At 39.0% G+C, this 121,896-nt stretch overlaps 2 protein-coding genes across 2 annotated transcripts; both read right to left on the bottom strand.

Annotated features, from left to right (window-relative positions):
• Positions 1 to 5,812: 5,812 nt before the first annotated feature.
• LOC136880907 (neither inactivation nor afterpotential protein G) lies at positions 5,813 to 69,097 on the bottom strand. The gene is made up of 8 exons (XM_067153436.2): positions 69,015 to 69,097; positions 67,492 to 67,731; positions 59,022 to 59,192; positions 45,492 to 45,642; positions 42,626 to 42,750; positions 42,352 to 42,535; positions 32,130 to 32,358; positions 5,813 to 7,385 (listed from the first exon to the last, which is right to left on the bottom strand). The coding sequence occupies exons 1-8, from the start codon at positions 69,015 to 69,017 to the stop codon at positions 7,259 to 7,261; spliced, it is 1,230 nt and encodes a 409-aa protein (XP_067009537.2). The 5' UTR covers positions 69,018 to 69,097; the 3' UTR covers positions 5,813 to 7,258.
• LOC137502165 (uncharacterized) lies at positions 69,046 to 96,234 on the bottom strand. The gene is made up of 5 exons (XM_068229171.1): positions 96,225 to 96,234; positions 92,613 to 92,735; positions 82,482 to 82,684; positions 69,103 to 69,266; positions 69,046 to 69,058 (listed from the first exon to the last, which is right to left on the bottom strand). Exons 1-5 carry the CDS (start codon positions 96,232 to 96,234, stop codon positions 69,046 to 69,048), a joined length of 513 nt encoding a protein of 170 aa, XP_068085272.1.
• Positions 96,235 to 121,896: the final 25,662 nt, after the last annotated feature.

Here is a 121,896-nt window from a genome sequence, read left to right as displayed (position 1 = left end):
TCGTGATCTCTTCTATCAAAAGTTGTTAAATCTCGCAAACCTCTTTCTCTGGAAAGAAAGGAAAAACTGATAGCAGGACTCAAGAACAATTGGGAACGAAAGCGAGCATCCAAAAAGAACTAGTCATAAGTGCTCCCTAGTGGGCTTAAATCACTAATGATGTCTTTGTAAATGCAGTATTTTTTCCACATGCACTGTTAGCAGTACACAGTATTTTAAAAGTTTTTTTCAATTAATTAAACACCTTCATTTAAATAACTACTTTTTTTTTTCATTGAACATCCAGTAATCCGACAGATCTCTAAAATCCAACAAGGCCCAGTCCCATATGTATCGTGCTAGAGAGACTCTACTGTACCAGTAATATGTTAATACAACAGTTTTCCTCAATGCAGCTGTACAATACCATCTGCAACTACAGTATACTGGAGAAAATTAGTATATTGGCAAGAGTACTTGATTAGATCTCACCCTTGCATGAGTTGGGCCTTCAAGCTGTTTTAAAAAAGCACAACTTTCATGTTTTCAGTTAAGGTCATCAATTCTGTTGAATTTTCTTGCCTGGTGAGGGACAAAGTTAATAAAGCACCCTTAAAATGAGTCCTTATGAAAAGTGAATCTTGAAACATCTGATCGATTGGCTGATTTCAGCTGTAAAAGATCAGTTAATATCTATTTGATGATTGTGAATGGTGCAGTATTTATCCCTGAAGACCAACAGTGTAAGTTTTTGTATGTTTGGAGACTTAAAAAGTTAGTTACTAACATTTATATAGTACGAACATGCTTATGTCAGGTGTTTGTGTTGAACTACACTGACTGACAGAGCAAATGCAACACCAAGAAGGAGTGGTCAGAACTTTATGCCAATTGCAGAGTAGACTGACGTCACTGAGGTATGCTCATGATGTGAAATGCGCCGCTGTGCTGCGCACGTAGCGAACGATAAATGGGACACGGCGTTGGTGAATGGCCCACTTCGTACCGTGATTTCTCAGCCGACAGTCATTGTAGAACGTGTTGTCGTGTGCCACAGGACACGTGTATAGCTAAGAATGCCAGGCCACCGTCAACGGAGGTATTTCCAGCAGACAGACGACTTTACGAGGGGTATGGTGATCGGGCTGAGAAGGGTAGGTTGGTCGCTTTGTCAAATCGCAGCCGATACCCATAGGGATGTGTCCACGGCGCAGCGCCTGTGGCGAAGATGGTTGGCGCAGGGACATGTGGCACGTGCGAGGGGTCCAGGCGCAGCCCGAGTGACGTCAGCACGCGAGGATCGGCGCATCCACCGCCAAGCGGTGACAGCCCCACACGCCACGTCAACCGCCATTCTTCAGCATGTGCAAGACACCCTGGCTGTTCCAATATCGACCAGAACAATTTCCCGTCGATTGGTTGAAGGAGGCCTGCACTCCCGGCGTCCGCTTAGAAGACTACCATTGACTCCACAGCATAGACGTGCACGCCTGGCATGGTGCCGGGCTAGAGCGACTTGGATGAGGGAATGGCGGAACGTCGTGTTCTCCGATGAGTCACGCTTCTGTTCTGTCAGTGATAGTCACCGCAGAGAAGTGTGGCGTCGGCGTGGAGAAAGGTCAAATCCGGCAGTAACTGTGGAGCGCCCTACCGCTAGACAACGCGGCATCATGGTTTGGGGCGCTATTGCGTATGATTCCACGTCACCTCTAGTGCGTATTCAAGGCACGTTAAATGCCCACCGCTACGTGCAGCATGTGCTGCGGCCGGTGGCACTCCCGTACCTTCAGGGGCTGCCCAATGCTCTGTTTCAGCAGGATAATGCCCGCCCACACACTGCTCGCATCTCCCAACAGGCTCTACGAGGTGTACAGATGCTTCCGTGGCCAGCGTACTCTCCGGATCTCTCACCAATCGAACACGTGTGGGATCTCATTGGACGCCGTTTGCAAACTCTGCCCCAGCCTCGTACGGACGACCAACTGTGGCAAATGGTTGACAGAGAATGGAGAACCATCCCTCAGGACACCATCCGCACTCTTATTGACTCTGTACCTCGACGTGTTTCTGCGTGCATCGCCGCTCGCGGTGGTCCTACATCCTACTGAGTCGATGCCGTGCGCATTGTGTAACCTGCATATCGGTTTGAAATAAACACCAATTATTCTTCCGTGCCGTCTCTGTTTTTTCCCCAAATTTCATCCCTTTCGAACCACTCCTTCTTGGTGTTGCATTTGCTCTGTCAGTCAGTGTATTTGAAGTTAAGATTTTATAATGATGCGTGTCATTACTCAAAAAATACTCACAGTTCATAAATACTACTGAATATTTATAAACTCATGGCTTTACATTAATGTAGAAGACCTACTGTCAATGTTAAATATGTAATGTTCACATAATATTTTATTTATTTAGTCTGATCCAGGACACCCTAGATTTGCCATAAGACACAGAATAATACACAATAACAATTTTGAGGGAAGATAAAAAGATTACTGTTTAAAAAAATGATAGGTTACAATTAACCATGTTAAATGGCATGAACTCCATATAAAAGGTGACGAAGAATCGAAACGGAGTACTTGATGAGTGAGACAACTATCTCATCTTGTAGGCTTCTCGCTAGTTTATATTTTTGTCGCCATGTGACGAAAGATTTGGGAATTGTTCCCCTCGCGCCAAAGAAAAGTCCAGTCACCGTAATTTTTTTAAGGTTATACGACTCAAGAAAGAAAGGGATGGTTGGATTATAGATATCCTTTTTCTCATTGTCTACATCAGTCGGCTGAGAGGCTGAAGATTCAAAGCGTACCGTAGGATCAATAATTTCTGCTTCGTTCCTCCGTCTGTCAATCGCTATAATATCAATCCTGCGAGTGCTGCCTCCTTCGGCGAGGCAGTGGACTTCTTCGTACACTTCTAGATTTTTGAGACGGAGAGCATTAGCAATCAGGTTTCTGATGATGTTATGGCGTTTGATCCTAAGCAGTTCTCCTTGAGGGCAACTCCCCAGCACATGTGGTAAGGTTTCATACTCACTGCAGTGTCTGCAGTGGCCTGTGCTGGTAGAACGTCCCGGCAGAGTACGTACTGGTGCAACCATCGCTGTCATCTTCAACATCTCCCTCCATTCCGAACAAGTTAAACCATCTCTTCTGGTAACCCAAGAATTAGCAGCAGGAACTTGAGCAAATAACTCAACACCTCTTCCTTTTTGTGGATATGCACACCAAGCTTCAAATTCGCGTGTTCTAAGTATATCGCGCAGTTGTCTAACAGATTTCGTTGATGTCTCTTCATCGAGTTGAAGTTCAGATAGGCAGCGAGTTTTTATTGCTGTGAAATTTCGAACAGCCTTTATGTGCAAATCATTCACAGCTTCTAGCTTAAGATTGATGTTCAGCTGTTGAAGGTACGCGTCCCAAGTAGCGCGCATTAGTGCTAACCCTTTACATTTGTGGCTCGAATATATCATACTTGTCGGTGTGTCACTCGGAAGTTGTAGAATTTCTTTAAGTGCGCTTCTGATCATGTTGTCGGCTTTTAACAGACTTGATTTGGGAATTTTCTCAACCGAAACAGTCTGGAAGGGGTATATCAGTGTAGGGCCAATAAACTGATTTATTACAGTCAATTTTTGATGCGGTTGGAGTAAGTGAGTCCTGGTAATCTGATCTAAGTTAGCTTTCAATTTTTCAAGTACCTGATGTTCATTGAAGACTAAAGTCTGTCTGAAAGTTGCCCCTAAATATTTTATTTCTTCACTATCATTTATACTTCTAATGTTTCCAGAGACCGTCACGATATCGTCAGAATGAAGTTTACCATTTTCTATAATAATGGCATTTGATTTGTCTGCATTTATATGCAAACCTATTTCTTGAAGTAGATTTATGACAGAAGTGACTAGGATTGAAGCTGCTGCTTGATCTTTAGCTATGATCACCAGATCGTCGGCAAAGCATAGGGATGTTAAAGGTACAGTGTTAGGACTCAATTGAAAACCATACATTTCTGATACTTTGATGTCTGTGAGTTCATCAAGGATGTGGTTTATACCCCAGTTAAATAAGAAAGGTGAAATGGGATCTCCTTGCATCACTCCACATTTGATGTTTATCTTATCTGTATGACCACGAGCAGTTTGAACTTGTGTTGTGTTTTCTGTGAGAAGGTTGACTAGTAACTTCTTAATGGATCTGGGTAGTATAGAGTTCTCTATTGTCGCCTTTAAGTGATTGTGTCCAATACTATCGAACGCTTTGCTGATGTCGAGGAATACTACGCAGCCTGAAATCTTTTTCATTACAGCTGTTCGTAAAATGCCATCAACAATATTCACGTTAATGAAAGAGCCAGGGGTCATGACAAAACCTCTTTGGAACTGGTTCAAAGGGATGTATTCCCTTACAATTTTATCAAGGATCTTACTTAATATGCGCCGAATAATGGAGCAAATACTAATCGGTCTCCATTTGGACAGATCATTCTCTTCACCGCCTTTATGTATAAGAACAGTTCTCGCTGCCTTAAGAACCTCAGGAATGAACCCACTTTCAAATATTCTTCTGATGATATGGGCTAAAATATTAGCAGCAAGTGGATCATAAACAGATTTCAATAAAACCTTATCCGGACCTGGGCTAGTGTCAATTGCTATGCTCTTGATAATAGAGAAAACTAACTCTTGAGATATTGAAATTGTATCATCTAAGGTTTCATTCGTATAATCGATATAGGAGTCTCTCATGCAATCATTAGGAGTTTCAAATCTGTTCCTAAAATATCCTTCAACAACATCTTTCTCTAGTTTCAAATTATTAGTTCTTTTGCCACTTAAAATTTTTCTAATTGCTTTCCTCCTTTGGGATTCATAAGTCCAAAGAGAAGTGTGATCAAAAAAAGCTTGGGAACCTCTGGTATAAAAGATCCAACAAAGTTGTAGTGCATAAATCCAGTCCAGCACACAAAATTAAGATAACCCTCTGTTGTCTAATGCAAATCGTCATTGAACCTGCAAAAAATGCTGTGTAAAATATTTCCGCTGGTAAGGTCTGAGGTTCAAAATTGTACGAGTAATATCAAAGAAATCTTGTTCTTAATGATATTCATTGCAGTTCAGCATTTCTCTCACAACATAGTCATGTATAGCGGTTTTCTCAGGTACAACTACGATAATGGTCAGACCAAATGAACGGGGTCATTTTTAGATCAAGCAATTTGGGTCACTAGTTCCGAAATTCCTTTTCTGGTCTATTAACTATTGATCACATTTTTAAAATGACTCTCCTTTTGAGATTTATATACTATTTTCCTCATGAGCATACAATATTTGTTCAGTGCTGATGTCCATTACATTGTAATCATTGTCATTTTGGTTTCGTTTGTTGTGAATACGTACCTTACTTTCTTGTAGTGAAGTCGTCATTATTACTGTCAGTAGTTGTTTCATGTAGCTCAGTATTGTCAACCTTTCAATTGATTTTGAAATTCAGATACTAGATCATTGACAGAAATGTTTTCCTTTGCATTCGTACCTGGAGCTTTGTAATCTCTGAAAATATGAGCTGAACAACTGAGCCATGAACATTCTTATATCCTGAGCTAGAGTTTATATGAGAGAAGATATCCAGTTCAGTGCCTGGTAATTGATTTTGTGAGCAGATTACTGTCCACAATTACTATTGGGGATTGAGACTGATCCTGTAGCACTAGAAATAAGTCGGTAAACATCTTACCCACCAGATGGCTAACTTCATATATGTATAAAGAAGAAGGCTCTTAAAAAAAATAGTACCACAGATACTTTTGCTATATAAACTTTATTCTGACTGAAAAACTCAGAGTTTTCATTAGTATTTACATACAAGTCGTTTCATGAGTCATAGCAACAGTATTATATCTTCTCAACATCTGGGAGCATAGCAGATCCAATATACATGGTGAAACGAAAAAAGTGGGCAATACTTCAGATATGGATTCCTCATGAAGAGAAGATAAAAATGTTACATTATTACAGGTCTAGAATTGCTTGGTTACCACATTATTAAGGCTTGCAAGTAGGATCAGCATGTACGCCAGAACCTTTGCTGGAAAAAAATTCGAGACCTGTCTTACAGTACATGTTTTTGTAATGTACTGTACAGTGTGTAAGCAAATGTGCATCATTATTGAACTATGGCCCGCAAACAAACATACTCTTGAGTACTTGTAACCCATAATATGGCAGCCAAGCATTTTTGGACCTATGTTGAGATAACTTTTTTCCTTCACTGCATATGCGGAATCTACACATGAAGTTTTGTCCACATTTTTTTGTTACATGCTGTATATCTTTGAAAGCCTTTCATTTATGTGCACTGGTGGCTTGTTAACACTACACGAGAAAATTAACGTGCTACCAGCTGAGTTCCAAGATGGATATAAATGAAGATGATAACTGAAGCTCTTCATGGCAGAAATTCATGTCAATAACATGGGGCTAAGAGAAGCATAAAGCTTTTGAGTCCTTCATACGTAGATGCGTAGCAAATTTTAAACTGTCACAGAGTGGATATCCTGTGTCCACTTACCCAGAAATGTTGGTGACTGTTATTGAAAAATATTAACAGAAGACAGGCATATGTTTATACAGGAATTATTCTCACATTCAGCTGTTTTTGTGTCAGTAGTATTTCAAATTTTATAATAGATCTTGCTGATATGTAAAATTTGTGCTAATTTTATCCATATTAACTAATAAATATTTTCATTTACTTATCTGCCAATTGGTCCTTTCCATTAACTCCTGTACCTGGACCCAGTCTTGTGCTGGTATTGACTTTCAAACATATATAGTGGATGTACATTGCTACTGCTTTATTGGAAGATATAGGTAACTCAGTGGCCATGACTTATGAAATGACCCTCGTATTTTACTTATTCCATTGAAAATTTGTTTCTTAATGTTTTCAAGCATGTAACAATAAAATTATTCATCATCACAATCATATACTTTGATATCATGAGTATGTTATACAAATGTACATACACGTTCAGCCTCAAAAATTGGTTGGCAGAAAATGTTGAAATTCCCCTCATCAGATCTGACAAAGTAATATTTCACTAAGAGAGAGAGAGAGAAGCCTGAAACTGACAGTTTAATTAATGTGGAGCTTGTTAAATATATCTCTCACATTTTCCAGTATAACATAAACAGAAGTTTATATTTAAAGCCTGCAATTTTTGTGTGAAAGGCGTACTAAATAGCATTGAACTTCAGTTCTGAGAATCAACCAGGTCATGAATTTGAGATGAGTGAAGCCGCCCTGTCTGCCATGGCCATGAGAACAGAATTTGGATGTCCAGATATTGGTGTGGGCATTACACTAGCATCAACAACACGCAGGCCTGCAATACCACGTACCCTGAAACAGATGATAGATTATTGGCTGTAAATTAATGAAAATATACAGAATGTCTGGTAAATGATAGAGCAAGCTGAAGGACATACAACTTTTCTGAAAAGAAAATGTAACATACTTTCGTTTCAAAATCCTATGAAGTGTAGTTTTGAAGATATAGCCTATTGAAACTGTGGTAAAAGTGATGAGTTGGCAACGCTTGTGACCAACATGTGGCTCACAGCTTGGCACATGCTTGGCCAAAACGGCTCAGCTTGCCTCACTTGTCCATTGCATATAGGAGAGGAAGCCAGCAGATGACTTAGACACTACATGTGTGCATTTGCATTCCCAGCACTGTTTACAACATGAACATGCATGTGTACTGTGCAATGTTGCCTTAAAATGAAATATAATGGTCCTGCTAGCCTAATTTGTATTTTGAGTTTTCAGACACATGCTTACAAGGTAAAAAATATGTAATACCCCCTGTGAGTGGGGGACGCAGATGAAGAATACACCCACGGAATCCTCTGTTTGCCGTAAGAGGTGACTAAAACGGGTGAACAGGGGATTATTGAATTAGAACCATGAAACTACTTGTTAATAGTACCATCAAGCAGGGAAAACCATGGGTCGCCTTTACTTGCGAGTAGTACCACTATGTTAGGTACATGGTAGGTTTGTGATTAGTAGCAATTGTGGGTGGGTCACTATGGGTTTACAATGCCCGTGATTAATACCACTGTATGCAGAACACCACAGGCTTACGTTGCCTGTGATTAGTACCATTGTGAGAAACACCATGGGTCTGGGCATTGCCTGTGATTAGTAGCACTATAGGCACCATGCGTGTCGCTCTAGTGGCTGGGCGGAGAACAACATGTGAGGCAGACTCCAGACTCGCAGTAGCTGTTCTATTATGACTGAGCATGTAGTTACTCTGATGATAATGGCAGAGAAAAGGAGATCAAGTAAACACGATTGTTGTGTTGTCAGATGTTCCAATACTTACGCAAATAACGGGAAGTGAAGTACAATTTTATTGTTTTCCAAAATGAGCGATAGAAGTGGACCGAAGGAGGCGATGGATACAAGCAGTTAACCAAACGAAGTAAGTAGGCCTACACATGCGTACTGTAACCGTACAACAGGGTTACAGATTCCATTCAGTATTTATTATTATTATTATTATTATTATTATTATTATTATTATTATTATTATTATTATTATTATTATTATTATTATTATTATTATTATTATTAACCCGATTCATTAGATTTTATATTCTGTTTCTCATCATTTAGACTGTAATAATTAGGTATCACGCATATTATTGTATTTAATCATAGGTTAAGTGAATATGTTTGTAATTATGCTGTATATTAGTAAGTGAGATTTGTTGGTTTGATATAGTCATTCTGTGGCTTGTAACTCTAGGCAGATGTGTTGGCAGAGTATTTTGCAATCGAGGCTATGTTTAACTGAGAATGTTATGTGCAAGTAGGTTTTCCGGTGACTCATGCCGCATAGTCACTGTAATCCGCTTGGGTACGCTTATACGACACATGACTGATGACATCAGTGCGTGGGCACGTGATTGCGACCACGTGTCAGTATTCGCCAGCTACTGTATGTTGAAGTGGAAAGGATGAACAGAGAGTAGGGAGATGAGTCGTCATCGCGAGGTTATAAAAGTCGAGGCAACGGTGGTGAGAGGTATCATATCTATCAGATCATATGTATCAGTCAGATGTATCTAATGGAAGAAGTGGTCTTAGGGTGATGGTCAGAGCTAAGAGTTGTGTTTGAAGAAGTAATAATCGAGGAGGTCTACAAATGGTGGTTGTATCCGAGCAGAGACATGTACTATGCTGATAAAGAAACATCATCTTCTTGTGAGGATGGACTTCACAAGATGTTTCAATAATATTTTCCAATTTCTTATAATATATTGAGTGGACGTAATTACATTGGAGCTCCCTACACTCGTACATGGTATGTAGGCCAACTCCTTGTTATATAAGAAGATAACAGCAGATGGCTCCCGACTTCAGCTCATAGGTTTTCCCAAGAATTTCAAGTTCAACAGCGGTGTATGCAGACATCAGGTAATTAAAGCATCAAACATGTTATGCATTCATAACATGAAGAAGAATGTAATCAGCGGCGATATCACATCTCACTTCAAGTTCATGCCAATAGCTTTTTTTGTTTAGATTAAATTTTCTTTTTCATATTACCGCAAGTCTCACTAGATATATTCTTTTTGTTAAATTAAAAGACGCCAATGCTTGTTCATTGTGACGTAAATTATAGTCATAAACTCAGTTTTATTTTAATTATAATAAGTGATTCCAGTTCCATGTACAATCCTCAATTGTGGAAATGCAACAGTAATTTAATATTGTCCTGATCCATATCCCTGTATATTGCCAGATATGTGAGTTTATCACCTCACGCCTTGAGATAATTGATCTAAGAGGTATGCTCTACCAAATTTTGTTGTTTTTATTTAAAAAGCAACTGGCGCTCGAACAAATGCTAGGTATATTATGTGAAGGAGATGAAGGTATAAGAGTAGTGGTTAGAGTAGCCACAGTACTGCCCATGTTTGCAATAAGTTCAATTGATCTGATTTAATTTAATTTTGGTTTTAATTTTTAGCACTGATGGATCATTTTTGCAACCTACGACTTACTCAAGAATATGCGGTGCACATTTCATCGGAAACAGAAGGTCTGGACATCCACTAAATCCAGCCTATATTCCCCAAATATTTCCGGATGAATAGAAGAAGAGGAATGTGTCGCCGGGACCCAGCTTACAGTGCATTTACAGACAACTGAAGCGATTAAAAAAGGAAGAATCAGACAGAAAATTTTCAAGTACAGTTTGCCCAAGTAACATAACCAAGGATACATCCGTGAGAACAGATGCATCTGATTTTCATTGTTCAGACTTCATGTTTTCTTGTTCAATAAATGAAAACGACGTAAATACACAAGCATGTATTCCACTTAATTTCGGTCTGGGAGGGGACATTACGAAACATGATAAAATGTGTGGAATGGAAGACAATCATGCAGACAACAAGGGTCCAGGTTTCCAAGGCTACAGTTCCATAAGGAACATTACACAAATGTGTAATTTAACAGGTGTGCACTTCAACGTCTTTGCCTTGCTGCTTGCATTATAACCAAACTGTAACATTTCAAAATTATGTAAAGAAACAAGATTATTGATTTTCCTAGTGAAAATGAAAATTGGACTGTCTTATTCTGCTTTGAGAGTGCTATTCGGTGTTCACAGGACAACAATTTGACGTATTTTTACGTCCGTGCTTATGCAACTGGCACTGTGAACGAAACATTTCATATTCTGGCCTAGTAAGAAAAGTGTTCAAGAAACAATGCCTCCAACATTTAAGAGAAATTCGGTAATTGTTGAGTCATTATCGACTGCATGAAATTTAGGTTTGAACAGCCTCCCCAAGTAGATCAGAGAGTGTATTTCTATTCTCAATACAAGGGTTGCTACACTGCAAAAGTTTTAATTGCAATCACGCCTAGTGGTATGATCGCCTTTAAATCTAAATGTTACGGTGGAAGAGCTAGCGACTCATTCATAACAACCGACAGTGGTTTATTAACTTTCCTTCAACCTGGCGATGAGGTCATGGCTGATAAAGGATTTTCTGGCATCAGAACTAACTTATCTGGTCGCGGTGTCGTAATCGTGACACCACCGTTCTTACACGACGGGAGATTAACAGCTGAGGAAGTTGAGAGTACTTACAATATTGTGAGTGTTAGAATTCATGTAGAAAGGTGTATTCAAAGTATCAAAATATACAATATATTACAGAAATTGCCAACAGAACTTTTTCCACATGTGGATGACATCGTGCATATGTGTTGCATGTTAATGAATTTGCAACCTTCAATAATTAAAGAATAGTTTGAGAATTGTTCTACCATCAGTTTGTTTTATATTTTCTTTGTTTACATTTTGATCTGTTCAACGTTCAGCAAGCTAGAATTGATGAATAAATACTTAATATTATTATTAGGAATACTGCTAATTTTTTGTAAGTAATTATTGAAACAGAACTTTGTCATTTTGGTGAGACATTCCTCGACATACTTATTGTCCTGATAAATAGGTATTGTCAACTGTTGTGCTTTGCTATATACATATAGATCACATTTTCCCAAACCAGTTACATACATCAGTATTTGTATTTGTGTGTAATACATATGACTTGTCTTTAATGTTATTTTGCTCGTCAAAGTAAAGATAACGTACTCGCACATTTCCTGCCTCGTGTACTATTGGTTTACGTTTACAGGAAAATACACACTTAACTTCTAACACTCTGTCAGCTACATTTCCTGTGAGAACTATGCCATCTGGAGATCCACAAATCCAAGGTTGTTTCTTGTGGATTATTAACCCACATCGAATAACACGAACACCAAATGAACTTCCGTAGCATTCTATTGCTTCACTTCCGTATGAAAGATTGTTCAAAACAGCTCCCCTAATTGGAGATTCAGTTACAAATGCGAGATCTAAAGTATCGCCTAGTTTTGATCCGATGTGCTTTCGTGCTAGCAGATATAATCTTTCTTTCTTGAAACCATCGAGGTCTTCCTGATTGAGATACAGTGTCCAGGGAGATTTTAATTACATGATCTGTATCAACCTGCACTTTGCTGGTAAAAAATATATCATCCCTCACAGTGCGAAAGGTGTATTTGTCTGGCAAGCGCATGTCGTTAGAGACTTGTAAATGTAATAGCTGTGCCACAATTTCCTCACATTCTTCTCTCTCCACATCAATCACTACCCTGTCTATCAATGAGATGACAACGGCCCTGTACGATTGTTCGAATTCGGTACTACTTGTTTCTGCTCGAAGCATTGTACGAAGACTGCAAGGGATGTGTTATTTTAAAATATCTTCAGTTAATTCGAAGGGGGGAAGAGATGTCTCCAAAATCTTTTTACCGAATAGATCTTTTATGCGTTTGCCTTTTCTATTTTTTTCTATTGACATTGTTTTCGGGCTCGGTTTACCCCATTGTTGCGGACGGTCTATTTTGGAGACAACACTTTCATTATTTATATAGCGCACTACCGCAGCTACGTGTTTGCAAGTTCCTCTGGCTCCAGCAGGACAGGAACATTTGCTGGTAGAGACATTACGATTCTGGTCAACCTGAACACAAAATAAAAATGCGTACAACTTAGCAAACATGCATTAAGTAATCCTTACTAAATAAACTTTATAAATTGTTACCTAACTACACCTTGCCTACTTCAAGTTTCACGATATAAGGCGGCAAAGTGACAGACATTTGATGGGTGACTTTTCAAGTGATGTATCTGAAACCATTCGAAATTAACTCTTCAACGCCGTTCACATGGCCACTGACAACAAGGTTTCTTCCTTTATTGCATGATGATTCACTTAGATCCCTGAATTGAATCGCTTTAAACCCGCAACTTGTTCGAATGTCAAACATGTTGTACTGAGACGCTCACACTACGCCTCACGTCTTGTTTCAGAACGTGCCACTATGTAGTGCTAGTTGTAGCATTTCGATCTACCTGCACGGTAATTAAATGAAATAAGTTTCATAATGATAGATCCGTATTGAACTGTGATTACAATAGAGTAAATTAATGTAAAAAAAAACTGAAGAGCCTTTCCAGCATCCATGTGTTTTTACGTCTATGAATATCTTAAAACGACGTAACTTCATCTCAGTTGTTCTTCGAATATACAGCAGCAAATTTAAGAAGCCAACATATGTTGAATTCCTTGACCAACAACTGAAAAATTTCCATCCCTATCAACTTTTTAATGCTATACGGCGCACTGGTCTTTAATCGTAAATAAACAACGTGACTTCGGCTCACTGGTTCTTCAGTTGGATGCCAGTATCGTAAAGGAGCGAGCATATTCTAATCTCCTTATCCAGCAACTCAAGGATTCTTTTCTATAACATCTTTTTAGTGCGCTCTGGACTTTTTAATGCTATACGGCGCACTGGACTTTATTCATAAATAAACGACGTAACTTCGGCTCAGTGGTTCTTCAATTGAATACCTGCATCTTAAGGGAGCCAGCATATTCCAGCAACTCAAGGATTCATTTTAATATGCATTGGACTTATTATGAACCTCTTTCAGTGAGTTATTTTTTAACATAGTGCTGCACAGTATCTCACATGGTATGTACTTTTACGAGACTTTACATGTCTTTACATTGTTTAATTTCTTCGGTATTTGCGTTTTAATTTTGCTTTAGGCTGACGATGACCTATTACTAGGTCGAAACTAGTCCCTAATCATTTATGTAATTTAAACTATTTACATTTTGTATTGAAAAGGTGGACCCTAATAATACATTAATTTACTCTACCTGCACGGTGCCTATATGAGCAACACTGTGGGTCTGTGTTGCCTGTGATTAGTACCCACTATGTGAGGAACACCATGAGATAGTGCGAGTCCCTATGATTAATACACCTACGCGAGAAACACCATAGGTTTGCGTTGCCTACGAGTGGCGCCATTATGTGAGGAACATCATAGGTCTGTGTTACCTGTGCGACATACAATACTTTTGAGTAGTACCATAATGTTTGGAACACCCTGAGTCTACGCTACTCTTGATTAGTACTGCAACTTGAGAAATACCATAGTTCTACTTTACTAGCAATAAGTACCATTATGAGGGGCCGTTGACCTGAATTTTGGACCCCTTTGGACAACAAGAACCATCGATTCAGAATTGTGCTTTGTAAGCAGTCCCTTGGTCAGTAATACTAATTTTTCAATATACTTTCTGGAAAGGTGAGGCATTGGAGGTCGAATCCACTGATTGTTTTAAGTTCATAATCATTGTTCATCATCATCTTTTTGAATTCTAGCCAGTGGATTGATTTTGGAATTATTTTTAACTTTCAGTGTTGTGAGTTGGCTCCGCTGATTATTTCAAATTCAAATTTATCCTTTCATTCTTCATCATCACGTTTTAAATTCTAGTCAGTGGATGAATTTTGGACTTTTAAATTGTCATTGCATTTCGTCTCATTTCATACCATTAGGGGCCGATGACCTAGATGTTAGGCCCCTTTAAACAACAAGTATCATCAGCATCAAAAATATGTAATTGCATAAAAATTTGGACTTTAATTATTTACTATTCTTCATATTCTATACATTGGATATTGTATTTGGATTTTTTTTCCCATAAGAATTTAATAGAACTCTAGAAGTAACTTCATCCTCTCCTGAACAATACCAGTTTTGAACCGTCAACACCCAGGAGGTTCCCAACCACACCACTGGTTAAGTATCTTGTATAATATTACCGAGAAGTTAAGTTGTTATCAGTGGTGAAGTGTGCTAGTATTCACTGTTATCACTGGTAACAGTTTGAAAATATAAAAATTGAATATTCTTCAATATTAATATTTAATAATTTTGTTTCTTCACCTGGACAAGTTGCGAGAACTCTATTGCAGCAGGTTGCCACCGTCAAAGCTGAGCGAGAGGCTGTTACCACTCCATGCAGAGGTTACGCTTTGAATCTCTTCTAACAGCTAGGCGAGTATTACTGCGCCTGCACTAAGCAAAGCCCCTCTCCCCTTGACACTGAAATGTATCTACAATGTTCTCCAGTCGTGTTACCAAGTGGAAACAAAAGCTTATAACGTCGGAGCTGAGCTGTTCTGTCACTTCTTTCCACCATGCTCAACAGTGCATTGTTATATTAATGTGTTATTTTTTCTATTATAATACGATGTGAATTTATATCAGGTAAGGATAGCCTATAGGACTGCACAACGTATTAAACATTAAAATGAGTGCTGTCGCTTCCACCTTGAATATGAGAAAGTTGACGGGCCCAGAATGTTCATGTATAATAGAAAGCTTAATGAACATGTCATTTTCGGTAAGAACTTATGAAGAAAAGAAAAACATAATTGAAAAAGGTAGACCCACGCCTTCTCTTGGAAATGTAGTCAAGGAATTGAAAAGAACAGTACAATATTTTCATGACTCATAGTACATAAATCTGGACTGGTTATGTGGTTGTGCAAAAATGAATAAACTGTACAGTTGGCCATCTATTCTATTTTCCTCAGAAAAAAATGCTTGGAATAAAAACGGTGTTAACAATTAAGATAGTTTCAGAGTTTAAACGCTGTGGCCGATATGATTCCATTCCGAAGGTCCAGAATAGATTTCTGTTTAAGTACAGCTTACGGAAGAAAATTGACAAGCATACATCATCATCATCTTCATTTCCCGTTTCCAGCTTCCTGGGTCGGGTTGTGAATCAAGGACCTTCATCACTGCCTGTCTCTCCACCACTCTTCTCCTTTTTAAGTACATCTTCTGGTTTTCCTCGCCCCTTCTGTATGCACCCCCACACTGAATCTGTCCACCTATTTTGGGGTTTTCCTTGTGGTCTCTTTCCAGTCCTCTTCTCTGAAAAAGCTTTTATTGGCACTCTCTCTTCTCCCATTCTCATCATATGCCCGTACCACTTTAGCTTTGTTGTTTCTATCCTGTCTTGAAGTTTCAGTATTCCTGTCCTTTTCCTTATCTCTTCATTTCTAATTTTATCCTTTCTGGTCTTGCCCTTGATACCTCTTAGGAAGTTCATCTCCGCTACCTGTATTCTACTCTCCTCTCATTTTGTTGTAGTCCACGATCCAGCTGCATAGGTTAGTATGGGTTCATAATAGGTTGAATATAATTCTTATATTTCTTGGGGACATCTTGGTTCCACAAAATACCACTTACACTCTGGTAGAAGCTGTTTGCTTGTTGTATTCTTTTTCCAATTTCCTGGGTAATCTTTCCATCTTCTGTGATCGCACTTCCCAAGTGCTTGAAACTTTTAACCACTTTCAGAATTTTACCATTCAGTTTTATCTTTCCTCTTCTTTCCTTCCTTCCTTCCTTTTCCTTATCATCACTATTGTTTTACTTTTCTCTGTGCTTACTTTTATCCCAAAGTTTTCTACCTCTTGATTCCATACGCCTACTTGTTTTTGCACTTCCGTTTCATCCTCACCCCATATCACTATATCATCTGCAAACAACATGGCTTTTGTTGCCTGCCTTCCCAATCTCTGTTTAATGTTCTTATGAATTTCATCCATGACTATGATGAATAGTATAGAGGATAGTACACTTCCCTGTCAGAGACCAGTTTCAACTTTAAACCATTTTGATTTTCCTATACTAGTCTTCATACTACTAATACAATTTTTGTGCATAGCTTTTATCATTTGCACTTCCACTCTGTTAACTTATTTTTTCCTTAATGTGTCCCGTACCAACTGTCTGGGCACACTGTCATAAGCCTTCTCAATGTCAATAAATGTCATCATTATGTCTTTTCCAAACTCCCATCTTTTCTCCATCATATATCCTAATGTAAAGATCAGGTCAAACGTTGATATGTCTTTCCTAAAACCATACTGTTCTTCTTCCATTTCTCCTTCTAGCTTCCTCCTCAATCTTCCTTCCAACACTCTCTCAAATATCTTAGCGACATGGGCAATAAGGGTGATCCCTCCATAGTTATTGCATTCCTTTTCATCACCTTTTTTAAATATCGGGATAATTAAACCCTTTCCCCACTCTTCTGGGATCTCTTTCTTCTTCCAGATTATTCTAAATAATCTATACAGCCACTATAGCCCTATTGGTCCTGCTGCTTTTATCATTTCTGTAGTTACCTCATCCACTCCTGCTGCTTTATCACTATTCATCTTTTGTATGGCTTGCTCTATTTCTAACATCGATATCTCCTTTTCTTGTTCATTTTCTTTCCCCACTGTTTCTTCTTTCTCCTTCTCATCTACCAGTTCACTATATTTAATATTTAACAATTCTGAGAAGTATTCTTCCCATCTTTCTAGTATGTCATCTCTTTGCTCTGTTTCAGTTTTTACAAATTTTGTATCTTTCCTATTTCATAAACTATTTTTCACCAGACCATGCAACACCTTTTTAATTCCCTTTATATGCTCCTGTAAAGTTTCTGTGAAACTTTCCGAGCTCTTCCGTTTCTCTTCTTGTACTATTTTCTTACATACCTTTTTGACTTCTTTATATTTCTGTCAATTCTCTGTACTATTGCTGCCTATCCACTTCCTCCAAGCCATTTGTTTCTCTTTAACTGCTTCCTTTACCCTGCTGTTCCACCAAGGAGTCTCCTTTTCCTTTTTCCTCCCTGATAGTCTTCCACAGGTGTTTACTGCACACTTTACAAATCCATTCCTGAAACATGTTCATTCCTCTTCCACACTGTTCAAGTCATCTTTGGGAATTTCTTTCTTTAGATCCTCTTCAAACTTTTCCCTTATTTCTTTTTTTTATTTTAACTTCCATCCCTTTATTTTTCTTTCCCTTTTTTCTATTAACTTTGTTATTTTACCAAGTCTTAATTTGGCTACCACCACTTTATGATCTCTTTTGAAATCTGCTCTTGGCATTGCTGTCACATCTTCCAGTTGTCTATGTTTCTCCTTCCTTACCAGAATAAAATCAATCATTGTCTTTGTCTCTCTATCTCCCCAACCATTCTATTTATTTTTTTTGAGTTCTTTTTTCTAAACCACATATTGCCAATGATGAATCTATTTCTTCTCCAAAAATCTATTACCAAATCTCCTTCTTCATCTTGGTTTCCATAACTATAGGGGCCACTTATCTCTTCTTTACACTATATCAAAAGCCCTTTGTAGGACCAAAAATCTAGAAAACTTGGACCATGTATTAAAATATGTCAACTAAATATTGAGGGCATTGGTAGAACCAAATGTCAAATCTTACAAAAGATGTTGGTGAAGCATAATATCGATGTGGTTGCCTTACAGGAAACTCATGCAGATAATGAAGATCAACTTTGTTCTAGAGGGAAAATACCAAGATATGACGTCACTGGCGCAACATATCATCATGCCTATGGAGTAGCCACATACGTCCGGAATGATATAGAAAATGCCCATCTGCTATCAACTTCCACGAATGATAATATTCACTCAGTGACAATCAAAATTGGGGAACTAATCATATGTAATATCTACAAACCACCAAGCTCCCCTTGCCCAATCCACGTTCTTCAGACGTACCAACATACTGCAGTCTTTGTAGGGGACTTTAACAGTCACCACACGCAATGGCGATATAGAGTATCTGATACGAATGGTGAGACTTTAGTAAACTGGGCAGATGAAAATAATATCCATCTTATTTTTTATTCTAAAGACCGTAGTTCCTTCTGGTCAGGACATTGGAAACAGGAATACGACCCAGACTTATGCTTTGTCACAGCTGATGATAAACAATACCTTGTCAGCACTACCTGCAACATTCTACCAGATTTCCCTCATAGCCAACATCATCCAGCTATAGTAGAAATTGGTACAAATATCCCATTGATAACCTCAATCCCATGACCCAGATGGAATCTATAAAAAGCTGATTGGAACGCCTTCTCCGAAAACCTTGATAAATGCCTAGGCTGGATCCCACCATATGCTGATAACTATAACAGGTTTGTTGGAGCCGTTATCTGTACAGCAAAAAAGCACATACCCAGAGGATATCGTAAAGAATATATTCCAGGCTGGGACGAGAAATGCGAAGAACTCTATAATGATTTTCAAAGTAGTGGTGACAGAGAAATAGCAGATGAACTGATACATAACCTGGATGCTGCACGCCGACAAAAGTGGATAGACACTACTCAGAAAATCAATTTCAAAGTATCTAGCCGAAAAGCATGGTCTCTGCTACGAAAATTAGGAGGAGCTAGTCGTATTGTACGAGAAGATAGTCTCGTAACACCCAACATTGTTTCACACATTGTTAAATCTTCTAAAGGAATAAATCATCGTGCGACTATGACCAATATTAAACAGGAACTAAAAAAACTAAAAGCTAGAGCTGGCTCTATGACAGAATACTCACACGACATCACCCCCGAAGAGGTTGCAGCTGCAATAAAGAATATAAAACCCGGTAAAGCTCCTGGCTTTGATGGTATACTCCCCGAGTTTCTCATCAAATCTGGAAAATATATGAGGACATGGCTAACAAAATTCTTCACCTCAATGCTAAAAACAGGAAATATACCTCAAGAGCTTAAATGTGCCAAGATAATTGCTCTCCTTAAACCAGGAAAACGTGCAGATCTTGTGCAAAGCTACCGTCCAATTGCATTACTTAGTGTTATACATAAATTCTTGGAACGAATACTGTTTAATAGGATTGGTCAAACAATACTTTCGGCGATCCCTGTAGAACAAGCTGGCTTTCGTCTCAACCGAAGTTGCGCTGATCAAGTTTTGGCACACACGTCACATATTGAAGCAGGTTTTCAGAAGAAGATGAAAACATCTGTGGCTTTCATTGATTTATCAGCAGCCTATGATACCGTCTGGCGGCAAGGCCTACTCTACAAGCTGATGAAGATCATTCCATGCCAACAAATTATGAAACTTATTGATAACATGATTGGAAACAGAGGATTTCAGGTTATTATGGGAAACAAAACCAGTAGCCAGAAATTCCTCCAAAATGGTCCCCCTCAAGGTTCTGTTCTAGCCCCACTGCTCTTTAGCCTTTACATTGCTGATATGCCAGAAACTGTCAGCAAAAATTTGGATAAGCTGATGATTGGGCCATTGCAACTAGGCACACTCACTTCAAACCCATGGAAGAAACTCTAACATCTGATTTGTCTGTGCTTGCAGAGTATTTTCGTAAATGGAGGCTTCGACCTAATGCATCAAAAACAGAGGTGACTTACTTCCATCTCAACAACAGACATCCAATAGGACTCTGGAAGTCTACTTTGATGGTACACAACTTACCCACAATAAGGAACCAACATATCTGGGAGTCACGCTAGACAGGACCCTGTCATTTAAATCACATCTCACAAAAACTGCTGCGAAACTGAGAACAAGAAACAACATCATACAAAAGCTTTGTGGAACCACGTGGGGATCATCCACCAACAACTCTGTGGACTTCTGCGTTGAGCTTGGTATATTCTGCGGCGGAGTACTGCGCACCAGTATGGTTGAACAGCACCCATACTAACAAAGTTGATGTCCAACTTAATAGTACTATGCGCATTATTACAGGAATAATCAGGTCTACTCCCACCATCTGGCTGCCTGTCCTAAGTAACATACCACCCCCAACCTGCGAAGGAAAGTAGCTTTGATCAGAGAATACAACAAGATCCTAGCAAACCCTGGACTACTGGTACACTCTGACATCTCAGACCTCAAAATCAAACGACTTCGTTCGAGACATCCACCTCTTGCAGCCGAGATCAATCACATCAGGTTCAACATCACCGATTCCTGGAGGGAAGAATGGATGCAAAATGCTCCAGCTACATGCCTGGAAATGCCATGCATCGATAAGAGAGTTCCAGGGTTTGATCAACCCCGCAAGGTATGGTCATTGCTCAACCGACTCAGGACGGGACACGGAAGATGTGGGGATTCACTTTTTAAATGGCGAATGCTCTCCTCACCGCTATGCGACTGTGGTGCACCGCGACAAACTATTAAACACATCAGGGAGGAATGCAGCATCAGAGCATATGGAGGGCCATATGAAGACTTCTTGATGGCAACCCCAAAATGTATTGAGTACATACAAGATCTAGATATTTGTTTCTTCTCCATACACGCTATCAGTTCTTCTACCTTGCCATTCAAAGTCATGACACTGATGACACCAGTTCTTGTGATGTCTGGTAGCCCACTTCTCACAGTTCTCCAGAGCACCGGGAACTGCGCATCACTTCAGTGTGACGCCCTAGCATTATTCGAGGCCTCAATTCACTCGCACCCATTTTATAGGCTGTTTGTACGATGGGATAGCCACTCCAAAAGGCATTTTATTACCTTCTGCCAGGTTGAAATTAGGCCACCGCTACCATGGAGTCAGACGCTTTTTGTAGCCGCTCCTCTGGAGTACAGACGCTATGGGTTTGCCCCTTCCACCTCTCCATCGTACTGAAGTCCATCTTCTCCGCCATAGATAATGTTGAAATCTTCACCCATAATCCAGGAGAGACCCCTGGAGAGAGTGTGTCCCTGTATTTCAAAGCCCCCAGGAATTGGGCTACCTGTTGGTCTGCGAGTTGTGTTGGGTATTTCAACCAGCCCTACGTACTGTAGGGGCCCCTATCCACCACCTGGGGATGCATTCTATAGGGGTCAGTTTCCACTGGTTAGTTATTGGAAGTTAACCCCAGCCACAAAGGCTGAGGTTATTTGCAGAGTGACGAGCATAATGAGCTAGTAAAAAATAACAGATACTTTAATAGATACTGTGTGCTTTCTTTAAAAGCAAGGATTAACTTTCAGGGGTCATCGAGAAACTGAAGAATCTGATAACAGGGGTAATTACAGGAAGTTACTAGCATTGATTGCTAAGAAAGGCGACGTATTTCGACACCACTTAGAAACATCTACAGTTTTCTCAGAACTTTCATCTGATATACAGAATGATATTATTGAAGCCATAGCTGCTTTTATGACCAGCGAAATTAAAGACGAGGTTAAAAAAGCAATCTTTATTTCCGTTATTTTGGACGAATATACAGACATTTCTAATAGAGCACAACTCTCGACTGTATTCAAATATGTTAGTCCCGAATGCGAAATTCAAGAGAGATTTTTTGAGATTCAGTGATGTAAGCGGTGACCATTCTGCTGTTTCTCTCTCTAAAGATCTCTTTGGAGTGTTACAAGAATTTCCGTGTGGTGAAAAGTTAGTGCCACAGCAGTGATAGCAAGACAGCACAGTGGGTTGCAGAAGTTAGTCAGGGATAAATATGACCAGACTATATTTGTTCACTGCTATGGTCAGAGGCTCAACTTGGTATTACAGCAATCTGTTAACCACACTAAGGAATGCAAAGTACTTTTTCAGATCTTGTCCAGGTTAGCAGATTTTTTTTTCATCATCCCCTAAAATGGCCACTGTTCTTGACAAAGTAATACAGAGATGATTACCAACAGTAGTGCCTACCCGATGGATATATGCTGGTAGGCTGGTTGAAGTTGTGTCCTCTATCTATACAGATCTCCTTGAATTCTTCAGAGAAATGAAAGATAACACAAATGAATGGGATGGTGGAATGAGAATTCAAGCTAAGGGTTACTATGTTACCCTGCAAGACTTTGATTTCTATTCCCTATTAAATTTATTTGCTGAAGTGCTCCCTCAATCTGATCTTCTGTATCATATTCTTCAAGCAAGTATGTGATATTGCGTTTTGCTTCAAAGAGATCCAACAGTTTAAAGCGTTTTTGCAGACAACCAGAAATAATTTTGAAACTATGTGGTCAAAGTTGCAAGACAATGAAGGGAGGCAAGATTACCCTCAAAAGTGCCAGAGAATTGATTTTATAGGAACTAAGAAAACATTGTACCTCCGATTGTATTTGGAAATAATTGACATCATATCTGTGCAACTATCAGATAGATTTTCTGATATTAACAAGCTGGAGTTCCTTCAGTTAACTGATATTGACCAGTTTAACAATTTCGCGAAGAAGTTCCTGAACAGTGTCTATCAGACGAAATTTCGACTGCATGAAACTTAAAAGTGAACTGTCTGTCTTCTACACAAAGCCGGAAAATAATGCATATGACTTCTACCAATATTTGCACGCCGGTGGTCTTAACAAAGCATATCCAGAAGCAACGAAATTAATTGATTGATCCCAGCAACAAACACTTCCACTGAAGGAAGCTTCTCAGTCTCAAAAAGGATACACACCTTCCAAAGAAATTCACAAGTACGGGACAGGCTCTCTGCATTTGATAGCGATTGAGAAGAAATTTCTGAGTGCTTTATGAAGAGGCTTAATTTCTACGATGCTGTGATAGACATTTTAGATCCCACAACATGCCGCCGTACTGACCTGAAGTACAAATAGGAAATACTGAAGTAAGCCTTAATGCTCTGTTAGAAATTAATTGTAAACTTTATTTTTATGCGTACCATATGTTTTGCATGATATGAACTACTTTCAATTAGTGCATAATCGAGACTGCTAGTTTCTATGATGTTGATGCTCACTATTGTTCAATATATTATGTGCCATTTCATCATTTTCATATGATGTTGTCTTATACAAAAGTAATATCAATTATCAAGTCTTTCACTTTTATGAAATTACATCTGTACTGCTCATAAAAATGCTGCAGTGTAAGCGACAGTATACTCTCAAATGGAGTGTGGTAACACTTTTCAAAACGTCACGCATCGCCATTGGTTGTTCTAGGAGTACAGTAATTGTGAAAGTGTTCACCAGTGACAACTTCATGACTAATAACTTATTTTTTGTGGAATGACTCTTATACCAGTGTAAAACAAAAGCTAAATGTTTCCACCTATTCAGTACTGTTTGTTGTAACCTTAAAAAAAGTTGCATACATTTGTTAAAACTAGTTTCGGTCTTACCAGAGACCATCATCAGTCAAAATGAAAGTTAAGGCAAGTCATGAATATAGATAAATATATGAAGCAAGCATGAAATTCAAGACAAGTAAAGATTTGGAAAACACTCATCACAATCACATGTCCTGTGCAAGCTCTCAGCTTTCTTCCAGTTTGAAGACTGCATCACATAGAAGACCAGGTGAAACACTAAAATACCAGCACTTGAGGAATCTTCTAGAACTCTGTTCAGCTGAAACAGGAAAGAGTTGAGATGTTAATTTGTTTCCAACATGGAGAAAAAAAATGTCTAAGGTGGGACTGAGGGATGTGGAATGGTGGGTGATTGCTGGAGGGAAAGAAGAGGGTTTAGAGTACTTAATTTCTTTTTACTGAAAATAGGAATTAATAGGTCAAATAAAGGGTTTGTTTTTTCTTCAGATATTTCATTAAGGTTGAAATTGGGATTAAAGAATTGATCCAGGTGGATGAAACAATTCTCAAAGATATTGAGCAGAGAACCCTTATTAACCATTTTTTAAGATTTTTAGATCCTGATTAATATTTGTGAATTTATGGTTTGAGTCAATCATATGTTTTCCCCTAGCTGAAAATCTATTATATTTACATGAATTAACATGTTCTAAGTACCTCATGTCAAAGTTTCTACCCGTCTGGCCGATATACGTGGACAGACAGCTACTAAATTTAAGCATATAAACACCTGATCTATAGAATGTTTTATTCTTATTGAGTTTGTGTTGAGTAGAATTGATGCATTATTATTGTCTGTTTTAAAAGATATTTTTATATCATGTTTTTTTTTTTTTTGAAAATGTTGGAAATCTGGTGTATCTATGGATTATTAAAAGTGAAAGTGGAAAATAAGCTTTTGTTATTTTTTTCTTCTTTAATGAGAATAGTGGAAAGTCGATGTCTGGCTTTATTTATTATTCCTTCAATTAAATGTTTTTTATATCCGTTGGCCTTGGCTATGTTTCTGATGGTGTTTAATAATTCTTCTCCTTCTTCTTTTTGAATTTGGCTGCCTATGGACCACATCGAACTTAAGGCTTTCTATTCTTCTTCTTCTTCTTCCAGAACCTCTTCATCCTTTCACTTCTGATCTTCCTTTCTTTCTCAGATATGACCAATTTGGGTCTACATTTTGGTTGTTTCTGCTGGAATGTTTTGATGCTGTCCACTCGGCTTCTAAATTATTTTCTGTTATAAATCACTTTCTATTGCATCTCTTTTTACCTCTTCTACCCACTTCATCGAAGCTTTCAGTCTAGGGCCCTGTTTCATAAAACATCTTTCACTAATATTATTAGTAAGAAACCAATATTATTAACTAATAATATTAGTATTATGTTTCATAAAATTATTAGTTAATAATATTAGTTATTAGTTTATGAGTCAGAATTATTAGTAGATGTTCCTAATAATATTAGTAAATTGTTTCATAGACAACATGACTAATAAAAGTCACTCATAATATTATAATTATTTCCACGAGTGTATTTTGACTCATAATTCATATTATTAGTGAAACCAAAGTGAGCGGTATTTTAATATTTTGGCATAAAATCATGAAGATCACTGAAATGGTCGACTCTGATTCAAATAGTGATAAGGAACGAGTGTAGGTATTCACTGTTCAATAAATGTTACGTCAAAAACAGCCTGTACTGACATGTAACAAACATATGAATACCGGTACAATGGGAGATTTAGGTTAGATTACATAACTTTTGAGTATTTGCTTGATAGGATTGGTAGGTAATAGAACGTTCCACTGCACGGAATGAAGCATAACCTTAAAATAGCAGCTTCGCATTGCACTCCACCGGTTGGTAGTGATACACAGTATCATTGTGTTTCTCTAGTGCAGTTCTGCTTGGACACTCCAAGTATCTTTTAAAATCTTCGCTTATATCACCAGTAAACCAAGATGATGCTGGTGATGATTATTGTTTTAAGAGGAAGTAGGCAGCAACTAGGCAACCATCAGCTATAATAACACTAATCAGATAGAAAAATGAAAAGGATCTGACATTTTGAAAATGAAGGTATCGGCTAAAGAAAGAGAAGGGCCACGAAGGGCGTGATAATGAAAGACTCTCTCGGCCTCGCAACCTAATACTGTCAGGGTCGGAAAAGAACAAGAGTTGAACAAGGGAGGTCAGAAGGGTAGATGAAAATGAAGCAATAGTAGGACTCATCTCAGTGCCCCATATTCACCAACACACGCTCCCAAGTTGAGAGCCCTGGGACCCCTTTTAGTCGCCTCTTACGACAGGCAGGGGATACCGTGGCTGTTATTCTACTGCCCCCTTACCAACAGGGGTAGTAAACAAAGATTTTGCTAGTCCATCTCAACAGAGATTTTTAAGAGCACATGAAATCAAAAGTAAAAGGAACAAGGAGAGTTATAGTGTGAAAAAGGCTGCGAATATTTGACGCTTTAACTCAGTCACTTTCCACAAAGAAATTTTCTTCTCTCACATTATTTTCACTTTTTTTATTCATTTTCATATGTATTGAAAACACAACAACGAAAACCGCAGGTAAGCCTTTGAACATGTGGATTAATAGTTGGTTGTAGTCAAGCATTAGCCTACTGCTAGGAACAAACCCAAACCAAGAACATATGCAACAGACCGATTCTAACGTCCATTTGTATCAGCTGACTAATGAACTAATATTATTAGTGAAGATATTTTATTAGTCATATGTAAATCTTTATGAAACAGAATTTGGTTAACTAATAATTATTTTTATGATTTCTAATATTATTAGTTAGTTTTATGAAACAGGGCCCAGTGATGTACTTTAATATTTTATTAGTTAGGCATTTCTCATCCATTCTTTCTAGATGCCCATAGAATTTTAGCCTTCATTTTCGTATGGTGACAGTGATTTTTTCAGTGTATTTGTAGAGATCATCATTTTTGCTATTCCTCCACTCCCCATCAGCATTTTTCTGTGGTCCTAAAATTTTCCTTAAGGTTCTCCTCTCCTTTTTTTTCTTTTTTCTTCAAGATCTTGAAGTTCGCCCTTTTTATTCATTGTCAGGCTCTCTGAAGTGTAGAGACCCTCTGGCTTTACCACTGTGTTGTAATGTCTAAGTGTTGCCTTGTAAGATATTGCTCTTTTGTTGTATCTGTTCTGGGTTAACCTGCAAATTAATTCTAGTTTTCTAATTCTTGCCCTATTCACCTCTTTATCCAGTCCGTTAGGTTCTATCCATTCCTCTAGATATTTAAATTTCTCAGTTATTTTTACAGTCCCATGCTTCACTTCTAAGTGTCTCACCCCTTGATGTCCATATTCCATGTATTCCGTCTTCTCATATGAGATTTTGAGATCCGTTTTCTCAGCGATTTCATGTAGAGTATTCAGCATAATTTGGCAATTTACATGGTTGTGAGCCAAGAGGGCAAGATCATCCGCGAAAGCCAAATACTTAATTTCTGAATTCTGTCCTTTCCTCCCTAAATGTATTCCCTTTATTCCTTTCACTTCCAAGGCGTTTTCCCAGATTCTAATGATTTTTTCTAGAACAATGTTAAAGAGAATTGGTGATAGGCAGTCCCCTTGTCTGACCCCCATTTTTTATTTCAAATGGTTCAGAAATTTCACCGAAGAATCTGACTTTTGAGAAAGTTTCTGTCAGGGTTTGTTTTATTAACATTCTTGTTTTCCTGTCAATTCCAAATTCCTCTAGGACATTAAATAGAGTCTGGCTGTCAATTAAATCATACGCTTTCTTAAAATCAACAAATATTACCATGGTGTTCTGGCTTCTCAAAGCTCTTATTCTAAGAATGCTCTTCAGGTTAAATATTTGTTTTGGGCATGATCTTCCTTTTCAAAAACCAGCTTGGTACTCACCAAGGAGATGGTCTACTTGTTCTTCAACTCTTCTCAATAGTACTTTAGAGAGTATCTTGTATGTTATTGGGAGTAAAGGGATGCCTCTATAGTTATTGATGTTCGTCCGGAGACCTTTCTTGTGAAGTGGGTGTATAAGAGCACGCTTCCAATCACTGGGGATCTTTTCATTTCTCCAGATTTCTCCTATGACGGCGTGGATTGCTTTTGCTGCAGTTTCTCCTCCGAACTACCACACTTCTGCAATAATTCCATCTTCACCTGGTGCACAAACTTGATGACTGGTATCCCTGTAGTTCCTCTCTGAAGGTTTTGTAAAATGCTCGAGTTTTGTTCTTTCGAAAATCATCTTCTATCTTATCCATCCTTCTTCTGTCATAATTTCTTTTCTCTGATCGTATGATCTTAGCTGTTTACTTCCTCTCTTCCCTGAAAGTTTCCCATCTCCCCTCAGTTTTGTTGGAATGCCACCTCTTCCATGCTTGTAGTCTTCTGTCCAAAGCTTCATCACACTTTTCATTCCACCACCCGTGTTTTCGTTTCCTCACTGGATTCCCCAAACCTTCAGCTGCTTTAAACATTGACTTTTTGATCTCTTCCCAACTGTTCATATTCAGCTTCGACAATTTTTCACAATATGTCTCTTTGCTTTGTCTCAGAGTATCTGCATCAGTTTTAAGCTTCCTCTTGATTCTTTGTTCAGGTTTGTTTGGTTGGAATCTTACTTTAATCTCCGAGAGGTAGTGGTCCAAATCTATGTTTAAGCTTTTTCTTACCTTGATGTTCAAAATGTCCCTTCGGTTTCTGGTCGTAATAGCAACATGGTCGATCTGAAACTCCCCCAGCAACGTGTTAGGAGATGCCCATGTTTTTTCCTTGTTCGGGAGTGCCTTGAAGTGTGTAGACATGAGTTTCAAGTTAAAATGTCTGCAGAAACTGATTAATCTTTCGCCATTTCTGTTTGTTCTGTTATGTGCTAGGTAGTCTCCCACAATTTTCCTGTACCTTCTTTCTTTACCTATCTGACCACTGAAATCACCAACCAGAATTTTTACATAGTGTTGTGGAATTTTGGATGTTGTGTCTTCAAGAATTTCCCAAAAATCATCTACCTTCTCTGGATTTTTCTTGTTATCGTCATTTATTGGCGCATGTGCACTGATAATCGTGTATGCTTTATTGCCAGATCTAAAGGGCAGAAACGAGATCCTCTCTGTTGGTGAGGTGAAATTGATGATGGACTCCAGAATGTTACTTTTAACCATAAAGGCTGTACCTAGGATCGTTACATTTGCGTAGTTTTTTATTGCCGGTTTTCCTTTGTAAATTCTATAACCACTAGATTCCATGTGATTTTCATCAAGGTATCTTGTCTCTTGAAGTGCAAGTATGTAAATATCTCTTTCTCTCAAAACATCAGTAAGTTGTTTTAATTTTCCAACTTTTAGGAGCGTGTTGATGTTCAGTGTTCCGAGCAGATTTTTTTTTTAACATTGGGATACTGAATGCATGATGAACCATGCTGTAAATGCAGTACGTTTGTGGACTTGTGGATGTAAAAAGTCTTGATGAATAGTGTTTATTGTTTGTAAAGGATTTCTATAAATTTTTTAGCTAAGGCCCCAGATTCAATTGCTGGCTAGGTTACAGATTTTTACCTGGATCTGAGGGTTGGTTCGAGGTCCGCTCAGTCTACATGATTACAACATTACAACTAAGGAACCATCTGACAGTGGGATAGTGGCCGTCGTCTAGAAAGCTAAGAATAACAGCCAAAAGGATATGTCATACTGACAACACGACACCTCGTAATCTTAAATTAAAGCCTTCAGGCTGAGCAGGGGTCGCTTGGTAGACCATGGCCCTCAGAGCTGCTGTGCCATGGGGTTTGGTTTTGTTTAGATATATATTTGAATGAGTTTTAATTTCCCGTATTTTTGTTCAGTGCACAGACGTAAAATGCTTCCGCCCACAGAGGATTAATAATGGATACAAGACATCAAGAGTTCCTGTCCCAAAAATTATCTCTTGAAAATGATTGTTTCCACATCATAGAAACCACTCCAATAGGACACTTTTGTTACCATTGAAAAAAAAAAAGTAATAGTGGGTTTGTTTTAATTCTGTGTAATTCTACAATATGGGGCAAAACAAACAACCAAAATTACAAGTATGCAAGGTGTTGATGTCAATATGAATTTAACTTCATAGATATAGCATGTATTCAATACACCCTCATATCTCACACATCACTCATAATGGTCCTGTAGATTGTCGAACATGAACACAGGTTGCCACAAGGATATAAAGAACATGACTGTATCTTCTCTCGTTATTAGGGAACATTCCTACGTCCTGTGGGTGGGGGCGGTAGAATAACACCCATGGTATCCCCTGCCTGTTGTAAGAAGCAACTAAAAGGGGTCTCAGGGGCTCTTAACATGGGAGCGTGGAGTGGCGACCATGGGGTGCTTAACCAAATCCTGGCATTGCTTCCACTTACTTGTGCCATGCTCCTCACTTTCATCTCTCCTGTCTGACCTCCCTTGGTCAACTCTAGTTCTTTTCCTGATGGTATTAGGTTTTCAAGGCCTAGGAAGTCTTTTATTTTCACACCATTCGTGGCCCCTTGTCTTTCTTTGGCCAATGCCTTCATTTTTCGAAGTGTTGGAGCCCTTCCATTTTTCTCTCTGATTAGTGTTACATAGAGGATGGTTGCCCAGTTGCACTTCCTCTCAAAACAATAATCACCACCACCACCAGGTGGATCATCTGACCACAGAATGGATTCTTTCAGCATGTATAAATGTTGTTCGCCCACAGCTCAGCTCATTTATTATCAAAGATGGAGGAACAAAGAACTGACTTTTCAGGCCCGTGTGAAGATAGGCGAAACCACTTTTGAAATATAGCAGTTACTTTAACAGGTGTGTGAAGACTAGACTGTAGTTAGTCTGTTAGGTCATCAGCCCAGCGGCTGGTTGGATCCTCAAAGAGCATCACCAAAGGCTATGCAGTTATAGGGAAACCACAAAAACCAATGGCAGTATCAAAATGAGGCATACTAGGCAAGATGAGGAGTGAGGTAGTTTGCCATTGCTTTCCTCACTGGACCAGACAGTGCTATTGTAGCACAACTAACCCTATAAGCAACACCTTTCATGCCACTCAGACACACTGGGTGTGCTCTGAATGTCATTAATCAGCACCAGCCATACCCCAGCAGCTTCCATATTGTCACAGCCAGGGATGAGACTGGAACTTCAGTGGAAGCTACACTTTGCTCTGGCCTGTGCCAAGAGATGGATGCAAAAGTACTGCATCCATCAAGAAATGACAGCAGGCAGTAGACTGTATAAAGAAGTATCATCTTTGAGTGAAAAAGTATTTCCACAAAAAAAATAATAGAGAGAGAGAGATAATGTTTGCATGTTATAAATCTCATTCCGTAATGACGGTTATCACTTTACAAATAAAAAGTATTTATATATCCTTTTTTAATACAAAATAACCATCTATATTAGATGGGACGATATCTTTTTATTTGTAAAGTGAGAGATATTATGACTGGGGTAAAGATTAACACAAGAGAAATGCATAGTTCTGGCAATCGTATCAACATAAAAGCATGCCAAAATATTAGAAAATTTAAAATTAAAAAAAATAACTCTCAGATAACTAGAAAATTTGATAATTGCCATCATCTTCTAGGAATGAAATGTGAAACTGAAAAAAAATTAATGGGGATCTAAAAATGATTTCAAAATTGAAGCTAGGATTAGTGACATGAATGGTAGAGCACTGCCTTTCTGAGTTCATGGTGGGGTCATTCCTGGCTCAGTCAGATGGTATTTGAAGGTGCTCAAATATGCCAGCCTTATGCCTGTAAATTTATAAGCACATAAAAGAACCCTTGCAAACAAAACGTCTGGCACCTTGCGGACTCAAAAATATGCAAAATAAGTTAGTTGGACATAAAAAGCAATAACATTCATCATTATCATCATCATCATCATCATCTTCAGTTTCCAGCTGTTGACCGGGTCTGCTTGGAATATAAGCCTCTCCATCTCCTCTTCTCGGTACACACTCTTCCACTCCTTTTATCCACCTGTCTCTTGGTCTTCCTCGTATTCAAAATTACATAAATACTGTTCATCAAAAAAAACTCTTCATAAATTGGGCATATTTCTTTTGCAACATTTATTATAATTAGCATATTCTATCCCTTTTCAAGAAAGGAGGTATATTTTGTTCATAAATAATTAAAACAGTTCAAACCTGAAATTCTATGCCATATTTCTGAGTCCTTACTTTTAATTTAAATACAAGAATGCTACTGATTTCATACCTCAAGAGCGGATCAACAACAGTCGCTGGATCTGATGGTGATCCCATCTTACAGGTGCCAGCAGGATGATGACCTGTGATAGCAGCAGTTCGTACTATGCACTCCACATAAACATCATTCCGTACATCAGGTACCAGGTGACGACACTCATCTAAATGAGGTAAATGTAATTTGGCCCCTAATATCTGAAATGGAGCCATATCCACAACTCGAACTGCCAGTCTCACAGCTGAAAACACATTTATCTTACAATAGTAACTTAACTCAAAAATAATTGGATATATTAGAATGAATATATAAATAATTATAACCAAATAAGCGTGTGCAGATAAGATGTTATACTCAACTGACTGCTGTAAAAATGCATATTAAGCCTCATACCATGAGTAAATGTGGAAGATGTGGGAATATGTGATGAAAGATCGGGTTCAAAGAGGGTGTATTCTTCAGAAGTGGACCACTATTTGTTTTACACCACACTAAGTTAGGAAGGTCTTATGGTAAAAGGAAGTGACCTTGGCCTCAATTAAGGTACAGCCCCAGCTTTTGCCTGGTGTGAAAATGGAAAAACACAGAAAACCATCTTCAGCGCTGCCAACAGTTGGGTTTGAACCTACTATGTCTCAAATGCAAGTTCATAGGTCCATGACCCAAACTGCAAAGCCAACTCCCTCATTTAGAATTGGACAAAGCTTGCAGCATTTTTGTTCTAGCTCCATGTAAATGATGATGATAATTTTCATGTTTTAAAATATTTTATTTTGAACAGCAAATGCTATTCAGCTTCCACTAATTAGAGGCTACCCAGTAGACAAAGTATTCCAAATAAACAGTGATAACGAAGGCTGAGAGTGCAAGGGACCAGCAAAAGGCCACAATGCTGGCTACTTGTCCCTGTGAATTGTTTAAGCTCATAATAACAAAGCTCCTTAGAAGATTCTAGAAGCTGGCTAACAATGGAGAAGGTACACAGAATGATCTGGAGGTGGAAACTGCGAGAATCTTCTGCTGGCATATATTAAAAGCAAAGCTGAGTGAACAAGATTCTTGAGACTGTTAGCTATGAGATATTTGAAGTGCAAGATGATCTGGACTATGTGGAATATATGAATTGAGTCTTTGAGCTTGGTTGTACTGTGGAGTGAGCTGTACCGGAAAGCAGGAGTTCAACACACTGGAGTGCTGTGTGTTCAGATAAATTTAGGAGTACAGTCTGTGTGAAGTGATAAACTTGAGCTTGAGTACACTTGTAAATAACTGTAAATAGTAGCTTTAATAGTGAGCCTCCATGGCTCAGGCAGCAGCGCTCTGGCCTCTCACCATGGGGTTCCGTGGTTTAAATCTCAGTCACTCAAAGTGAGATTTGTGCTGGACGAAGCGGAGACGGGACAGGTTTTTCTCTGGGTACTCCCGTTTTCCCTGTCTTATTTCATTCCAGCAACACTCTCCAATTTCATTTCATCTGTCATTCATTAATCATTGCCCCAGAGGAGTGTGACAGGCTTCGGCAGCCGGCACAATTCTTATCCTTGCCACTAGATGGGGGCTTCATTCATTCCATTCCTGACCTGGTCGAATGACTGTAAACAGGCTGTTGATTTTCATTCATTTTCAGTAGCTTTAATAAATTTAGTTGATAGGAAAACATGCTTACTCTGCATAGCTTTAAGGACCCTAACACTGGGCGAGTTGGCCATGCGATTAGGGGTGCGCAGCTGTGAGCTTGCATCCAGAAGGTAGAGGGTTCGAACCCCACTGTTCTTTCCTATCCTATTGTCACCATAAGACCTATCTGTGTCAGTGCGACATAAATCAAATTCAAAAAAAAAAAAAAAAGGACTGTAAACAATGTGCCACAATATGTCTTATAATCAAGATGGTAAGAGGCCGATGAGTTCTAGAAGAGAAAGTTCAGCTATTCTGCATGTCACTCATAATTATTATACAAATGGGTCTTTAGACTAGCAGTAGAACCATTATCAGCTGCCATGTTCATAAAATTGTTTCCACTCTGAACAGCTTACAGAACTTTGCAAATCTGGCTGTTACTGTACCTCTAGCTCCAACCATAAGTCCAACTACTTACTGTATATAGATGTTAACTTATATTTTTGTTCATTGTGAGATCATTGGTGTCGCACTTCTTAGCACTGTTTAGCAGTGCTACGCTTGAGACTTTTTAACCATTCCAAAGTGATCAAGTCTTTAAACATTTGTTAATATCTTCACTTTCATTTTATACTTTCACAAACAAGCACATAACTTGTTTGTATTCTTTTAAGCATTATATTTTTACTTCATCCTATTAATGTCACTTATTACTAAGGGTCTATTATATGTACTACATACTTGTATATCTTTGTTCATACGACCTGTTTCAGCTGATGATTGTGTCCATTGACACCGAAACCGGTACTGAATAAAAAATGTTGTGATTATATTAACATCATAATATTATGTATTGAAAACTGGTAGATCAATCAAATTTCCCTCTATTGTATGTTATCTCCTTTCAATACGGACCAGATATGAAGTTTTTAATGTTGAACCACACTGGAATTCGGGGTTTCTGGCTGTTAGAGGGTTCATCTTGCATCTTGAAAGACTATTTCTTGACATGTTTAGGGATCTTCAGATGATGTAAGGAATATCTCCTTCAAGTGTGAACTCTTCATTGATCTCTACATCTGGGTCATTCAGTTTTCTTTCTAGTTATTGACTTTTTTTTTGATCCTTGATGAGTTTAGGTCAAGTGAGAAAGATCTTCCTCTTGCAAGACCTCCTTTGATGTTTAAGAGGACAGCAGCTGTAAAGAGATGACACAAAAGTTGCACTTACTTTTTGCACTCATTACCTGCTATTACTTTCCTTCGTACATGAGGGTGTGGAATTCCAATGAGTGGGTATTGTTTGTGAACATTTGTAGGTTTAAGGCACCTTGTGATGATGGAAGGTATTTCATTGAAAGCAATGTCGACATGGCTTGTGTGAGCCAATGCTTCGCAGATCAGGGATGCGTATTCTGTCACTGATATGCATAAGCCCAGTGTAGATATTTTCAGTGTTGTTGGTTATGCTCCCCTAGTGTAGCTGGTGAGTTTGTGCAAGGTGCTGAAGTACACAAAAGGAGCCTCCATAAAGGTTGCCTTTGATTCCCAATCACACCATGGATTTTAATTCTAGGCTGAGGGCTGGAATGGGAATCTGCCAGCCTTGTGAGACAAACTAAGTAGCTGTTGATACTACAGGCAGTGGACCCAGTCAAAAAAGACAAGCAATATTGTCAGAACATTGTCTGTAGGGCAGTAGTCATGAGCAGGCCAAGGATCTAATGGGCTGATGTGCCACAGATTCTTTTCTTAATGAAACACTGTTACCAATCACTTTGAAGTTTTATTACAAAACTAGCAGTTACCCGCAGCTTTTCTCACGTGGATTTCATCATTTGATAAAAATAATCGTTCCTCGGCATTATACTAAGACATTATCTGAGAATCCCTAAACTATAAAAACTCACCAAAAAATTTTCATTTACCCCAGAAACTCTTTGTAAACCACGTTTGTAGTATTGATTTTTGGGGCTAATATGACCATGCGTCATAGAACTGTACACATGAGAACGTCTTCTCTCAAGTAAAAAAAAAATCTTTATTTTTAAAGGAGATTCCAAACACCTATTTCCACACCTATAATATCTTCAGGTTTTGAGATATAAGTATCCCCATAAAAATAATTCAACATTTTTATCAGCCCTTCCTCCACCCTTCTTTATTTTTAAAGGACTCTCCACGTACCAAGTTTCATGTCTGTAATGTTAAGTTTTTACATACACTGTAGATATTCTGGTATTTATTTTAAAAATTCATCCGCATTTTCAATTCTTTTCAGCCCCTTAAGTGGTTTTCCAAAAACAAAAAAATACATGTTTCTTTATTTTTAAAGGCGATTTAAAATACCAGTTTTCACATCTGTAACATCTTCAGTTTTTGAGATATAAGTACGCTCATGAAAAGTTCAAGTTCTTCATCACTTCTTTTCACCCCCCTTCCCCCTTAAGTGAATTTTCCAAAAAGAAAAACAAAATATGTGTTTATTTATAAAGGAGCTTCCAAGTACCAATTATCAGAACTGTAACATCTTCAGTTTTTGAGATATTTATATTCTCGTGAAAAGAATTCAACTCCTATTTCTCTCTCTCTCTCTCTCTCTCTCTCTCTCACACACATACACACACACACACACACACACACACACGCAAATTGATTTTCCCCCAAAAATGCATGTTTTTTTGATTTTTTAAGGAGATTCCAAATACCGGTTTTCACGACTGTAACATCTTAGTTTTTTAGATATAAGTATCCTCATACAAATAATTCAACTAATGTTTCAATCCCTTAATCCCCCTTTAAGTGGATTTTTCCAAAAACAAAAGAATAAGTATATCTTTCTGTTTAAAGGAAAAATACCAATTTTTACATCTGTAACATCTTCAGTTTTAGAGATATCAGTATCCTAATAAAAATAATTCAACCCCCTTTTCAGTCCCTTTTACCCCCATGTTAAGTGGATTTTCCAAGAACAAACAATATCTGTTTTTTTATTTGTAAAATATTAAAAATACCAATTTTCACTTCTGTAAAATATTAAGTTTTTGAGATATACTATAGATATGCTCATCTTACAAATTCACACCAACCCACTTTTCAATCCACCGAGCTCGATAGCTGCAGTCGCTTAAGTGCGGCCAGTATCCAGTATTCGGGAGATAGTAGGTTCGAACCCCACTGTCGACAGCCCTGAAAATGGTTTTCCGTGGTTTCCCATTTTCACACCAGGCAAATGCTGGGGTTGTACCTTAATTAAGGCCACGGCCGCTTCCTTCCCACTCCTAGCCCTTTCCTGTCCCATCGTCGCCGTAAGACCTATCTGTGTCGGTGCGACGTAAAACAACTAGCAAAAAAAAAACTTTTCAGTCCTTTTTACCCCCTTAAGTGCTTCTTCTAAAAACAAAATAATACATGTTTCTTTATTTTTAAAAGATATTATAAATACCACTTCACATCTGTAACATGTTAAGTTTTTGAGATATACTGTAGATATGCACAGGGATTATGTGTACCAATTTTTGTTGGCAGCTATGCGCAAACGTACATGCATAATCTCGCTGCTGTAGAATTCTGGAATAAGACCTATCCGTGTCGGTGTGACGTAAAGCAAATAGCCAGAATTCTGGAACTGACGTTGTCACGGTTACGGCAGTACATTTCTTTATCCGATTCCTAGAGCATGAGTAGTGTGGTGCCAATATCTCGATAACGATTGGTTTTAGGGCCTTAAAACATGGTTTTCAGGCCCATAGGGCTTACCAAGTTGTGTTCTTTGCATCGAGGGGCTTAATTCGATATTTCACCTATATTAGCCTATTGTTTTTATATCTCCCCTGGCACCCTCCCCCCGCTCAAATTGTTTTGAAAATAAAATGTAACCTATAGCACTCAGGGATAATGTATCTTTCTATTAGTGAAAGAATTTTTAGAATCAGATTACCCTCCAGATATAAATGAACTCACAAAATTCGCACTCTCTCTTTATTCTATTACTATAGATTACGATTTTTTTTCAGTTGCAGATTATGCCTACATCAGCTGCCTCTGTGGATCAGCGGTAGAGTGTCGGCCTCCGGATCCCAAGATAGCGGGTTCAAACCCGGCAGAGGTAGTTGGATTTTTGAAGGGCGGAAAAAAGTCCATTCGACACTCCATGTCATACGATGTCGGCATGTAAAAGATCTCTGGTGACACATTTGGTGTTTACCCGACAAAATTCATTAAATCTCAGCCATAGACGCCCAAGAGAGTTTCGGTTTACTCGGTCTGCCATCTAGTGGTGGCCTAGAGTAAAACGGAACGTTGAAATTGACGAGCAGACAGCCAGATGGCGTCAAATTGAAATGTCTGCACATGGTAGCTGAGGCCATACGATTATTATTATTATTATTATTATTATTATTATTATTATTATTATTATTATTATTATTATTATTATTATTATTATTATTATTATTATTATTATTCCTACATCGAAATATGTTTCTTTTCTTTTTAATTTTGCATTGATGAGGAACAATCAAGTATACCATGGACAATAGAGGAGGCCCCAGGTTCAATTCCTGGCCATGTCAGGGATTTTTACCTGAATCTGAGGGTTAGTTCAAGGTCCACTCAGCCTACAAAATAAAAGAAATAAAAGAACTGCAACTAGAACTTGAAACTATGAAATCGAAATCTTGTGACGAGATTGATCAACTTAATCAATACTCACGACGTAATAACGTGGAAATTCATGGAATACCAGAACTACAAAGTGAAGATGTATATAAATTAGTCACGAATATTGGGTCAGCAGTTGGCTGTGTAATCAATAAAACAGACATTGACATTGCTCATAGAATTCCAACATCCAATAAATCTCTGCCTAGACCTATTGTGGTTAAGTTCGTGAATAGATGGAAGAAGCATGAAATTATGGTTGCAAAGAAAAATGTTAGGCAACTTTCATCCACTGCACTTAATATTAATGCCACTAACCATACTATTTACATCAATGACCACCTAACAGCTAAATCTAAAGGTCTTCTTAAGAGAGCTAAAGACCTTAGAGCGAAAGGCTTCAAGTATGTGTGGTCAAGGGATGGGAGAATTTTTGTAAGGAGAAATGATACTTCCAGCATTATACATATCAAAAACATACATGATGTCTTAGCTCTCTCTTCCCCTTAGGACTTAGGTAGGCTATTTACTTGTAGACACATGAAAAATCAACATTATTTTTTATGGAAGGTTCTGAATTCCAACTAAGTGAACTACAGGAGCTTACTAACAAAGATGGAATTAGAATTCTGTACATCAACTCCCAAAGTATTCGTAATAAGTGGAGTAATTTACTTTATACAATACAGGAAGCACAATATCCGGAAATCATTGTAATTGTTGAAACATGGGTTTCCCCTGAGGAAGAAAAATATTTTAATCTAAATGGATATGATGGTCTCTTTTGCTCTAGATCACATAATAGGGGTGGTGGAATTGCCATTTATATAAAGGAACCATATAAGGCTAATGTATTATTATCTATTAACAGTAATGCCAGTTCATATAGTATATTATTAATCGAGATAAAGGGTTTTGTGAATGACATTCACTTAGTAGCAGTATATAACCCTCATACCAAATTTTCCAAAGATTTTCTAAAATGTTTAGAAGATATTTGGAATAAAAGTGGTAAAACATTTTGTATTACTGTTGGTGACTTGAATATAAATAAATTAGAAAATAGTCATATATCTACTGAGCTTCAGAATCTCTGTGGGTGTTATAATCAGAGTTCATGTAACACTGTCTTTCCTACTAGAATTTCATTGACAACTAGTACACTTATAGATCATTTTTACATAAACATAGTCTGCAAATATAAAATATATAACATAATAAATGATCTGAGTGATCACAATTTATTAATCTTGGATATTAATATTACACCCAAAATGAATACACAAAGAAATTATGTAATTCAACCTACAAAATACCATGTCCCATCTATGGAAAAATACATGTCTCAAACGCCATTAACTATAAATGAAGAGGATAGCTCGGATATCATAACAAATAAATTAATGACATATTTTAAAGAAAGTACTGCTTTAGTTAAAACTGAAAGTCCTAATCTAAATAAGAAAGTTAGACCCTTTTGCCCATGGTTTACTTCAGAGCTGTTAAATTTAATCAAACAAAAAAATAAATTATATTATAAAATTAAAAGACAACAGATGAGATTTAGTATGGGATGTGGCTATGTTTCACAGCAGTTAATACAAGACTATAAAGACATACGTAACAGGGTTACTAGAATGAAAAGAGATCTAGAAAATAATTATTATATCAATAAGTTAAACAGCACAAATAATCAGTGGAAAGTTATTAATAATATTCTAACAACTAATAACAGTAACAATGAAGAAATACAACTGAAAGTAAATGATAAGTTGGTGACTGATTCTAGTCAAATTTCTACTATATTTAATAACTATTTCACTGATATGGGTCTGTCTTTAGCTAAGAAAATTCCTCAGTGTAAATACCCTCACCTTGAGCCTGGCCCATCTAATTCCTTATTTTTAACCCCTACTAATGAAAATGAAATTGAACAAATAATTAATAATCTTAAAAACAGTTGTAGTGTTGACTGTTTTGGTATTAGTAATATTCTTGTAAAGAGACTCTCCAAATTTATTATACCTCACATCACAAAATTAGTTAACAAATCTCTATCAGAGGGTAAAGTACCAGCCAAACTTAAAATCGCCAGAGTTGTACCAATCTATAAAGGCATGGATAAATTTGATGTAAGTAATTACAGACCAAGCTCTGTACTACCTCCTTTATCTAAGATTTTAGAACAAGTGGTTAAAAAAAGATTATTAGATTTTTTGTTAAATAATAAATATTTTTATCAATTTCAGTATGGTTTCCTACCACACTCGAGTACCAGTAATGCTATTGAGGATATTATTATTAAACTACAACAAGCTTTAGACTCAGGTATGTTAGCAGCTGGTTTATTTATAGATCTTAAAAAGGCTTTTGACACAGTTGATCATAAAATTTTATTACATAAATTAGAAGCAGCAGGCATTAGAGGCATTGCATTGGATTGGTTTGTTGATTACCTCTCTAATAGGGAGCAGTTTGTTACATGTAATAATAATCAGAGTAATGTGAAGGTGATCTCAATTGGTGTGCCTCAGGGTTCTGTGCTTGGGCCTTTATTGTTTCTTATCTTCATTAATGATATTGGTCACCTTAAATTAAATGGAAGATTATCCATTTTTGCTGATGACACTAATATTTTTTATACAGGCTCTAGCAATCATGAACTTGAACAAAATATGCAGCAGGATATTCGATTACTTGAAACATGGCTTAATTCCAACCGATTAACTATCAATCTAACAAAAACAAACTACATAAATTTTCACAAACCTTTATATGTATTAAATTTGGATAAAAATCTGCTTTTCTTCAATCAAAGAGTAATGAAAGTGCACAGTACTAAATTCTTAGGACTGATTATAGATGAAAATCTGTCGTGGAGTAATCACGTGGAGACTATCTGTAATAAAATTATCCCTGTGATTGGTATCCTCAGTAGATTGCGATATAAGTTTTCTCGTGGGTTGTTGAAGGGTATTTACTATGCTCTTATTGAAAGCCACATCTCTTATATGATACATGTCTGGGCATGCTGTAATAAAGAATTATTTGGAAAGGTAGAGGTCCTTAGGAAGAGAGCACTAAAAATAATTTTCAAACTGCCCATTCTGACACCGACTAAAGATCTGTATAAATATTGTAATATATTATCACTTCCAAACCTCCGCATAAAGGCTTCTATAATTATGATCTATAAAATTCAAAACAAATTAGTCCGCTCAAACACATCAGTAATTACCAATTCACAGATTCATAATTATGAAACAAGAATTATTTATAATATTCACTACAATCAGATTCATTCCACTAGTTATGGTCAAAACTCTCTTTGGCATTTTTCTATAACTATGTATAACTCGCTTCCAAAAAATATAAAAATGTTACCAACTTTATCTATCTTCAAAAGTAATTTAACTAAATACCTGAAGTAGTATGGTAATTATGGTTAGGAAGCTTTGTCCTATCTTATCTCTTACACCATGTTAAATTATATACTTATTGTATTTTATTTTGTAATCAGATTGTGAATATAGCTGCCATTGTCATTTATTTGTATTGCACCAAGAAGAGCCTTGGCTCAGGTGCCTATATTGAAATGAAATAAATAATAAAAATACATGAAAACAGTTGAGGAGTTAACTAACAGTGAGATAGTAGCCCCGGTCTAGAAAGCTAAGAAAAACTGCCAAGAGGATTTGACATTCTGACCACACATCATCTCATAATCTGCAGCAGACCTTCAAACAGAGCAGCAGTTGCTGGGTAAGCTAAGGCCCATCTGTGTTGTTGAATATGTTGAAAAAATTTGATTCTGTTCTCTCGACACTTCCTTGGTGTTAACATTTTTGTAAACATGAATATACGGTCATGTGAATCAGTCTATTAAATCTTTGCCTCTTTCTTTCTCCCCATCACTTATCACTTATTGATCTAAGTTTGGTAGCGCCACTTACCTTTAGTCATGCATGTGACATCATAAGGATGAATCAAGTATTGTGGATCAATTACTGGAGCTTGTGTTGGATCTACACTCCGAATGGATACTGTGCCTCTGCTGAGAGGCTGTAGACAGGACGCTAACAGTACAAAACCCTCCTGACTTGTGTTCTGGCTGAATGGGAAAAGACCTCTGAAAGTCTGATAAACATATAATATTATTTATTAGTGGTTGTAGAAGTTTCTTATGTACTACAATTTAGAACAGTAAAGGAACTGTGGAAGACTTACACTTGACTTGAAATTGGCTATATCACGTAAAAGTCCCTCGTGGGTGGAACCCAAACCAAACAGAACAAGTCCTAAGTCAGGGTCTGCAGAGCCTACTCCAAGAATAGCTGATGATGCCAAGTACCCTGTAAAAAAACATCCTTCAGAGTAAACAGGAGGTACAGTTATTGATTTTTGTTCTTTATACAGAATCCTCAGTGAAATAAATTTAGGTAGATATCATAACTACTTCGATGGAGAATAGCTTCTATCTTGCCCTACAAAATCTGATTTACAGTATAGAGTCATTTCATTTGAAAAAGCAGACCTACTCACGGATTCCCTAGCTGCCATACAAGCGGTATCTTCAAATATCAAACCCATTCATCAAGACTTCATGACATTAAACATCTACCGATACTAACAAAATTAAAAACTTTCAACTGAAACACACTGGATCCCCACACATGTAGGAGTAGAAGGCAACAAACTGGCAGATAGACTAACAGAAAATGGCACTAGTTCCTACATGATAACCAAACCTCTGGCAGCTAACTCAATCAAGAAGCTAATCTCAAATAAAACCCTTGAAAAATGGAAGAACGAAACTACCCAACTTACTACAATGAAGAAATGGGAAAAATAAATGACCTAAAGGATAAAAGTAAAAACAAGCTGAGGAAAGAAGCAGTGGTGATCTTCAGATTGGAAACCAGGACATAACTGCTTAGTTGCACACCTAGCTAGAATAAAATTATACCAGACGGAAAAGTGTACCATCTGCAAAATTACTGGATCAGTGATGGACTTGAAACACCTACTTCAGTACACAGGATTCAACCCAATCCAACAAAAAAACAAGGCAATTTATCAGCCGTATACCAGACAGCAAGATGAAACAAGACTCTGTCCCCTAATACATCTGTACTTTATTAACATTTATCGGACGGGTGTGTGTGCATGCGCACGCGCGTCCCTTGGTGGACGGAGTATTAGTAAGGTCCGAACTCATGCTGGCTGGAGTTTTCTTTCCTAGCGACAGTACGAACTACACTGTCTTACTTACACTCTCGTAGAAATTAGAGACTTTGAAAGAGCAACTTCAAATAAGGATTGGATTATTCCATACAAATTGGGGAATGTAATCATAATAAATGATTTATAAAACAATAGTTACAATTTATTAATAAGTCCAATTAACCTCTTATTACACAACGTTACCTTTGAATTTGCACACACTGTACACAATATTGCATGTAAGAAAACCTTTGAAATTACATAGAAACCTCCCTGAGTCATTCGATAGTTATGGAGCAATAGTATTGCTTGACATGGCAATTTATGTTCTAAGGTCAGGTGAGGTCAGTAACAGGAAACTAATGCGCTGACACAATGATATGATTCGGGCCACACTGAGTGAAGACTCTACAAGGAAGTAGCAAGTTATTTTGTTCTTATAACATTACACTTCTCGAGGCACAAAAAAAACATTCAAATGAATGAATGATTTCATAAAGAAGAAGGTGAAAACTTGGACCTTAAAAGGTACTTTTGATGTGGTACATTCTGAAGCAAGGATACACGCAAAGTGCTACACCACATTCCTCACAATCGAAATTTGATCTTGATGCCTTCCCCTTCTTCTCGGAGCAAACTTTGCACCTGTGAAATAATCCCTTCTGAGGCCAATGTTTAGAACTTTTCACTTCAAGGTGAGAGAGACATGCAAACGCTGGTAAACGGTCTGCCAAGATTAGTGGATGGTAGTTCTGGGTTCATATCTTGGGCAGCTTGCGAGATAGCTTTCCTTCACACAATATGTGAATGATGAAGGCGTTCAAAATGACTGTTCATCAGATGGAAAAATAGTTTGTTTGTCCATTTCCATGTTCGACGGAAAATATCATAACTATTGGCAATACGATCCCCCTTGTCACAATAACTCACATGTGCATTGTAGCTCTTGATTATTGCAGCTTCGATGCAATCCTATTGTCATCCATAAAGTGACTGGATGGTGGAGTGTTATGCATGTTGGTTAGCAAATACACTTCCCTCTTATCTTTCCAGCTTACTGCGCACAGGTTTTGCTTCACTTTGCTAATGATATCTCCCTTCTCTCGCATGTCCAGCCACGGTCACTGCTTTTAAAGGAACTAATTGCTTTATTTGTAGCAGGAAAAGCAGCCACCAAATTCTTCTGCGCATTTTCATAAGTGACTCATATATTTGTAACAAAATGAGTAGATCATTTTCACAAGCAGAATTCACGGCAAAATGCAAGATAAATTACGTAGTTGATATATCGATCGCTCATCCTTTTGGAGGGGTTTGGCTGTGGTTGAAATTCTGACCGCTCGTCATTTTCGAGGGATAATTCTCTGGTTGATATTTCGACCACTCATCCGATAAAGGTTAATGTTATTTATATATTAATGTTGTCTAGAGATATCAGTTTTGTAATGGAGTTAGTTCCCAATAAAGCCATAGGTTACCACAACAACAACAACAACAACATAAATTTAGACCGTAAAGACATTAGAATTATCCAGAATTTATACTGGAACCTGAATTGACAAAACCACTATATCTGATACTACCAAAAATTCAGAGAGGAAATACGGACCCATGTCTGTCTTTTATGTGTACTCTGCCCGTGCATGCGTACACGGTAACCTGCTGCTCTCCATCTGTTTCCTAGACATAAACAGTTTTGATTAAGTTAGCTTTCTCACCTGAGCATTTAAAATTCAGAGAGGTTTACAATTAAAATGCATACCCTTTTCTCCTTTATTTAACTTGTATTTGAGAAGAATATTCAGAAAAGCTCTTGAAGATTCATAACTGGATATAAGATCTTTTTTTAAAATTTTTTTTTTAAGCTTGCCTTTTCCATGTGTCATATACTGCCACAATTCTGGAAGGCGCTGCATCTTACTGAGTGTAACACTGACAGGAGATGTGATGCTTACATACAGTGGAAGGTTGAGATGATCATGTAGTCCAAATCCAACTGGCAAATCAGCTATCACTTCAATCTGAAAGAATAGTCAGTCAGTCAGAATACTTCAGAAAGGTATCATTTAAACATTTGATTATTAGTAGAATCTTATCATGTACAGTTTTAACCAATAACATCACTAGCAACATTAAGTGGCTCACAGAAAATATTCATATTTTGAAACTTTAATGCTTCAAACTCTTTCTTTCTTTTTTATATTTCTTTTTCTTTCTTTTTTCTATTTATTTTTTGTCAATGATTTTACAGCAGTTATTACCTGTATTAGTTTCCATCAGGCAGAAGTAATATCTCATCATGACTGTGAAAGGCAGTGAGACCATAGCATTCTTCTATTTTCATAATTAATTTACTCTGAAATTTTTCTCTTAACTATTACAGAACCCCTTCCAATTTTTCTCTCTGATTAATGTTATATAGAGGAGGGTTGCCTAGTTGTACTTACTCTTAAAACAATAATCACCACCACCTCATTTATCCAGCTCTCCAGATAATCTGGACCAAATTTGTAGCCTTTTAAAATTTAATGTTCACATTAGATAATAATTTTTAACTATGAAACCAAGAATGTAACTACAAGTATGCCAAATATTCACTTTTTAATTTGATTAAATATAAAGTTCCTGCATAGATTGTGTAATAAATTATGGTAATACTGTAATGTAAAATGCTTTTTGTTGAGTTTAAGAAATATTTACTGGAGTGTCACAGGGCGCTGACGTGGTATGATGTTGGCTATGGCACTGTGACAGAAGAAGAAATTGTAGCGGCATGCACATCTGCAGCAGACAGTGAGAAAGGTGACATGGATGAGGAGGGAGTGATCACACCACAACAGAGGACAATATATACAGATGCTGCGCACCAACTGACAAACATCATGGCATATTTGGAGCGTAAGCCCGACACCACTACAGTTGACTATTAATGATAAAGCGTTTGCGTGACTGTGCTTCATTCAGATGCCACATGTGTTTAAAACAGAAGACAGTGTAACAATTCTTTGTTAAGAAATTATCTGATTTTATGTGATGAAGTTTTTAATTCTTTTAATGTCTGAAGAAAGAAATTCCCAAAGATGACTTGAACAGTGAGGAAGAGGAATGGACATGTTTCAGAAACTGATTTGTAAAGTGTGCAGTAAACACCTGTGGCAGACTATCAGGGAGGAAAAGGGAAAAGGAGACTCCTTGGTGGAACAGCAGAGTAAAGGAAGCAGTTAAAGAGAAACAAACGGCTTGGAGGAAGTGGATAGGCAGCAATAGTACAGAGAATTGGCAGAAATATAAGGAAGTCAAAAAGGTATGTAAGAAAATAGTACAAGAAGAGAAACAGAAGAGCTGGGAAAGTTTCACAGAAATTTATTATTAAGAAATGCACACAAGTTATGTATATATGTTACATAAGTTACATAAGTTTTGGTGATATTTTACCCCGCATTTTGATTGTACACATTTTAATTAAGCACAATAGTCTATCAGGGGTATTACTCTTTTTTACAAGCAGTAATGTGGTAATGATCACAAGGTTGATCGCACAACTCACATATACAGTTATTCCCGGGATCGTGAAAACGCTTGTTCTTGCATACTTTGTGATGGTACCCATGCACAGCTATTGAGGTCACCAGGTGTCACAGGTCTTGATTCATGTTGGCCCAGGATCTATTTACCATGGCTTCTGTAGTATAAAAGTCCAGCCAGATTTCTCTTCGTTTCTTTTGTCTTTTGAGGAGCAGTTTATTCAAGCTGTCGATAGATAGGAGTCTCATACGCAGCTCTTCTATAAAGAATGGTTCTCTCGCGAGCTCGTATACTAGCCTCGACTTTGTGTGTTTCGAAACACCTAGAGCGGTTTTCAAGAATCTTGATTTAACTGCTTCCAAAGTCATTAGATCTTTTAGACAACTTATCCCAAATAATATCTATTCGGTATGTTGCGATGGGAACTATTTTTGCGTTGAATAAGGCCATAGCGGTTGTTAATGATAATCTGGATAATTTTTTGATGTCAAAAATTGCTTTTGTGGCAGATGCTGCACGGGATTTCATGTGTATTCTGAAAGATCTGACGGTGGTTTGCAGAGTCACTCCCAGGTATTTGAAGCTGTTGACTGTCACAAGAGGTTTCGGTCCTAGATATATCCTGTCCTCCGCAGCTTCTCGGCCTCCGTTGCGGAATGTCATCTGTACAGTTTTCTCGGTGTTAATTTCCATTTTGTTTTCCTGTGCCCACTTCTCAAGTTGGTTTATGGCTCTTTGGAGGTTGTAGGTGGAATTCGATCGAATGACCATGTCGTCCGCATATATCTAGATTTTTATATCTTCCGTCTCTTGTCTAATCATCTGTACAACATCGTATGGTGTGACATTAAATAGTAGGAGGCTTAATGGGTCTCCCTATAGGACGCCGTTGGTCTGAGTTATTTCACAGAAATTTTGCAGGAGGATATAAAGGGAATTTAAAAGGTTTTGTATGGTTTGGTGAAGAATAGTTTACAAAATAGGGAAGATACAAACTTTGTAAAAACTGAAATGGCAGATATTGATGCAAAGAAATGACATACACTCTCCTTCAGGCAACATCTAGTAAATACAGCAGCAAAGATTAGGAGTCGTAACAACATTCTGCAGAAGTTGTGTGGTACAACCTGGGGTGCTTCTGCAACTACCTTGAGATGTTCTGCCCTTGGTTTAGTTTTCTCTGCAGCAGAATATTGTGCTCCTGTGTGGATCAACAGCTGCCATGTGAAACTTGTGAACACTCAACTCAACAACACAATGAGGATTATTTCAGGCGTAATAAGATCAACTCCTACCCACTGGCTACCTGTCTTGAGCAACGTCATGCCTCCTTCATTCTGTAGAGCACAAGCACTGTTGAGAGAATACTCCAAGACAAATGAGAACTCTGACTTGCCCATCCACTTCAATATTCCTGACCTTCAGAAGAACCGATTGAAATCTAGTCATCCGCCAGTTAAGTTTGCTCAGAAGCTCACAGAAGACAATTTCAACCCCTATGCCCAATTAAAAGAAGAATGGATCTCAAAAACAGGTGAACATCTCTGGCCTTTCTTCCCACCTAATTCGAGGTCTGATCTCCCAAGAAGAACTTGGACCATCCTTAATAGGATTCGATGTGGTCATGGTGTCTGTGCTGCATCCCTGTATACAATCCCCTGAGTGTGACTGTGGTGCTCCTTTTCAAACCATCGAACACATTGTAAAGGAGTGTAGCAGAAGAGCCTACCCTGGAGATTGGTTTGATTTTCTAGAGGCCAATACAGAGGTTCTAGAATGGATAACAACTTTGGACATTAAAATATAATGTACTTGCTTTCCTGTTTCTGTATATATATATATATACCATACGATAAATAAATAACTAAAAAGATGGGAAGAATATTTCTCAGAATTGCTAAATATTAAATACAGTGACCTGGTAGATGAGAAGGAGCAAGGAGAAACAATGGGGAAAGAAGAAGAACAAGGAGAGGAGATATCGATGTTAGAAACAGAGCAAGCCATACAAAAGATGAAGAGAGGTAAAGCAGCAGGAATGGATGAGGTAACTACGGAAATGATAAAAGCAGCAGGACCAATAGGGCTACCATGGCTGTATAGATTATTTAGAATAATCTGGAGGAAGAAAGAGATCCCAGAAGAGTGGGGAAAGGGTTTAATTATCCTGATATTTAAAAAAGGTGATAAAAAGGAATGCAATAACTACAGAGGGATCAGCCTTATTGCCCATGTAGCTCAGATATTTGAGAGAGTATTGGAAGGAAGACTGAGGAGGAAGCTAGAAGGAGAAATGGAAGAAGAACAGTATGGTTTTAGGAAAGACAGATCAGTATTTGACCTGATCTTTACATTAAGACATATGATGGAGAAAAGATGGGAGTTTGGAAAAGAAATAGTGATGACATTTATTGACATTGAGAAGGCTTATGACAGTGTGCCCAGACAGTTGGTATGGGACAAATTAAGGAAAAAACAAGTTAACAGTGTGGAAATGCAAATGATAAAAGCTATGCACAAAAATTGTGTTAGTAGTGTGAAGACTAGTATAGGAAAAACAAAATGGTTTAAAGTTGAAACTGGTCTCCAAAAGGGAAGTGTACTATTCCCTATACTATTCATCATAGTCATGGATGAAATTCATAAGAACATTAAACAGAGATTGGGAAGAGAGGCAACAAAAGCCATGTTGTTTGCACATGATATCGTGATATGGGGTGAGGATGAAATGGAAGTGCAAAAACAAGTAGACATATGGAATCAAGATATAGAAAAATTTGGGATAAAGTAAGCACAGAGAAAAGTAAAACAATAGTGATGATAAGGGGAAGGAATGAAGGAAGGAAGAGGAAAGATAAAACTGAATGGTAAAATTCTGGAAGTGGTTAAAAGTTTCAAACACTTGGGAAGTGTGATCACAGAAGATGGAAAGATTACCCAGGAAATTGGAAAAAGAATACAAAAAGCAAACAGCTTCTACCAGAGTGTAAGGGGTATTTTGTGGAACCAAGATGTCCCCAAGAAATGTAAGAAAGTATTATATTCAACCTATTACAAACCCATACTAACCTATGCAGCTGGATCGTGGACTACAACAAAATGAGAGGAGAGTAGAATACAGGCAGCGGAGATGAAATTCCTAAGAGGTATCGAGGGCAAGACCAGAAAGGATAGAATTAGAAATGAAGAGATAAGGAAAAAGACAGGAATCTTGAAACTTCAAGACAGGATAGAAACAACAAAGGTAAAGTGGTATGGGCATATGATGAGAATGAGAGAAGAGAGAGTGCCAAAAAAAGCTTTTTTCAGAGAACAGGAAAGAGACCACGAGGAAGACCCCAAAAGAGGTGGACGGATTCAGTGTGGAAGTGCATAGAGAAGAGGGGAGGAAGATCAGAAGATGTACTTATAGAAGGAGAAGTGTGGTGAGGAGACAGGCAGCAATGGAAGTCCTTGATTCACAACCCAACCTGGGAAGCTGGAAACGGGAAATGAAGATGATGATGATGATGATGATGATGATGATGATGATGATGATGATGATGATGATGATGATGATGATGATGAATGTCTTGTAAACAATACTATGTACATAAATTTGTTACAAAACATAGTTTCTTTTATTGTCATAAATGGTAGGTCTGCTTATTTAAGGATTTTGTTTTCTTATTACCCATAAAACCTGGATTATCCAGATTTTTTAGTGTCCGGATTTCCTTAGGTCCCGGTTAGTCCAGATAAATGAGGTTTTATTGTACCTGTAGAAATTTGTAAGAGGCACAAATATTTATCCAAGAAAGTGGCAGTAGCCACTTCCATTGCTGCCTGTCTCTCCACCACTCTTCTCCTTCTATAAGTACATCTTCTGGTTTTCCTCCCCTCTTCTCTATGCACTCCCACACTGAATCTGTCCACCTCTTTTGGGGTCTTCCTCATGGTCTCTTTCCTCTTCTCTGAAAAAAGCTTTCTTGGCGCTCATTCTTCTCTCATTCTCATCATGAGTGACAATAGGGACAATTTCTTACCTTATCTTAAAAATTACAATATGTACAGTCATAGTTATACAATGCAATGAACAAAATAAAGAAGTGTCAATGTGTCCATCATGAAGCAACTTAACATCTTTCTTCCTGCATTAATCATAAAATCCTCCAGTTCTTTGAGCACTTCAAAAGAAGAGAAGGAAAATGCCTTGAAACATGCATCATACAAGAGAAGATCAAAGGTGCAAGGCCATGGTGAGGAGAACATGCAGACCAAACAAGTTGGCCATGTGGTTAGGGACGTGCAGCTGTGAGCTTGCATTCAAGACATAGTGGGTTCGAACCCCACTGTCGGCAGCCCTAAAGATGGTTTTCCATGGTTTCCTATTTTCACACCAGGCGAATGCCGGGGCTGTACTTTAACTAAGGCCATGGCCGCTTCCTTCCCACTCCTAGCCCTTTCCTGTCCCATCATTGCCCTCAGACCTATCTGTGCAGTGCGACATAAAGCCAATTGTAGGAAAAAAAGAGAGAGAGAGCATGCAGATGGATCAACCAAGTTAAGAGGCTTTTACTATGTGTGAGACTCACTGGTTTACCCCTTCAGCAGAATTTACGAAGAAATGAAAACCACCCAGGATGGAGAAGCTTAGTTAATGGGGTCACAAGGCTCGGAAATGAGTTAACTTGTGATGAGTTGGGCCCAGATTTAAAAAATTGCATATGCACATGTGCAAATACATATTTTGAACATTAGTGCATATACAGATATAATTTTATCTTATGTGTGATCAATTATCTAAGATTTCTGAATGAAATGAAAAATCTAATGAACTTTAATCAAGTGAAAGATGTAGTTAAAAGTATTGATAATAGTCATACTGGGTGTGTTTTTGAAACAAAATGCGCATTTGAATCTGAAACTGTATATAAAGATATCAGTTTCCTCAGCTTGCATTATTCGTCACTTTCAAAGGTGATTAAGGGTCTAGAAACTCGTGTTGCATTACTACACAAATCCCTTCAATTAATTCAAAACACCATTAGTTCTTTAAATGGTTTCCCTAGTGAAACTGGAGAAAATGTTGAAAGGAAACTCAGTGTGGTGTTGGACTCAAACCCAGGACTGAAGAAGATTCAATCCATAAGGAACTACATAAGTGGAATCAGACAGTCTTTGCCAGAAGAATGTTCCGAGCAGGCAGTGTCAGTATACAAGTATTGCCCAGTTACATCCGTCGACGTAGAACGATCATTTTCAGTGTATAAATTAATTCTGTCTGACAACGGAAAGTCATTGACTCCTGAAAACAGTGAAAAAGGGATGAAACATGTTGATCAATTTAACACTGAGTTAAAATTAAATAATGCATTTGGTAAGTGTATTTTGTTTTATTTTTAGTGTTATATTTGTATGCATATTATCAACATTTTCATTGCATATGTGCATGCATATTTTTAGAGATTTTAGTGCATATGAAACCGGGCCCTAGTGATGAGGTAACACAACTACAGTACTGGTATGGGACTATTGAAATCTCCTGAAATTCTTACTGATCAGTAATATTAAATTAATTTGGAAAATCAATTAATGTATTGAAATAGAGGTAGTAATGTAAGATAATCAGTGAAATATTAGTGATGTCTATGTATATACTTGTTTAAAAAAAGAAAGAAAAAGTATAATCTCAATGGTCTTCAAATTTGAATTTACTGATGGTGCTTCTGTTACCAAATTTTTATCATTTGTATTAATGTATAATGAAGTATTCAGATAGATATTGCTCATTCAGAATAACAGCAATGTAAGTATTTTTTTTAAATGTATATATATTTTAGATCACAACAGAAGATACTCTGAATGTAATATATGTTTAAGACAGGAAAATTCATAACCTTCTGGGCACCAAGCTGAGATTTTTGTATAATCACAAAACTAGTCATTTCCAAGCAAACCTAGTTATCAGGCAAGACAAAAAGTACATCAACTAAACAAACTGATTACTATAATTACTATAATTACTATAATTAGCTTAACACTAGGTTTACCGCAGCTGTCAAAATGACCGTTTTCAGGTTTGTTTTCTCTATCACTCTCGTTATACGGTTAGAACATACAAACCCTTCGGTGGCTTTTAACGATATTTAGTGTACTTTTCGGCACATAGCTTTAAAAAGCCGTAACTCCTTTCTAGTTAATGCTATGAGGTCATATACCTACTTTTACTGGGCGGTCATTTTGACCGGTATTGCAGTAGCTACCCCATCAGACTTATGTGGCATTCATTTAGAACGGGATATCACTCTAACAAGCTGTTACGGTGTACTTTATTACCATAGTACAGGATAGAACTTATTGTTGTGCTGCGATGGGACAGCCGATGGCTCTTTTCAAACATGATACAAATACACTGACAGGAAAATATAGTCAGTATTTGTTCAGTAATGAAAGGTGTGCAATCATAACGAGCAGTCTCAATCGTCGTGTTCACTCATTACAAACATTCAAACTAGATTTCCCGATTGTAATTCTCCCGAAGAAGCATGTTCTCGTGTAGTCTGCAAATGGATGCCGAAATTCTGAAGCATAAGCATATAATTTCCCCATCACAATCAAGCGATGAAGCTGAAACTGATTTAGACCTCGATAATTGCGAAGACCGGTATAACTTGACAAACGGAAAGAGTTCGGATAGTGATTCTAGTTGCGTTGAGCCTGCAGAATTTCCATGTGAACATGAAATCACACAGCAGCCTTCGACCTCAAAGGTTAGGGAACTACCCGCCAAATGGCGATGCACGCACACTAGCAAAGTTAGACATTTTGTATTTAGGTAATTCTGTGCACAGTGTAAGTAAGTTTGGTATTAAATTTTTCAGGTGAAGGAACCACTAAGTAAGATAATGAAATTACTAGCAAGGAGCATGATATCAACTACAGAAGGCCGAGCATATGCTGTGGTATGTCAACATATGGGCGTGGTCAACATATGACGGTCAGCGAGGAAGAAGTCGCTTTGGATGGAACAGTGCGGACTCTTGTCGATCTACAAAGCCTGCCAGACCGTTGAGGACAGTAAAATATACTGAGGGAAGTCAGATGTTCCACAGGACATACAAAACTCCACATTGAAGGAACTTGTGCCGCTACAGCTTGTCGTCTTTTTATTGATGAATCCAAGCAGCGCCACATCGAATGATATACTGAGGTTGGAGCCCGCAAAGTTCTGAACAATCCTGAACGGACACTTTCTTTGGAAGAAATGGACGCTGTCATCGGTATTTTATACGCACGCGGAACGTATGGAGCTGACACGAACGTTCTCGATCTGTGGTCACAGAAGTGACGTCCTGAAATTTTCTCCCAAACTGTGGCACGAAACCGTTTCCTGGATATCATGAGGTTTCTTCGATTCGATGACAAATCTACCAGCAGGGATCACCTGAAAATTGATAGATTGGCGCTAGTACCTGTTGTGCGGGACAAATTTATATCTAATTTTACTATTTGCTTCAGACCAAGTGAGAACATTACCGTGGATGAACAGCTCTTTCCATCGAATGCTAGATGCCCATTTATGCAGTATATGGCCAATAAACCAGAAAAGTTTGGTATGAAATTTTGGTTGGCTGTGGATGTGGACGTTAAGTATGTTGTAAACGGTTTTTCTATCTAGGAAAAGATGAAACGCGACCCACCGATCAGACCCTAAGTGAACACGTAGTATTTCGTCTTGCTGAGTTTTTCATCAATCAGGGAAGAAGTGTGCAAAGGGAACAAGATAATTGAAAGGTGTGCAATCTATAAAACAACTGATCTGTTGTTAAGTTCACTTCAAAGGTGACCAAGCAAGGTGTGTGTGTGTGTTCAGTGTGACAAATAAGTTGAAAAGCAGAAAGTGACATTCATGCAGATATGTATACAATGTAAGGTAAAGTGTGTAAGAAGAACATTCTGCCTTACTAGTGTATTTATTTATTTGTTTGTTTGTTTGTTTATTTATTTATTTATTTATTTATTTATTTATTTATTTATTTATTTATTTATTTATTTATTTATTTATTTATTTATAATAATGTTTATAAGTCATGCACGATAATAATTAAATTATGGTCTATGATGTTTTATGCTAAATTTGAACCTTTTTCAGAGATCAATATCCTCAAGAAACGAATACCTGCCACTATCGGTCAAAATGACCGCTTCGGTAAAAGTAGGTAGAAAGAATGTTTGGTAATCCTAGTGTTAAATATCTGTAAAGTCGTTGAGAGGAAGTTGGATGAAAACCAATGTAGTTTCAGACCACAGAGAGGCTGTCAGGATCAGATTTTCAGTATGCACCAGATAATTGAAAAATGCTACGAGAGGAATAGGCAGTTGTGTTTACGTTTCGTAGATCTAGAGAAAGCATATGACAGGGTACCGAGGGAAAAGATGTTCGCTATACTGGGGGCCTATGGAATTAAAGGTAGATTATTAAAATCAATCAAAGGCATTTATGTTCGACAATTGGGCTTCGGTGAGAATTGATGGCAGAATGAGTTCTTGGTTCAGGGTACTTACAGGGGTTAGACAAGGCTGTAATCTTTCACCTTTGCTGTTCGTAGTTTACATGGATCATCTGCTGAAAGGTATGAAATGGCAGGGAGGGATTCAGTTAGGTGGAAATGTAGTAAGCAGTCTGGCCTATGCTGACGACTTGGTCTTAATGGCAGATTGTGCCGAAAGCTTGCAGTCTAATATCTTGGAACTTGAAAATAGATGCAATGAGTATGGTATGAAAATTAGCCTTTTGAAAACTAAAGATGTATGAAATTCAACAGAATTTAATGTCAGATTGGTGATACAAAGCTAGAACAGGTCGATAATTTCAAGTATTTAGGTTGTGTGTTCTCCCAGGATGGTAATATAGTAAGTGAGACTGAATCAAGGTGTCGTAAAGCTAATGCAGTGAGCTCGCAGTTGCGGTCAGCAGTATTCTGTAAGAAGGAAGTCGGCTCCCAGACGAAACTATCTTTACATCGGTCTGTTTAGAGACCAACTTTGCTTTACGGGAGCGAAAGATGGGTGGACTCAGGATATCTTATTCATAAGTTAGAAGTAACAGACATGAAAGTAGCAAGAATGATTGCTGGTACAAACAGGTGGGAACAATTGCAGGAGGGTACTCGGAATGAGGAGATAAAGGCTAATTTAGGAATGAACTCGATGGATGAAGCTGTACGCATAAACCGGCTTCGGTGGTGGGGTAATCTGAGGCGAACGGAGGAGGATAGGTTACCTAGGAGAATAACGGACTCTGCTATGGATGGTAAGAGAAGTAGAGGTAGACCAAGGCGCCGATGGTTAGACTCAGTTTCTAACAATTTAAAGATAAGAGGTAGAGAACTAAATGAGGCCACAACACTAGTTGTAAATCGAAGATTGTGGCGACGTTTAGTAAATTCACAGAGGCTTGCAGACTGAACGCTGAAAGGCATAACAGTCTATAATGATAATATATGTATGTCTGTGTGTATTTGTAAACATTGAAAATGATTAGCATTTTATTAATGTAAACAACGCAAAGGAAAGCTCTTTCCATATAGGCCACAAAGGCCTTTGGAGAAGTGGAGGGTAAAGGTATCCGTAATCGCGGCACTAAGTGGGATAGAGTGGTAAACTCTAAATCCAGCTGCCTTTACCCCAAGGAATTAACCTGGTACTCATTTTTGGTGTAGGCTGAGTGTATCTCAAGACCAGGTGACGTTCCATAATCGGAAATCTTCTTTCTTAAATTTTCGTCTTCCTTACGCGGAATCAAACCCACATCCTTCCAGGTGAACCAAGCACGCCTTTACTGTCTTGGCTAGGCAGCCCCTATTTTATTAACTCTTTCCAGTCTAACTGCGAGCATAACCCGTTGTAAGGTTTGACAATTCACTAAAAATCGAGAACGAACTATGCACGCATTCTGGTGGTTACATCGTGTTTCTTCATGTATTAGTTATGAAAGTATTTAAGCAGATGGCAGTATTATATGTCTAAGTCAGAGAATTTATGATATTTTCGAACAGCATGCGTCAGTAGACGTTGTCACTCAGTGAGCTCTAAGACATGGCTTCTCGCGGTAAACATGTGCTTGACGAAAGTGATATTTTCGATATTTTATGATATATTATAAGTTTATGCACAAATGAACATATTATTGACATATGAATTCGAAACAACTTCTTACATTTCATTATGATTGGAGTTCGTTTTGCGGCCTAGCGCATGTTCCCGCGTATTTCATATTTGCGTGAATACGTAAGATTATCTACATATTAGTAAAGTCTGTTTAGAAGACTGTATTTTCTCTTTCTCATAAGTCTTTTGTGGTAAATGGAACAATAATTTTACATTTGAGTAACTTTTGACAAAATTTATCACTTAAAAATAAAATTTTGTAAGAGCTCCCATTTTCATTATTGTAATTATTACTATTATTATTGAAAAATTATTATTTTTATACCGTACTCATTATTGTTGTTTTGTAATTGCAATGCACATTTTGTATTAGCAAAATAGGGTGAATATAACAGTATTTCAGAAAACTGTACTTGCTTAGTTATCAGTCAGACCTTTCCTCCATTCGCAAAACATGATATAATATATAAACAATTTTAAAATCTCATGTGATAGTTGACATGATACAAACAGCATTTTTCAAAATTACATGCTCAAACAAGCACAAAGAAAAAAATCATGCAAATATCTCCTACAGGTACAGAGATATAATGTTTTAAAAATCCTTAAAAATGCCCAGTCCAGAACGTTTGTTAGGGATATTAAGGCCCAGACTGGAATGGGTTAACACATTGAAGACTGAGGAGGTAAAGTTAGATCTTACACTGTGGACTGAGCATTTTAGTGCTTTTTTACATTTTTATACAAAAATAACTGATTACCTTACTTACAGTCACAAACCTATTTTGGATTCAGCAATGTTTGACCTATTCCTGCATACCTTGTTTTTCAAAATTGGAGAAAAACCAGTAATTTTTATGAATAAGTTTTTAAAAAGTTATATTTTCAATTTTTTAATTTTTTACAATGCATATTAAAAACATGAAAAGTTATGTATACACACACCATGATACATTTATGAAACACAACATACATACTAATCACTGAAAATGAAAAAAAACAACATTAATTGTGGAAATTGGCTCTAGTCATTGGCCGCACAAGACCATGAGGCTATGAAGCTGTCTGGGTAGTACAAACTTAGTATCATAATAGAATTAGGTTTTGATTATGTGCTGCTATCTGGTATTTTTAATGAACTACAAGCACTGTGGAATGTGCTCCAGCACTCTGCTAGTGTTCGTAGTACGTTGAAGCGGATATGTAAGCAATAGAACTCAACGCCGTATGGTGTCGCTCGTCCTCCACGGAACATTACCACTGACGTGCAGCTCACGTCGCTTGTCTTCAAAGTGTTAATAATTATTTGAAATATGGATATCTTCAGTTCCAGTATATGAACAAATAAAATAATTAACAGTTCTCTTTCAAGCAAGGTTTAATAACTAAAAGAAACATGGAGATAGCTAGATCTGCAACTAAACTCAATTTTTTTCCAATGCAAAATAAGCTACAGAAATGCCATTTTTGCAATTAAAACCATTGTCATGTTATGAAATGTTGCAAGATGAACATATCAAGAAAAAGAAACTGATTTACACATTTTTTGGAGACGGCCAGTTTTGCAATCAGATGATTCAGTTGGTCTCAAAGCATTACTCTGTTGGACCAACAGTTGATGGCTACAATATTTATTCTTCTTGTAGAGCCATCAGATGACATAAATTTAATTTAAATATGGTAATTCGTTAAGTGTGGTATAACAGATAAAAACTATACATACTCCATATTGTTCCAGTTGCTGCCAAGGCCCAATTCCTGACAGCATCAGTATTTGTGGTGTGTTGATAGCACCAGCGCTCAGGATTACTTCTCGATAAGCATGGATGGATTGTTTATGACCATCAGGACTTTGAATCTCAACTCCGATAGTTGTGTTCTGCTTTATCAGAACCTGGAAACAATATAAGTACAAAGAGTATTTAATTATTGAAAAATTGTAATATACTGTGGCTGTTGATGATAGTGTGGGAAATATCTAGCCCCTGACTAAGTGACTTTCAACTTTTGTATCTTTTTATAAAAGCCTTTTTATCAAAAGTAAATTTCAGTTTTGTCTGTCCAATGCTTGTCCCGTTTCCCTACGGGGTCGGATATGAGGTGAGATGAATCAGTCATGGCAGGTTTTTATGACCGGATGCCCTTCCTGACGTCAACCTCATCAGAGGAGTTAATGAGATGAAATTAATGATGTGATATGGGAGAGGGTGAAACCCGGTGTCGGCACATAGCCTACTCCTGTTGAATAGCACTGAGGGGTCTGCTCAAGACTTAACATCTCCATCCGACGGACGAATCACCATCAACAGCATCATATGCCCTCACTCCATATGAGCACTGCAGAGAGGTCTGGAATTTAATCCAGGCTTTTGGCATGCAATCTAGTGATTAGAAATTGTATACCACCACCTCCCCTACCCTGCCGGCCAACATTCTGATGGTGAAATTTTTTTCAACCAACGGGACTCAAACCGGCTAACCTCGGTGTCAGACCGTTCAGACTTCAGCGCCTTAACAATCATGGCCACCAGGCGGGCTTCAAAAGTAAATTTCAGTAACTCACTAATATTAGTTCAGTACGGCAGAGTACTCTTTCCACTTCTTTTCATTTCTCTCGTGATGTTAATATTAAGGAAATCAGATGTAGGAAATGCAGATGATGTTGCTATTTGGGGAGAGACAGAGCAAGAGGTGAAGAGGAAGTTGGATTGTTTGTGCAACAAGTTTAATGAGTTTAAATTAACTGTTAGTAAGCAGAAAACAGTGGCAATGAAAATGAACAGAACATCTGCGCGGTGTTTCTTAAAACTTGAAGAAAGGATCGAATGTATGGAAAGTTTTGGTTATCTTGGAAGCGCCATCTCAAATCATGGGAGTGCTAAGCTAGAAGTCCAAAATAGTGTCGCAGGGCTCTACTTCCTTCTACCAAATGTGGAATTTATTGTGGGATAATACAGTTCCCATAAGAGTTAAATGGACAATGTTGAAATCAATCAATCAATCAATCAATCAATCAATCAATCAATCAATCAATCAATCCTGATCTGCATTTAGGGCAGTCACCCAGGTGGCAGATTCCCTATCTGTTGTTTTCCTAGCCTTTTTCTAAATGATTTCAAAGAAATTGGAAACTTATTGAACATCTCCCTTGGTAAGTTATTCCAATCCCTAACTTCCCTTCCTATAAATGAATATTTGCCCCAGTTTGTCCTCTTGAATTCCAACTTTATCTTCATATTGTGATCTTTCCTACATTTATAAACGCCACTCAAACTTATTCATCTACTAATGTCATTCCACGCCATCTCTCCGCTGACAGCTTGGAACATACCACTTAGTCGAGCAGCTCTCCTTCTTTCTCTCAATTCTTCCCATCCCAAACTATGCAACATTTTTGTAACGCTACTCTTTTGTCGGAAATCACCCAGAACAAATCGAGCTGCTTTTCTTTGGATTTTTTCCAGTTCTTGAATCAGGTAATCTTGGTGAGGATCCCATACACTGGAACCATACTCTAGTTGGGGTCTTACCAGAGACTTATATGCCCTCTCCTTTACATCCTTACTACAACCCCTAAACACCCTCATAACCATGTGTAGAGCTCTGTAACCTTTATTTACAACCCCATTTATGTGATTACCCCAAAGAAGATATTTCCTTATATTAACACCTAGATACTTACAATGATCCCCAAAGGGAACTTTCACCCCATCAACGCAGTAATTAAAACTGAGAGGACTTTTCTTATTTGTGAATCTCACAACCTGACTTTTAATCCTGTTTATCAACATACCATTGCCTGCTGTCCATCTCACAACATTTTCGAGGTCACGTTGTAGTTGCTCACAATCTTGTAACTTATTTATCACTCTATAGAGAATAACATCATCCGCAAAAAGCCTTACCTCCGATTCCACTCCTTTACTCATATCATTTATATATATAAGAAAACATAAAGGTCCGATAGTACTGCCTTGAGGAATTCCCCTCTTAATTATTACAGGGTCAGATAAAGCTTCACCTACTCTAATTCTCTGAGATCTATTTTCTAGAAATATAGCAACACATTCAGTCACTCTTTTGTCTAGTCCAATTGCACTCATTTTTGCCAGTAGTCTCCCATGATCCACCCTATCAAATGCTTTAGACAGGTCAATCGCGATACAGTCCATTTGAACTCCTGAATCCAAGATATCTGCTATATCTTGCTGGAATCTTACAAGTTGAGCTTCAGTGGAATAACCTTTCCTAAAACCGAACTGCCTTCTATCGAACCAGTTATTAATTTCACAAACATGTCTAATATAATCAGAAAGAATGCCTTCCCAAAGCTTACATACAATGCATGTCAAACTTACTGGCCTGTAATTTTCAGCTTTATGTCTATCACCCTTTCCTTTATACACAGGAGCTATAGCAACTCTCCATTCATCTGGTATAGCTCCTCCGACCAAACAATAATCAAATAAGTACTTCAGATATGGTACTATATCCCAACCCATTGTCTTTAGTATATCCCCAGAAATCTTATCAATTCCAGCTGCTTTTCTAGTTTTCAACTTTTGTATCTTATTGTAAATGTCATTGTTATCATATGTAAATTTTATTACTTCTTTAGCCTCAGTCTCCTCCTCTATCTGGACATTATCCTTGTAACCAACAATCTTTACATACTGCTGACTGAATACTTCTGCCTTTTGAAGATCCTCACATACACACTCCCCTTGTTCATTAATTATTCCTGGAATGTCCTTCTTGGAACCTGTTTCTGCCTTAAAATACCTATACATACCCTTCCATTTTTCACTAAAATTTGTATGACTGCCAATTATGCTTGCCATCATGTTATCCTTAGCTGCCTTCTTTGCTAGATTCAATTTTCTAGTAAGTTCCTTCAATTTCTCCTTACTTCCACAGCCATTTCTAACTCTATTTCTTTCCAATCTGCACCTCCTTCTTAGTCTCTTTATTTCTCTACTATAATAAGGTGTGTCTTTACCATTCCTTACCTCCCTTAAAGGTACAAACCTGTTTTCGCATTCCTCAACAATTTCTTTAAACTCATCCCAGAGTCTGTTTACATTTTTATTTACCGTTTGCCACCGATCATAATTACTTTTTAGAAACTGCCTCATGCCTGCTTTATCAACCATATGGTACTTCTGCCAGTCATGACATACGGCTTAGAGAGTTGTGTCTTATTCAAGAGAGACATCAAAAAATTACAGGCATGTGAAATTAAAGTTTTGAGATCTGCTATATAGTAGACGAGAAGATACAGAATCAGAAACGACTGTATTAGAAGGGATATGCTGGTGACCTTAACAACAATGGAAGAAAGACTACGCATTGCAAGACTGAAATGGTCTGGTCATGTACAAAGGATGCCGGAGACATGTATTCCCAGACAGTACTTGAAAGGAAGGTACCTGGAAAGAGACCTGTAGGACATCCCGGAAGAAAGTGGCTAGACCATATTAAGATATTCTAACAAGAGAAACGACATTACAAGATATTAAAGGAGAAGAAGTCTATAATGATAGAGTTCAATGGAGGCATATCGTCCACTCAAATACTAACCAGCCCGCTTCAAGGATCCCTAAATGATAATAGTCACTGCCTCTCCTTAAACATTGTTCTTATATACAACTACCTTTAAATACTGTTGACTGAATACTTCTGCCTTCTCTAAGTCCTCACAAATACACTCCTCTTGTTCCTTAATGATCCCTGGAATGTCCTTTCTTGAACCTGTTTCTGCCTTAAAGTATCTGTGTATATTCTTTCACTGTTCCCTAAAATTCATATGGTTGTCATTATGTTTGCCATCATGTTATTCTTAAGCCAACGTTTTTGCTAAATCCAATTTCCTAGTAAGTTCCTTCAGTTTCTCCTTACTCCTGCTCTTCTTCCCTCATTCTATTACTCCCTCTTCCTACACTCACCTGTCACTGTGTTTATCCTATTATGTGTTCCTATTCATGTTCCTGTCTTTCTACATATGATTTAATTTATAACTTGTTCATTCCTTCCTATACCTACAGTTAAGTTATTGTAGTTTCATCAATATTTATAAAAGAAGTATTTCTAAATACCAATACTGCACATTTTTAGATACCTACAAATCCTGCAGGAAGATTTTCAAATGAAAATACCTTGGCTATTAGCTTGAGTGACACATGCAAGATCTCATTTCACTCTGTTTTTATATTGTATTTATTTAATCTGACCCAGGACATTTTAGGTTTGCCAAATGACACAGAATAGGACACAGTAACACTTTTGAGGAAAGATGATGAATTTTTGAACAAATTTACTGGAAATTTGATTACCAAGTTGATTTGAATCAAATTATCTTATATGAAAACAGACTCAACCAAGAAGAATTTAATTCAATTTCATAATTCAGCTTTTGGAACATCTTATTTAATGGATTTCAGTGTTCAAGGATACAACGAATATTCTTCTAAACCTCATCTGCTTGTAAATCATGAATAAAGTATTTAAGTGAAATTGCTTGTTTTGACTTATAGTACTTCCCCCTTATTAGGGGCTGCCTGGCTGAGGCGATAAAGGTTTGCTCGGTTCACCCGGAAGACCATGAGTTCGATTCCCCATCAGAAAGTTGAAAAATTTAAGAAACGAGATTTCCACTTCTGGAGGTGCATATGGTCCTGAGGTTTACTCAGCCTACAGTAAGAGGTTAATTCCTGGGGGCAAAGGTGGCCAGACATAGAGCTACCACTCTACCCCATCAAGCACTGAGGTTACATATAGTGGAAGCCCTTACCTTCCATCCCTCCAAAGGCCTTCATGGTCTGTACGGAGATCACTTTCAGCCCTTTATTCCTGGAACCATTTTAATGTGGCAGCATCTACATCATCATAGGTTGCAGTTAATTTTTTTTTTTTAATTCCTTGAGTCAATTGAATTTGAATTAAGCTTTTCAGTTTATGCTGAAAAGAATGGGTTCTGCCATACAGATAAGGTGACTATGGAGGTTCAGGATAGCAATGCAATAGTATCTTACATGCTATATGTTTCATTTCATCATCATTTTACAGTTCCAGTTTCCCAGGTACTGTTGGTGAGCCTCTTCCACTCTGTCTTATTGAGATACATTCTGTTGTTAATGACGTCCTCCAGTGTCCTTCCCTGATGCAAATGTCTCATCTTTACGATGTTCATCCAGTGAGTTCTTGGTCATCCCACCAGCCATTTTTATGCCACATGTATTTCCAAGTTAACATAATTCCTCATTACATGCCCGAAGCACCTCAGTCTGGACATGCTGACCCGATCTAACAATGATGTCTCAATCCCAGCTTCGTTTTTAACCATGTCATTCCTTAGTTTTTCCAGTTTTTTTTTAAATTGTGGACCTCAGGAACTTCATTTCAGATGCCTGTGACCTTAATGAGTCCTTCTTAGTGAGGGTGCAGGTTTCAAAACCATAGATTAAGATCAGAATGAATTTCTAAGTAAACATCACCAGCTTTGATTTTGTTAGTATTTGGGGATCCCAGAGGAGTATTCATACTTGCTGGTAAAAGTGAGAGCTCTTCTGCAGACTATTTGCCACCTCTTTTGTAGCTAGTGTGTCTTGAGAAATTACACTACCGACGTATGTAAAGTTTGTATTGGTAGTATGTAAAGTTTTCCACACTTTCCAGTGGATGGATGTTTGCTGGTCGTCCCTCACTGTTTATTGCAATCAGTACTGTTATTGCTTTGCTTATCTTATGATTGATTTTCTGGAACTTAACCTTCCATTCATCATCAGCATATGGTCAGAATCTTTTAAACTTCCTCTAATGGTATCATAGTACTGTTGATCTGCCATTCCTAGACAGTACAATGGAGCCTTCGTCCTTCCTCCCCTTCAAAAATGTTACCATTGATTACTTTTAAAATTTGTGGTATTTAGTCTCCTCAAATTGCTTTAATCCAGCATCCATGTCCTTAATTTCAGCCATCTTTTGCTGCAAGCTAATTTGTTTTCTTGTATTATTGCACATACACATTTTCAGTCACATTACAATTAAAGGCTCAAAACTGCACTTGAGAATGACTAACGGCTAGAAGGTACATCACTTAGCCTGTCTAATGTTACCCTTATTGGTGGAGGTAGAATAATATCCACGGTACCCCTGCCTTATATAAGAGCCAGCTAAAAGGGGCCCCAGAAGCTCTTAACTTGGGAGCGTGGGTTGACAACCATGGGGCACTTAGCTGAGTCCTGTCATTACTTGCAATTACCTGTGCCAGATTCCTCACTTTCATCTATCCTGTCCAACCTCCCTGGGTTAACTTCTGTTTTTTACTGACCCAAACGGTATTAGATTGGGAGGCCTAGGGAGTCTTTTATTTTCACACCCTTGGTGGCCCTTGTCTTTCTTTGACCAATACATTCATTTTTCAAAGAGTTGGACCCCTTCAATTATTTTCTCGAATTAATGTTAATAGAGGATGATTGTCTAGTTGTACTTCCTCTTAAAATGATAACCACCTGTGTGATACGACAGAGGCAGGGAAAAGATTAGTGCGAGCAGCAATTGTTCAGTGGTCAGTTTAAATGAGCCTCTACAAAAATATCTCTATATCAGTCTGGAAGCAAACAAACATAAAGATTACCGGGCGAGTTGGCCGTGCGCTTGGGGTCACACAGCTGTGAGCTTGTATCCGGGAGATAGTAGGTTCGAACCCCACTGTCGGCAGCCCTGAAGATGGTTTTCCATGGTTTCCCATTTTCACACCAGGCAAATGCTGGGGCTGTACCTTAATTAAGGCCACGGCCGCTTCCTTCCCACTCCTAGGCCTCTCCAATCCCATCGTCGCTGTAAGACCTATCTGTGTCGGTGTGACGTAAAGCAAATATCAAAAAAAAGAAAACCATAATGATTTGCCCAACACTATAGTAGTAGGGAGAGCAAAGTAAGTGTTGGGTCTATAAGACTGTATCATTGAATAGTGATATATCATAATAGAGGATACCATGAAATCAGCAGACATTTTACATTGAATTAGTTATGCCAGGAATGATATTTTTAATTATAATAGAGACCGGGCAAGTTGGCCGTGCGGTAAGGAGCGCATGGCTGTAAGCTTCCATCCGGAAGATAGTGGGTTTGAATCCCACTGTCGGCAGCCCTGAAGTTGGTTTTCCATGCTTTCCCATTTTCAAACCAGGCAAATGCTGAAGCTATACCTTAATTAAGGCCATGGCCGCTTCCTTCCAACTCCTAGACCTTTCCTATCCCATCATCCCCATAATACCTATCTGTGTTGGTAAGACTTAAAGCCACTAGAAAAAAAAAATTATAATAGAGGGATTTATTGTTCTTCTTATAATTGTTGTATCAAGATTTGACTCTATTTATGATGTTCCTGAGACATTCATGACCATTAAGACATTATTAATATTTCCGTGGTGAATTAAAAAACTCCATGTTCACACAGCCTTTTACAGCATTACAAAAATGTTGCAAAGTTTGGGCTGGAAAGACTTTTGAGAAAGAAGACGAGCTGTTCGACTAAGTGGTAGGTTGATATAGATGTTGACTCCCATAGGAAATCTGAAATATTTGTCCCGAATGAGTAAATTTATAATACCAACATAAATGGTCCGTTATAGGACATTATAAATTTTCCAGCTAACTCATTCTTGGTTGCCAGTATTTCGCCCTCGTGTGCTAGGGTGGTATTATAAGTGGTATGTTCTGAGCTGTCAGTGGAGAGATGGTGTGGAAAGACATTAGTAGACGAATAAGTTTGAGTGGTGTCTTTAAAAGTAGGAAAGATCACAATATGAAGATAAAGTTGGAATTTAAGAGGACAAATTGGGGCAAATATTCATTTATAGAAATGGCAATTAGGGATTGAAATAACTTACCAAGAGAGATGTTTAATAAATTTCCAATTTCTTTGAAATCTTTTAAGAAAAGGCTAGGAAAACAACAGATAGGGAATCTGCCACCTGGGCAACTGCTCTAAATGCAGATTAGTAGTGAGTGATTGACTGATTTATACAGGTCTGGCTAAAAAAAAAAAAAAAGTTGGGCATGCACCCTCCTAAAAGTACCCACATGAAATAAAGAATTTTCTCTTGAAATGAAATCCTCAATTATTACATTTTGTGTGTGGATATCCCTCCCATAGTAAAATTAAGTAAAACAAAAAATTAATTCTGTACCTTAGTCACCAGGGTGTCCAGCAGTACATGTAAATTGGGTCTTCCCAGTGCAGGCCGTAAATAGGCATGTATACTGCTCCAACGCTGACCTCGGTGAATAGTGTTCTGAGCTGGAGCAAAATCCAACTTTTCTCCTGCTGTTCTGAGAATTCTGGCAGCTTCCAAGAATGCTTGTGTAAGAGCAGAGTCTTCGGGGTCAGCTTGAGTTAAATGCAGCAGTCCATTACTATTTTGTGAATGCTACAAAAGTATTCAGGATTATTCCCATAATATTATCTAGATAACTAACAACAAATAAACATGCTGAAAGAACAGGCAGAGAAAGCTGGCCTCCAAATTTTTTTAAGAAAACAAAGTACATAACCAATATCTGAACAGCACTTCAACACCTAAAAATAGAGTACGGTAAACAACAAAAAGTGAACAGTTTCAGATATCTTGGTGAGATAGTGCAGATGAAAACTATTGTGAAAGAAGCTAACAACAGCAGGTGAGAGAAGATAGCCACAGCTTTTTGTGGGACTCATGTCCTGTACAAGAAAAAGGCAATCTCAAGAAAAGCTAAACTCAGGCACTATAACACAGTGATCAAATCCGAGTGTCTGTATGCATGCAAATCCTTCACAATGACAGGAAAGGCTGGACGGAGAGAAGCAGAGAAGTGTGAGTGCAAGATCCTTCACAAAATAATGGGTCCTAAGATAACAGATGGACAGTATAAACTCTGAGGAAGAGAAGAGCTATTCATAGATAATGAACGGCTGATGGAGTCAATAAGGTTAACGATGACTGAAGTTCTCTGGACATCTGTTCAGGATGGATGCAACCCCACTAACGAAGCAGATTTTTAATATATTGGACAACAGACCTAACGTCTCAGATAAATGATTCAAGGAAGTAAGGAAGGACCTCAAGAGCATGGGATTGAATCAGGTGGACATCTCTGATCAACAACTATAAGGCCTTCCACGGTGAGCAAAAGCTGAACAATGGCTGAACAGAAGAGAGAAGACAAGCAACCAGAGAAAAAATACAATGCTTTTGGGCTGCAAAAAATGCTTTATAGTTGCTTGAAATGGTCTCTAATGGCCCTAAATGAGAAAATAAAATTAACATCAGATATTTCAGATGAATTCATACATAGGAAGCAACAAACCTATAAAATACTTGTACATAGGATAATACAGTATAACCACACAGATTACTATAGAACTGGAAGAGAAGGCTTGATGATGCTTGTTGTTTAAAGGAACCTGACATCTAGGTCACCAGCCCAGAAGAGAAGGAAAGAGGTAAGAAATGCTGTGACTTACAAATGTACAAGTAAGGTATCACATATTATAGAAATATATTAGTAGGGATTCTCTGGAATATGTAATCACATTTATTGGTACACTTTAGTAAAAGAGTTTTCAGACCACTGAGAGTGAAATATAAAAGGAAACAGCCATAATAGTCTACAAGGCACTTCATTCGTTACACAGCCCTCATGTCTGCGAAAATCATACTATAAGTACTCTTACCATGAAGTTAACTGGTTCTCGATGGCATACATCATCCTGCTGTGCTGTCCATATCAGAATGTCTTTGTAGTTGTTGGGGCAGGAAGACACTCCCAGAAGCTGATCTATATATGGTTTCAAATTCTCATAGCTCCAGCCATGTGCTCCAAGGGCTTCCCACTGTTGAAAGTCAGCTTCACTGCCAGAAAAATGCAGCAAGTAATTCATCTGACTGCTACCACCCAGACCTCGGCCTCTAGGCCATGCTGACGTCTATTAAAGACCAAGGATGATTATTAATATACACTGGCCCATAATTTTAAGAATTAGTGTCTGACAATTGTGGCTAAACACGTAAGTGTGAACACTAGTAATTTCAAAATATATTTTTCAAAGACCACTATAAAATAAATTGACAGGGAAATTGACATTACTTTAATAAATAAAAATACCAAGCACAACATCTGACAATATTGATTTGTTTTTGTAATAAAAAGGAATTCATACTATTTTTAAAATTTGGCATTTAAATTATTTAATTTAATTTCCGGGTTGAACCGTGTTGTACTTGTACATATATCACGTACAGTTTGCCAACGTTTCGAATACATTGCAGTATTCTTTGTCAAGGCGACTGAAATACCCCTACTCGATCTGAGGTAATCAGTCTCCGAGGCAGAAATTACACTACTAGAGTACTAGAGTGGCCTTGATCGTGGTCTTTTATATCCTAGCCTTTCTGGCTGACGTAAGCCCTGGCTGTCTCGTGAGGCTTCTGGAAAGTATATGTCACAGCCAGGTAGTGGGGGCTTGCCCGCGCTGTTATGTAATGGGGTTGCGGCCCGTGTGTTTATGTTGTGGTCTGTATGTCTTAAACTATGAATGATAGGATCCAAGAATTACTGATTTTGTATCCTTCTTCTAAATTTATGTTGTTCGGATGTTTCTTGATTTCGATAGCCTCGCAGATTTTCCTTTCCAAATTCCAAGGGATAGCTGCTAGGATCTTGGTCTTGTCAAATGATATTCCGTGCCTAGTTTCATAGGAATGCTTGGCTACTGCTGAAATATCTGTGTTTTGGTTCTTGGTGTGATGGATATGTTCTTTTAGGCGGGTGGAGATCAGACGTTTTGTCTCACCTACATAACAAGCTCCGCAGCTACATTCAATGTGATACACTCCAGGGGCCTGTAATTCTATTGTGTCTTTTACTGGTGGTAGATAACGGGCTAGCTTACGGTGACTACACTCGGAAAATAGAACAATTACTCACCGATTCTACATACAGGAAAATTAGGAACCCTACCAACCGCATTAAGAACAAACTCCACACACTAGTAAAAAATTCCAGTATCCCAGCCGAAATACAGAAGAAACTGATATCCTCGGACGCGATTCCTCCAAAATTGTATGGCCTGCCTAAAATCCACAAAGAAGGCATACCTCTGCGACCTATCGTGAGCGCTATAGGCTCTCCCACGCACGATATAGCCCGTTACCTAGCTGGACTACTTCAGCCACATACAGGAAACACTGAAACCTACGTGAAGGACTCCCGACATTTCATCCAGCTCCTTAAGGACCAATCAATTGAAAGTAGTGACTTATTAGTAAGCTTTGACGTCACGTCACTTTTCACCAAGGTGCCGCTAACAGAAGTATTTCCGCTATTAGACCAGAAACTGCCAGAAGACCTGTCAACACTAGCTAAAGAATGCCTTAGCGCCACTTATTTCTATTTCAACGGGGAGTTCTACGAACAGACAGAAGGGGCCGCGATGGGGTCACCACTCTCTCCAATAATAGCAAACATGTATATGGAACACTTCGAACAGAAAGCCTTAGCTACATCTGCCCTGAAACCGAAATGTTTTCTCCGTTTTGTGGATGACACTTTTGTAATCTGGCCTCACGGGAGCAACAACCTACAGCTATTTCTCGACCATCTCAACTCCATACACGTAAATATTCAGTTCACCATGGAAATAGAAGTAGACGGAAAACTACCGTTCCTGGATGTGCTAGTAATACGTAACCCCAATGGGACGCTGAGTCGCGTAGTATACAGGAAACCCACTCACACAGACAGGTACCTACATGCCTCGTCCCATCATCACCCATCACAAAAGCAGGCTGTCCTAACATCACTAGTGAACAGGGCCATAGTGATATCTGACGCAGAGCACCTCGAGGAAGAAAAAGAACACCTCACGGAAACCCTTAGGAAAAATGGCTACCCGCTCAATAAAATCCGACGAGTCCTTAAAAAATCAGAAGAGAACAAAGAAAAGGCCGCCGCAGGAGAAAACAACGGGAAAGAAGAACTGACCCGCCAGAAAACAGCGATACTGCCATACATCAAAAACACTACAGACAGGATCGGCAAGATACTGGACAAATACATTAAAACTATCTATAAACCTCACCGTAAGCTAGCCCGTTATCTACCACCAGTAAAAGACACAATAGAATTACAGGCCCCTGGAGTGTATCACATTGAATGTAGCTGCGGAGCTTGTTATGTAGGTGAGACAAAACGTCTGATCTCCACCCGCCTAAAAGAACATATCCGTCACACCAAGAACCAAAACACAGATATTTCAGCAGTAGCCAAGCATTCCTACGAAACTAGGCACGGAATATCATTTGACAAGACCAGGATCCTAGCAGCTATCCCTTGGAATCTGGAAAGGAAAATCCGCGAGGCTATCGAAATCAAGAAACATCCGAACAACATAAATTTAGAAGAAGGATACAAAATCAGTAATTCTTGGATGCCTATTATTCATAGTTTAAGACATACAGACCACAACATAAACACCCAGGCCGCAACCCCATTACATAACAGCGCAGGCAAGCCCCCACTACCTGGCTGTGACAAATACTTTCCAGAAGCCTCGCGAGACAGCCAGGGCTTACGTCAGCCAGAAAGGCTAGGATATAAAAGACCAAGATCAAGGCCACTCTAGTAGTGTAATTTCTGCCTGGGAGACTGATTACCTCAGATCGAGTAGGGGTATTTCAGTCGCCTTGACAATGAATACTGCAATGTATTTGAAACGTCGGCAAACTGTACGTGATATGCGTACAAGTACAACACGGTTCAACCCGGAAATTAAATTAAATAATTCTTCACACCGTGGAAGCTTCACTTCTATGGCATTTAAGTTTATTTGGTCTTGCTGTTGATTTTACATCACACTGAGTCACACAGGTCTTATGGTGATGATAGAATAGGGCAGAGATAGAAATGGGAAGGAAGCAACTATGGCCTGAATTTTCCCATGAGGATATGAGTCACTTGCTTTGACCAGCATTCAAATTGTGGCTTCCTAGGTGAGAAGCCAGTGACAATGTAATTTAACTATCACGCCACCATACGTCATCCTTCTGGCTTTGGATTCAGTATAAAGGTATTTATTCAGAGAAAATAATGAATAATAATGATGCTGCCTGACCTGTTTCTTTTATGTTTAAATCATCATGTAAATCATTATCATTTAGTTATTTATTTAGCACATGCCCGAGGACATGTTCAACTCACCTGGTGCAGGTCTTTCTGTTTGATGCTTTTGGGCGATCTGCATGTCTCGGTGCATGATGATGATAATAATGAGGTAGGTTGAGGCCACGGCTGCTTCTTTCCCATTCCTGGGCCTTTCCTATCCCATCGCCGCCATAAGACCTATCTGTGGAGGGTGAAACCTGGTATCGGTACTTAACCTATTCCTGTCGAATAATACCAAGAGGACTCTTCAAATGACTATCAACAGTGCCATATCCCCTCAATGTATATGAATACTGCGGAGAGGTTAGAAATCAAATCCAGGCTTTTGGCATGCAATCTAGTATTGTACGAGGGCAGATCAAATATAAACGGGAATTTTTAAAAAATTTATTGCATCAACCAAAAAAATATACATATAGAGATCACTTTTGTAAATAGTGTCCTGCCTTCGATACACATTTTCTCCATCAGACTGGTAAGTTTTGATGCCATCCTGATAGAAGGAAGGGCATGTGCGGAACCAATTGCGCACAAACTCTTCTATAATTGCATCATCATCGAACCACTGTCCTCCTAGGTCTTGTTTGAGTGATCCAAACAAATGGTAGTTGCACGACAATAAATCTGGACTGTACAGAGGTGTCCAGTGAATTTCCTCCAGTTTTTCCTGTGTTAGAGCGGCAGTATGTGGTCTTGCATTGTCATGGAGAAGAATGACGTTTTGAATCAGTTGCCAGTGTCACTTGTTGCGAAACGCAGCTTTTGTTTCATCCAAAAGGCGATAGTAATAAGCTGCATTAATTGTCCTTTGTTTGTGAAGAAAATCTACCAGCAAAACGCCGTGGAGTCCCAGAAAACGGTTGCAGCACCTTTCTAGCAGATGAGTGTGTTTTGGCCTTGACCAGACTGCTTGCTTTGACTCTGGGGTGTAATGATGTACCCAAGTTTCATCACAAGTCACAACACGATGCAAGAAATCCTCTCCATCCTCCTCGTAGCGATGCAGGAGTCTCTGAAAAACTTCCTGGCGTAAAGTTTTTGTTCCTGGTTGAGGAAACAAGGAACCCACCTGGGAGATAATTTTTTGAAATGGAGTTCATCTCAGATGATGGTTTGAACACTTCTGTAACTTATTCCTATCGCTAAAACAAATTGCAAAATTTTTATTTGCCAATCTTCACCAATAATGTCACGAATGGCAACAATGTTGTCTGCAGTGTTGCTTGTCCATTGTCTCCTTTCATGAGGTTCTCTTCATGCCACAATTCTTTTTAGCCCACTTATACGCTCTTTCCCAAACTATGCGCAGAGCCATCTCAAAATTTTGGAAGATTTGGTGCCCTCTTTTGCGAGAAATTTGATAATGATAATGATAATGATAATGATGCATTGTGCAACAAATGTGTACACCTCTTGCTTACTCATGGAGTACTGAAGCAGCCCAGCTCTCCACCATGTGCAAACCCCTTCTCCAGACACCCCCACCAATATTCTGGCAAAGCCCTGCCTCAGAATTATTACTAACAGCAGCCGAACATTCAAACTCATGTTTGTATTTGATCCGCCTTCATATACCATCACCTCTTCTACCCTGCCAACCAACATTCGAATGGTGAAATTTTTCCACCACCGAGACTCAGACTGGCATACCATGGCATCAGACCATTTAGTTGTCATAATGATCTTGGAAATAGGCAAATGCATCAGCAGGGAGATGCATTTCATTAGAGTGTGAGAAACTTGATCTGGAAGAATATTGTCCCTTCTTGAAATATACAGCAAAGACCTCAACAGTGTTAACAAGAAAGGAGAGTAACAACCAGGCCAGTGAGATGAAACTTTTAAGAAGCATGATAGGAAAGACAAGAAAGTACTGAGTAAGAAATTAGGACAGAAATTGTAGAAAAGCTTTCCAACAGAATGGAGAGAAATAAACTGAAATGGTTTAGACATGTTAAGAAGATGTAAGAGGAAAGGATACTGAAGCAGATGATGGAGACTAAGATTTAAGAAGGGAGAACAAGAAGTATCAAACAAATCAGTCACCAAATTAAGGCAGTCATGCAGTGGAAAATTCCCTCCCCATTGTTTACCTGGTCTATTCTTAAATGATTTCAAAGAAGTTGTAAATTTATCGAACATCTCCCTTAGTAAATTATTCCAATCCCTAATGCATTTTCCTATATATGAGTATTTGCCCCAAATTTTTCCTCTTGAATTCTAGCTTTACCTTCATATTACAATCTTTCTTACTTTTGAAACCTTCACTCAAGCTTCTTTGTTTACTAATGTCTTTTCACACCATCCCTCCACTGACAGCTTAGAACATTCTGCTTAGTCGAGCTGTTTGTCTTGTTATTTCCAAGTCTTACCAGCCCAAAGTTTGCAATATCATGCTTTCCCTTGTATCTTTTCCATTTCTTGAATCAAGTAATCCTGATAAGGGTCCCAAACATTGCAACTCTACCAAACTCTTTTTTTTTTTTTTCTGCTAGGGGCTTTACGTCGCACCGACACAGATAGGTCTTATGGCGACGATGGGATACGAAAGGCCTAGGAGTTGGAAGGAAGCGGCCGTGGCCTTAATTAAAGTACAGCCCCAGCATTTGCCTGGTGTGAAAATGGGAAACCACGGAAAACCATTTTCAGGGCTGCCGATAGTGGGATTCGAACCTACTATCTCCCAGATGCAAGCTCACAGCCGCACGCCTCTACGCGCACAGCCAACTCGCCCGGTACTCTACCAAACTAAGGTAGTTGGTCTCGATCAAGAAAAGCATAATAAGAAGAAACCTGGTTTGGAACACTATTAACGAGCAGTAACGGTGGTTGTATATAGAACAGGCAGTAAAGGAAATCAAAGAAGAATGTTGAAAAGGAGACAAAATCAAAACTCTGAGATTTGCAGATGATACTGTTATTTTTTGAGTCTGCAAAGATCTAGAGAAATTGCTGAATGATATGAACATGTTCTTGGAGGAAGAATACAAGATGAAGAGAGATAAATCCAGAACAAAATTAATCAAATGCAGTTGAACAAAGTCAGAGAATACATGAAATATTAGATAAGAAATGAAGTCTTAAAGGAAGATGAATATTGTTATTTGGGTAGTAAAATAATTACCCATGGCAGAGACCGAGCTCGATAGCCGCAGTTGCTTAAGTGCGGCCAGTATCCAGTAATCGGGAGATAGTGGGTTCGAGTCCCACTGTCGGCAGCTCTGAAGATGGTTTTCCATGGTTTCCCATTTTCACACCAGGCAAATGCCAGGGCTGTACCTTAATTAAGGCCATGGCTGCTTCCTTCCACTTTCTAGGCCTTTCCTATCCCATCGGTGCCAAAGACCTATCTGTGTCAGTGCGACGTAAAACAAATACCGGTAGCCAAAAAAAAAAAAAAAACCAATGGCAGAAGTAAGGAAGATATAAAATGCAGACTAGTACAAGCAAGGACTTCCATAAGAAAATAGATTTGCTCACTTCAGAAATTGATATATACAAATTAGAAAGATGCTTCCAAAAACTTTCATTTGGAGTGTGGCATTGTATAGAATTGAAACATGGACAATAATCACCTCAGAGAAAAGAGAATAAAAGCTTTAGAAATGTTGTGTTACAGAAGAACGCTGAAGGTTAGGTGTCATAGGTTATGATTTTCATTTCCGTGTTGACGTATAACTAATATAATAGGATTTGAGGGATGTTCCACCATTCAATACAATGTAAAATATTTGAAATTTATTAAGACCGGTTTTGACACCCTTGGAGTCACCATCAGTTCTTGCAGAATAATTAAATCAAAGGGAATCTAATAACAATCAACATGAGAATTGCCTACATAGGCCCTACATCTCAATAGGCTGACATAAATCATAATGACAAAATTATATACACAATGACAATTGCCTAAATACATATCAATGTGTTGACATAAAACATAATGACAAATTTATATACACAATGGGATGAAGCACTTGGCACTTTAAGAAAGTTCTTGGATTTGGGTTATTGGGACGATTTTCACAAACACACACTTTACGTAACAGAAAACATTGCCACTAAGAAACTAGACAATCTCAACAAGAAAATAGATAACCTTAAAAAAAGTGCATGTCACTAATAATCACTCCACATTACCTAAGTTAAATAAGAGAGTTACCACACCAGACTCAAACACTAACATAGAAATGCCCAAAAATCATACTTTCAACCCCCGAATCATAAATTTTTCCAAAACAACTTTTAATGAAACTGAAATGGAAATATTAAGCAGAGGTCTGAAATTCAACCGGAGTCTGCAATCCAGATACGAAAAATTTAACACCCTAGTTACAGAAACGGAACCCACGATTAGTAAACTCCCCACACAACAAGAAGAAATTAGATATGAAGCCAGAAAAAGATTAACAAAACTAATTAACAACCAAAAAATACAAACCAAATAATAGCTCCAACCAACGCCAACAAATCAACCAATAAGAGAAAATAAAATCTAACAATCTCTTAGTTACACAAGCAGACAAAGGAAATACTACCGTCATCTTAGACAAGGAAGACCATATCAAAAAAACCACCAACTTTTTTCAAGAAGGAAATCACAAAACAATCAAAAAAGACCCAACCCAAAAAATATAGAAAAATCTGAAACTTTTACTTAAGAACACTTCATTTATTCTCAGCGAACAAGATTCCAGTAAATTAATAAACATTAACTCCATGCTTTCAACAGCAAGGGCACTCCCCAAATTCCATAAAGGAAACACCGCAGTAAGACCAATAGTTAATTTCAGACCCAGCCCTACCTACAAACTAGCTCAATTCATCCAAAGATTTCTCAAAAAACTCTATGTCCTTCAAGCTAAAACTTCCATTAAAAACATATATTAGAATTTTACAACAACACCAAAATCCTAAAAATTCAACTATATCATTCACTAGCATCCTTCGACATCAAGAATATGTACCCGAGTATTCCTTTATATGAGACCATTTCCATCATACAAAGTGACTTGCAACAACTCAGTAAACTGAGTAAACTTTAAGTAGAAGAATTCATTAGTCTAGTTAAATTTACATTTTATAATAATAATTTTGTTTTTAACAGAATAATATATCAACAAAACGGCCTTCCAATGGGATCCCCCGCATCGAGCATCATGGCAGACATTTACCTAGACCACCTGGAACATACACACATCAGCAAAACAGAACACATTTTTTTCTGGACTAGGTTTGTTGATGACATCTTCACAATTTTAGATGGCAGACACACCAACAGCCTGACCATTCTTGAGGAGTTGAACAAACTGAGTCCCCATATACAGTTCACATTAGAAACAGAATCCAACCGCTCTTTAAATTTTCTGGACTGAACAGTCACAAGAGATCAACACTCCCTCTCTTATGACATTTACAGGAAACCTACACAAACTATCAATACCATAAAACAACTCTCAATCCACTCTAGCTCCCACAAAAAATTAGACAAGTTTGGCAAATCAGGCATTTACAGATTACAGTGCCAATTTTGTTTAACAAGCTATATAGCTTTATCCAAAGGGCTTTCAATATTCCATTATCTCATTCCAACCTAAAAAAAGAACTAGATACCATCAGGGCAATAGCTTATTCTAATGCTTACAACAGAAGGTTCATCAACCAAATAATATCTGAAATTCAAAACAAACCTAAATCTACTCTTATTAAAGAAAAGAAGCAAATGGACATTTTTTTTCTTTCAGTTTTCACCTTCAACAACAATTCTGTTTACCATATAACAAACCTACCATATTAAAAAAAAAAAAGTAAAAATAGCGTTCAGGTCAACCAACAACATGTCTCATTTCCACAATCTAGGGACCGTGAATAAATCGGATAAATTTGGCAAATCAGGCATTTACAGATTACAGTGCCAGTTTTGTTTAACAAGCTATATTGGACAGACAGGAAGGAGCTTTAACACCAGGTACCTCTAACATATTAATGCAGTCCAACATAACAGACATTCAGCCATGGGTCTACACATGCACAAGTCCAATCATAATTTTTCCGATATAGACAAGGACCTACAAATAATTGAAACCATGGAAAAGGGACCTCTACTCAATATCAAGGAAATGTTTTACATATCATTAGACCAACAAGTAAAATTTAAACACAATCTGAACGAATCCACAGAAAAAACAAACATTCTTTACGAAGCCATCCATCCCCTTATCCTTAAGACATATCTAGGCAGAACGGCGCGACAACAAATCACTCCCCCACTCTCTTACACCCCCTCCACACCACAACCAACCCAAAGCAAGCCACCGCTCTTCCCCGCCTCTCCCCCACCCCTCTCTCCTAGCCAACAATAAGCACCACACACACCGGGCGAGTTGGCCGTGCGCGTAGAGGCGCGCGGCTGTGAGCTTGCATCCGGGAGATAGTAGGTTCGAATCCCACTATCGGCAGCCCTGAAGATGGTTTTCCGTGGTTTCACATTTTCACACCAGGCAAATGCTGGGGCTGTACCTTAATTAAGGCCACGGCCGCTTCCTTCCAACTCCTAGGCCTTTCCTATCCCATCGTCGCCATAAGACCTATCTGTGTCGGTGCGACGTAAAGCCCCTAGCAAAAAAAAAAAAAAAAAAAAAAGCACCACACACACACAAACACAGTCGAACAGAACGCATTCCACTCTTCTAATGGCAGGTCAATGGGAGCGGGAACGAGGGAGTAAGTACTACTCAAATCACTTTATAATTAAACCTGAGCATACACATTAGTTTCTCATTTCTTTTCTTTTCCCTCAGACATCCATCCACCTTTAACGATACGGTGCCATAAACCAAGGCCATACCATCATCAATTCTTACATCAACAACAATAGCAGACGACAGTTTCAACTTCAAAAGCAGATGTTCCATAACGAAGGATGTCCCCCCACCCCCTCAGCTAATTTTAACTACCAATTATTCTTAACATCAGCTCTCCACAAGACTGACAAGCTTGATCCATACTGTACAAAAGCACTGCAAGATTATGTGACCTAGAGCAAAGCAATTTCTATATTTGTCATATGATTCATTGTCAAATGTGTTTTATTTCAACTAGTTCATATGTTTTCAAGTTGATTGAAACAAGACCAACAAGTCTGTTCCATGTTCTACAAACACACAGCAGTATTTTAAACCCAGATCCAAGAACTTTCTTAAAGTGCCAAGTGCTTCATGTCATTGTGTATATAAGTTGTCATTATGTTTTATGTCAACCTTTTGAGATGAATGTAGGCAATTCTCATAATGTTTTGGCAAAATTTGACCAGAAAAATAAATCAAATTATAAGAACATCTTAAGATACCTGGGAAATTGTTCAATTCATTTTTTAGGGAAGTGTTGGCAGTAAGTACGGTAAGGGTAGACCAAGGGAAGAATATGATAGACAGATGTAGCACATATGTAGAAATGAAAATGTTAGCACAAGATAGTTTAGTTTGGAGAGCTTCATCAAACCAGTCCACGGACTGATGACACAAACAACAACAGAAGAAGATGGAATGGTGCCATTAGTGTCCTAATGCATCTGGAGCTGGAAAAGGAAAATCTATTAAGGCATTGACATGGGAAAGGTAGTAAGTAAAAAAATTAAAAACAATTGAAACTTAAGTTTTTTTTTTTTTTTTAATGGAGAACATAGTAAGCGCTCATGCCAATGGCATGGAAAAGGTAGTAAGCCAACTGGCAGAGTACATTAGTTTCTATGATTGACACAAGATGGAACCTGTCACGAGGTTTGGCGTGGAGAAGGTAGTAAGTCAGCCCATGCATATGTGGAATGAGGTATCACTTTTGCCATTTATTGACAGGCAGCTGCATGTAAACCTTGTTTATAACTATAATAGTTACTTATAGTGATATTTAAGTTGCCAGAATGTCTCCAAAACTTATTCCATTCAAAATGGTAAATTGTTACTGCCAGCATCTTGACATGATGTTTATACTATTCTTTGTTTTCATGAATTGGTACTACCAAATGCATCAAATATAAACTGGAATTTAAAATTAGTGGCTCTGGTAGAGAACGGAAACTAGTGGAGCTTTGGGAGGATGTTTGTGGGGATGTTTGGAGTAGGGGTCTTGATGTGTCACACATCACAGAGTGACTGCTCTCTTTAGTACACCATGAGTGAGCAAGAGGTACACATGTCCATTACGCAGTGCATCACGTCATCATTTCTGGTGAAAGAAGTCACCAAAGCTTTGTAAATTTTGAGAAGTCTCCATGCACAGTTTGAGGACACAACCCTTTCAAAGACCCAGGTGTGTATGAATGGCACAAACAATTATTGGCAGGACGGGAAAATGAGGAAATGAGCCCCACCAAAGATGACCACGGACAAGCATAACTGTACCTGACCTTACTGAAGAAGATCGGCGCATAAACATTTCTGAAATTGCTTCACTCGTAGGAATAAGCTTTGGAAGTATTCAAGCCATCATCGATGAACTCGACGTTTGGAAATTGTCTGCCTTGTGGGTTCCTCGCATCTTCACTCAGGAACAAAAACATTCCACCAGGATTGTTGTTGAAAGCATCTGAATCGCTACGAGGAAGAAGGATATGATTTTTGCATCCCATTGTGACTTCTGATGAAACTTGGGTTCATCATTACACCCCAGAGTCAAAACAAGCAAGCATGGAGTGGCAGGAATGAAGTGCAGCTGGGCCAGTTAAGGGCAAAACATGCCTTTCTGCTGGAAAGGTGCTTCAAACTCTTTTCTTGGGACTAGATGGACATGTTGCTTGTGGATTTCCTCCATGAACAAAGAACAGTGAATGCAGCCTATTATTGCCACCTTTTGGTTGAGACAAAAGCTGCATATCGCAACAAATGTCGCCGGTAACCAATCCGAGATGTGCTCCTTCTGCACAACAACGCAAGGCCACGCAATGCTGTTGTAATACAGGATAAGTTGGAGGAAATGCATTGGACACCTCTGGAACACCCTCCTTGTGACTACCATTTGATTGGACCATTGAAAGAAGAAGTGGGAGGAAAGCGATTTCATGATGATGCAGCAGTAGATGAGTACATGCGCAACTGGCTGTACACCCCTTTTTCTCATTTTCTCAGGGGCAGCATCAGAAAGTTGCCAATTTGGTGGATAAAATGTGTGCCAAATTTGGGAGACTATGTAGAAAACTGAGGTATTTGTTGCATACTTGTTGGTGGATTCAGTAAAATTGTAAAAAATAATTCCAGTTTATATTTGATTCACCTAGTACATGTCTCCAACAATGGCTCCAGAAGAAGAAGATGCTAAACATTTTATACAATCATGAAGATGCCTGGAGATTTTTGTGACTTCACCGTGGAAAGCAGGAGATATTTAAATACTCAACACCTTGATATTAGCACTGTGAGCTGGACACGAATTTCATGAGACGAATTTCCATCAGTTAAGACAAGGCAATCATTCAACGAGTTGGAACCGTGGAAGGAATGCAACATCCTAAAAAAAAAAAAAAAAAAAAAAAATTACAGTCCTTACAACCACCTGGAAGGGGACCAACCATCAGCGAACCGAAAGAAAAAAAACTTATTGGCTATGCTGAATTGCTTGGATGAAAAAAATCATGCATTTTATTGCGAAAATTGCACTTGAAACATACACGTCACCTGACAAACTGATCAGTGATTTCACAATGTATTTTATTGCACAATTTGTGCCTGAAGCATAATTAGCATAAATTTGTGTGTTAAACTGATAAATGGATTACTCTTTGATTTTACATGATTTGTTTTCACTAAGATCTGCTTCAGAATGTTGAAAAATGTATTTTTTTTTTCTTCTCCTGTACATTTTACTTTTTATGACTTACTACATTTCCCTTGTCAATGCCTTGATTGATGAAAGATCTTGGAAATTGAAATACTTTTCTTGTCAATTTATTTCCCTATCCTACTATTTGAGGTCTGTATGTAAAACACACCTGATCTTGTAAACCCCAGGAAGAGAAGAGCTGGGGTGTAGTCCTGTAGCTCCAGTCATGAACTGTATTCTGCAGTAGTGGAGCTGCCAGAGGTATGGTAGAGACCCAGCCAAACTCATGACCTGCTTCTACGAGCAGCACAGAGCGATTAGGGTCAGCACTAAGCCTTGCTGCCAGCACACAACCTGCTGTACCCCCTCCCACTGGTGGACAGACAAAGAAACACTCTAAGGAATTTATACACTTTCAACTGTGGCCATACATACACAGTCGAATCACATTGTTATGACCACCTGTTGGTATCCAGAGTAACCAGCTAGATGTGCTTACAGTGACTCAGTTAGGTGCTAATAGGTATCCATAGGTATCTGGAACCCTGCTGTCTGCAAAACATTCAAGAGCTGTTTGAATGGTGCTTAGTGGATGAGACAGACAACGAACGTGAAGATCGAGGTGGTCCCATTGATGTTTAATTTTATTGAGACTGGGGCTGTTTGGGGGCCAGAGAATAACTCTGAAGTCTTGATCATGCTCTTCCAGCCACATGCCGACACTTCTAGCTATGTGGCAAGGCACATCATCATGCTGGAAAATCCCATCCTCCCAAGGAAAGACAATCATTGTGTATGGGTGGAGGTGATTACTGAGGTTGTATTCATAACCAAATCAATCATGGGTGCCTTCCACATGAATGATGGGACCTAGAGAACACCATGAGAACATACCCCTGACAATAACACAGCCCCCACCACCAAGTATTCGTCCAGCTATGGTTGCAGGGTGTTGGTTCTATGACATTTCTTGCCAGACACGCTGATGTTCATCCATTCTATGCAGCTGAAAATGTGTCTGCCAATCAGCAGCAGTCCAGTCGCCATACTGTTGAGCAAATTCCAGTCATTTTCATGGGTGCAGTCACTCTCCTTTTATTCTGCAGCCCTATTCACAGAAGGATTTGCTAAACTGTTGCAGTAGAAACTTGTCTGGATGCCTCCTGGTTCATTTGGATTGTGAGCTGTTCCACTATATTAAACCCAATGGTGCCATTCGTCCACTCACGATATACCTTTACTACAGAGGCATGAGAATGGTTCACAAACATTGCTGTTTCTAAAATGCTACATCCCATGGCCCAAGCCGATGATTGTCCCATTGTTCAAACTCGGTAAAGTTGCTTCACTTACCTATGACAACAGGAAGTGCAATGTGTACAGCCAACCTGTTGGATCACGTTATATACCTGCTTCCCCAGCCCACGACATGAACCATACGTCATGGACTATGCGCAAATGGAACTTCTAGCAGGTGGTCATAACAATGTGATTCGACTGTGTATGCAGAAAGATAGCAATATAATAGGATAAATACAGTACAATAAAAGTTCAGTGTGGAAAAGAAAGAGCAATAAAATGAGAAGACTAGGACATAAATGAAAATCTGTCAAACATTATAACATACCTGTGTTTTTTTTTTTTTTTTTTTTTTTTTTTACTGGGGTGCCAATACTTTCATGTGATTTGAGTGATCTTGTTCATATTTTATATAATCTGTTGGGATCCTTTTCTCCTTCTGTGCTTGTCCTGTATTATTAATCTTTTACCACCTGTATTCCATTATTCCTTCAGAACACACCAGCCTGATCCAGCCAAAGACAGCTCAGCTAGTGAGTCAGTGGCTACGTCACCACTGCAGCTGTGTACAAAGGCAAACTCTCATCAAGAGAAACCAGACAACCACAAGCTAAAGAACCCTGAGGTCTGAGTATGCAACGACCAATATGGGCACTGTGGGATGTAGGGACCTTCATAGGACATTATTAGAGACTCTTTCATGTCTCTCAAGACTTCGTCTTACTTGTGTGAAGTTAGGTCCAAACTTACAAGTCTTATCGCCCAGCAGGGTACTGTCATGACATTAACAGAGACTCTTTCACTCCTCTCAAGATTTCATATTTCTCATGTGAAGTTAGTAGGAACTAACTTAAACTCTTATCACACAGCAGAGTAGTGTTAAGACAGACTTATAATTTGATTTTTTTTTTTTTTTTTTGTTAAGAATGAAGCCATACATTCCAGTGTCAACTTAGTTAAATGTAACAAAAACGTTTCAGTCTGTCAAACACACTGCAATTACAATATAAATTATAACACTATAAAGGTACCTGTAAAAATACACACTACTATACAAAGAATGTCATGTTTCGTTCTACAAGAACATCCTCAGATATTATCAAATCACTTAAAACATGCTTAAAACAGTATTGTTTACATTGCATAAACTTGTCAATGATGAAAACATGAATCAGTAATGACAAAAAATAAATTTACAAGTATTAATATAATGAAAAACTTACATACTTGCCTGTAAGTCCGTTGTTATTGTACCGGGAGGTACACCTCAACTCCGCACGTTCAAAAGAAGTGCCTTAATGAACTATATCTATCCAACAAAACGTGAGACTGCTTCTGCAGGAAGTTGGGACAGTAATCAGAAGATGTCACTAGTGAAATAAAATCTTTTATTCATCATTTTGTTTGCACATTTCTTGTTGTTTCAAGCTTAGAAACACTGCCCTCAACTTCTCAGTCTCTTTACAGGTGCCTAACATGCTAGTGAATAATTGAGAAGTTTGTCATTTCTAAGTTTCCTAAACTGATTAGATTTATTTGGTTTGTTTTGGTGTACTTCAAGAAGTTTAAACTTTCCTCCATAGATGTCATTACAAAAAACTCTGGTCATGCACTCTGGTGCAAAGTGGAAGATCTTGTAATTTAAAGAAGTTCTGCATTTCTAGGTTTTCATAACTGTGTCAATGTTCATTTATTTTTGGGTTGGCAACACTTCTTTTTCATTCCACCAGTTTTGAATCTGACCAATTAGAAATTTCTGTAATTATTTTGCAGCCTATCAATGGCTTCTTGTCATTTTTGAATTGTTCAATAAAAATTGCGAGGGTGTGTCCAGATTAGTCCAGAATCCTCTCGAGCCTTCCCTTCGGGTATATAAGCTGTGGCTTTTCTGGCTACCTTGTCTGTTGATCATCGTCTTTCTGAGTGTGTGTGTTAAGACAGGAGGCACCTGTCAGCAGGCAGAACAACAGCCAGGTAATGGCCACCAATATTCTATCTTTCTAGCTGTCTCCGCAAACATATCCGAGGGGAAGGTCCGAATTTCTAACTATATAACCATTTGATGTAAACTTCTTCCTTTTCATGTAAAATTTCATAAAGTCTTGAACTGTAAATCGGGGATAGAGAGTGCGTTACCCTCTCGAGTTCCCTTTCATCTTGGTTTGAGGTGACTACGATTTTGTAACTGTTTTCTTTCCTGTAATGTATTAAATTAACTTTCATTCGAGTCACCTCAGTAGCTTGGGATTAGCCCCTGTATCATCGGGCTGAGAGCCCTGTTAGGATTTTAATACTTCATTATCTAGGAGCACAAGTGTACGACTCAATTCAGTTTGTGTTTGGGCCATTTATTTAACCTGTTCTTTGTCCACAAAGGCCCAGTACGTTGGGTAATTGATACCCCTGTGTAAAATAAATCTTGTAAATTATGCCTTGAGAAGCCAGAGATCATAAAGTTTTGTGTAATGTTGCCTTAAGCGGGCTGTTAAAATTTGGTTAATGTTGGAGAGCATGTAAGCTCTTTTTTAGTTTACTGTAATATTGAGGAGTGCCTCTGGAAGGCTGTAAATTTTTTGGAGCAAAGTGCTCTTGAATTTGGGAGATTTCTATCCTTGTCTAAATAATACCACTTTGAAATTGTAATTGTGTGAACTAGGGGCTTGAAGCCCAAAATTGTTAAATTCCCTATTCTGGGGTTCTCTATTTTAATCCCCAAATTTGTCATTGTTATTTCACTAAGTGAAAGGTTGTTAAGTTTGTCTTTTGAAAGAAATATAACCTTTATTTAAAGTTTTAATTCAATTTTGATATCGTTGTTAGACCCATTTAAACCCAGCACCTTCTTTCACCTCTCTGCAATCCACCAAAACATGGTAACAGTTACCAAAACACTATTTCAGGACTGTGGTCGTGGAAAGTTTTGGGTAAAGCACACTGCTCGCAGAGAGGGGAGGGGAAGCATGGAAGCATGCTAGGCACCTGTAAAGAGACTGAGAAGTTGAGGGCAGTGTTTCTAAGCTTGAAACAACAAGAAATATGCAAACAAAATGATGAATAAAAGATTTTAGTATAGATAACAAATATAATGAAGGTAATTTAAATAAATTTTTATGTGCAGTTAAAAAACTCTGTGTAAGTAAGGTGAAAGGTATAGTATGATGTAATTATGCAAATGCACAGGTGGGCTGGAATGTAAACAGTGAAATGGCCAGCATAAGTAGGTTAGTAGTTGTTTGGCACTCAGCAATTTTACAATGTTTTGATAACGTTAGCGTGCAGTGGTATGTTGCTACCAGACACGCTAACGGGGTCAGTTGGAAGTGCAGAAGTAGGAATTACACATGGTTGCTAATTTTTTCTTTTCCACTATTACTTGTTGTGTTAATTCCTGCTATTGTAGCAATTCTTTCACTTTTGTTAGCCTAGTGCTGACTTTGCCGATTAATGTGTATTTGTTTGACCTCTAGGTTACGTAACCTTCGATCCACAGGTTACACGTATTATTTCACCTTGTACATGTTTGTTTAGTACTTATGAGTTTATACTAGTTTTGTTTTGTTCAAGTTCAGGGTCTAAATTGGAGGTGAACTCAGTATGGATCTTTTTGAAATAAATAAATATTACCATAAATATTACCATGGGAGCATGTTAAAACTTGATTTTAACATCCAATAGGAGAGATCCACAACACTCCACATGGCTCCTCCTATGCTTCCCGTCCCCTCTCCATGAGCAGTGAGCTTTACCCAAAACTTTCCATGACCACAGTCCTGAAATAGGGTTTGGCGACAGTGAACTTAGCATTGGCAGTATAGATAAGTACGTAAGTTTTTCTTTATATTAATACTTGTAAATTTATTTTTTGTCATTACTGGTTCATGTTATCACCAAACTCTCTATCGTTGACAAGTTTCTTCTTCTTTTTAATCTGTTTACCCTCCAGGGTTGCATTTTCCCTTGGACTCAGTGAGGGATCCCACCTCTACCACCTAAAGGGCAGTGTCCTGGAGCTTCAGACTCTGGGTCAAGGATACAACTGGGGAAGATGACCAGTACCTCACCCAGGCTGCCTCACCTGCTATGCTGAACAGAGGCATTGCGGAGGGATGGGGAAGATTGGAAGGGATAAAGGAGGAAGAGGGAAGGAAGTGGCCGTGGCCTTAAGTTAGGTACCATCCCGGCATTTTCCTGGAGGAGAAGTGGGAAACCATGGAAAACTACTTCCAGGATGGCTGAGGTGGGAATTGAACCCACCTCTACTCAGTTGACCTCCCGAGGCTGAGTGAACCCTGTTCCAGCCTCATACCACTTTTTCAAATTTCGTGGCAGAGCCAGGAATCGAACCTGGGCTTTCGGGGGTGGCAGCTAATCACACTAACCACTACACCACAAAGGAGGACATGACAAGTTTATGCAACGTAAACAATATATGCATGTTTTAAGTGATTTGATAGAATCTGAGGATGTTCTTGTAGAACGAAACATGTCATTCTTTGTATAATAGTGTGTTTTTTTTTGGTTTTTTTTTTACATGTATGTTTATAGTGTTATAATTTATATTGCCTCCTCTGTGAACCATGTGACCTTGCCGCGGTGGGGAGGCTTGCGTGTCCCAATGATGCAGATAGCCGAGCCGCAGGTGCAACCATATCGGATGGGTATCTGTTGAGAGACCAGACTAACGAATGGTTCATCGAAAGGGGGGTAGCAGCCTTTCGGTAGTTGCAAGGGCGGCAGTCTAGATGATTGACTGATACGGCCTTGTAATAATACTCAACATGGCTTAGCTGTGTTGATACTGCTACACAGCTGAAAGCAACGGGAAACTACAGCCGTAACTACCTCCCGAGGACATGCAGCTCTCTCTGTATGAATGATGTACTGATGATGGCTTCCTCCCGGGTAAAATATTCCGGAGGTAAACTAGTCCCCCATTCGGATCTCCGGGTGGGGACTACACGAGAGGGGGCGATCATCAGGAAGATGGATACTGACATTCTGCGAGTCGGAGCGTGGAATGTTAGAAGTTTGAATCGTTGTGGTAGGTTAGAGAATCTGAAAAGGGAGATGGATAGGCTAAAGTTAGATGTAGTTGGCATAAGTGAAGTACGTTGGCAGGAAGAACAAGATTTTTGGTCAGGCGACTACCGAATTATCAACACAAAATCAAACAGAGGAAATGCAGGAGTTGGTTTAATAATGAATAAGAAAATAGGGCAGCGGGTAAGCTACTACGACCAGCATAGTGAAAGAATTATTGTCGTCAAGATAGACACCAAACCAATGCCCACCACAATAGTGCAGGTCTATATGCCTACTAGTTCAGCGGATGATGAAGAAATCGAAAGAATATATGAGGAGATAGAAGATTGAATACAATATGTAAAAGGTGACGAGAATCTAATTGTGATGGGAGACTGGAATGCAGTGGTAGGCCAAGGAAGAGAAGGTAGTACAGTAGGAGAATTTGGATTGGGACAAAGGAACGAAAGAGGAAGTCGGCTGGTTGAATTCTGCACTGATCATAATTTAGTCCTTGCCAATACTTGGTTCAAACACCACAAACGACGGCTGTATACGTGGACGAGACCTGGAGACACTGGAAGGTATCAAATAGACTTCATTATGATTAGGCAGAGATTCAGAAACCAGGTGTTGGATTGCAAAACTTTCCCAGGAGCAGACGTGGACTCTGACCACAACTTGTTGGTCATGAAATGCCATCTGAAGTTGAAGAAATTGAAGAAAGGAAAGAATGCAAAAAGATGGGATCTAGACAAGTTGAAAGAAAAGAGTGTGAGGGATTGTTTCAAGGAACATGTTGCACAAGGACTAAATGAAAAGGCTGAAGGAAAGACTATAGAGGAAGAGTGGAGAGTCATGAAAAATGAAGTCAGTAGGGCTGCTGAAGAAATGTTAGGAAGGAAGAAAAGATTAACCAAGAATCAGTGGATAACTCAGGAGATACTAGACCTGATTGATGAACGACGAAAATACAAGAATGCTAGAAGTGAAGAGGGCAGAAAAGAATACAGGCGATTAAAGAATCAAGTGGATAGAAAGTGCAAGATAGCTAAGGAAGAATGGCTGAAGGAGAAGTGCAAGGATGTCGAAGGCTGTATGGTCCTGGGAAAGGTAGATGCTGCATACAGGAAAATCAAGGAAACCTTTGGAGAAAGGAAATCTAGGTGTATGAATAATAAGAGCTCAGATGGGAAACCACTTCTAGGGAAAGAAGACAAAGCAGAAAGATGGCAGGAGCATATCCAACAGTTGTATCAAGGTAAAGATGTAGATAATTTGGTTCTGGATCATGAAGAGGCTGTTGATGCTGATGAAATGGGAGACCCAATTTTGAGGTCAGAGTTTGACAGAGCTGTGAGTGACCTAAATAGGAACAAGGCACCTGGAATTGATGACATTCCCTCTGAATTACTGACGGCCTTAGGAGAAACCAGCATGGCAAGGTTATTTCATTTAGTGTGCAAGATGTATGAGACAGGAGAAGTCCCATCCGATTTTCAGAAGAATGTTGTTATACCTATTCCCAAGAAAGCCGGTGCTGACAGGTGTGAAAACTACCGCACCATTAGTTTAGTATCTCATGCCTGCAAAATTTTAACACGTATTATTTACAGAAGAATGGAAAAACAAGTTGAAGCTGAGTTGGAAGAAGATCAGTTTGGCTTCAGAAGAAATGTAGGAACACATGAAGCAATCCTGACTTTACGTCTGATCTTAGAGGATCGAATCAAGAAGGACAAGCCCACGTACATGGCATTCGTAGATCTAGAAAAGGCATTCGATAATGTTGATTGGACCAAGCTATTTATGATTCTGAAGATGATGGGGATCAGATACCGAGAACGAAGAATTATCTACAATCTGTATAAAAATCAGTCTGCAGTGATAAGAATCGAGGGCTTTGAAAAAGAAGCAGCAATCCAGAAAGGAGTGAGGCAAGGCTGCAGTTTGTCCCCTCTCCTTTTCAATGTTTACATAGAACAGGCAGTAAGGGAAATCAAAGAGAAATTTGGAAAGGGAATCACAGTCCAAGGAGAAGAAATCAAAACCTTGAGATTTGCCGATGATATTGTTATTTTATCTGAGACTGCAGAAGATCTCGAGAGGTTGCTGAATGGTATGGATGAAGTCTTGGGTAAGGAGTACAAGATGAAAATAAATAAGTCCAAAACAAAAGTAATGGAGTGCAGTCGAACGAAGGCAGGTGATGCGGGAAATATTAGATTAGGAAATGAAGTCTTAAAGGAACTAGATGAATATTGTTACTTGGGTAGTAAAATAACTAACGATGGCAGAAGTAAGGAGGACATAAAATGCAGACTAGCACAAGCAAGGAAGAGCTTTCTTAAGAAAAGAAATTTGCTCACTTCAAACATTGATATCGGAATTAGAAAGCTGTTTTTGAAGACGTTCGTGTGGAGCGTGGCATTGTATGGAAGTGAAACATGGACAATAACTGGCTCAGAAAGAAAGAGAATAGAAGCTTTTGAAATGTGGTGTTACAGAAGAATGCTGAAGGTGAGATGGATAGATCGAATCACGAATGAAGAGATACTGAATCGAATTGGTGAGAGGAGATCTATTTGGCTAAATTTGACGAGAAGAAGAGTTAGAATGGTAGGACACATCTTAAGACACCCAGGACTTGTTCAGTTGGTTTTTGAAGGAAGTGTAGGTGGTAAGAACGGTAGGGGTAGGCCAAGGTATGAATATGACAAGCAGATTAGAGCAGACGTAGGATGCAATAGTTACGTAGAAATGAAAAGGTTAGCACAGGATAGGGTGGCTTGGAGAGCTGCATCAAACCAGTCTATGGACTGATGACTCAAACAACAACAACAACAACAATTTATATTGAAATTGTAGTGTGTTTGACAGACTGAAAAGTTTTTGTGACATTTATAATTTCTCGACACAATCTTTTAATTTCTATGTTCATATTATGAATATCAAGATAGTTATTGAATGTACTTCCTTTTGGTTCAGATGTTATGTATGTACAGTTATTTTCTGAAAGTCATCAGAGAGTATATTTGTATCACAAGTGCAGATAGACTTGTCACTTTTAAAATAAATCTATATGTGTTGTCTAGTCCAAAATTTGGTCTTATTGCAATATTTATAGGAAGAGGACTGGTATAATTTACCTAGGGAGATGTTTGTTAAATGTCTGACTTCTTTAAAATTATTTATTTAGGTAAACAACTGAATGGGAATCTGCCACCTGAGCAACTGCCCTAAATGCAAATCAGTGACTGATTTAAAAAATAGAAACCATATAAGAACAAATATAAACTCAAAAGTAGAAAAACTTTCTTCAATTTTCATCATCTTATTCCAGGCATTTCTGACGTCACTAGAGCCACCCAGGATCATTTTGATTTTGGCTGGACATGTTTACTTTTGTCCTTGTGCTATTTTCATTTGTAAATTCATTTCCTTTAGCTGTGTTAATGGAAAGGGAATATACAGTATACTCAATATCTAACTGAAGGGAAGCAGCTAGGAATAAGGATATGAACACACAGAGGCATAAAGAGATATTCGCAAGTTATCCTGAGTAGAGGAAGAAATAATAATTTTATGTCACTATTGCTAGCCTGGGGGAGCCCTTGTAAGCAGAAATTCTGATGAGGCTAGTTGGCATCTGTTGTGTACGAGAAACTGTGTGTTATTATCGTGGATAATAGTGTTGTGTGTGGAGTGTGAGTTGCAGGGATATTGGGGACAGCACAAACATCCAATCCCTGAGCCAAGGGAATAAAGTATTTTAGAAATTAAAATCCTCAACCCGGCTAGGAATCAAGCCTGTGGCCCTTTCAACCAAAGACATCTATGCTGAGCATTCAGCCAAGGATCCAAACAGAGGGAAGCAAATGAAGGGAAAGATAAGGACAAGGACAAACATAAATTCAAATATGGCCAAAATACGTTTGTACTATCTATGAATATGTGCATATTGTTGTAGATACATTACCTATGACATAGTCGTAGTGAGATGCTGGTGCTTGTATGATGCTTGGTCTTGTTCGCATCCACCAGCTGATCAGTACCAGACCTGCCATTGTTCCCAGCATGAGGAGCACCAAAATGGTGCAGACTGAAAAGACATAATCTGAAACACAGTAAATATAAAGGGAATTCCACAACTACTTTTTGAAAATAAATGACATTCTCTCTTAAGGGCTAAAAATTAATGAAAATTCTTCTTAGGAGTACCCACAATGTGGAAACACCATAAGATAATAATAATAGCGCGGCTGTGAGCTTGCATCCGGGAGATAGTAGGTTCGAATCCTGCTATCGGCAGCCCTGAAAATAGTTTTCCGTGGTTTCCCATTTTCACACCAGGCAAATGCTGGGGCTGTACCTTAATTAAGGCCACGGCCGCTTCCTTCCAACTCCTAGGCCTTTCCTATCCCATCGTCGCCATAAGACCTATCTGTGTCGGTGTGACGTAAAGCCCCTAGCAAAAAATAAAATAAAAAATAATAGCAAAGCAAAGTAAAGTCACCTCCGTACAGGCCATGAAGGCCCTGGGAGTGATGGAAGGTAAAGGCTTCCACTATTCGTAACCTCGGCACTTGATGGGGTAGAGTGGTTAGTTCTACGCCCGGCCGCCTTTGCCCCCAGGAATTAACCTGGTACTCATTTTTGGTGTAGGCTGAGTGAACCTCAGGGCCATATGCACCTCCGGAAGTGGAAATCTCGTTTCTTAAATTTTACGACTTCCTGACGGGGATTCGAACCCACGTCCTTCCGGGCGAACCGAGTACGCCTTTACCGCCTCGGCCAGGCAGCCCCTAGATAATAATAATAATAATAATAATAATAATAATAATAATAATAATAATAATAATAATAATAATAATAATAATAATAATAATAATAATAATAATAATAATGGCATCCCCTTTGGAGAGGCCTGGTGCTGGTTGTTTGAGTAGACGCTGGATAGGTGACCTGCATGTCTGTGAGGATGGGCCCTAACTGAGATGAATTCTAATGCTGAAGACAGCACAAACACCCAGTCCCAAAGGCATAGAAATTAACTAATGAAAGTGAAAATCCCTGACCCGGCCGGGAATTGAGCCCAGGATCCCTTTGACCAAAGACCAGCATGCTAATCATTTAACCATGGAGACGGACACTGTAAGCTAAAATAAACGATACTTTTTTATTGTGTTTATGAAAGAAAAGGACTGTATAGTGGGTTTTGAATGACTGATATTTTAGTACTCCTTGATCTGTATTTGGGTTCGGATCCCACTGTCGGCAGGCCTGAAGATGGTTTTCCGTGGTTTCCCATTTTCACACCGGGCAAATACTAGGGCTGTACCTTAATTAAAGCCACGGCCGCTTCCTTCCCATCGTCGCCATAAGACCTATCTGTGTTGGTGCGGCATAAAGCCACTAGCAAAAAAAGAGAGATCTGTATTTGAAATGTGAATAATGAAATTATGACTTCTAAGCAATTTAATCTGAACAATAAATTAGGTCTTGCACTGCTCCAACAGGTCTCTTTTCATTTTGCTATGTAAAGTAACATTTTAATGAAGTCCATATCCTGTTGTTACAGGAGTACTAGCCACAGAACAATTACAAATATGTATTTTCCAATGGTGTGCTTCCTCCTGAATGTGTTGCTGATAAGACAGAAGCCATTGTTCTCCATGTGAAGAAGCAATGAATATACAACATCCTTCTGAAGCAGAAGAGACATAGGATTGCTGCAAACTTCACACATGCTTACAATTGCAACAGAGATCTAGATTTATGTACTCTGATAAATCATTTTTTTAAATGAGGATAAATAAATTTTGGAAGTAATTTTGTTTGGTAAGTGCCTTTATCTGAGTCCGCCTCTGTGTTGTAGTGGTTAGTATGATTAGCTCCCACCCCCGGAGGCCCGGGTTCGATTCCCAGCTCTGCCACGAAATTTGTAAAGTGGTACGACGGCTGGAAGGGGATCCACTCAGCCTCGGGAGGTCAACCGAGTAGAGATAGGTTCGATTCCCACCTCAGCCATCCGTAAGTGGTTTTCCGTGGTTTCCCACTTCTCCTCCAGGAAAATGCCGGGATGGTACCTAACTTAAGGCCACGGCCGCTTCCTTCCTTCCTTCCTTCCTTCCTTCTTCCTTGCCTATCCTTTCCAATCTTCCCATCCCCCACCAACGCCTCTGTTCAGCATAGCAGGTGAGGCCGCCTGGGCGAGGTACTGGTCATTCTCCCCGGTTGTATCCCCCGACCCAATGTCTCACGCTCCAGGACACTGCCCTTGAGGCGGTAGAGGTGGGATCCCTCGCTGAGTCCGAGGAAAAAACCAACCCTGGAAGATAAGCGGATTAAGAAAGAAAGAAAGAAAGAAAGAAAGAAAGAAAGAAAGAAAGAAAGAAAGAAAGAAAGAAAGTACCTTCATCTACTGTGATATCTTCAGACACTTTGTTCTGTTTTCTTGGATTTTGCAATGTAATAGGTCTCAAGTTAGTAACCTAAGGAAAGCTCGGACAAACACCTGGAGTTTTAAATGACTTTATACTCACAAACTCATGTTCAAAAGAATTTCCTCTTGGCTAATAGGAACTTACCAAAATTAAACGAATAATAAATCATCACCATCCTTGTGAAAATTATCGCTCTAACTTAATGTGCCCCCATCTCATTTTTAGTGTGGCTTGAGGATACCTCAGGGCATTGTACCTAACCGAAATTAGAAATCACCTTTCTACATGTTTCGACATATTTACGGGGAACGTTTCTTCCGCGTGAACCGAGCACGCCTTTATCGCCTAGGCTAGGCATCCTTTTGAAATATTTGAAGCAACACTTATGATAAAAATGAATGCATTTCCTCACTTGAAATCGTCCTTTCACGAAATACATTAAAATACTCGATGTTCAAAAGAACTTCGGTTACTGTTTTATTTAGGCTAGGATAAGAAAGAATTTCTTCAGCGTGCGGCCTCATTTAACATGTCACTGAAATGATAAATAATAATATAAACACTCTTGTTCTTTTATTTTGAGCGTCTATCCTGGCATAGATACGACCTAGTTCGTAAATCATAACAACGATTGAATGACCAAGTAATTGTCCAGAGTCAAAATAGTTACATCGGTGGGAGTAGTGCTCTAGGACTAACTAATCAATTTGTTCCTTAAGTGTTAAAAGACAGGGATGTCCCCAGATAATCGTAAGATAACCAACTGCAGAAAAGACCTGGTGATTCTAACTCATGAAAAATCTTCGGCAGTGCATCGTTTTATCCTTGCATCTACAGCGCATGCTATCTTCAAATTATTACCAAATATCATTTAAATTAAGAGAACAATAAATATCCTATAATTATTAGACAATAACACTCCATGTGAGATTTGTGCTGGACAGAGCGGAGGCGGGACAGGTTTTCCTCCGGGCTCCGGTTTACCCTCTCATCTTTCATTCCAGCAAAACACTCCAATATTATTTCATTTCATCTGTCAGCCATTAACCCGCGAAGACTGGCGCATGGGTGCTTTTGACTCGAGACTTAAATATTAGCCTATAATTCTGATTTGGTCACCCTTCGTTTCCTGTCGCCTTCAGTACCTTCTTTCATGACATCGAACTAAATCCTGAGAAAGTTCACATGTTATAACTTTGTCATCACCCGAGTTATTAGTGTGTTACTCTCTGGCTGGTCAGATTTATCCAAGGCGCCAGTCCTCACGTGAATGTTCTTGCTTGCTTGCTTGCTTGCTTGCTTGCTTGTTGTTTAAAGGGCCTAACATCAAAGGTCATCCGCCCACGTGACTCTTCGGTCAAATCAGTGCTTATCTTGATAGTTGTGTCGATGTATTGGAATAAGGAACAGGAACATGTAAAACGAATAATTGACTAAGTATTTAAAGAAGATGAAGCGGAGGAAGGAATCGGTGGACAGGCAAATGAATGTGAACATGACAGTGTGTCAGAAAGTGAGATTAGCAAAAGATTTGCTGAACAATCGTCGGCTTACTTTAGTCGGAACGACACGTAAGAATAAAAAAAAGAAATTCCTCTTAGTTATTTACAACACAAACAGACCGCAGTATTCAAGTAAATTTGCATTTGATAATCAAGTGACTCTGGTATCACGTGTTCCGAGGAAAGGAAACACCGTGCTTCTCCATTGATGAAGAAACCGGTGACGAATATAAGCCGGAGATGAACACAGTTTACAACTGCACAAAGTCTGGTGTTGATGTTGTTGGTGTGCTTTGTACAACATACAACGTTGGACGTGTGAGTAACCGCTGGCCACTAATGGTATTTTACGCCAAGCTGAATGTAGCTGGCATAAATAGTCTCATTGTCTACCAATCAAAGAGACCTGATAAGGTAGTTAGACGAGCTTTTCTCAAGCTACTGTCTCAGAAAATGGTCCACGAACACATGAAAAGCCCAGCCGTTATGGAGAACCTTCTTCGTTCACTGAGGTCGAAGATAGTTGGACATGCAGGCATTGAAACTCCGATTACAGGACCTCCAGCTACGAAAGGCCGAACAAGATTTGCGTATTGCCCTTCCATTGCTGAGAGTAGGACGAAAACTGAGTGCAACAATTGTGGAATAATGATTTGTGGTCAACACACCATTCCCATGTGTCTCCAGTTGCGAGTATCGCTACCAGTCAGCGTGAATAAAAAGGGCACATTTTGGACAGCCATGAATTCTTGAGGAATACTGGTAACGATTTGTGAGAGATTGAAAACGTTTATTGATACTTGTGCTATATTTATTTGAATTGTTGATCCTGTTTAGTCCTCAGCCCGTAGGCTGGGTGGATCCTCAACAGTTCCGCCATCAGCTGTCATAGATGGCCTAGGCATCACTGAAGAGGTGTACTAGGGAAATGAGGAGTGAGGTAGTTTCCCGTTGCTTTCCTCACCGAGCCAGAAGTTGCTATTACATATCAGTCTGCCAAGCCCACTGAAATGCATGCACTAACTGATCCTATGAGCAATATTTTCACACCATTCATAGCAGGGACTGGCTGCAGAAGGAATGGCATTACCAGCATCACTCATACCCCAGTCACTTTCATTTTGTCAAAGCCAAGGATAAAGCTGAGACAGATCAATGAAAGTAACAAAATTGCTCTAGCCCATACCAGAAGACATAGTGCACTGTAAACACTAGGTCCCACCAGCAAAGGCATTTGTTGATCCTAAGTGACTGAAATATAAGATAAATACTCCCCTGCCAATATTAAGACCTATTTTACTATTCATGAAATTATTGTAATTATTTCACACATTATATTGAATACATTTTTAAAAATCACGTTAAACAATATATAATAGTTCATTAGAATAGGCCAGGTGCAAATTCATTTCGCACGTAGTGCATGATGGCTAAAAATAGATTTTAAAAATCGGGGTCATATACACCCATACGCCAGTTTTCGCGCTATATTTCTTCACACCAGTCCTTAAGGGTTAATCATTGCCCCAAAGGAGTGCGAAAGGCTTCGACAGGCGGCACAGTTCCTATACTCGTAGCTAGATGGGGCTTTATTCATTCCATTCCTGACCCGGTCGAATGACTGGAAACAGACTATGGATTTTCATTTTCATTAGACAGTGCTATGCTAGCGCCGTGACGTACTTCTGCTAGGCAACTCTTCGTACACATATGTATCACGGTTAGCATACTCTGTGCTTCCCTTTGTTGCTTCGGTAATGATTGTCGTTTTAAATACCCTTAATTTTTTTTTTTTTTGTTAGGGGCTTTACGTCGCACCGACACAGATAGGTCTTATGGCGACGATGGGATAGGAAAGGCCTAGGAGTTGGAAAGAAACGGCCGTGGCCTTAATTAAGGTACAGCCCCAGCATTTGCCTGGTGTGAAAATGGGAAACCACGGAAAACCATCTTCAGGGCTGCCGATAGTGGGATTCGAACCTACTATCTCCCGGATGCAAGCTCACAGCCACGCGCCTCTACGCGCACGGCCAACTCGCCCGGTTCTAATTACCATAGATAAATAAGGGAACTCCTTTAACAATGCAATTAGGTCTACATCTGTCACGAATCGTAATACACCTATATGTTTTGGTAAAAGTAGATTATTCATTCCCTCTGATTAAAAAAAACAAAAACAGACTGATATAGCTATTTTCAGGCAGTGAGTTTCACCTGGCATTAACTAATGTGTAGAGACTTATCAGGACTGCAGTTTGTATTAGTTTGTACAGTTTGTCGCATAGACTTAAGGAAGATACTAAATTACCACCCTAATATCGTATTTAATCCTGCGTTGTAATTTTTGGAATCCAGCAATTCACTGAGTTGGCGATTCCACTCATTTTTAAGGAGAGCAGCATTAGTTTGTTGAAATACCATGACTTAGAGTATTTTCATTTTTTTTTTATTTTTTATTTTTTTTTGCATTCATCAAGTCCTCAACAATATCACCGAAATGAAGAGTATCCGTTACAAAAATAGCATCGACATATTTTACATTTCCAAAATTAGGACGTCCATCTGAACTCTCATTGTATTGGATGTCTCAATTTCCATGAAAGAAACTATCGGCAGTTCAGTATAAAAAGAGTAGAAACGTAGCAACATTTTATGAGTACTCTACTTCATCATCATCATCATCATCATCATCATCTGTTTACCCTCCAGGTTCGGTTTTTCCTTCGGACTTAGCGAGGGATCCCACCTCTACCGCCGCAAGGGCAGTGTCCTGGAGCTTCAGACTCTTGGTCGGGGGATACAACTGGGGAGTATGACCAGTACCTCGCCCAGGCGGCCTCACCTGCTATGCTGAACAGGAGCCTTGTGGAGGGATGGAAAGATTGGAAGGGATAGGCAAGGAAGAGAAAAGGAAGCGGCCGTGGCCTTAAGTTAGGTACCATCCCGGCATTCGCCTGGAGGAGAAGTGGGAAACCACGGAAAACCACTTCCAGGATGGCTGTGGTGGGAATCGAACCCACCTCTACTCAGTTGACCTCCCGAGGCTGAGTGGACCCCGTTCCAGCCCTCGTACCACTTTTCAAATTTCGTGGCAGAGCCGGGAATCGAACCCGGGCCTCCGGGGGTGGCAGCTAATCACGCTAACCACTACACCACAGAGGCGGACGGTACTGTACCTAACAGGCATAAATATTCATTATAGACTGTTATGACTTTCAGCGTTCAGTCTGCAAGCCTCTGTGAATTGTGTTAACCACCGCCACAATTCTCTAATTAGCCCATACTTAAAACTGATCAGGGGCTGCCTGGCCGAGGCGGTAAAGGCGTGCTCGGTTCGCCCGGAAGGACGTGGGTTCGAATCCCCGGCAGGAAATCGTAAAATTTAAGAAACGAGATTTCCACTTCCGGAGGTGCATATGGCCCTGAGGTTCACTCAGCCTACACCAAAAATGAGTACCAGGTTAATTCCTGGGGGCAAAGGCGGCCGGGCGTAGAGCTAACCACTCTACCCCATCACGTGTCGCGGTTAACAATGGTGGAAGCCTTTACCTTCCACTCCTCCAAGGGCCTTCGTGGCCTGTACGGAGGTGTCTTTGTCTTTTAAAACTCATTAAAAATCTAGTGATAAAAGTACAACACAATTAAAGCTTATAGACATGATACTGTATAGGCTTTTGGGCTTATGCCGTGTCAAGAAAATAAGGTGAAATTCTTAAAGTTTCGCAGAGAACTGCAAACCTTATTTTCTTGACACGGCATAAGCCCAAAAGGCTATACAGTATGATGTCTATAAGTACGGGCCGTGAAAGCATTAATGGCAACAATTAAAGCTTGTCACATGATACTCCTGATGGATTTATAAAGTATAACTTATAGCCGTATGTTTATTTCAAACCTTAAATTAAGAAATCGGTATTCAATAACTGAGCTACTGTAACATAATTGCACATATAATCTATTGTATATTGCCCAGTAGGGAGCGCTTAGCGTGTCCATCACACGTAACACTGCTTCTTACTCAAACGGGTATTCTTGTAGGTTACTCGATAGTACACTGACTGACAGAGCAAATGCAACACCAAGAAGGAGTGGTTCGAAAGGGATGAAAGTTGGGGAAAAAACAGAGACGGCACGGACGAATAATTGATGTTTATTTCAAACCGATATGCAGGTTCCACAATGCGCATGGCATCGACTCAGTAGGATGTAGGACCACCGCGAGCGGCGATGCACGCAGAAACACGTCGAGGTACAGAGTCAATAAGAGTGCGGATGGTGTCCTGAGGGATGGTTCTCCATTCTCTGTCAACCATTTGCCACAGTTGGTCGTCCGTACGAGGCTGGGGCAGAGTTTGCAAACGGCGTCCAATGAGATCCCACACGTGTTCGATTGGTGAGAGATCCGGAGAGTACGCTGGCCACGGAAGCATCTGTACACCTCGTAGAGCCTGTTGGGAGATGCGAGCAGTGTGTGGGCGGGCATTATCCTGCTGAAACAAAGCATTGGGCAGCCCCTGAAGGTACGGGAGTGCCACCGGCCGCAGCACATGCTGCACGTAGCGGTGGGCATTTAACGTGCCTTGAATACGCACTAGAGGTGACGTGGAATCATACGCAATAGCGCCCCAAACCATGATGCCGCGTTGTCTAGCGGTAGGGCGCTCCACAGTTACTGCCGGATTTGACCTTTCTCCACGCCGACGCCACACTCGTCTGCAGTGACTATCACTGACAGAACAGAAGCGTGACTCATCGGAGAACACAACGTTCCGCCATTCCCTCATCCAAGTCGCTCTAGCCCGGCACCATGCCAGGCGTGCACGTCTATGCTGTGGAGTCAATGGTAGTCTTCTGAGCGGACGCCGGGAGTGCAGGCCTCCTTCAACCAATCGACGGGAAATTGTTCTGGTCGATGTTGGAACAGCCAGGGTGTCTTGCACATGCTGAAGAATGGCGGTTGACGTTGCGTGCGGGGCTGCCACCGCTTGGCGGCGGATGCGCCGATCCTCGCGAGCTGACGTCACTCGGGCTGCGCCTGGACCCCTCGCACGTGCCACATGTCCCTGCGCCAACCATCTTCGCCACAGGCGCTGCACCGTGGACACATCCCTATGGGTATCGGCTGCGATTTGACGAAGCGACCAACCTGCCCTTCTCAGCCCGATCACCATACCCCTCGTAAAGTCGTCTGTTTGCTGGAAATGCCTCCGTTGACGGCGGCCTGGCATTCTTAGCTATACACGTGTCCTGTGGCACACGACAACACGTTCTACAATGACTGTCGGCTGAGAAATCACGGTACGAAGTGGGCCATTCGCCAACGCCGTGTCCCATTTATCGTTCGCTACGTGCGCAGCACAGCGGCGCATTTCACATCATGAGCATACCTCAGTGACGTCAGTCTACCCTGCAATTGGCATAAAGTTCTGACCACTCCTTCTTGGTGTTGCATTTGCTCTGTCAGTCAGTGTAAAATCTGAGATTAGAGTGTCATTTGCCGAGAGGTGGTTGAATATAATAGACATTATTAGTCTTAAGTCCATTCACTTTGCATGTTCAAAAGAGTAGCCGCGAGTAATATTTAAACATTGCAGTTGATTACTGAGGGTTAGACAAAGTTATTCTCAGAAAATATGGCACACAGCTGATGTTGTATAATTGATGATAATTAAGTGAATAATAGAACCATTACCTAATAAATCCATGATGCTGAGCACAATTCAGGTATTAAGATCGATCATCTCGAGTCTACTTGAGCAATTAATACAACATACAGCATGTCTGGAAGACAGTTCCATCTAGGGGATGGGCCGATGACCTTCGATGTTAGGCCCCTTAAAACAACAAGCATCATCAGCATCATCTACGGGATTATCTGCTAAACTCATAAGTCCATCTTCGTCAATAACTTAACATGACAACCATCTATATTATTATGAGTTTCATCCTCTCATGCATGAATATATAATTACATACGCAATCGAATTTCAGAGACACAAGATAAACTATACGCTAGCTAAATTACAATACAAATAATAAATTCTGGAAAAGTTTCGTATTATAACTCGATGGCAACTTAAATGCGAGATCCATGCTTTTCGATTTCCTGGTAGGTTAAAGAACCTCCTTTCAGAATATAACTAGTTTTTAACGTCAGTCTACAGTGTAAGAGTACCTGGGAAGCAGTCGTCTCGTGTCCGACTCGTTGGCTGAACGGTCAGCGTACTGGCCTTCGGTTCAGAGGGTCCCGGGTTCGATTCCCGGCCGGGTAGGGGATTTTAACCTTAATTGGTTAATTCCAATGGCCCGGGGGCTGGGTGTATGTGTTGTCTTCGTCATCATTTCATCCTCATCACGACGCGCAGGTCGCCTACGGGAGTCAAATAGAAAGACCTGCACCTGGCGAGCCGAACCCGTCCTGGGGTATCCCGGCACTAAAAGCCATACGACATTTCATTTCAGTCGTCTCGTCATGACAAGGTCCTAAAGAGCTGTTGCGTCGTGGGGAAGAACACCACAGTGCAGCTTCCTCAGTTGCCGACTACTATCGTTTTTGAAACAATCGGGCCGCCATCGTGACCACTTATGAAACTGATGCATATGTAACATAAGTTGTAAAACCTCTAGTGCAAACCTTCAATTTCATGATTATTGCTCACTTGGATCACGGGCAAAGATTTTAACGTTTAGATCGTAAGCATCTGTGAACTTTAAACTTGGTCAATGCCGTGATTAAGATGTGCGACAAATGTTAATATAGCTTTTTGTTATTCTGAGTTACCAATTTCCATGTTTAACTTGGAACATACAGCCCTTAACGACGTTGACTTTCCTGGAGATTGCCACTAGCCAGATAGCCTGAATGTAGCCAGTGTGAAGCCATCGTCAGCTATATTACTTACGTTTCTTGAAAAGGACAGCTGTCTCTCATATCATACAGCTACTCAGTTGGCCTGACAAGGCTGAGCGAAGCCCGTTCCAGTATTCAATCTAGAATAAAAATACTTGCATTGGCTGGAAACCGAACCTGACGCCTCCGGATAAGAGATTACCCCTACCCCACAAGGCTAGATGAATGTTGTTTCTGTCCAACCGAAGTACATCTGGCAATGAGGAAGGCCAATCTCGTTCCCCTTTACTCTAAATCTACGATACGTTCCCTACCGCCTTTCTTGCATCCTGGGTAAGGTCGCGGGTGCCATGTGGATCTGGCCCAGTTTTACGTCAGGGTGCCCTTTCTGACGCCAGCCCTATGTGGAGAGATTATTTCAAATTGCTTCTTTCTGTGGAGGTTATTAGTGCGTGGTGTGTCGAATGTAAATGAAGAGGAATGCATTAAGACGAACGCAAGTATCCAGAGCGAGTGGATTAACCAGGAACGGCTACAATTCCCGACGTGGCCGGGAAATGAACCCGGGGTTCTCTGGATCGAAGGCATCATTGCCTTACACTCTTGGTCTACGATATCAATTTTTTTAAATAATGTGTAATTTGAAGGCATACTAATAAATTCTAGCAACAAATATTTACCGCTTCAAAACAGAAGAAGAAAACACATTTTTACAGATATTTACAGTATGTTCTTTTTCTCGGATTACACACAATAAGGATGTATTTTTCGAAATAGACCCTTTTTTTGTAATCTGGACAGGGACACACAAATTATTACTATTATTACTATACATTTTCGCATAGGCCCTATGTAAGAAAGAATTTCTAAGGATCTAAAACAGCCTGGCCGGGTGGTTAAGAAAGATAAAATATTCCGACTAGGAGTACTCACATTTCTTTTGTACTAGGAGGGAGACGAACCACCGCATTGTCCTAACCGACTACTACTACAGATTTACTGGAGGCAGGTAAGACGCGTATATGGCTTCCCGCTGATAGGATTTATGTAATAGTAGGCTATGGATCAATGTTAAGCAATGAGAAACAGAGAAAGGGTTTCGTAATACTGCGTTTCAGTGGCGTTCCTGTACATTAAAGGCAAAACTTGTAGTATTTAAAGTTAAAAGATGCTTTCAATTTCACCGACGGTTGATAATTCTGAACGTCATAAATAAGTACAAATTAGACATTTCCAGAAGAAGTCAGTTAAATAGGCTACATAAAATGTTATAAGTAGGCCTACGCTTGCACTTCTCTAGGGACTTGCATCTTATGAGATTTATGTGACAATCATGAGCTGCCGGATGATTTGGCATTCTTCCACTTACTTGTGTCACACCCGCCTTGCATACTTCCTGTCCGACCTACTTTGGCCAATTCGTAGTCTTTTCCGGCCCCCCTACACTCTTAAGTTTCTAGCCCTTCCGCTTTCTGCTAGGGCACTCGTACTTTTTTTAAACGTAAATAAATATGTCTGTTTTTTGGTCCGAGGTACAGCCTAGTTGCTGGTATTACAACGACACACGGCACTTTTGGACACGCCGTGGTCAATATACAATTTTTTTTTGCTAGGGGCTTTACGTCGCACCGACACAGATAGGTCTTATGGCGACGATGGGATAGGAAAGGCCTAGGAGTTGGAAGGAAGCGGCCGTGGCCTTAATTAAGGTACAGCCCCAGCATTTGCCTGGTGTGAAAATGGGAAACCACGGAAAACCATCTTCAGGGCTGCCGATAGTGGGATTCGAACCTACTATCTCCCGGATGCAAGCTCACAGCCGCGCGCCTCTACGCGCACGGCCAACTCGCCCGGTCAATATACAATTATAGGACCTAGGGCTTAGTAACATATTCCATAGTGTAGAAGACATAATTATGCACGAGATAACCTAAACATCACATGGCGTCATCACAGCGTAGCGTGGAAAAATAAAAGGGTGCCGATTGCAGCGATTGATTTTGTTTTATTATCGGCCGTGATTTTGGACAAAATGGTGGTGTTTGAAAGGTAACGAAGAATTCTTTAAGGATTATTAGACTGCTGAACTGTGGCATTTGAAATTAGCAAATGGTGCACGTTTAAAGTGAGAATTTCAAAACGTCAAAAAATGTCCTCAAGAAGCCAAAACGAAATTCATGAAAGGGTTTCAGGCAGTGGCGAATATAGAATATATTTTTTGGGGGGGCCAAGATTGATGTAAGGTTAGGTTAAGTAATTTTAAGAGGTCAGACGATTTCAAACACTTTAGAAAGGAAAAAGGAAACATTGATTTGGGCTGACACACACACACACACACACACACACACACACACACACACACACACATACATACATACATACATACATACATACATACATACATACATACATACATACATACATACATACATACATACATACATACAGTACACCAATGGTTACAAAACGAAGTCCAGGTTTCTTGGTACACTTGCAAACTTATCAAGAACTTCTTCATCACTAACTATAATGCCTCTGTGGATAGAGAGTAAAGCAAGCCCCGTTAAGCCTACTTTCAGATGTGTTGTTCCTTAAGTAAGTCTTCAGTCTCCTTAGGCTAGAGAAAGTTCTTTCTACGGTTGCGACAGAAACAAGAAGAAGTGCGAGTAATTTGAGAAGGGTATAAATGTTGGGGAAGAAAGTCTTGTCACATTTTTCTAGAGAACTTACAGCCATTTTGGGAAGATTTGAAGGATTTTCCTGACTCCACTTTTCTTTCCACAACATAAACTCACTTTGCACAATCTCTTTATGTGACAAATCTCCTACGTAGAAACTAAAGGCAGCCTCCAGTGAACCGAAATCTGTTACGATACACAATTGTGGAAGGATGTTTTGTAAGGATGCAACTATTTCCTTGTGAGATTCAAAGCGTTCTTTAGTTAGTTACAAAAATCGTCCAGGTATGGCACATAAACTGCTAACTGTTGGCTCGGTATCTCAACAACGATCGAAAATTCCCATCATTTTGGTCCGGTTCTTCAAGGCTTATACATTTTTTCGGGGGGGAGGGGGGCAGGCCCCCTGCCCCCCCCCCCTTATATACGCCCCTGGTTTCAGGATTATACAGAACATAGAGAAAATCTATGAATGTGGTTAAAAACAATGCTGAACCTTGTAGAGTGTACAGAGAACGTCTTAAAGCCGACCGTTAGAACGCTCATTGCACGAGCGAATGCTGTGTTTATACGCATATTGTGTCTGATATCGATATTAGATGGGGTTGCGTGAAGTACAAGAGTAACCTGACGATACGATTCATGAACCTAGAAGTAATGCACAACGATGGAGAGAGCACAGGGCACGTTTAAAAACTAAGCGCCAGGGCGAGCGCGGGACGACATTCGGAATCAAACGAGGCCGCTTCTACCTCTGCAGCACTGAAGGAAGTCGACGGTAATGGTCGGAGTGCTAATACAGAACAAGCAACAAGTTCGTGCATTTTCTAAATAAATGCGCTGCTCTTCGAGCGATGTCCGAGAGCGACATGATGTCCTTTTACTGTGTACAACATTTAGGCATTCTATTAGTAGTCGACACAGGCTGCTAACGATGGCGAAATGGAACCAATTTGTTGATCCATCAAAGCCAGATTTTCCGCCATTGGATGCTGTGAGCGAGCGACTGATTTCACCGGATCGTCGCCATAAGGCATATCTGTGTCGGTGCTTCGTAAAGCTTACCTAGATTATTATTATTTAGATTATGCCGAGATTGCCGTTCATGCAGATTCGACGTTTGTGATTCGTATGGCATAGTCGGTCAAGCGATTGGCGTTCCAGTTGGCGTTGCCCCGTAGGCTTGACGAGGACTCTGCTATCAATGTTAATAATCAATCGAAATCTAATTCGCAAATCTACGTACTTGCAAGTCTGTGATCAGAAAGTGGCTGCAGTATCAAGTCCATTTTCTGTGGCATTACTGTTAAAACGAGTGTACTCGAACAGTCTGCAGTAGAAGACGAAGAGTGACGGAGAGCCTCGCACCGTAAATATGGAATTACAGCGCGTGCCAGAGTTTGAAATGCTGGTTTCGAGATAGCACGTACGCGCCGCGGATATTGCTATCAGCTACGTAATGGCCCACAATAGGGCTCTCTAAAGACTAGGTATGCTCGCCCGCCATTATGGTTCATTCCTGCATTACGTTGGTAAGGCAGTTGACAGCCCCAACCTTGTATATCCCTATTTATTACTGTTCACGCTAGAAAATAACGCTAACCTAACATACTGTAAAATTACTCATTCTCAGTATTACTCAAACGGTTACTCAACATAAATATTAGTATATTTCTTACATTATTGTGTAATTTTTACTCGAGACGGTGATTGTAAAAGCAAGGTCGTTGATAATTTGCCTTTTAATAAACAAACTAGGCGAAATGTTAGAAACAGAGAAATATTAGAAAAAATAGCTTACTAATAAATCGTTTTTTTTAAATTATTATATTAAGTAGAATAGGTTGTTCGTAAGCTATGCGCCGCGGTACCGTCAACTGAAATGAGGGACGCCGTGGTATTGATATAGGCTACTGCCATTCACAAATCGTGGAATTTGACGTGGTAATCGGTCAGTGTCGAAGATATATAAATTGTGATAGTAGATTTTGATACCGTATGATCTCAGTCGCTATTTCATACTTGCGTGAAGTTGATTCAGCCCTATTTTCTATGTTTTCGGAATAAGAAAAATATTCCTTGAACAAAAAAAAGGTGAAATGTGATGTACGAAGACGAGCACACCCAAGTAACTGTGATTCTCGAAGTTTATTTATTTCTTCTAAAATGTAGTTCCTTTTCTTATTTAGCAGTTTAAAAAAAAGACATTCTATGTGCAAAATAAACTTAAATTTTGGTGAGTGTTATGAATCTCATCTGCTTATGCAGTTGTAATGAACAGAGGATTTTAATGTATTCAACCGAACATTCATGAAAAAAATGTGATGTTATTATAAATTTCATTCGGGAAGAAAATATGAATAGAGTAACTACTTCTATAGCTAAATATTCTCTCCCAACCTGAAGTATTGCACGGATAATCAGTTACCAGTGACTTGTAAGGGGAGTGACCCACGAGCTGTGGAGAATATTGAACTTTTTTACTTTGGCAAAGTTAACAGTACTTTTTTTTTTTTTTTTTTTTACAGAGATTCCTCTGGTTTGAGGAGAAGTGGTATTACTTCTCACCTTATTAAACTTCAAAGGGTTGCAACATTGGTTAACTTGCTCAGGCATCATATTTAAAAAATATATATTTAAGTAATATTTTACAAATTTACTGTCTCCCTTTATTAAAGCATTTACGAAACAATAACATTCCATTCCTTGTTTACATTTTTCTCTCCTTTTCCTAAGCAGTCCCATACATTTTACCTCGTTTCCGTACATTCTTGTTAAAGTCCACAACAGCATAGGATCGAATTTTGAAGAAGAGTCTAAGATTTTTTCTTTTAATTACAGCACGTTGGAGAACATGTACCGGTACATTTATCATTTAAAATTTTCTCCGTTACAAGATTTGCACCATTTTGCATTATATAATGTTTATAGTCCCTATAGAAGACCTCGCAGTTACAAATTAATTTCATAACTTCACAATTTGGTTTCTTTAGACCACTCAAATTAAAAACAAAAATACGGATGTTTCAGAGTTTGAATCAGAAAGCTCATAGTTTAAAACCTGTCTGCATATAGTCCTACCACAGATCTTGGTTTTTAATAATGCATTTGTTGTATTACCACCAACGTTAAACAAAAATTATTTCTGTCATATGAAGTTATTGACAAATATTGTAACTGTGGTGTTTGGATGTTAAACTCCTGTTGCCGGACTTTGGAGGCAGAACTGAATATAGAATTATCAATGTGACGGAGTTAAGGGGTGTAGTAATGTCAGTGGGAGCTGGATGCAGGTTAAAGTCAGCAGTTGAAGTAGAAGGTGTAGCAGAGACAGTGGAGGCATAATGCAGACCAGAAGGGTATCTAAACAACTTGTATCCCGCAGTAGAGACATTACTACAATTAGGTGCGGAAGAACCCACCATTATGTAATCCACACAAATATAGCACTACTCTGTCCCTGCACGCAGTGATTAAAGTAGTAGCCTACGTTCAATGTGACGAAGCGAGCGTTCGTAGGAGAAACTAGAGTTTGATCACATGGCCCATTGCACATGTATGAACCAAAATGGCGGCTAAGCATACCCATCTTATAGAGCCTTAGCCCACAAATGTGACTACTTAGCACTCATCGAGACCTGGAACAGAGACAATGAAGACGATGTAGAAATCGTCGGATAAAAGTGCATAACCTGGCATAATTCGAGAAGCGACGCAACGACAAACGCTGCCGGCAGAGTGACTGTATAAATCAAAATCTCTACAGCAAGCTTTGTGTCAACTAATAGTCCCTTTAAGAGCACAGATTCGCTCGTCGGCGACGTATACACTGTTGAAGTAACTTCCTTCGCATTTCAAACTCTTATCATCGAATCGAATCATTATCAGAAGCACATGGAAAGAAGCTTTCCTGATACTTACTGACATCCCTGACAGCGCCTTATACACTGATAAAATGTACAAAATATGTCGGGGTGAGCGGGTCAGACGCTTGAAGCGTTGGCCTTCTGGTCCCAACTTAACAGATTTGATCCTGGCTCAGTCCGGTGGTATTCGAAGGTGCCCAAATACGTCAGCCTCGTGTCGGTAGACTTACTGGCATGTAAAAGAATTCCTACGGCACTAAATTCTGGCACCTCGGCGTCTCCGAATACTGTAAAAGTAGTTAGTGGGACGTAAAGCCAACAACATTATTATTAAACAGTACACGAGTATTGGACGTTTCAAAACATCACAGGAAGCTTCAATTTAACACATTAACGCCAGCAATGCGTTAATTAAAGATGCCAATGGCTATGTATGAAATAATAACATATCTGCGTTCCCTGAACACTACCAATATCAAACAGGTTACTAATAAGCGGAACGGCACATTAAAATGAAACCATGCTTCGTCTCACATAAAAAGAAAGTTTGTATCCACGGTACCACCTTTGTTATGGACTGAATGAGACCAGTAAGATCGTAAATGTAATAATTTTGCTGCATTATGTGCTGACGAATGTGAAATACCAAGTTTCCTGAGCTACTCTCCGAAGCGACATGTGGATTGCAATCTTGCCGATATATCTTCTATCCTCTCCTCTGGGGGAGCTGTTCTCCTTCGCTGTTTTTTCTTATTACAGTATTATTATTTACGGAACCAGTACTGCGCCACTTGTGAAAGAGTTGTTGCACGTACGCTACCGTTTTGATAGCACTGTAGAACCACCGGGAAACTGTCTACGGAATTTTTGAGGACACCTTTAAACTGGTTTCTTCTTCTTGTTCAAATAAGACTCGACCAAAGTATTCTCTTGTAGCGCACTTAACCATCGCGATGATAACCTTACAGCACACCTTAAAACTCTTTTTTTTGCTAGGGGCTTTACGTCGCACCGACACAGATAGGTCTTATGGCGACGATGGGATAGGAAAGGCCTAGGAGTTGGAAGGAAGCGGCCGTGGCCTTAATTAAGGTACAGCCCCAGCATTTGCCTGGTGTGAAAATGGGAAACCACGGAAAACCATTTTCAGGGCTGCCGATAGTGGGATTCGAACCTACTATCTCCCGGATGCAAGCTCACAGCCGCGCGCCTCTACACGCAAGGCCAACTCGCCCGGTCCTTAAAACTCTAATAGCCTAGTAACTAGCGGATTGCTACGTCAGCTGTCAAGACTTCTTAACACGCCATGCTTAATAAGTTAAAAGCCACACGGTACACACCAAGCTCGACACAAGCTATATCGTGCTCGCTTGGGGATTCCCACGGCCTGTGAGCAAAAGGACTGTCTTAAATAAACTGGAGCTTCGTCTCACTGAAAGGAAATGGATCTACGTATTTCTTGAGACCAGTAGGCGTCTCAAAAGTGATCGAGAGCAGATTGAAAACATAATACAGTAGTGGACTTCGCGATGGTTTACCAATTTAGGAGAAAAATTTATTAAGCACAGTGAGATTCTCTTGACCATAATTATTATAAAGGTTTCTCAGCTCTGCAAAGAAATTTTGGATTAGCACACAACATTTTCTGGAGCCAATGCACAAGACAAAAGGTGGAGGAGAAAAATATGTTTTTGTTGTCATGCAAGTGACCCCACGTTTCAAAGTGGTGTAGCTTAAGATATTGGTTTCGACCAGAATGTTCTGGTAGGTAAACAGAGCAATTAGGTCAAATGCAGAAGCCTGGATGTAATTTCCAACAACTGCACAAGCATTAGAAATGTAAAGATCGAGTGGCAAGAAAAATATGCATTTCCTAATGCTATAGCAGCAATAGATTGCATTTCCCCAGTGGGTGGAGGTGGTAGAATACACCCACAGAACTTCCTGACTGTTGTACGAGGTGCCCTCAGACTCACAACTTGGGAGTGAGGGTTGACAGCCACATGGCCCTAGTTGGCCTAGGAAAGCAAATCTCTCTTGGGTGATCTATAGCTGAGTTGTTAATTTTGTTAGGTAAACACCAAATGTGACACGAGATATTTTTCATGTCAACAACATACAGCATGGAGTGTCAAATGGAATTTTTCCACCCTTCAAAAATTCCACTACCTATGCTGGATTTGACCCTGTGATCTCAGCATATGAAGGCCAACACTCTATCACTATAATAATAATAATTAAAAATAGAAGTTCATGTAGAGGTTCTTGAGCACTAAATATTGAATAGGTGGAATATCTTTCTCTTTTTAGCATTGTAATTATAAGTTCAATATGGATCAGTGATGAAATTTTTAAGTTTAAACCATATAGGCGACCTGTGCGTCTATGAGGATTGGGCCCTACCTATTATGAATTCTAATGCTTAAGACACCCGATCCACAGAGGGAGGGAGCTAATCAGGGTTACAGTGTATGTCTTCTACCTTCCACACCCACAGGGATTTTTTCCAGAGAGGGATCAGGAAAGAAAATATTCCGTAACAAAAATAGATCGTGGTTTGTGAGTGAGTATTACATGCAGTATTTTAGTTTTGATGATGCTTGTTGTTTAAAGGAGCCTAGCATCGAAGGTCATTGGCCCTATTTTAGTTTTATTGATATAAAAATAACAACAAGGAAGGTGAGATGATTATGATAACGAGGATTACTGCTAGGATCTACTGTACCATAAAAATCCAAAGTATGCAAAAAGCAAGAACATCAAGAACTTAGTAATAAATCATTTAGAAGTTCTTAATTTATTCCTACTTGGTTTATTTTTCATGTTCACAAACTACAACCTACAATTTTTCAACTTCAACCGGCATGACAACCCCTTAGTCTAATGTAGGGGGTCTGCCACTTACCTGGAAATCCGGGGTCATTTATCGGTGAGGTAAGGGATTTTTACCCAAACCAGACAGCTGCTTCGACAGTGGTGTTGGTGGTGATTATTGTTTTAAGAGGAAGTACAACTGGGCAACCATCCTCTATTAACACTAATCTGAGGGTAAAAATGGAAGGGATCCGACACTTCGAAAAATGACGTGTCGGCCAACGAAAGACAAGGGCCACGAAGGGCGGAAAATGAAAGAATCCCTAGGCCTGGAGTACTCTAATACTGCTGAGGTCAGAAAAGAACAAGAACTGACCAAGGGAGGTCGGATAGGATAGATGAAAGTGAGGAGCCTGACAGAAGTAAGTGGAAGCAATGCCAGGACTCAGCTGAAGGCCCTGAGGTCGCAAACCCATGGTCCCAAGTTGAGAGTCCCTGGGGCCCCTTTTAGTTGCCTCTTACGACAGGTAGGCGATACCGTGGGTGTTATTCTACCGCCTCCAACCACAGGGGGAAAGCTGCTTCGAAGTCCGCTCAGCCTTCATGATAACAACTGAGGAGCTATAAGATGGCGACTTAGCAGCTCCGGTCAAGAAAGCCAAGAATAGCAGCCAAGAGGATGTCACGCTGACCCTGCATCTCCTGGTAACCTGAAGACCTTTGGGATAAGCAGCAGTCGCTTGGTAGGTCAAGGCTCAACAGCACCATTACACTGTGGAGTTTGTTCTTGTTTTGTTTCAATAATCACACTTTATCTGAAAGGATATTCTTCAAGGCAGAAAATTACCACTCTTTACATGATTTTGTGATTTACGCAGCCGTTAACTTGCTATTAAAAAGATCATGGCACTTGTTGCAAACATAATCCACTGCTGTGGTTTTCCTATTGTGCATTACAGGGCGTTGAGATTCTATAAAGATCACCTCACTATGCTAGTGAATAATCTCAATCAAACGAGATTGAGTACCAAAAACATTTTAATGAAAATTTTCAAGATTCAAACTGCTACCACTTATGACATACCAGGGATATTGAACTAATATTTGGTATTCTTTTTATTAGGATAACAGCATATTCAATTCAGCCAAGTTTCATTAAATTTTGGATACATTTGGTTGTTACCTGTATTGACTTGAAATGGAATCTCTCATAGAAAACTGTGTTGTCTAGTTTATACTAAGATATATTTCACAGGACAGGGCCTGGGATTTTAGAAAATTGCCTAGTTAACCAATGAAATGCACCACGATGGATCATGCTAAAAAATATTAGTACCGTACAATGGAACCTCGATTATTTGTTCCTGGAAATTACGTTTTCCCGGATTATTCGTTCAAATCATCTGGTCACGTGAGCATCCTAATTAAATCATATTGTAAACATCCTGCATTATTCATTCCTCGAAGAAACGATTTCCCGGATCAACCGTCCAGAAATGTCAGTCCCGTCAGCGCTAAATCCACGATCAAGCGTTTTTAAAGAGACTGTAATTCACGAAAAGAAAACTACAGCATACCTATGGATCTTTATGTTAACGTCCCTTCACTAAGATAATCAGAGCAAGTACTGGAAGCGTGATCAGCGGCGAACTTGCATAAGGGACCATCTTAACATTGCATTCGGCTGGTATTCTTTAGGGAATCCTCAGAAATCATAAATCAACGTGGGCCCACAAGGAGAGAGCGCATTTCGACAGTTCTACTTGAAAAAGGAACGAGTACCGTCAAATGTTCGTTCTTGTAAAACATCTACATTATGTCCAGGGTTAGAGGTTTACTTTTTTTCGGATGTCTCACCCAACAAGGTTTTGACACTTCCCTCAGGGCACTGTATACATCGTCACTGGACTTTCAGACTGGAATCGAAATTGCTTCATTTTAACAAGAATCTAGTATTTTAATACATGACTATATTATCGAAACTGGAACAGATTATACACCTTACATATATAAAGCCATGGGAATTCTTGGGATTGCCTATTACTGTTTTGGTCCTAATATATGACGGGAAATTTTACGTTTTTATATTAAAATGCCATAAAAACCACAGTTGTTTTATTTGCATAGCGTAACATTTTAAAAAAAGGTTTGTATATCATTTCCCATTCATACTGGCTTGTGCCGTTAATGCACTTTCCAACTGAGCTTAAGGTTACGAATAATGGACATTTCTGGAGTTTTGATATTTTTTCTCTTTCCAATTTGCGTGTGATTAGTGACAGGCACAATTTAATATACAGTAATGTATTTGAGAACTTTTGAGAATCGATACTTCGAAACCATAAATTCTCGAGTTCAACATAACCTTCAGAAGTCAACGCAGGCCAAATTTACGCCAAATACAGTAGAGACAATACGTGACACTGAGCGAGATATCGAGGGACAGCTATCGGAGCTCTCTCTAGCGAATAGACCTGAAAACTACTGATTCTGTCATAAGAGCACGTGTATTTTTGTGCGAAGTTTTTGGTGTTATTTATGCGTTTTCAGTGAGTTGACATAATTAAATAGTAGCGTGTGTCATTCCTTGATATCTCCTCTCAACATGAGGGGAAAGGTATGTGTTGTACTTGGCTGCAGTAACTATGAAGTAGAGAAGAATGCACGGTAGTTCTTCAGGTTCCCTCGTGACAAGAAAATGTAAGTAATCTGTGGATTTTGAAATGTCACAGAAGTGATTTGGATAAGGTGTACAAGAAAGAAGGGACGTTACGCTTATATAAGAATTATCTGTTCAGATCATTTCCAGGCCAGCGACTTTAAAAATCCTCAACTATACAGCCAAGGGTATGTTACATTTTTACTGTAATTGTACATAAATATTCCTCAAAGCATCACTATCGACAACATTTTCATACTTTTCTTTCTTTTATCCCTCTTCTCAGATTAAAGCCGGGATTTTATAGTTTTTCTTTCTGTTAGTAGGCTTCATGTTAAGATGAAAACTTCCAGCTATTAAATGTTAATTCATTGCATCATATGTGTAAGGAATGTGCCGATATTTTTATTGACAAGTGTCTTAATGTGATGATACAATGATTTTAAATGAGAAAAAAGACAAATCCAACCGTAAAAGAGTTCAGGCAGGAATACTAATGCTAAAAAAGTAATGTATGAATGAAAGATCAAGCCATTTCACATCTTGTTTATATGTCTAATTTCAGTCTTTGAATAATAACCTTTTAAATAATTCTTCATTCATTTATCCTGAATTGCTTTAGCAACTTCGAAGTTAATATCTCAACAACACTTTCTTTATAGACGTAATTTATTTATTCATTTCCGTATATACATTTCCATTGATATTTGAATTTAGCACGATTTTTTCAGGTCAAGTCACTAGGAGCGTCACCCTCGAATTGTCTCCCACAAGGTCTGTCTAACGAGGTCAAGTGACGAATGCTACTTATGGAGCCACCATATTGGGGAATCTCTTTTTTTTTTTTTGCTAGGAGCTTTACGTCGCACCGACACAGATAGGTCTTATGGCGACGATGGGATAGGAAAGGCTTAGGAGTTGGAAGGAAGCGGCCGTGGCCTTAATTAAGGTACAGCCCCAGCATTTGCCTGGTGTGAAAATGGGAAACCACGGAAATCCATTTTCAGGGCTGCCGATAGTGGGATTCGAACCTACTATCTCCCGGATGCAAGCTCACAGCCGCGCGCCTCTACGCGCACGGCCAACTCACCCGGTGGGGGGAATCTCTTAAAGCCATTTCACGCTAATCTGGCGTCGTTTTATCCATCTCTATAATTCGTTTTTTAACCAACACATGTTGATCTTAAAGACATCTATAACAAGATAGCAATCCACAATAGTTCATTTTACTGTGTAAAAGTGTTCCCAACTATAAACAGTTTAATGCCTTCGTATGAGGATTATGCTCATCGTTCCGTATGAATAATAATCCACAGCAACCTATCATTAACATTTCATATCATTCACCTACACTTCAGGCTATTTTTAATGGTCACTAAATGTTTTAATAGACATATTATATCCTTACTGATAATTTTTAATTATTGAAATTAGTTTTATCGTTGTATTAATAGATGTTTCTACATTATATGTACTGGGATCAGGACCCTGACCTACCCTGAATTGGGTTGTTTGGCTAATGATGCTCACAAAGCATGAGCGAAACATGTCCTAATTTTAATATTTGTTAATGGTTTTATCCTAAATATATATATATATTTTTTTGCTATTTGCTTTATGTTGCACCGACACAGATAGGTCTTATGGTGAAGATGGGATAGGAAAGGCCTAGGAAGTGGAAGGTATTGGCCGTGGCCTTAATTAAGGTACAGCCCCGGCATTTGCCTGGTGTGAAAATGGGAAACCACGGAAAACCATCTTCAGGGCTGCCGACAGTGGGACTCGAACCCACTATCTCCCGATTATTGGATAGTGGTCGCCCTTAAGCGACTGCAGCTATTGAGCTTGGTATATCCTAAATATAAAGGATTACTATGTATTGGAAAGGTGGTTTTTATTATTGTAACAACTTCTTATTAGTATAACTTATTTTCGTCATAAGTAAAATGTTCCAGGATGACCGGCTATCCACGAAACAGCATTTCTTTTTTCAGGTGGCATGGTGCGCTGCACGTCACACACTCGACGCTTTTAACTTTGTACAAATAAATACAGAACTAAACTGAAATAGACGTGTGACAAATAACGTGCACAATTTATTTGCATCGGCGATGAATCGTCGCTACAGCAGGCGAGGGGATCAAGCAGGTGCACGGACGGCAGGCGCATTGACTCTGCGCAGTTATACGTCGCGGTCATTATAAAACATTAAAATGAGATAGAGTTGAGCCCGCCCTTTTAGATTTCTAAAATATTGTAAATACACCCCAGCCTCAGATTTTGCACATTTCTTAAGTTCTGCTCAATACGTGTTTTAGATATTGCATAAGCACCATATTTTTTCCAGTATGCCAGTCCGACGCGGTAAATTTAAAAGTTGATGGAATAAAATTATTGCTTAATACGCAAATCAATTACTAAAATACTAATAATTTCAATTGAAAGTACTGTAGTAATTGAACGATTTCCTTAACATTCTCTCAGTTTATTGTTATATTTTGTTACGCATTCTATATTACACTAAACTATATAGCACTAACCTATGGAAATATCCAATCAGATCCAAGAGCACATATGCGCATGAGTGAGCAATATCTAAGAACTGCTTATAAATCTCATATTTTGTCCCGTACTGGCTGAACACAACTAAGGTTAATTGTCTTGCCATTTTGTCAAATCTTTGTATAGTAATAGCCACGTAACGAAATACCCCAGAAAGTAAATATCGCCGCCCGATGCTCTTCTTTTCTCTATTTTGTAATGGCTGATCACTGCTGCCAACCTGCCTGGTTACATATTAAAATCACCAGACATAACCAAACAAACTAACCTCAATGTAAACACCGATAATAAATGTTTCCCTACCCTAGTAAATGATAAAAGTTAAGATGAAATAAATCAAGATATTCATAATTAAGTCGGTTTCCACGCTCAATGAGAAATTTAGGAAATAAACACCCTTTCTCACTCAAATTAATGTTACATATATCTGTCTTTATTTTGATATGCAGTAGGCGTACTATAACCATATTCTTGAAAATAGGGGCGTGTTAAACGATGCAATTTGTTTAATAAGTCTTTGCAGTGTGATTTTCGAAAGTCCAATGACTTCCCTTTCTTTTGCGCGAACATTTCCTTCTCTCTTCAATACCGGTAACCCGTAGCCTAAGGAGAGAGATTGGGCATATTTTCAGCCTGCAGGCTGGTTATATCTTCACGGTTATCAGGAAACATATAGGAATACTAATGTGCCAAGCTACGTGAACGGAAATTAGGTCAGCTTCAAGCTCACTGCAGAATTGAATATTAGTTCTACTATCTACTTCTATCGTTTTCACATACACCGAGGTGCCAGTATTTCGTCCCGCAAGAGTTCTTTATGTACCAGTAGATCTAGACATGAGGCTGGAGTATTTGAGCACTTTCAAATACCGCCGAACTCGAATCCGCCAACATGAGCTAGTCATACATTCTCTCCTTCACTCGCTTAAAATAATGTTAAACATTTCCTGCCTTTATTCTGATTCTGATGTATGCATTACTATAACTGCATTCTTAAAGAAAGGGGGGAGGGAATATAGATTGAATAATTCATTGCGGTTTCTGCAAGTTCAAGGACTTACCACATAAGACATATGTCCTTCCTTTTAATAATAATGCTAACAGCTTTACATCCCACTAAGAACTTTTACGGTTTTCGGCATTTGGCATTTTAAACATATTTTCAGCTTACAAGTTGGTGTATCTCAAGCTTACAACATTACCAGATTTTTACATATATATTGGCTTAAATCACATGAAGACAGGTTGTGATGCAAGAATTGGATAGGAAAGAGGGCTAGGATTTAAGATGTAAATAAGCGTACAGACACAGCACTAGCCTGAAATGAAAATGACGGGCAAAAAAAAACTTCAGACCTGCCAACTGTGGGGTTCGAATACATCACCATCTCCTGAAACCAAGCTAACAGCAATGTGATCAAACTGCACAGCCAGTTCACTCAGTTTCCTATGACGCGTAATAGGCCTACCACATGGGCGACCCACTTACCTGTATATGGATCTTCAATTCTTCAATTATACATGTATGCAAAAACATTATGCACCTTAGTAAGAGGTACTTCCCTAGTTGGTTCTCTGATTGGTGCACGTATAACAAATATGTTTGGGAAGAAATACTTTTATTTTATATTTATTTATATCATAAAGAAGTCATGTTGTCATAGCAAAACGAATACGCAACGAAGAAATGAATCCGAAGAGATAAGCATTATTTACTGCATTAAATATTAGTTTATTTACATGTTAAGCGATATGTAGTAGTAATAACAATAACAACAACAAACGTGTGCAATAAGGAAAAAGGAAATAAATACAAGTAAATATAAATATAATTTACAACATTTAGAGCCATTCCATGGTCATTGAATTACAAAGCAGGGGTATGAATAAACAAACATAATAAACATGAATACTAATATTTAAAAAGCAAAAAGCAAAGTCATCTCCGTACAAACCATGAAAGCCATTGGAAAGGGGGAAGGTGAAGGCTTCCACTATCCATGACGTTGGCACTTGGTGGGGTGGGGTGGAGTGGTTAGCTCAACGCATGACCGCCTTTGCCCCCAATAGTTAACTGGTACTCATTTATCATACGCAAAACATTCCTTCCAAATTACGTTAAACCTCTGTCACTCATTATTATTATTATTATTATTAATAAATTGCAAATGGGAAATACCCCGGTGGCAACGGTCACTTACAGTAATGTGATAATAAAGTTAACATAATTACCCAACTACAACAAAGAAACAAACAAACAAACAAACAACAAGAGTACAAGAAGCAGATATATGGAAGGAAAATATAACAAGAATTACTGCTAGTTTAATATTCTAAATCGAGCAACATCATATACAAATTCACACACAACTTAAGTATTTACAGTGCTTAACAATTTGGCTTACAATATTATAGGTTGACCTTACTACTAGCTTAACATTATAAGTGATAATAAAGTGAAGTTAAACCGTAATTACCCTACAACAACAACAACAACAACATTACAACAAGCAAGAAATACTACTAATTAAACTTTCTAAATCCAGTGTCATTATATACATATTCACACACAACTTAAGTATTTCCAGTACTTAACACTACAAATTACAATACTATAGATTGAACTTACTACTAGCTTAACACTACAAGTGATAATAAAGTTAAATCATACTACCCAACAACTACAACAACTCAAGTACAAAAAGGAATTCCATGGAAAAAAATATTACAAGAAATACTACTAGTCATTCTAAATCCAGCATCATGTACAGTTTCATACACAATTTAATTATTTCCAATACATCCGTATGCTGGTTTCTGGCCCTAATTTTATGCTTATGATAATTTCTCGATAAGTATGAGGGAGGTTAGATAGATAGATAGATAAAGAATGGGTGAACCCTGCCTTCGCAGGGCTCCACACGTAGGTCTGTGAAGACCCTTTGTGTCCCTTAAACGGGTTTGCCTAGTCCAGACCTAGTGCTCCTATAAAGGATACCAGTGCCCGGATGTTGGCATTCCTGATGTCTTCCAGGCTCACGAAATGTGAGCCAAGGTATCGATGTCTAGTGCTTGCAAGAGCCTCACACTGACATAACACATGCGCGGAGGTCTCCTCCTCCCTACCGCATCTTCTACACATCGGATCCTGACTGATTTTCATGATGTGTAGGTGTCTCTTTAAGGTATTGTGGCCTGTCAACAGTCCAACTACCATTCGCATTCTGGTCCTATTCAAATTTATCAGGACCTTTTTATAACTTTGGCTAGGCCCTTTGATAAGTTCACGTGCCTGCCTTGCTATAGTTAACCTCTTCCAAATGTCTTAAGTGAGACTGGTTTGTCCACTGGGATATTACCAGTTTCACGCTTCGGAGTGACACTCCCAGGAAGGGCTCTGGTCCTATAAAAGGACCTTTTGAGCCTTGTTTCGCTAGTTTGTCAGCTTCTTCATTTCCACTGATACCTGTGTGCCCAGGGACCCGTAATAGGGGAACTGAGCTAAATTCACACAGCTGATCTAACATCCTTTGGCATTCCCATACCATTTTTGATGTTGTTTTAACTGCACATAGTGCTTTTAACGCTTCCTGGCTATCGCTGCAAATAGTGATACAATGAGGGAGGTTATAACCTATTCCTAATACAACTCCAAGCAGCCCTTCCCGTATAGCTCTTATAAAGACCACACAGGTGAGCTCTAGTTCTTCTAGATTCAAGACTTTCCCAATTAATGGTATTCCTTCTATTCCCAGTTACGAAACGCATCGCTCTTCTTTGAACTTTCTCTAGGGAATTTATTAAACCAACATGCAGATCCATATTCGAGAATGGGTCTTACAACGTATTTATAAGGTTTATTTAAACCTACTAGGGTGGTGAGCAC

The sequence above is a fragment of the Anabrus simplex genome, chromosome 9, assembly GCF_040414725.1.
Source record: "Anabrus simplex isolate iqAnaSimp1 chromosome 9, ASM4041472v1, whole genome shotgun sequence".
Classification (NCBI taxonomy): domain Eukaryota; kingdom Metazoa; phylum Arthropoda; class Insecta; order Orthoptera; family Tettigoniidae; genus Anabrus; species Anabrus simplex.
Note: the sequence above shows the minus strand (reverse complement) of the source record. Positions and strands in the feature narration are given on the sequence as shown.

What these genes read in the sequence shown, in the direction of transcription:
- LOC136880907 (XM_067153436.2), bottom strand. An exon ending in TGTCACATGCATGACTAAAG is followed by an intron (nt 32,359 to 42,351) that starts GTAAGTGGCGCT and finishes ATGTGTTTTCAG; the next exon opens with CTGTGAGACTGGCAGTTCGA. An exon ending in GTTGTTGATCCGCTCTTGAG is followed by an intron (nt 7,386 to 32,129) that starts GTATGAAATCAG and finishes CATCTGTTTCAG; the next exon opens with GGTACGTGGTATTGCAGGCC.
- LOC137502165 (XM_068229171.1), bottom strand. An exon ending in TCACTACGACTATGTCATAG is followed by an intron (nt 82,685 to 92,612) that starts GTAATGTATCTA and finishes TCTGTCCACCAG; the next exon opens with TGGGAGGGGGTACAGCAGGT. An exon ending in CCTGGGGTTTACAAGATCAG is followed by an intron (nt 69,267 to 82,481) that starts GTGTGTTTTACA and finishes GGTCTTTAATAG; the next exon opens with ACGTCAGCATGGCCTAGAGG.